This window comes from Malus domestica, chromosome 04, assembly GCF_042453785.1.
Source record: "Malus domestica chromosome 04, GDT2T_hap1".
Taxonomy (NCBI): Eukaryota; Viridiplantae; Streptophyta; class Magnoliopsida; order Rosales; family Rosaceae; genus Malus; species Malus domestica.
The window spans coordinates 1,196,364-1,337,999 of NC_091664.1; the positions used below are offsets into that span (position 1 = coordinate 1,196,364).

Consider the following 141,636-nt stretch of genomic DNA (forward strand, 5'->3'; position numbering starts at 1 on the left):
TGGTTTTCATCTTCTACTTGTTTAGTGTTAGGGTTAATTAGATATAAAATCATTATACTAATCGATTTAGGTCTGTTGACTTCTAATTCAATTAAGCAATTTCTTTTTTATGGCCTATATTTAGGGATGTGCTTCTACAATTTGTTTCAGTACCATCTGATTCTATGCCCGTATGCAGGTTTTGGAAATTAAAATTTCAAAATCATGTAGTAAATGGTTGAATAATTCGCATCACCTAATTGCGATATAGAATGTATACTGAAATTGAATTTATGGTCCAATTCACTATTAGGTTTTAATAGTTCACAGTCCTTTCAGTGTTATCCTTGTATTGGTAGTTTGGATTGTAGAAACTAGAGAAAAATCATTAGGTTTTAATAAAAGCAGGGTTAAAAAGGTGGGGGTGTCTAGATAGATGCGGTTCAATTGAGATTACAAAAGTGATATTTTATCGTATTTTTTATATTATATTTATATCACATTTCTAATAGAGATGTGATTCACAAGTATTGGTAAGTCATGTTTCTATTAGAAATGTGGTATGAAAAATGTGGTAAGTGTAGGTTACTCTTAAGATTAATGGAAGAATAATACTTTGCATCCCCATTAAGGGATGCACATATTCTTACATTTGCAAATAACGTATTTTGAGTATATAAACTTAATGATCTAAATCATTCAATTTCTTAATCATCAATTGAAGATCACTCATACAAAAAATCATTTGAATCGAAAATCGTTTAATTATCCAAACATATCAACTAAATGAAGGGTTCATCATGAATATGTTACTTGGTATCTACACCGTTGATTTGTACTATCCATACATTTTAATGACTAAATGATCTCCGATTCAAATGATTTTCTGTAGCTGTGATCTTTAAATGAAGATTAAGAAATTAAACAATTTCGATTATAAAATTTATATGATAAATATAGATTATTTGCATAATAAAAAATGAGCTCATCCTTCAAAGTATGAATGCAAGTATTATACTTATTGAAATTGTCCATGAGTTTATTGTTGGCTATCCCTCTCACCCAAAAATGAGGGAGAGATACATTATGTTGCAAAAAGTTTGATAATGCCTTTATTATTGGGTTTAGATGAGATAACGGGGTGCAAAGAGTAAACCTAGCTCTAATTGGACTAATAAATGTTTAGATGTTCTGAAAATTTCATTGTACTTATCTAAAATGCTATCATTTCGTTACTTTTCTATATATAGCACTAAAGGGACACTTGTTGGTTCTTTCCAGGAAGCGTTCCGCTCCCATTCAGGTTTTGAAGAAAACCAAGGACGTTTCCAGTGGAAAACCACAATGTTCGTGGCCACACGATCTGATCACTGGACGGCTACGATTGAACTGTCGGAAAAGATGGGAGAAAAGCAGCTTTAAGATGAAACCGCGTTCAACAAAGTAAAAGGACACGAACTGATGGGACTTGAGTCAATGACAGGAAGGGTAGCATGTGCCTTTTACTTAGTGCGCTTGCAGAATTAATTATTGCTGAGATGGGTGAAAGAGTTGAAAAAAGTTTGGTAAACTTTTTTTTTTTATAAAAGTGCTTTTAACAAAAAATAAAAAATAAAAACAGTATTTTTGGTAAACTTTTATATAAATTATTGACAGTGGCGGAGTCAGAATTTTGAATGAGGAGGGGCCTTTCATATATATATATATATATATATATATGTGTATATATATATATATATGTGTATATATATATATATATGAGTGTGTAAAAAGTTGAATTCATAACATGTTGACATTTGCAATTTGTGTAATCCTCACAAAACTGAAAAAATTCTCTTAAATTTAATACTAAGAAGAAAAAAATGTAAAAACCCAGACAACCAAGTAAGAGGTAGATTGTGGAAGGCTTAAGAAAATACAAAGAAGTAGAAAAAGAAGGAAAAGGGGCAGAAGTTTGCAAATAAAGAAGGTGGGTTGCTTTAGAAAATTATAGGGTGTATATTACTGTTAGGTGAGAGAATCGAACTAGAAGTGGGGTTGCTTTTTCCATTTAAAACTGCACATCTCTTTTAAAAACTCCCCTGCCAAACTTGTCGTTTTATTAAACAGCTGAAAAGATTTAAAATCAAAACAGTTTAACGACGTCGTTTGATTCATCTTCTTTCATGAGGTTCACACCTCAGCTAAAGTCAGGATGGGCCTGGGACCTCGTCCCTTGGTGGCTCCGCCCCTGATTGTTGAATATGTTAAATGATTAAAAAATATATGATATTTAGTGTGATATAATAATTTTCAAAGACAACAATGTATGGGCAAATATTGTAATTTTATAAAATATGTGGGGGTAGACTTGCCATTAGAAAAGTTCATTAAATGAGCACTGATTACTATAAATTGAAATTAAAAAAAATACTTTTTTTAGAAGCATGGTAGACTATAATTCTACTTTTCTATGTTTTTCTGCTGTCATTGACAACAGTAACATTTTTTTTCCAAACACATTTAATACTCCAATTTTTTAACAAGCTGTTTTTTTTTTAAAGCATCACAATCCTAAATCAGCTCTAGCATTACCCAAAAATGCTACTTTTACCATTTTTTATAGGGTCCATTTTTATATTATATTTATACCACCTTTCAAATAAAGACGGATCCACATGTATTGATCAGTTATACATATATTAAAGAAGTGATACAAATGTGATATGAAAAATGTGGTAAGTATAACGTTACTCTTTAGATTAATGAAGGGATAATACTTGCATCCCCTTGAAGGATGCACATATTCCTACATTTGTATATCTTGAGTATATAAACTTAACGATCGAAATTATTCAATCTCTTAATAATTATTTGAAGACCACTCATACACAAAAAAAAAAAAAACCAAAAATCATTTAATTATCCAAACATATCAAATAAATAAACAATTGACTATGAATATATTACTTAGTATAATTTGTACTATATATTTTAGGATTAAATGTTAAAATGGTCCATGTGTTTTAGTCATCGGGTCAATTTAGTCCATGTGTTTTCAATTTGGCCAATTTTGTCATTGTGTTTATCTCTGTTAGTCAATTAAGGACATTTTCATCTAATTTTTGTAAACAAATTTATAAATTATTGTAAACTTATTTATAAAATTATTTATTTGATTTAAAACATTTAAAAATGAAATAAATTAAAAATTAAAAAACAAATATTCTCCTAACTCCCCGACCTCCTTCCTAACATTACTTCCTCTCTTTTCCATGTCACAACCTTAATCGTTTTTCAGATTGGAAGTTTTATATCTTATATGTGTTATTTCTCATTGATTTTCATTTTTTATAAATAGAAAGGATAATTAAATCTCATATACTTTTTCTTACGATTTTTTTAAAAAAGATTGAAGGAAATATTCTTAATTGGCTAACATAGACAAACACGATGACTAAATTAGCCAAAATAAAAAACACGAGGTCAAAATTGATCATATAACTATAACACAAGAACTTTTAACATTTAAGCCTATATTTTAATGACTAAATAATCTCCTTATCACTAAACGAAGTGAGATACTCAAGTCAAGTCTCCTCTCAAAAGCAAAAGCACATTCAGTCGACAAAGATAGAAGTCATCATGTAACCCTTAAGCGACACGGTAATAGAACGGTGGAAAAGCGGGAGCTGCTTTTTGAAGAAAAACAAGGTAGTTTCCAGTGAAAAACCAAGAAGCCACTCGTGGCCACACGATCTGAATACTGGATGGCTAAGATTGAAGATTGGCCGAAAACAGCCTTTAGAGAAAAGAAGGCGTTCAACGGAAAAAGGACAAACTATACCCCAACTGTGAGATTGGGAGACAGAGATACAAAACAGGAGATCAAATCTTCTACACCCAAAATGTGTGTAGCTTCTCTATGGCCCAATAAGTGTCTAATACATATTCAATATCTTAACTTTTCTTAATTTTGTTGTCATAAATTTAATATATGTCAAATATTTATTGGGACCAGAGAGAGGCCACACCCATTTTGGGTGCAAAAAATTTGATCTCACACAACAGAGTGTACGGCACATGCTAGTAACGTCATCGTTGATCAATGGGAAAACTGAGGTTCTACGAAGGGTAAGGGAAAAGAGGCACGGAGGAGGAAAGAAACTAGCACAAAATTAGAGAGAGTCTATTGCATTATCTTCACGTACAAACTAAGACAACCAAGTTTGAATTTAGAGGTTTCACATGGGATTTTATTCTCTTCTTTTTCTGAATTGGTGTTTCATCTTCTCCTTGTTTAGTATTAGGGTTAATTAGATATAAAATCATTATACTAATCGATTTAGGTCCGTTGACTTCTAATTCAACTAAGCAATTTTTTTTTATGGCCTATATTCAGGGATGTGTTTCTACAATTTGTTTCAGTACCATCTATACCCGTATGCAGGTTTTGGAAATTAAAATTTCAAAATCATGTAGTAAATGGTTGAATAATTCGCATCACCTAATTGCGATTTAGAATGTATACTGAAATTGAATTTATGGTCCAATTCACTATTAGGTTTTAATAATTCACTGTTCTTTCAGTGTTATACTTGTATTTGTAGTTTGGATTGTAGAAACTGGAGAAAAAGGTGGGGGTGTCTGGATAGATGCGGTTCAATTGAGATTACAAATTTATCACTTTTTTTATATCATATTTGTATCGCATTTCTAATAGAGATGAGATTCACATGTATTGGTAAGTCCTATTTCTATTAGAAATGTGGTATGAAAAATGTGGTAAGTGTAGGTTACTCTTAAGATTAATTGAATGATAATACTTTGCATCCCCATGAAGGGATGCACATATTCTTACATTTGCAAATAACGTATTTTGAGTATATAAACTTAATGATCTAAATCATTCAATTTCTTAATCATTAATTGAAGATCACTCATACAAACAATCATTTGAATCGAAAATCGTTTAATCATCGAAACATATCAAATAAATGAAGGGTTCATCATGAATATGTTACTTGGTATCTACACCGTTGATTTGTACGTTCCATATATTTTAATGACTAAATGATCTCCGATTCAAATGATTTTCTGTAGTTGTGACTTTAAATGAAGATTAAGAAATTGAACAATTTCGATTATAAAATTTATATGATAAATATACATTATTTGCATAATGAAGAATGAGCTCATCCTTCAAAGTATGAATGCAAGTATTATACTTAATGAAATTATCCATGAGTTTATTGTTGGCTATCCCTCTCACCCAAAAATGAGAGAGAGATACGTTATGTTGCAAAGTTTGATAATGCCTTTATTATTGGGTTTAGATGTGCAAAGACTAAACGTAGGTCTAATTGGACTAATAAAAGTTTAGATGTTCTGAAAATTTCATTGTCCTTATCTAAAATGCTATCATTTCGTTACTTTTTTATATATTTTTTTGCTAGTCAGAGCATATTTTCACTAAAACGGAGCTTGGCTGCCGAAAAATCAGCAACAGCTCCTGCTGCTAGCAAATCACGGATGGACACGTATCCAAGTAATTCATTTTTTAATCACAACTTGGACACGTGTCCACCTTCGATTCGCTAGTAGCAAGAGTTGCTGCTAATTTTTTCAAGGGAGACTTTGGATGCGGTCCCTAGTTATGAACAGTCTTTGACTGAAACCTTATTGGTTTTCAATTTTTGATCCAAGTCCTTGAAATTAATTGATAATTTATTTCTATGTACGTTACTATATTTTTTAAATTAAAAACTAAAATTTATAGTTGTTTATAGTAATGAGATTTTAAATAAAAAACCATAATTTGTGGGATTAAAAATATTAAAATATAAATATATTATTGTGTGTGTGTGTAAACATGGGTACATTCATAAAATAACCAAAAAGTTATTGTATCAAAACATGGGTACATTCTTCAAAATGGGTACATTTAGCAAAAATAAAAATGGGTACAAATAAATAAAAAAATATGGGTACAAACAAATAAAACTTTAAAAAATATGGGCACAAAAAGAAATTAATATATGGGTACAAATTAAAACTGAAAGGAAAATTGGTACAAATTAAAAAAGGGTTGCAAATTAAAAATGGGTACAAACTAAAAATAAAAATATATGATAAAAAATTTAGCCATAAATATAAATATACTAATTGTAACATTTTTAATATTAAATGAATATATTTAGAAATAAAAAATATTTTATTATTGAAATAATTAATGATATTATTAATACAAAGGACCTTGATCAAAAATTGAAAAGTAATAAGGTTTTAATCAATAGAATAGTAAAAATAAGGATGAAAACCTAATTACTCCTTTTTTCAATAACAAAGCTTTCTCCTTTTCACTATGCTAGCTTCTTTGTTGGCCCTAGTTGTCGTCTAGTTAATATGCTTACCAGCTCTTACCTATAAAACGGAATCATGCTTAGAATTTGAACTTACGACATTGAGATTTGGAGACCTACATTGTACCCGACTAAACTAAGAGAGCTTTCTTATCACAGGAAATACAAAGAGTGACGGTCCACACACAAATGAAAATAAAAATACAAAAGCGATTTGAATTTGATTGCACTTTTCGTTCCTTCTTCCCATGAACTTCGGATCATCCTTTTACATTGCTCACTTCTCCATATACTTTTCCTCCATCTCTAAATTAAAAACAAATTAAATCAAAAAATAAAAAATAAAATGGTTATCGAATTGACCGATATTTTGATTTAATTACAACAACAAAAATTTGAAATGTGCTCTTAATTATCTGGTTCCACAAGAGAATGCAAATTTTTGTATCTTCTTAATTATAGTAATTTATACTAAAATTCCATTTGAAGACTTGCACCACCTGAGGCTGTATACTAATACCATATGAAGGCAAGATTATTCAATGCTAATCCTTGAAAATGAAATTCAAGAAATTTAATCATTTGGCCTGTTGTCATTCCTTTTACAAAACCAGTTTTAGAGTTTATAAGTTAATAGAATTGATAGATTCATCATTTATCAACCGAATTTGCTTTCAAATTTCAACAGACAATTCATAAATATCATTAGAAATAAATAATGTTGTTAGGTTTTTCCTTTTTTTTCTGGCTGCGTACATAGTACGTATTTTGCAAGGCCACCCTGACATACACATATTAGGTCACTCGTCGCAGGACGAACATGTAGATGAAGATGACAGCAGAAGGAAAAGAGCCATGTAAATACTAATTACTTATAATTAGGTTTACTATATTGTTATATATGTGACCACTAACCATAGAATATAATAGTCTTCATTACGAAACTTGAGCTAACTCTAGCTATGCAAATTAAGTTAATAACAAGTAGTACTAGTCTCTCTATACTTATGCAGCCGGAGCAAAATCATAGTCTCCATCATCGTCATCGCCATCGTTCCCATCCCCTTCTGAGCATGTTAGTGGCGAAAGATTCTCGAATTTGGCAGTGACTCTACCATCTCCATCTTCATGCTTCTTGCACCACGAGACAATGCTAATATTTGAAACGGGACACATTTTTGTTTTTTTTATCAAGAAAGTGAAAAAAGAAAGAGTTAGACTGAGTCCAAATGATGATAACTTAGATTGTGAAGGTAAGTTCATATATATATCGAGGGACGAGAATAAGGTGCATGTTAAACTCGTCTTTGCACAAGGCATTCGCGTGGGGAGTGTGACTGCTGCATGAAGGTTGTGCAAGAACCATTGTCCAAGACAGGTGGTGCTTTGTCATCCAGCCACGAAGGGGTCGCAAATGACAATTCAGCAAACCACGTTGGTGCAAATTATGTTTGCTTCGTGACAACATGCAGAGTTCATTCATGTGTTAGGATGGAGATAATTGGCAATGTGTTGGGTGGGTATATATTCGAGGAAGAGGATCCTCTCCTGAGCTTAGGATAAGAATTCTTCTGACCACGAAATCCGGACCGTTCAAATTTAATTTAACGGCTCCAAACAAGAAGACCTTCTAAAAGTTATAATAATTACAACCGTTGGATTAAATTTGAACGTCCCGAATTTCGAGATCAGGAGGATCCCCATCATGAGCTCAAGAGAGGATCCTCTTCCTATATTCGAAACTCTGAAAGTGATAGATGCTTTATTCACATGAAAGAAAAGGCTAATCTTTGCTTTTCAATACTAGGGTAGAAACAATTAATAGCTAGATTTCCTTGGTAACCTTTTCATTTAAACTTTTTGGTTTTATGTTTTTGAGGTGGAGTTGCTCTTAGAATATGCAAAAGTTATTTCCCACAATACAAACTTGGTTATTAAAATGGAAATTGAAGTCTGTGACTTTGGACGAATCAGTTAGATAAAGCTACGTCATATTTGACATTTTCGAGGTTTTTGTTTTCATATAATGTCCTTGATTCCTCCCTCTTCCCTCCCATGAACTCGCATCATCCTTTTCCATTCCTCACGTTTTCTTATACTTTCTTTCTATCCCTAGAAACAGATGAAAACTAAAAACTAAAAAAGAAATGGTTATCAAATTGACAAAGAAATTCGCAGGGTTCGATCCAGAAGGCGCAAACACATCAGAACACTCTCCACTAATAATCCAAAACGGTAGAGACATCATCTGTAACAAAAGATTGTTGTACAACACAAAACCCCGAGCGTTTAAACCGACATTCGTGACCATATGCTTAATATAAACCATCTTAGTTGCAATGGTCACCAAATAGGCAAACGCTTACGAATACGCAGTCGAACTAAAACCCAAATCGGTGGCCACATAACCAATAGCTCTACCCAAAATGATCAACAACGATACAAAGGTAAGCTTAGACGGGATTGGCAGCTTCCTAAATGCAGTATCCGCTAGCGCAACCAAAAGGGGTGCGCAAGATCTAACCATTACAAATGTATCCACATTCGCATGGCGAAGAAGATTGGTGTTGATAAAGATAGCAAGGTAAAACACAAGTGCACAGTGGGCAAAAACGTCTTGGCCGTCTGCCATGTGAAGGGATCGTGGTGCAAAAATTGATAAATTCCGGTGAGTTAATTTGTTTGGTATGATGTATTTCTGAAGGTAGACAAGGAACAAGAAAAACAGAGAGAGTTTAGAGGAATGTGAAAGGTGCTTTTTTTCAGTGCATTTTGTAAGCATAGATATTTTCATTAAATATCAACACATTGGATTTTTTCTCTTACAAGCTAATCTAGAGCAATATAAGCCCTTGATTCACAAACAAGGATCTAAAGCATACACTTGTCTTATGAGACTAGACATACACTTTCCTATTGGTTTCTTCCTTCTCAGCCACTTGATCAAAACTGAATTCTATTTAATTCCAACACTCCCCTTTAAATGAATTATGGTTTTGATTCCAAGCATTCCTCTGAGATAGACAAATCTTTCCCTTGGTAGAGCTTTGGTAAAGATGTCTGCCATTTGATCCTGTGATTTGCAGTAGATCAGTTCAATGGTATTCTCCTGCAAGGGTTCCCTTATGAAGTGAAACTTCCTTTTGATATGCTTGGTTTTCTGGTGAAAAATAGGATTTTTGGTCATAGCTATTGCTGATGTGTTGTCACACATAAGTGGTGTAGCATCCACTTGCATTTCACCAAAATCCTTTAACACAAACCTCAACCATATAGCTTGAGAGGTAGCCATTGCAGCACTCACATACTCTGCCTCAGCCGTAGACAATGCAACACTTTATTGCTTGACAGAGGCCCAAGAAAATATCCCAGAACCAAATGTAAATGCATATCCTGAGGTACTTCTCATGTCATCTTCACTGCCACCCCAATTGTTGTCACAGAAGCCTACCAGAATTGCTTTTTCTCCTTTTTCATACTTGATTCCATAGTCCAAGGTCCCTGAGATATACCTTAGTACACTCTTAGCAGTTCCCATGTGAATTCTTGTGGGATTATGCATGAACCTTGATAAGAGACTGGCTGCATACATAATGTCAGGTCTCGTAGCAATCAAGTAAAGCAGACTTCCAACCATTCTTCTGTGTAAGCATTCATCAGCAGATTCAGAACCATCCACTTTACAAAGTTTCTCATTTGTGATCAATGGTGTTGCCACAGATTTACATCCTTTCAGATTGAATCTTTCAAGCAATGATTGTGCATACTTCTGTTGATGTATGAAAATCCCAGTAACTTCTTGTATTACTCCAATTCCCAAGAAGTGATGCAACAAGCCAAGATTCGACATCTCATATTGACTCATCATGTCCTTTCTGAATTCTTCAATCATTTCTTCACAATTACTAGTAAAGACCACATCATCAACATATATAGACACAATAAGCATCTCAGAGTTCTCACCAGTTTTTGTATATAATGTAGCTTCACTAGGACTTTTGTTAAACCCACTTCTGCTGAAATAGGAGTCTATCTCACTGTACCAAGCCCTGGGGGCTTGTTTGAGTCCATACAGTGCTTTGTTTAACTTATTAACCCTCTCTTCTTTATTTGGTACTTCAAATCCTTGTGGTTGATCCACATACACTTCTTCCTCCATAATGCCATTTAGAAAGGCTGATTTAACATCTAACTAGTGAAGTTTCCATCCCTTTTGGGCAGCAAGAGCAATCAAGGTTCTAATGGTATCTTACCTTGCCACTGGGGCAAAGGTTTCATTGAAATCTACCCCAGGTTGTTGTGAGTGGCCTTTGGCAACTAATCTTGCTTTGTTTTTCTGTATTGATCCATCCAAATTTAGTTTGGTCTTGTAGATCCATTTCACACCTATCACAGGTTTATCACTCGGTCGATTTACCAATTTCCAAGTAGAGTTTTTCTCAATCATGGCAATTTCTTCACTCATTGCTTTCTGCCAAGATTGATCCTTCTCAGCTTCTTCAAAACTCTCTGGTTCAACAACATAATAGTTACACACTGCATAGATCTCATTTAAACTTCTCATTCTCAATGGAGTTGTTTCAGGGGAGGAATCCTGTAATTCTTGTCCTTCTGCATTTGAAGTAGAGGATTGAGATCCTTGTGTTGGAGTTGAAAAGTCATTTTGACTTCCATCCTGTATAACAGGTTCATTCTCATTTTGCACTTCAGCTTGTGTTTCTTCCATTGCTAGTGGAAATGAGATAGTGTCAATGTTATTGGTTTCCTAATTCCATGCTTCATTCTCCTTGAACACCACATCCCTTGAGATAATCACTTTATGTGACTCAATATTGTAGAGCCTATAGCCCTTTTCACAGCTTCCATAACCTATAAGAACACACTTGACACTATTGATTTCAAGCTTGTGTCTTAATTGAGATGGTATATGTGCATAGCAGATTGATCCGAACACCTTCAAGTGCTTCACACTTGGTTTGCTGCCACTAAATGCCTCAAAAGGTGTTTTCTTCTCAAGTGCTTTAGTTGGACACCTGTTTAGGAGATACACAGATGTATTGACAGCCTCACCCCAAAAAGAAAGTGGCATTTTCTTATCATGTAGCATTGACTTGGTCATTTCAACCACGGTCATGTTCTTCATCTCAGCTACACCATTCTGTTGTGGTGTGTAGGCCACTGTCAATTGCTTCTGTAATCCTGCTCCTTCACAGAATTCTTGGAACTCAAGTGACATGAATTCACCACCTCTGTCGCTTCTTAGTCTTTTGATCTTAAAACCACTCTGAAGTTCAACCATCACTTTGAATTTCTTGAAGATTGAAAAGACTTCACTCTTGTTTCTCATAAGATATACCCAAACCATCCTGGTGCAATCATCAATGAATAACAGAAAGTATATGTTCCCACTGAATGTAGGTGTCTTCATTGGACCACACACATCTGTGTGAATGAGTTCTAGAGGTTGGCTTGCTTTCCATGCATTTCCAGTTTCAAAAGAGTCCCTGTGATGCTTCCCCAATATGCAACCTTCACATGATTCTTTAGTCTATTGTAACTCAGGAAGACCAGTCACCATTTGTAGTTTCTTCAATCTCTTTAAACTATGAAAGTTGAGATGTCCAAACCTCTTGTGCCATAACCAAGAGTTTTCTGCAACACTTGCTTTTAGAGCAATTGAGTCATTGTAATCTAGCATAAGTGGAAAACTTTTGTTTTCTGTCATGCCAACTTGTGTTATCGAGTTTTGGAGGCTTCTGTCATCAAAGATCACCACCATATTGTCTCCAAAAAGTAAGAAGTAACCATGAGAAATCATTTGTCCCACACTAAGGAGATTCTCATCAAGACCTGGTACAAGTATTACATCCTTGATAAATCTTCTTCCACCCTTTGTCTCTAGAACAAGAGTTCCTTTTCCAGTAGCTTTCACTAGTTGTCCATTCCCCATTTTAACTCTGCAATTGAAGCTTCTGTCAATGTTGATTAACAAGGATTCATATATAGTCATATGATTACTGCATCCACTGTCAATGTACCAGATTCCTCTCTTATTTTCAGTTCTTGCAACACTACAAGCATAAAAGACATTTACTTCCTCTTCTTCTGCTCTATGTGCATAGTTGACAGCTTGGTTCCTTCTTGGATTACAATCTTTTGCTAGATGGCCAAATATGTCACACTTGGTGCATTTGGGTTTTCCCTTGAACCAACAAACACCATAGTGTAATTTGTCACAGATTTTACACTTGGTTTTGGTAGAATCACTGCTAGTTTCTGATTTTGATGGTGGAGTATGGTTGTTGTCCCATTTCTTCCCTTTTCCTTTCCAGAATTTCTTTTGATTTGAGTTGTTCCCTTGAGCCCTGTAACTGCTATCTCTCTCAGTCACACTTAGACTAGTAAAAGCCTTTTCAGCGAAGTTTTCAGAGTGCATATTTAACCTCTGCTCATAGCCTTTCAATGTACCAATCACCTCCTGAACCTCAATGGAGTCAAGGTCCTTAGTTTCTTCTATAAGTATGCGATGGAATCATAGGATTTAGGCAAGCTAATAAGTATCTTCTGTACTAATCTTTGGTTTGTCAGTTCTTCACCAAGAGTTTTCATTTGATTCACAATGTCTGTCAATCTTGTTAAATAAGTAGATAGAGCTTCACCATCATTCATCCTAATGTACTCAAAATCTCTTCTTAAACATTGTAGTTTGACAGACCTAACCTTTTTATCACCACCAAATTCTTGTTGAAGAACATCCCATGCAGTCTTGGAAGTTTCAAAGTTTGAGATTCGAGGAAAGATCTCATCAGACACTGCCCCTTGAATGATACCAAGAGCTTTTGCATCTCTGGTTTCATTAACTTTCATTGCTATCTTCCTCACAGACTGTTGATCTTCATCGCTAGAATTATCTTCAGTTTCTACGGTTTCAAAACCCTTGTCCACCAAATTCCAGAGATCATGTGATTTAAATATGGTCTTCATCTTGATGGACGAAAAATCATAGTTGATCCCATTAAAAATAGGAGCCCTCATATCTCCTCCACTGCTCGAAGTAGCCATGTGAGACTTTGTAAGAACAAATGAGATTTTCACGATCTAGGTATGTTTTTCCCCTTTCCTTTTCAGAGATACGAAGCACACACAAAAACGCCTAGTCCTGAAATTGATCAGAAAATAAGCTCTGAGGCCATGATAAATTCCGATGAGTTAATTTGTTTGGTATGATGTATTTCTGAAGGTAGACAAGGAACAAGAAAAACAGAGAGAGTTTAGAGGAATCTGAAAGGTGCTTTTTTCAGTGCATTTTGCAAGAACATATATTTTCATTAAATATCAACACATTGGATTTATAAATCTTTTAAAATCTCTCAAAATCTCAATTGAATTCACTCTCCTAGTTATTTAAAGGGAAATTGAAGCCTAAAAAAATAGGACAACAATGAAAGATAATTTGTAAATTTGTTTAACTTTTCGTCGAATAACTCAAATATGCTTTTCTATAAAAACTATACATATTTGATCTCACAGCCCAACCAAAACTCAATCGCATAGCAACTCAGTACCACAGTTTGGTAATATTCCTCTTTGAAAGTGAAAGGTCTTAGGTTTCAATCTCATGGATGATGAATTCGATACCAAATTATGTTGCTCATTGTGTAGCTTAGCTGAATTCATCATCCTCCTAATATAAAAATATCAATGTACCAATAAAAAAAACAAAACTCAGTCACATAAACATGATTTCCTGAAGGGAAAATTAGAATGCCCTACATCTTTTCTATAGTTGTTAGATTAAACGTTCATCCCTTTTAAAGATTTGATTAAGGTGTTTTGATCAATTGCCATCTCAATAATTTGGGAACTTTAACGAAAAGCTCCCGGTACTGTTAAATTTAACGAAAAACCATATTTTTACATTAAAAAATCAATTCTGGTACTATTCACTTTACCCTTTATTTTGTCCTTATCGTTAAAACTCAAAGTTTTCAAGCCCTTTTCATTAGTTTTCCTTAATAATTTTCTATTTATTTAATTTCCATGTCATTAATTTAAATGCATTTATATAGAGGCATAAGGTAGCTTAGCAACTAATTGCCTATGAGATTCAAATTTTCAAAGGGAGTGTATATTTAGTCCAAAAAATTAAAAAATAAGGCACCTATATCAAAACGCTCATTTCCTGAATGAATGCATATGATTTTTACCTTAAGAAGTTCACGAAATCAGCTTGTCAACCTCTTAGTGGTGAGGATGTGCGTATGAACATAGGTTCGAATGAACTTCCTTGTAAACCAATCAAAATAACCAATATCCTTCTCAACCTCCTGCAACCAAGACAGAGTCACCGTCAACAAGCTCATGATTTTCTGCACTGACCCATCTCTCGGAAACTTTGATTACGCCGAGAAAGTCTTCCATTTCATCAAAGATCTGTGCTTGTTTGTTTACGATGAAATGATCAAGGCGTTTGCCAAAAGGAGTAGTTTCAGAAGCGTCGTTGAGCTCTTCCGGCGGTTGAGGGAGGAGGGATTATGCCCCTATAATTTTACCAAACCATTTGTTTTAAAGCCATTGGATGCTTGGGAGAGGTTCGGGAAGGTGAAAAGGTTCATGTGTTTGTGGTAAAAACTGGAATTGGGTTTGATGGTATGTATGTAACTCGCACATTGACATGAATGTGTAATTGGGCATGGTTGAGAGTTTCAAGCAGGTGTTTGATGAAATACCTGAGAGAAACAAGCTTTGTTGGAACTTGGAACTTTACGATTTCGAGGTATGTTAGATGCAGGAGGTTTGATGAGGCTTTGGATATGTTTCGGAGGATGTCATGTGAGAGCAATGAGAAGCTCGATGAAGCTACTGTTGTAACCACCATTTTAGCTTGAACATCATCGAAAACTTTGAAGCTTGGTAAAGAAATTGATGAATATGTTAGAAATGAACTTAGATTCATTACTAGAACCGGAAATGTGGTTGTTGAATACGTATGTAAAGCTTTGCAGTTTGGCATGAAGCCTGATGATTTCACCTTCATTGTTGTCTTAACTGACTGCGTTCACAGAGGGTTGGTAGATGAGGGTTGGGAGTTCTTCAACTCCATTAGAAAGATATATGAGATTGAGTGACATTAGAACACTATGGTTGCCTGATCGACCTTCTTGGCCCTACCAGACTGTTAGACGAAGCAGATGAGTTGATAGAAAGGGTTCCAAGTGAGATTATAGTCCCGATTTCTATATGTTTGCATCCATGGTCAGTAACTGCACATTTCAATCTAAAATTTTGATTTAGGACCGAAAAAGTCGAAGTATGATGCTAATAATTTGGTTCCACAAGAGAATATGGATATCTGTAAAGCATACACCAATTAACAACTGAACAACTAGTCAATATCGCAAATGAATTGTCAGTAAAATGAGGAACAAATCATCTGTTGGATGCGATCAAATCAAATGTCCGAATAATGGAGCTGGAAAACGAGAAAGACAGCTGACATGGTCTGCGGGAGAGTATAATGCAGGAATAGCGACTACTCAACCGATCTGGCAATGCTCTCTCTTCAAACCTTTTGCCTTTTCCGTTTGGGTTCATCTGTAGGAGTCGTCATTGATTAGTGGGATGATTATCATATGCGCCATGGCTTGGTCCCGGACTTGACTCATCATACAACCAATCTGGAACTGCTTCAGATTCATATTCATAGTAATAAATGCCCGAATCAACATGCTTGTTTTCCTTCAAAGGTTTGTCCCATACTAGATTTACCCCTGTTTTCTTCGCTTTAAGACCCTCTATAAGAATAACAATCTTGTCCCCGCCTTGCAAATTGAGCTTGAGCTGATCGTTCGATAATTGTACCTGCTGAAAATGATCCACTGTTACTCCCCAAGCTCCCCAAGAAGGCATAGAGACCCTCGAAGTAGTATGCTTGGTACAATTTACAACAGTAAAGGCAACACTTAAACTGTAGTATTGCCAACCAATCCAGCAGAGTGTCAACCCTTTAAAATTACGACATTTACATTGAGGAACATCAAAACTGACTTTATTGCCGTCAGCGACAAAGTCAAACCACTTTGGAATACCATAAATCCCACTCAGTATAATTCCACCAGCTCCGCAAGAAGTCCATTCCTATAATATACATACAATGTAATATAGTGTCAAATAATTGTACATGTGCGGTTGTGTTTGTGCGTGTGATTGATAGAGAAAGACAAGAGTAGGAGGAGACAGAGATAGAGATAGACCTGTAGGATGTTGTTCCTAAACTCAGCTGTGAGATTGGTGCACCTATACATATGAAGCTCCGCCATGGAGTTTAATGATTTACCCAAGCCTAAACCTGGAACCTCTGTGACTTCGGGCGAATTAATTAGATACAGTTTTCTCATGTTTGACATTTGCGAAAAGTTTGGCATTGTTTCCAATGCAGGGCATCCACTTGCTTCCAAGACTTCCAAATTTGTTGGTAAATCGGGGATTGCACGAAGATTTCTGCAATCCCTAACTATCAACTCTTGTAAAGAAATTAGACGCCCAAGGTCGTTGGGGAATTGTTTTATGGCTGTTCCAGTTGCATTAAGTTTTCTCAATGATACCATCTCCCCTAAGCCCTCAGGCAGTTCTCTTAATGCACAACAATCCAACAGACAAAGAGTCTCAACAGAGTTCAACTTACAGAATTTCGCTGGAAGATAACTAAGCTTAACGCATAATGCAAAATCTACCCTAGTGAGTTTTTTAAGTTGACCGATGGATGGGTGAATCTTGGACAAACTATAACAGTGTGAAAAATTCAATTCTTCGAGATTTGGGAGTCCTGAAAAGTGTGGTGACTTTTTTAACTTCCAGGACCTATGAAGATCAAGGATTTTCAAATTTTCGAGCGGCTGCACAAACCCAAAAGAAAATATTATTCAAAATCCAAGAAGAATATGGCTTAAAAAATAAAATCGGAGTGGGAATTAATTATAACCCGCTATGGGCTAGGGGTGATTGTACCTTGGAATTCTTCCAGCCTTTTCTGAGGTTGCTGAACCGCAGGTCAAGAGCAACAAGTTTTGGCTGATTAAGAAGGTGCTCTGGCATGTACTTGGAAGGGAATCCATGCCAGCGCAACCATCTCAACTCTTTCGGAAAATGTTTGAAGCTTCCAGTAAGCGTTACATTGTTGAGCCGTAGCAATCTCAGTTTTTTCATATTGACAAATGCTTTTGTACTGAAACTAGCCTTTTTTTTAGAGCTTGGCAAATCTAGAGAAAGTGCTTCAATTTCTTCAGTTCCCTGTTAGGTAAACAAAAGGACATATGATGAATAATAAAAGGGTCATTTGCGTCTGAAAAATGATTTACTTTCAAACAATTGTCATATAATCGGTTGGAAATCGATTTAATTGCTTCTATTTCCACGTGAAGGTTTATTGTACTTATAAATATATTTCTACATAATATTATAAAAGGAAAACTAATAAAAATGGTTTGAAAACTTTGAGTTTTAACGATAATAACAAAATAAAAGGTAAAATGAATAATATCATAATTGACTTTTTAGTGTAAAAATGTGGTTTTTCGTTAAAGTGAACAGTACCGGAAGTTTTCGTTAAAATTTCTTATTATAAAATGTAAGCAGTTGCACTAGGATATGATTTAGCGAGCATTAATATTAAACTTTATTGATAAACTACTTACAGATTTATTTGTCAACACGTCTGTTATGGCTTCAGAATTCCAGAGTCTACTCCATCTTCCAGGCTGAGTAGGAGATTTTTCAGAAATGATTGCCTTGCCCATTTCTTGAATCAAATCATGCATCTTTAGTTTGCCCGATTCAACAGTTATAAGACACCGTTCACGAAGAACACTGATTTCGCTTGTTGCATAGAAGCCACATTCGTCTAATATTTTTGTGACATGATCCTTCTCCAAGCCAAGAAAGCAACAAGATATATCAAGGAATATAGTTTTTTGATTATAATCCAACCCATCAAAGCTTATTTTGAGTTTTTCTATAATTTCTCCTTCAGGTATTCTTTTTAATTTCTCCAAATAGCTTTGCCACTCTCTTGTGGGTCTACCAAAAAGAGAGGAGCCTAAAACCTTGAGTGCTAACGGCAAACCTCCACAGTAAGAAACTACCTTCTTTGACAATTCAAGATATTCTTCTTTAGGGCAATTATTTTCAAATGTATGCCAACTGAAAAGCTCAAGAGCTTCCTCCTTATTCATTTTCTCAGCTGCATATCTCATATTCATTCTCACTGGATTTAGTAAATGCTCATCTCTTGTTGTTATGATAATTATACTTCCTGGACCAAACCACTCACGATCTCCAGCTATTGCACTTAGTTGCTCCACTTTATCTACATTATCAATAACAAGAAGTACTTTTCTAGGTCGAAGGCATCCTTTTACTACACTGATCCCTCTCTGGACATTATTTATCTGGCATATGGTGGTTTGTTTCAAAATGCTAGAAACAAGTTGTTTTTGCAAATCAACCAAACCATATCTACGTTCGGTGTTGCTAACATCGCCAAGGTAACATTTAAACTGGAATCGATGGTGAATTTTGTTATAAATGGAATTGGCAGCAGTTGTTTTGCCCAATCCACCCATCCCCCAAATTCCAACCATTTTAACATCATTTAATCCACCACTAAAAAGATAACTGATAATTGGTTGAACACGAGAGTTGATTCCAACCGGGTACTTGGCCACCTGTAATTCATCTATGCCAGGAAGCATTTCCAGAATATTCTCCTCAACAATTGTCTTAATAACCTTTGCTTCAGGCCTGAAAACTCAATTAGTAAGCATTGACTCAATGAAGGATTACTAGAAGCTATCACCTTCACTCAACAGTCAATATAAAGAATTAACTAAATGCAAAAAAATAATATATATATATATATACACACACACAAACCAGTCATTTTCCATTGAGAGATTCTTCAAATAATTTTAATTGATTTGACAAAATAAAAATAATTTTATTTGAGAAACACCTTGTGGACGTCATTCCATAACTTATTTTTCAGGATTCATTCATGCCATATATGGTCAAAAGAGAGAAAAAAAAAATTCATTTTTTGAACAAAAAATATAATTTACATTAAGAGAAAGAGAGTAAGCTTAATCTCAAAAAAAAAAAAACCAAAATACAAAAAAAAAAAAAAAGGTTTATAATTTGTATATGAATTTGTTGTTCCATTCCGATTGGGCATTCAATTGCTTGAGTGGACCCATCAGCCCATCTGTTGGTTCCTTTTGTTTGGGCTTTTATATTTTAAACTGCCATTTCTAAGATTCAAAAATAATATCCAAAGCTCCTAAATCTAGCCTTCTTTGTACCAAAATTATTATGATATTAATTAAGTTATAAATCAATGATATGTACAAAAAATTTAAAAAATTTAAAAATACCAAAAATTAAACGTATCAAAAATTAAATGTACTAAAATTAAACTAATCAATCAACCATATGTACAAAAATCAATGTACCAAAAATAAAAAACAAACGTACCAATTCATAATATGAATAAAATTAACGTATGAAAACTAATGATAAGCATACTAGTAATGTATAGAAATAATTCTCTCAATAAACTGTATACATGATAATTTGAAAAAAATAATATAAACATCCACCATTTTTGTTATCTTGAAGATAAGATTATATTTTAATTTAGGAGATCAAGATATTTTGTACGAAAAAAATATTAAAAAAAGGGGAACTTTCATGAAAAGGGCTTGGACTAAGTTTATTTTAATAAAAAATCATGCTATAAATTTATTTAATTAAAAAGACTAAAATTTTAATGAAAAACCCTTAAATTTTAATAAAAAGGAACTTAAATTTTAATGAAAAAGACATAATTTTAATATTAAAAAAAAAAATCTGATGCGCGGACCCATGTGTCCTCACACTGTTTATGGAACTTCTACACTGCTTATGGAACTTACGACACTATTTATGAAACTTACTGCACTGTTTATGAAAACTTACGACACTGTTTATGAAACTTACTAGATTATTTATGAAACTTAATGGTACTACATTCTTCTCTCTCGTCTTCTTGAATATTCTTAGCACATTCTCACTTTCCAAACACATCTTATTCTTCTAATTTTCTTCGATACTCATTAAAATACAAAGATTTAAAAGCAATTTTCATTAATTTTCTTAGAAAAATATACACATATATTTATCCTTTTGTCGCCAAACATCAATGTGATGACGTATTTAAATTTCTCCTCTTCACATGTCGATGTCCAATGCATAAAAAATTGAAGCACCGAAACGAAAATCAAACAAAAATTTGTCTGCCATGTAAGATGAAGCATCAGTGTTCCTTCATCTGAAACTCCACTTGTAATTACCTAGATAGTTTGAACTTGAAGCATTTAGCATTGTGGCTATGCTTGCGCGAAAGTGCGATAGGTTGGTCGATTTCATTCAGTGTTTCATAGGTTGTAGTTGATGTGCAACAAGTCGATTTGAATTAAATTTGGGTTCGGATGCAAGTTTGACAAGACCATGTACAGTAAACATGCAACTTGCAGAAGCGAAATTGTTTGATAAGAGTATTGGGTGATTGGGTGGGTGAGGGCGCGCGCACAGCGCGACTTTTTTTTTTAATGTTTATTTATTTTATTTTTTTTGTCCTTATCATTAAATAAAGGTAGTGTATGGTTTTTCATTAAAATGCAAAAATTTGAAGCTCTTTTCATTAGTTTTTCTTAAAAAAAGATCACTGGATAAATATTCTTAATGACAAACCATTGATTATCTCTTAAAACAGAGTGTCTCAACTTCTAAAATACTTTAAAAAAATTAGCAGAAAATTAATTTTTAACTGATGTGGCCCAATGTACCTAAGCGTCTGAATCAAGATCCTTAAAAACACAGATCTTTGATAAAAAAAACTTTAAATGTTAGGGATTTAAATCTAGGAAGTTCTAACAAAAAGAATGCGGTACTGTTTATTTTAACGAAAAATCACATTTTACACTAAAAAGTCAAATTTAGTACTATTTATTTTACCTTTTATTTTGTACTTATCCTTAAAACTCAAAGTTTTCAAGTATTTATCTAATCAAGCCTATGTAAAATATGTTTTAAATAGAAGATGTCCCTACTGTTACTCATATTTTATCTTGCAAATCTTGATGTTTCAGCGAAGCTATTTTTCTTGTGTGCTATTTTCATAACAACCATTCATTAACACGTTTCAAAATGTGGAAAAGCCGAAAATAGATAGCAGCATTACTAAGACGTCCAAGTCCAATGAAAATGGTTACCCGTTATTAAGATGGTGGCCAGACAAATTTGCAGCTTGAGTGAGAGCCTCTCTCCACTGCTTTACCCTTTCTTTCTTAGCTTCACGTTCGTTGTCATCTTTTTCTTCAAGGATGTCATCTTCGTGCTTCTGAAATGCTCGGGCTAAACAACCTTCTTGCTTCCTCACATGTGAAGGATCGACATGATAGAATATTGGCAAGACCTGTTGCTCCAGCCTTTCTCTACATTCCATGATCTTCACCAGCTCGTCAAGACACCATCTTGATTCCGCGTAACTCTTTGAGAGGACAATGACCGAGATTCTGGACTCTTCGATTGCCCGCAACAGTTCGGGTTTTATTTCTCCCCCTCTTTTCAGATTGTCCTCATCAATAAAGGCATCGAGGCCCCTGCCTTGTAAAGCCGCGTGAAGGTGGCTCGTGAAGCCATTGCGTGTATCTTCACCTCTAAAACTCAAGAACACATCGTAGTTCCAGAGTTTTGAAGAGGAGGGTTCACGGGATGTCATGGTGTTGTATTACTGTTTACAGCACTAGAGTGGTTCCAATCAAGCGAAAAAAATCGCAGTGGTTTTTTTAGTGTTGCAACAGAGTATATATAGCACCGAAGGGACACTTTTTGGTTCTTTCCAGGAAGCGTTCCGCTCCCAATCTTTAGCTCTTTCCGGGAAGCATCCGCCCCAAGTTTTGAAGAAAACCAAGGATGTTTCCAGTGGAAAACCACGATGTTCGTGGCCTCATGATCTGATCACTGGACGGCTACGATTAAAGTGTCGGAAAAGATGGGAGAAAAACAGCTTTAAGATGAACTGCGTTCAACTAAGTAAAAGGACACGAACTGATGGGACTTGAGTCGATGATAGGAAGGGTAGCAAGTGCCTTTTACTTAGTGCGCTTGCATAACTACTTAATTGTTGCTGAGATTCTACGGAGGAGCCTATATTTTAATGACTAAATAATCTCCTAATTACTAAACGAAGTGAGATACTGAAGTCAAGTCTCCTCTCAAAAGCAAAGCACATTCAGTCAACAAAGATAGAAGTCATCATGTAACCCTAAGCGACACGGTAATAGAACGGTGGAAAAGCGGGAGCTGCTTTTTGAAGAAAAACAAGGTAGTTTCCAGTGAAAAACCAAGAACCTACTCGTGGCCACACGATCTGAACACTGGATGGCTAAGATTGAAGATTGGGCGAAAACTGCCTTTGGAGAAAAGAAGGCGTTCAACGGAAAAAGGACAAACTATACCCCAACTGATGAGCTTGTAGTTCCACTTTAGGCGGTACTTAGTGCTACAAAACAGAGTGGACGGCACATGCTAGTAACGTCATCGTTGATCAATGGGAAAACTGAGGTTCTACGAAGGGTAAGGGAAAGAGGCACGGTGGGGGAAAGAAACTAGCACAAAATTAGAGAGAGTCTATTACACCATCTTCACTTACAAACTAAGACAACGAAGTAGAGGTTTCACATGGGATTTTATTCTCTTCTTTTTCTGAATTGATGTTTCATCTTCTACTTGTTTAGTATTAGGGTTAATTAGATATAAAATCATTATACTTTAGGTCCGTTGACTTCTAATTCAACTAAGCAATTTTTTTTATGGCCTATATTCAGGGATGTGTTTCTACAATTTGTTTCAGTACCATCTATATCCGTATGCATGTTTTGGAAATTGAAATTTCAAAATCATGTGTAAATGGTTGAATAATTCTCATCACCTAATTGCGATATATAATGTATACTAGAATTGAATTTATGGTCCAATTCACTATTAGGTTTTAATAATTCACCGTTCTTTCAGTGTTATACTTGTATTTGTAGTTTGGTTTGTAGAAACTGGTGAAAAATCATTAGGTTTTAATAAAAAGTTGGGGGTGTCGGATAGATGCAGTTCAATTGAGATTACAAAAGTGATATTTTATCACATTTTTTATATCATATTTGTATCACATTTCTAATAGAGATGAGATTCACATGTTTTGGTAAATCCTATTTCTATTAGAAATGTGGTATGAAAAATGTGGTAAGTGTAGGTTACTCTTAAGATTAATGGAAGGATAATACTTTGTATCCCCACGAAGGGATGTACATATTCTTACATTTGCAAATAACATATTTTGAGTATATAAACTTAATGATCTAAATCATTCAATTTCTTAATCATCAATTGAAGATCATTCATACAAAAAATCATTTGAATCGAAAATCATTTAATCATCCAAACATATCAAATAAATGAAGGGTTCATCATGAATATGTTACCTGGTCTTAAATTTCAGGTAGACAAGCCATGAGTCCACTCCAACAACACCGATATTGTCCCCACTTGGCCACCTACTCAATCCCTCAGGTGTGGGGTTTTAATACAAAAGACCTCGGTGTTAGTTAGAGTGGGGTAATTTTATATAGATGGCTTGTTCTCAAGCCTTCTAGCCAATGTGGGACAAAATAATTCTAACACTCCCCTGCACGTGAGACCCCATTTTATGGGTCACACCTGGAGTTCCACACATCGGCAACCATGTGGAGCCAAGTTGGGGCTCACCCGTTTGCACAGGGCCAATACACGTGGCATATCTTGGCCTACGTGGAGCCAAGTCGGGGCTCACCCATTTGCTCAGGGCCAAAGGGGACCCACCCGTTCACGTGGATGTACAGACTCGTCCCCTGGCTCTTATACCATCTTAAATTTCAGGTAGACGGGCCATGTGCCCACTCCAACAACACCGATACTGTCCCCACTTGGCCATCTGCTCAATCCGTCAGGTGTGAGGTTTTAATACAAAAGGTCTCGATATTAGTTAGAGTGGGGTAATTCTATATAAATGGCTTGTTTTCAAGCCTTCTGGCCGATGTGGGACAAAAGAATTCTAACACTTGGTATCTACACCGTTGATTTGTACGTTCCATACATTTTAATAACGGCCTGAAAGTTGCCAACTCTCCATCAAAATCCATAGATTTATAAATCTATTAAAATTTCTCAAAATCTCAATTGAATTCACTCTCCTAGTTATTTAAAATGAAATTGAAGCCTAAAAAAATAGGACAACAATGAAGGATAATTTGTAAATTTGTTTAACTTTTCCTCCAATAAATCAAATATGCTTTCCTATAAAAACTATACAGATTTGATCTCACAGCCCAACTAAAACTCAATCACATAGCAACTCAGTACCACAGTTTGGTAATATTCCTCTCTTGAAAGTGAGAGGTCTTAAGTTTGAATCTCATGGATGACGAATTCAATACCAAATTAAGTTGCTCATTATGTAGCTTAGCCGAATTCATCCTCCTCCTAATATAAAAATATCAATGTACCAATAAAAAAACAAAACTCGGTCACATAAACATGATTTCCTGAAGGGAAAATTAGAATGCCATACATCTTTTCAATAGTTGTTAGATTAAACATTCATCCCTTTTAAAGATTTTATTAAGGTGCTTTGATCAATTGCCACCTCAATAATTTTCTATTTATTTAATTTCCATGTCATTAATTTAAAGGGAGTTTTAACGAAAAGTCCACAATACTGTTCATTTTAACGAAAAACCACATTTTTACACTAAAAAGTCAAACCTGTTACTATTCACTTTACGCTTTATTTTGTCCTTATCATTAAAACTCAAAGTTTTCAAACCCTTTTCATTAGTTTTCCTTAATTTTTTAAATGCATTTATATAGAGGCATAAGGTAGCTTAGCAACTAATTGCCTATAATATAGGAATTTAATTTCATCAATCCCCTTCTACGCATTAAATGACATTTTTTAATAAAATAAAATAAAAAATTAATTAACTAATTCCTCATTACCTTATTATTAGTATTTAAAAAAAAATTCTCTTTCTATTAAAAATGTCTCAATAAAAAGTCTTCAATACATATTTTTTCACATATAGATATATATAAAAAAATATACTTAAAACTTATGGTACATTTGAGAACAAAAGTATCGACTTTTGGTATGTTTAAATTTCAAATGTACCGAGAAACCAAATGTACCAAATATTCAAATGTACCCATTGTTATGTAACCCTTTTGGTATGTTTAGATTTCAAATGTACAGAGAAACCAAATGTACCAAAATTTCAAATGTACCATAAAACCAAATGTGCCCATTGTCAAGTAACCATTTTGGTATGTTTAGATTCCAAATGTACCAAAAGACGAAATGAAAAAAAAATCACAAATGTACCCCAAAACCAAATGTCTCTATCAGATAACCCTTTTGGTACATTTACATTCTAAATGTAGCGAGAAATACAAAAAATCAAATCCACTATAAAACTAAATGTGTCCATATTATAGGTAACTAGACGTAGTTATATAATCAAACAAATCTTTATCATGTGTTGGGTCTTCGAAATAATAAAATCTGACAATTTTTTATTTTATAAATATTCTACTATATTCACAAAAAGAAGTAAATTTATACCAAACAATAAAAAATTGCATGAAGATGGATAATAAATGCATAAATATAGGGATAAGAGGAAAAGAAAAAAAAAACGAAATGTCTAGGAAAAGTCATGAAAAACTAAAATTCTAAACAAATTTGAACTTATGTAAAAAACTGAAATTAATAACCAAAATTTTAGTAAAATGTTTGATCAAATTTTCAAAAGGAATGTATATTTAGTCTAAAAAATTAAAAAATAAGGCGCCCATTTCCTGAATGAATGCATATGATTTTTACCTTAAAGAAGTTCACGAAATCAGCTTGTCAACCTCCTAGTGGTGAGGATGTGCGTATGAACATAGGTTCGAATGAACTTCCTTGTAAACCAATCAAAATAACCAATCTCCTTCTCAACCTCCTGCAACCAAGACAGAGCCGCCGTCAACAAGCTCATGATTTTCTGCCCCAACCCATCTCTCGGAAACTTTGATTACGCCGAGAAAGTCTTCCGTTTCATCAAAGATCCGTGCTTTTTTGTTTACGATGTAATGATCAAGGCGTTTGCCAAAAGGAGTAGTTTCAGAAGCGCCGTTGAGCTCTTCCGGCGGCTGAGGGAGGAGGGATTGTGCCCCTATAATTTTACCTACCCATTTGTTTTAAAGCCATTGGATGCTTGGGAGAGGTTCGTGAAGGTGAAAAGGTTCATGTGTTTGTGGTAAAAACTGGAATTGGGTTTGACAGTATGTGTGTAACTCGCTCATTGACATGAATGCGTAATTGGGCATGGTTGAGAGTTTCAAGCAGGTGTTTGATGAGACGACGAGATCGAGTGATTCGAAAACGAAAATCATACTTCTTGATGAGACGACGAGAATAATACATTTCTCGACGACTAACTCGCCATCGTTTGGCAGGAAAACGGCTCGAAAATGGCTAACTCTCAATCAAAATCCATATATTTATACATCTATTAAAATCTCTCAAAATCTCAATTGAATTCACCCTCCTAGTTATTTAAAGGGAAATTGAAGCCTAAAAAAAGGACAACAATGAAAGATAATTTGTAAATTTCTTTAACTTTTCCTCGAATAACTCAAATGTGCTTTTTTTATAAAAACTATACAGATTTGATCTCACAGCCCAACTAAAACTCAATCACATAGCAACTCAGTACTACAGTCTGGTGATATTCCTCTCTACTTGGAAGTGAGAGGTCTTAAGTTTGAATCTCGTGGATGACGAATTCGATACCAAATTAAGTTGCTCATTTTATAGCTTAGCCGAACCCCTCATCCTCTTAATATAAAAATATCAATGTACCAATAAAAAAAAAACAAAAACAAAACTCGGTCACATAAACATCTGACTGAATGCATATGAATGTTTTTTTTTTTTGGAGAACATGCATATGATTTTTACCTTAAGAAATTCACAAAATCAGCTTCTCAACCTCCTAAGGGTGAGGCTGTGCGTATGAACATAGGTTCGAGTGAACTTCCTTGTAAACCAATCAAAATAACCAATCTCCTACTCAGCCTCCTGCAACCAAGACAGAGCCGCCGTCAACAAGCTCATGATTTTCTGCACCGACCCATCTCTCAGAAACTTTGATTTATGCCGAGAAAGTCTTCCGTTTCATCAAAGATCCGTGCTTGTTTGTTTACGATGTAATGATCAAGGCGTTTGCCAAAAGGAGCAGTTTCAGAAGCGCCTTTGAGCTCTTCCGGCGGCTGAGGGAGGAGGCATTGTGCCCTTATAATTTTACCTACCCATTTGTTTTAAAGCCATTGGATGCTTGGGAGAGGTTCGGGAAGGTGAAAGGTTCGTGTGTTTGTAGTAAAAACTGGAATTGGGTTTGATGGTATGTGTGTAACTCGCTCATTGACATGAATGCGTTATTGGGCATGGTTGAGAGTTTCAAGCAGGTGTTTGATGAAATACCCGAGAGAAACAGGCTTTGTTGGAACTTGGAACGTTACGATTTCGAGGTATGTTAGGTGCAGGAGGTTTGAGGAGGCTTTGGATATGTTTCGGAGGATGTCATGTGAGAGCAACGAGAAGCCCGATGAAGCTACGGTTGTAACCACCATTTCAGCTTGAACAGCATCGAAAACTTTGGAGCTTGGTAAAGAAATTCATGAATATGTTAGAAGTGAACTTGGATTCACTACTAGAACTGGAAATGTGGTTGTTGAATACGTATGTAAAACTTTGCAGTTTGGCATGAAGCCTGATGATTTCACCTTCATTATTGTCTTAACTGACTGCGTTCACAGAGGGTTGGTAGATGAGGGTTGTGAGTTCTTCAACTCCAATAGAAAGATATATGTGATTGAGCGAGGTTAGAACACTATGGTTGCCTGATCGACCTTCTTGGCCGTACCAGACTGTTAGACGAAGCAGAGGAGTTGATAGAAAGGGTTCCAAGTGAGATTATAGTCCCGATTTCTATATGTTTGCATCCATGGTCAGTAACTGCACATTTCAATCTAAAATTTTGATTTAGGACCGAAAAAGTCGAAGTATGATGCTAATAATTTGGTTCCACAAGAGAATATGGATATATGTAAAGCATACAACAATTAACAACTGAACAACTAGTCAATATCGCAAATGAATTGTCAGTAAAATGAGGAACAAATCATCTGTTGGATGCGATCAAATCAAATGTCCGAATAATGGAGCTGGGAAAACTAGAAAGACAGCTGACATGGTCTGCGGGAGAGTATAATGCAGGAATAGCAACTACTCAACCGATCTGGCAATGCTCTCTCTTCAAACCCTTTGCCTTTTCCGTTTGGGTTCATCTGTAGTAGTCGTCATTTGATTAGTGGGATGATTATCAGATGCGCCATGGCTTGGTCCCGGACTTGACTCACCATACAACCAATCCGGAACTGCTTCATAGTCGTATTCATAGTAATAATCACCAAGATTCTTGTTTTCCTTCAAAGGTTTGTCCCATACTAGATTTACCCCTAATTTCTCCGCTTCAAAACCCTCTAAAAGAATAACAATCTTGTCCCCGACTTGCAAATTGAGCTTGAGCTTATTGTTCGATAATTGTACCTGCCGAAAATAACCCGCTGTTACTCCCCAAGAAAGCCTAGAGACCCTCGAAGTAGTATGCTTGGTACAATTTACAACAGTAAAGGCAACACTTTTATGTTGGAATTGCGACCAAACCCAGCAGAGTGTCAACCCTTTAAAATTACGACCTTGACATTGAGGAACATCAAAACTGACTTTATTGCCGTCAGTGACAAAGTCAAACCACTCCGGAATACCATAAATCTTATTCAGTAAAATACCACCAACTCCGCAAGAAGTCCATCCCTATAATATACATACAATGTAATATGGTGTCAAATACTTGTACATGTGCGGTTGTGTTTGTGCGTGTGATTGATAGAGAAAGACAAGAGTAGGAGGAGACAGAGATAGAGAGAGACCTGTAGGATGTTGTTCCTAAACTCAGCTGTGAGATTGGCGCACCCGTACATATCAAGCTCCGCCATGGAGTTTAATGATTTACCCAAGCCTAAACCTGGAACCTCAGTGACTTTGGGCGAATGACTTAGAAACAGTCGTTCCATGTTTGACATTTGCGAAAAGTCTGGCATTGTTTCCAATGCAGGGCATAAAATTGCATCTAAGACTTTCAAATTTGTTGGTAAATCGGGGATTGCACGAAGATTTCTGCAATACCCAAGTCTCAACATTACGAGATTTGAAAGACCACTGAGGCTAGGTAGGCTACGAAAACTATTGCCTCCAACTATCAACTCTTGTAAAGAAATTAGACGCCCAAGGTCGTTGGGGAATTGTTTTATGGCTGTAAATTTTGCATCAATTTTACTCAATGATACCATCTCCCCTAAGCCCTCAGGCAGTTCTCTTAATGCACAAAACGACAGACAAAGAGTCTCAACAGATTTCAACATATAGAATTCCGCTGGAAGATACCTAAGCTTATGGCACCATTGAAAATCTACCCTAGTGAGTTTTTTAAGTTGACTGATGGATGGGTGAATCTTGGACAAACTAGAACAGCCTGAAAAATTCAATTCTCCGAGATTTGGGAGCATTGAAAAGTCTGGTGACTTTTTTAACTTCCAGGAACAAGCAAGATCAAGGATTTTCAAATTTTCGAGCGGCTGCACAAACCCACAAGAAAATCTTATTCAAAATCCAAGAAGAATATGGCTTAAAAAAATAAAATCAGAGTGAGAATTAATTCTAACCCGCTAGGGGTGATTGTACCTTGGAATTCTTCCAGCCTTTTCTGAGTTTGCTGAACCGCAGGTCAAGAGCAACAAGTTTTGGCTGATTAAGAAGGTGCTCCGGCATGTACTCGAAAGGGAATCCATGCCAGCCCAACCATCTCAACTCTTTCGGAAAATGTTTGAAGCTTCCAGTAAACTCTACATTGTTGAGCCGTAGCAATCTCAGTTTTTTCATATTGACAAATGCTTTTGTACTGAAACTAGCCTTTGTTTTAGAGCTTGGCAACTGTAGAGAAAGTGCTTCAATTTCTTCAGTTCCCTGTTAGGTATACAAAAGGACATATGATGAAGGTTGAAGTGCCAAAGTCTTTGAATTATCATCTCAGTGAAAATTAGGTTTCCGAATTTTTTTTTTTGGTAAAATAAGTCCCTAAATTCATTAAAAATTTCTAATTCCATCCGTACTATTATATTCAAAACTAATTTATCTATTTTTTCTTCAACTTAAGTCACTTGAAACACTTTAGAATGTACTATCGTCATTTTCTCGCCGGTAAGCCTTTTACATTTCATATAGGTTGCGAATCTAACATCTAATTTACCCTCCACAGTTAACTTACATTATTTCTTATGTAAAACTACCAATTTACCCATCAAAGTTAACTTTATACACTATTTCTTTATGAAAAACTACTAATCTATCCTCCAATGTGTATCGCATATAAGTAACGTGACTTAAATTGACGGAAATTTGAATATAGTAGCTTCAAATATAATATTAGAGATGTAATTGGCAGATTTTTATAATTTAAGGACTTATTTTTCTGAAAAAATAGTTTAGGGACCTAATTTCCACTGAGGTGATAATTCATGGACTAAATTGACAGTTCACCCTATGATGAATAATAAAAGGGTAATTTGCGTCAGAAAAATGATTTACTTGCAAACAATTGTCATATAATCGGTTGGAAATCGATTTAATTGCTTCTATTTCCACGTCAAGGTTTATTGTACTTATAAATATATTTCTACATAATATTATAAAAAGAAAACGAATAAAAAGGATTTGAAAACTTTGAGTTTTAATGATAATGACAAAATAAATAGTAAAATAAATAGTAGCAGTATTGACTTTTTAGTGTAAAAATGTGATTTTTTGTTAAAATAAACAGTACCGGTAGTTTTTCGTTAAAATTTCTTATTATAAAATGTAAGCAGTTGCACTAGGATATGATTTAGTGAGCATTAATATTAAACTTTATTGAGAAACTACTTACAGATTTATTTGTCAACACGTCTGTTATGGCTTCAAAATTCCACGGTCTACTCCATCTTCCAGGTTGAGTAGGAGATTTTTCAGAAATGATTGTCTTGCCCATTTCTCGAATCAAATCATGCATCTTTAGTTTGCCCCATTCAATAGTTATAAGGCACCGTTCATTGAGAACACTGATTTCGTTTGTTGCATAGAAGCCACATTCATCCAATATTTTTGTGACATGATCCTTCTCCAAACCAAGAAAGCAACAAGATATATCAAGGAATATAGTTTTTTGATTATAATCTAACCCATGAAAGCCTATTTTGAGCTTTTCTATAATTTCTCCTTCAGGTATTCTTTTTAATTTCTCCAAATAGCTTTGCCACTCTGTTATGGGTCTACCAAAAAGAGTGGAGCCTAAAACTTTGAGTGCTAACGGCAAACCTCCACAGTAAGAAACTACCTTCTTTGATAATTCAAAATATTCTTCTTTAGGGCAATTATTTTCAAATGTATACCAACTGAAAAGCTCAAGAGCCTCCTCTTCATTCATTTCCTTGGCTGGATATCTCATATTCACTCTCACTTGATTTAGCAAATGTTGATCTCTTGTTGTTATGATAATTATACTTCCTGGACCAAACCACTCACGATCTCCAGCTATTGCACTTAGGGCTGGTTTGGTATTGCTGTGCTTTGAAAAAAAACTGCTGTGAGAATAAGCGGCTGTGCTGTGAGAATAAGCGGCTGTGAAATAAAGCCAGTAGAGTGTTTGGTAAACTTTTTTGTGAAAGTGCTTTTGAAAAAAAAAGCAGGATGATAGTGTGTCTTTTCATTAAAGGAGCACTGTAGCTCCGTATGCTTTGAAAAAACTGGCTTTTTTTCAAAGCAACAAATAGCAGCTTCAACTTTTCCTTTGATTTTCAGCTTATTCTCACAGCAGCTTCCAAAATAAGCCATTTTTTTCAGTTTACCAAACACCCTCAGCTTTTTTTCACAGTGACTTTTTTTAAAATCACCTCAATCCCAAACGGGGCCTTAGTTGCTCCACTTTATCTACATTATCAATAACAATAAGTACTTTTCTACGTCGAAGAAGTCGTTTTATTACACTGATCCCTTCACCGACACTATTTATCAGGAATATGGCGGTTTGTTTCAACATGTTAGAAACAAGTTGTTTTTGCAAATAAACCAAACCATATCTATGTTCAGTGTCACTAACATCTCCAAGGTGACATTTAAACTGGAAGCAATGATGAATTTTGTTATAAATGGCGTTGGCAGCAGTTGTTTTGCCCAATCCACCCATCCCCCAAATTCCAACCATTTTAACATCATTTAATCCACCACTAAAAATATCATTGATAATTGGTTGAACACGAGAGTCGATTCCAACCGGGTACTTGGCCACCTGTAATTCATCCGTGCCAGGAAGCAATTCCAGAATATTCTTCTCAACAATTGTCTTAATAACCTTTGCTTCAGGCCTGAAAACTCAATTAGTAAGCATTAACTCAATGAAGGATTACTATAAGTTATCACCTTCACTCAACAGTCAATATAAAGAATTAACTAAATGCAAAAATATATATATATATATATATATATATACACACAAACCAGTCCTTTTCCATTGAGAGATTCTACAAATAATTTTAATTGATTTGACAAAATAAAAATAATTTCATTTGAGAAACACCTTGTGGTCCTCATTCCATAACTTATTTTTCAGGATTCATTCAATCCATATATGGTCAAAAGAGAGAAAAAAAAAATTCATTTTTTGAACAAAAAATATAATTTACATTAAGAGAAAGAGACTAAGCTTAATCTAAAAAAAAAACCAAAATACAAAAAAAAAAAAAAGGTTTATAATTTGTATATGGATTTGTTGTTCCATTCCGATTGGGCCTTCAATTGCTTGAGTGGACCCATCAGCCCATCTGTTGGTTCCTTTTGTTTGGGCTTTTATATTTTAAACTGGCCTTTCTAAGATTCAAAAGTAATATCCAAAGCTCCTAAATCTAGCCTTCTTAGTTCTTTGTACCAAAATTATTATGATATTAATTAAGTTATAAATCAATGATATGTACAAAAAAAAAACAAAAATTAAACGTACCAAAAATTAAACGTAACAAAAATTAAACGTACTAAAATTAAACTAACCAATCAATCATATGTACAAAAATCAATGTACCAAAAATAAAAAACAAACGAACCAATTCATAATATGAATTAAATTAACGTATGAAAACTAATGATAAGCATACTAGTAATGTATAGAAATAATTCTCTCAATAAAATGTACACATGATAATTTGAAAAAAAATATATAAACATCCACCATTTTTGTTATCTTGAAGATAAGATTATATTTTAATTTAGGAGATCAAGATATTTAGTACGAAAAAGATATTAAAAATAGATAACTGGATAAATATTCTTAATGACAAACCATTGATTATCTCTTAAAACAGAGTGCCTCAACTTCTAAAAATACTTAAAAAAAAAATTAGCAGAAAATTAATTTTTAACTGTGGCCCAATGTACCTAAGCGTCTGAATCGAGAACCTTAAAGACACATATGTTTGATAAAAAAAAAGCTTTAAATGTTAGGGGTTTAAATCTAGGGAGTCCTAACTAAAAGAATGCGATACTATTTATTTTAACGAAAAATTACATTTTTACGTTAAAAAATCAAACCTAATACTATTCATTTTACCTTTTATTTTGTCCTTATCGTCAAAACTAAAAATTTTCAAGTATTTTCATTAGTTTTTCTTTAAATCTAATCAAGCCTATGTAAAATATGTTTTAAATCGAAGATGTCCTACTATTACTCATATTTTTCCTGTGTGCTATTTGCATAACAACCATTCGTTAACATGTTTCAAAATGTGGAAAAGCCGAAAATAGATAGCAGCATTACTATTAAACTAGTCGAGTATTGAAAGAATCCCAAGTCCAATGAAAATGGTTACCCGTTATTAAGATGGTGGCCAGACAAATTTGCAGCTTGAGTAAGAGCCTCCCTCCACTGCTTTACCCTTTCTTTCTTAGCTTCACGTTCTTTGTCATCTTTTTCTTCAAGGATGCCATCTTCGTGCTTCTGAAATGCTCGGGCTAAACAACCTTCCTGCTTCCTCACATGTGAAGGATCGACATGATAGAATATTGGCAAGACCTGTTGCCCTAGCCTTTCTCTACATTCCATGATCTTCACCAGCTCGTCAAGACACCATCTTGATTCCGCGTGACTCTTTGAGAAGACAATGACCGAGATTCTGGACCCTTCGATTGCCCGCAACAGTTCGGGTTTTATTTCTCCCCCTCTTTTCAGATTGTCCTCGTCAATAAAGGCATCGAAGCCCCTGCCTTGTAATGCCGCGTGAAGGTGGCTCGTGAAGCCATTGCGTGTATCTTCACCTCTAAAACTCAAGAACACGTCGTAACTCCAGAGTTTTGAGGAGGAGGGTTCACGGGATGTCATGGTGTTGTATTACTGTTTACGGCACTAGAGTGATTCCAATCAAGCGAAAAAAATGGCAGTGGTTTTTTTGTGTTGCAACAGAGTATATATAGAACTAAAGGGACACTTTTTGGTTCTTTCCAGGAAGCGTTCCGCTCCCAATCTTTGGCTCTTTCCGGGAAGCATCCGCCCCAAGTTTTGAAGAAAACCAAGGACGTTTCCAGTGGAAAACCACGATGTTCGTGGCCACACGATCTGATCACTGGACGGCTACGATTGAAGTGTCAGAAAAGATGGGAGAAAAGCAGCTTTAAGATGAAACCGCGTTCAACAAAGCAAAAGGACATGAACTGATGGGACTTGAGTCGATGATAGGAAGGGTAGCAAGTGCCTTTTAGTTAGTGCGCTTGCAGAACTAATTATTACTGAGATTCTACGAAGGGTAAGGGAAAGAGGCACGGAGGAGCTTAAAGTTCTAAATTAGAGGGTCTAGTACATTATCTTCACGTACAAACTAAGACAACCAAGTTTGAATTTAGAGGTTTTTTCACATGGGATTTTATTCTCTTCTTTTTCTGAATTGGTTTTCATCTTCTACTTGTTTAGTGTTAGGGTTAATTAGATATAAAATCATTATACTAATCGATTTAGGTCTGTTGACTTCTAATTCAATTAAGCAATTTCTTTTTTATGGCCTATATTTAGGGATGTGCTTCTACAATTTGTTTCAGTACCATCTGATTCTATGCCCGTATGCAGGTTTTGGAAATTAAAATTTCAAAATCATGTAGTAAATGGTTGAATAATTCGCATCACCTAATTGCGATATAGAATGTATACTGAAATTGAATTTATGGTCCAATTCACTATTAGGTTTTAATAGTTCACAGTCCTTTCAGTGTTATCCTTGTATTGGTAGTTTGGATTGTAGAAACTAGAGAAAAATCATTAGGTTTTAATAAAAGCAGGGTTAAAAAGGTGGGGGTGTCTAGATAGATGCGGTTCAATTGAGATTACAAAAGTGATATTTTATCGTATTTTTTATATTATATTTATATCACATTTCTAATAGAGATGTGATTCACAAGTATTGGTAAGTCATGTTTCTATTAGAAATGTGGTATGAAAAATGTGGTAAGTGTAGGTTACTCTTAAGATTAATGGAAGAATAATACTTTGCATCCCCATTAAGGGATGCACATATTCTTACATTTGCAAATAACGTATTTTGAGTATATAAACTTAATGATCTAAATCATTCAATTTCTTAATCATCAATTGAAGATCACTCATACAAAAAATCATTTGAATCGAAAATCGTTTAATTATCCAAACATATCAACTAAATGAAGGGTTCATCATGAATATGTTACTTGGTATCTACACCGTTGATTTGTACTATCCATACATTTTAATGACTAAATGATCTCCGATTCAAATGATTTTCTGTAGCTGTGATCTTTAAATGAAGATTAAGAAATTAAACAATTTCGATTATAAAATTTATATGATAAATATAGATTATTTGCATAATAAAAAATGAGCTCATCCTTCAAAGTATGAATGCAAGTATTATACTTATTGAAATTGTCCATGAGTTTATTGTTGGCTATCCCTCTCACCCAAAAATGAGGGAGAGATACATTATGTTGCAAAAAGTTTGATAATGCCTTTATTATTGGGTTTAGATGAGATAACGGGGTGCAAAGAGTAAACCTAGCTCTAATTGGACTAATAAATGTTTAGATGTTCTGAAAATTTCATTGTACTTATCTAAAATGCTATCATTTCGTTACTTTTCTATATATAGCACTAAAGGGACACTTGTTGGTTCTTTCCAGGAAGCGTTCCGCTCCCATTCAGGTTTTGAAGAAAACCAAGGACGTTTCCAGTGGAAAACCACAATGTTCGTGGCCACACGATCTGATCACTGGACGGCTACGATTGAACTGTCGGAAAAGATGGGAGAAAAGCAGCTTTAAGATGAAACCGCGTTCAACAAAGTAAAAGGACACGAACTGATGGGACTTGAGTCAATGACAGGAAGGGTAGCATGTGCCTTTTACTTAGTGCGCTTGCAGAATTAATTATTGCTGAGATGGGTGAAAGAGTTGCAAAAAGTTTGGTAAACTTTTTTTTTTTATAAAAGTGCTTTTAACAAAAAATAAAAAATAAAAACAGTATTTTTGGTAAACTTTTATATAAATTATTGACAGTGGCGGAGTCAGAATTTTGAATGAGGAGGGGCCTTTCATATATATATATATATATATATGTGTGTATATATATATATATGTGTATATATATATATATATGAGTGTGTAAAAAGTTGAATTCATAACATGTTGACATTTGCAATTTGTGTAATCCTCACAAAACTGAAAAAATTCTCTTAAATTTAATACTAAGAAGAAAAAAATGTAAAAACCCAGACAACCAAGTAAGAGGTAGATTGTGGAAGGCTTAAGAAAATACAAAGAAGTAGAAAAAGAAGGAAAAGGGGCAGAAGTTTGCAAATAAAGAAGGTGGGTTGCTTTAGAAAATTATAGGGTGTATATTACTGTTAGGTGAGAGAATCGAACTAGAAGTGGGGTTGCTTTTTCCATTTAAAACTGCACATCTCTTTTAAAAACTCCCCTGCCAAACTTGTCGTTTTATTAAACAGCTGAAAAGATTTAAAATCAAAACAGTTTAACGACGTCGTTTGATTCATCTTCTTTCATGAGGTTCACACCTCAGCTAAAGTCAGGATGGGCCTGGGACCTCGTCCCTTGGTGGCTCCGCCCCTGATTGTTGAATATGTTAAATGATTAAAAAATATATGATATTTAGTGTGATATAATAATTTTCAAAGACAACAATGTATGGGCAAATATTGTAATTTTATAAAATATGTGGGGGTAGACTTGCCATTAGAAAAGTTCATTAAATGAGCACTGATTACTATAAATTGAAATTAAAAAAAATACTTTTTTTAGAAGCATGGTAGACTATAATTCTACTTTTCTATGTTTTTCTGCTGTCATTGACAACAGTAACATTTTTTTTCCAAACACATTTAATACTCCAATTTTTTTAACAAGCTGTTTTTTTTAAAGCATCACAATCCTAAATCAGATCTAGCATTACCCAAAAATACTACTTTTATCATTTTTTATAGGGTCCATTTTTATATTATATTTATATCACCTTTCAAATAAAGACGGATCCATATGTATTGATAAGTTATACATATATTAAAGAAGTGATACAAATGTGATATGAAAAATGTGGTAAGTATAACGTTACTCTTGAGATTAATGAAAGGATAATACTTGTATCCCCTTGAAGGATGCACATATTCCTACATTTGTATATCTTGAGCATATAAACTCAACGATCGAAATTATTCAATCTCTTAATAATTATTTGAAGACCACTCATACAAAAAAAAAAACCAAAAATCATTTAATTATCCAAACATATCAAATAAATAAACAATTGACTATGAATATATTACTTATTATAATTTGTACTATATATTTTAGGATTAAATGTTAAAATGGTTCATGTGTTTTAGTCATCGGGTCAATTTAGTCCATGTGTTTTCAATTTGGCCAATTTGGTCCTTGTGTTTATCTCTGTTAGTCAATTAAGGACATTTTCATCTAATTTTTGTAAACAAATTTATAAATTATTGTAAACTTATTTATAAAATTATTTATTTGATTTAAAATATTTAAAAATGAAATAAATTAAAATTTAAAAAACAAATATTCTCCTAATTCCCCGACCTCCTTCCTAACATTACTTCCTATCTTTTCTATGTCACAACCTTAATCGTATTTCAGATTGGAAGTTTTATCTCTTAAATGTGTTATTTCTCATTGATTTTCATTTTTTATAAAGAGAAAGGATAATTATATCTCATATATTTTTTCTTATGATTTTTTTTAAAAGAGATTGAATGAAATATTCTTAATTGGCTAACATAGACAAACACGATGACTAAATTAACCAAATAAAAAGCACGAGAACAAAATTGACCATATAACTATAACACAAGGACCTTTTGACATTTAAGCTAACATTTTAATGACTAAATAATCTTCTAATTATTAAATGAAGTGAGATACTTGAGTCAAGTCTCCTCTCAAAAGTAAAGCACATACAGTCAACAAAGATAAAAGTCATCCTGTAACCCTAGCAACACGGTATTAGAACGGTGGAAAAGCGGAAGCTGCTTTATGAAGAAAAAACAAGGTAGTTTCCAATGAAAAACCAAGAAGCCACTCGTGGCCACACGATCTGAATACTGGATGGCTAAGATTGAAGATTGGGCGAAAACTGCCTTTGGAGAAAAGAAGGCGTTCAACTGAAAAAGGACAAACAATACCCCAACTGACGGCACATGCTAGTAACATCATCGTTGATCAATGGGAAAACTGAGGTTCTACGAAGGGTAAGGGAAAGAGGCACGGAGGAGGAAAGAAACTAGCAGAAAATTAGAGAGAGTCTATTACATTATCTTCACGTACAAACTAAGACAACCAAGTTTGAATTCAGAGGTTTCACATGGGATTTTATTCTCTTCTTTTTCTGAATTGGTGTTTCATCTTCTACTTGTTTAGTATTAGGGTTAATTAGATATAAAATCATTATACTAATCGATTTAGGTCCGTTGACTTCTAATTCAACTAAGCATTTTGTTTTTATGGCCTATATTCAGGGATGTGTTTCTACAATTTGTTTCAGTACCATCTATACCCGTATGCAGGTTTTGGAAATTAAAATTTCAAAATCATGTAGTAAATGGTTGAATAATTCGCATCACCTAATTGCGATATAGAATGTATACTAAGATTGAATTTATGGTCCAATTCACTATTAGGTTTTAATAATTCACTGTTCTTTCAGTGTTATACTTGTATTTGTAGTTTGGTTTGTAGAAACTGGAGAAAAATCATTACGTTTTAATAAAAGTGGGGTTAAAAAGGTGGGGGTGTCTGGATAGATGTAATTCAATTGAGATTACAAAAGTGATATTTTATCACATTTTTTATATCATATTTGTATCACATTTCTAATAGAGATGAGATTCACATGTATTGGTAAGTGTAGGTTACTCTTAAGATTAATGGAAGGATAATACTTTGCATCCCCATGAAGGGATGTACATATTCTTACATTTGCAAATAACATATTTTGAGTATATAAACTTAATGATCTAAATCATTCAATTTCTTAATCGTCAATTGAAGATCACTCATACAAAAAATCATTTGAATCGAAAATCGTTTAATTATCCAAACATATCAAATAAATGAAGGGTTCATCATGAATATGTTACTTGGTATCTACACCGTTGATTTGTACGTTCCATACATTTTAATGACTAAATGATCTCCGATTCAAATAATTTTTTGTAGCTGTAATCTTTAAATGAAGAGTAAGAAATTGAACGATTTCGATTATAAAATATTTATGATAAATATATATTATTTGCATGATGAAGAATGAGCTCATCCTTCAAAGTATGAATGCAAGTATTATACTTAATGAAATTGTCCATGAGTTTATTGTTGGCTATCCCTCTCACCCAAAAATGAGAGAGAGATACGTTATGTTGCAAAGTTTGATATCATTGGATGAGATAACGGGGTGCAAAGAGTAAACCTAGGTCTAATTGGACTAATAAATGTTTAGATGTTCTGAAAATTTCATTGTCCTTATCTAAAATGCTATCATTTCGTTACTTTTCTATTTGTTTTTTGCTAGTCAGACATATTTTCACTAGAACGGAGCTTGGCTACTGAAAAATCAGTAGCAGCTCCTGCTGCTAGCGAATCACGGGTGAACACGTGTCCAATTAATTAATTTTTTAATCACAATTTAGACACGTGTCCACCCATAATTCGCTACCAGCTCAGCAGCCAAGCTTTCTCATTTTCACTATGCTAGCTACTTTGCCGGCCCTAGCTGCTGTCCAGTTAATATGCTTACCAGCTCTTACCTATAAAACTGAATCACGCTTAGAATTTGAACCTCCACATTGAGATTTGGAGACCTAACTAAGAGAGCTTTCTTATCTCAAAAAATACAAAGAGTGATGGTCCACACACAAATGAAAATTAAAAAAAAACAAAAGCGATTTGAATTTGATTGCACTTTTCGTTCTCTCTTTCGTTCCTTCTTCCCATGAACTTCGCATCATCCTTTTACATTGCTCACTTCTCCGTATACTTTTCCTCCATCTCTAAATTAAAACCAAATTAAATCTAAAAATCAAAAATAAAATGGTTATTGAATTGACCGATATTTTGATTTAATTACAACAACAAAAATCTGAACTGTGCTCTTAATTATCTGGTTCCACAAGAGAATACAAAATTTTGTATCTTCTTAATTATAGTAATTTATACTAATATTCCATTTGAAGACTTGTACCACCTGAGGCTGCACACTAATACCATATGAAGGCAAGATTATTCAATGCTAATCCTTGAAAATGAAATTCAAGAAATTTAATCATTTGGCCTGTTGTCATTCCTTTTACAAAACCAGTTTTAGAGTTTATAAGTTAATAGAATTGATAGACTCATCATTTATCAACCGAATTTACCTTCAAATTTCAACAGACGATTCATAAATATCATTAGAAATAAATAAAGTTATTAGGTTTTTCCTTTTTCTGGCTGCGTACATAGTACGTATTTTGCAAGACCACCCTAACATACACACATTAGGTCACTCGTCGCAGGACGAACATGTAAATGAAGATAACATCAGAAGGAAAAGAGCCTTGTAAATACAAATGATTTATAATTAGGTTTACTATATTGTTATATATGTGACCACTGAACATAGAATATAATAGTCTTCATTACAAAACTTGAGCTAACTCTAGCTATGCTAATTAAGTTAATAACAAGTAGTACTAGTCTCTCTATACTTATGCAGCCGGAGCAAAATCATAGTCGCCATCATCGTCATCACCATCGTCCCCATCCCCTTCCGAGCATGTTACCTGTGAAAGATCCTCGAATTTGGCAGTGACTCTACCATCTCCATCTTCATGCTTCCTGCACCACGCAACAATGTTAATATTTGAAACGGGACACATTTTTGTTTATTTTTTTATCAAGAAAGTGAAAAAAGAAAGAGTTAGACTGAGTCCAAATGATGATAACTTAGATTGTGAAGGTAAGTTCATATATATATATATATATATATATATATATATATATATCGAGGGACGAGAATAAGGTGCATGTTAAACTCGTTTATGCACAAGGCATTCACGTGGGGAGTGTGACTGCTGCATGAAGGTTGTGCAAGAACCATTGTCCAAGACAGGTGGTGCTTTGCCATCCAGCCACGAAGGGATCGCAAATGACAATTCAGCAAACCACGTTGGTGCAAATTGTGTTTGCTTCGTGACAACATGCAGAGTTCATTCATGTGTTAGGATGGAGATAATTGGCAATGTGTTGGGTGGGTATGTATTGGAAACTCTGAAAGTGATAGATGCTTTATTCACAAGGCTAATCTTTGCTTTTCAATATTAGGGTAGAAACAATTAATAGCTAGATTTCAGTAACCTTCTCATTTAAACTTTTTGGTTTTATGTTTTTAGTTCGTTTGTCATCCTGTAATGTTATATGCATGATCTAAATTCTATATTTTCAAGATCATCTTTTAAATATTATATTATTCAGCTAAACAATAAGATTTCAACAACGCTAATCAATGATTAAATTATCACTCATTTAATTGATTTTTTGTAAAATTAATCTTAAAGGATGAAGAGTAGTACTATATCATCGTAACCATTTAATTTCGCCTGCCCCATTAAGATTAATTTTGTAAGATGATTTTAGCTCAAGATCGTACATGTTAAATATTTGATAGTTTTATTCTTATTAGTTTCTTTAGGAGGGAATATTTTATTCTTCGGAGCACTCACATCATGTCATCATCAGATCAGCATCATTTCATTTTTCATACACACTAGCTACTCGCCTACGTATGTATAATATAAGAAACATATAGACTTTTCTTCCTAAAAAATAATTCCAAAGAGAAAAGAAGAGACTCATGTTTTGACTGCCCCAACCAGCGCCATAAATGCGCGTGGTCTTTGTCAATTTCTCAGCGTCTAAAGACTTAATATATAGTTAATACTTATGAGAAATTATTAGTACTTTTAGGTATATTTGAAAGTACTTTTAAAATATTTAAAATGATTTATAAATTGTTAAAGACATTTCTGATCATATTTGACAGTAAAATTAAAATTTAAAGGTTAAATTACACAAGACTACCTTAATTATTGGGCAAATCACAGTTTTATACCCCATCTTTAAAACATTTCAACGTCATACTTTATCATCGAATTTGTTTCAATGTCATACTTTCCGTCAGTTTGTCTGTCAATTCCTTTGTTAAATGCATCATCGCGATCTCATCCACTTGATCTGCAGATGCTCCATATGCAAGCATTCGTAAGGCAGCCGTAATTTTTTGCTCAGGAAGAAGACCTAGAACATGAAAAGCATCATCTTTTTGCACAAAGTATGGATCATGTTTGCAAATAGCACTCATGATTTTGTCGAACAAGCTTCGTTGCATTCTAAAATGACATTTAAAAACATGATCACGGAATACGCTATTGGGAATAAAATAATATTTCCAAGAGATCTTTACCTCGTATTTCCCTTTTTCTCTCGAAGTTTGCAGCATGTCTGGGTTTGGCTTTTGACCCACAGCTTCCATGACACGGCGGGAATGCGAGGCCATCAGCCTTCTATGGTCATCATCTTCATCCTCCTCCATTGCAACAGCCTTATCTCCACCTCCACATTCCTCGAGATTGACCAATTCTTCCTGTTGTGCCAACAATCTTTTCTGTTGCTCCTCAAACTGTTTATACACTCTCCTTGAATAAGACATTATAAGAACTCAAGATTTGAAACTGATGAAGAAGGATTGAGTTTGGTGTGAGGATGGATGTAGGGATGTAGGGTTTATATGGACAAAAAAAGAAAGGATGAGATTCTGGACTATGTAACGTGGCACTACGTGATTGGTTGAAAATCTTATCGAAATCTTGGCTAAATTATTGTAAACAGATAATGACATGTGGCGCGTCGGGATTGGTTGAAAATCTAATTGGAAATTTATCCACAAAATAGTACGTTCGGATAATGACACGTAGCGTGACAAGATTGGTTGAAAATATTATTGAAATATTAACTAAATTATTGTAAACAGATAGTGACACGTGGCGCGTAGGGATTGGTTGAAAATCTTAGCGAAAATCTATTCACAAAATAGTACGTTCGGATAATGACACGTGGTGTGACGAGATTGGTTAAAAATCTTATTTGAAATTAAAACTATTTTTTTATTTATTATTTTATAAAAATTTAACAATATTTTAAATGGGTTGGGTGCCATCACATTTTGTAGGGATAGAGATCATTTGTGCCAGCGTATTTTTTAGGGATGAAGATGCATTTGGTCTATTACTGTTCATTGAAATCTATTATTGTTCATTGAATAGATTAAATGGCCTGGGTGCCGGCACATTTTTTTAAGGGTGAACTTGCTCTTATTAGGCACAACCTAAACAACACTACAACGGGAAACACAACGCAAACGAGCGTGAGCTGCTATACCGAATTCTTCGTTGACTATCGAGGACGGAGTTGTAAAGCTATGATTTCTAAGGGATTGGATCACTCAATATTTATTTTTCGCAGTTTATTTGAAATGGTAAACAATGTTAGGTGATGTTATTATGCTCAACTTCTAAGTAGTATTAAGAAAAGACAAATATACGTGTTGAGTGAAATAATAATACAATAAGATCATAATCCGTATAAAATAATATTAACAAACAATATATACATCTTATATTTTGAGTGAAACAAACAATAAATACAAGTCTTATAATTTGAGCGAAACGGAGAATAATAATATGAATGTGATGTTACCATGACCCAAGTGGACCTAAAAGTACTCTATCATGTGGGTCCACTTAAGAGAATGACATATGTGTGCACCCTATAACATTCTAAAATAATAACGTATTGTAATGTGTTTTAACTTCTCACAATTGTAATAAGTACATAGGACGTGTTTTGTGAGCTCACATGAACTGACTTGATTTGGGCTTTTGAGAATTGGAGTGGGCTAAACAAAAGGCTGGGCTGGGAGAAGATTAAGCTTTGGGTCTTTTGTTGGTGACAGCTTGAGCTTTTGGGTCGAGCAGCCCCCTTGACTTGAGTTTGGTATTCATGACTTCGGGCTGGTTTGATATTACTATGCTTTGAAGAAAGAAAACTGATTCTACTATGTTGTGAGAATAAGCTTATTTTTGCTGCTTTACGTTTTTAGCTTATTTTCACCTAAAACTGTGAAAATAAGCTGTTTTTAAGTGTACCAAATACCTTTTTGAGCTCAACTTTTTTTATACCCACTTTTTATAAAAGGTACCAAACCAGTACTGATGTTTAGAAAAATGACTTTGAAGCTTACAATGGGGATGATGAGTTAGGCTATATTAATTTCGATGAAGCTGCTTACGACGCATGGGACGAGTCTGATTGGGAAATGGTTGGTTCTTTCGTAAACGTCCGGTGGACTGGCTGGGATTCCTACTTCCCTACTTAGTTACTCACTAGTGAGTACACTCTACTCAATCTCCCATGGGAGAATTTTGAATGCGGGTCTTATTTACCCATTTGGATGTGATAAGTTGTAAATTGCACGACTTTTATGCCCGAATGGATGATGTTTGGCTTCTCAAACAGGAGGAACGCCTCTTGAAATAAGGATGTGGCTCTATCCAGAACGCACCCATGTTCGAACATTGAAAAAAATTAGAAGTCAAGAGTAAAAACACGACCAAGTTTAGAGTTTAGGGTATCAACCTCCCTCAGTTGCTTTCTGAAAAAGTACTTTTTTTAAAAAGCTATATAAAATCCCAACTCAGATCGCTTTCTGAAAAGCACTTTGTAAAAAGCTCTACAAGAACAATACAAGGCCTCCACACCAAGCCACTTAAGGATGCTAAGCATGCATTATCTCAGTGAGTAAACAAACTAAAAGTGAATCAGCAAATCCAAATATACGAAAAGAAGATAATGAGATACTGGAACACCAAAATATATAAGCTCAAAAATTATCCATTCAACAGACGCAACAAAACTTGATAAGTAAATAGTCTCAACTCAAAAACATCCTCCTTCAGAAGGCGGAATCGACACAACATAAACTTGATGGGTCACCACCGCCTGTCCAGAACCCAATTCTGGGCGCCGACACTCGAGAATGAAGACATCAGACCGGAATTAAAACAACTACAAACTAAACCGACTAAACCACTTAAAACCAAACAACTAAGATAAGAGTTTGTATCATAAAAGCATAAGTTTGCGTCAGTGAAAATTTGAGTACTGGCCATTGTTCACTTCTTCTTGGCAGCAGACTTGGTGACCTTGGCACCGCTGGGATCCTTCTTCTCAACGCTCTTGATAACACCAACAGCAACAGTCTGGCGCATGTCACGAACAGCAAAGCGACCCAATGGTGGGTACTCAGAGAAGGTCTCCACAACCATGGGCTTGGTGGGAAGCATCTTCACCATACCTGCATCTCCGTTCTTCAAGAACTTTGGCTCCTTCTCAATCTCCTTTCCAGACCTCCTGTCAATCTTGGTAAGGATCTCACCGAACTTCACAGCAATGTGTGAAGTGTGGCAATCCAGAACTGGGGCATATCCGTTACCGATCTGACCAGGGTGGTTCATGATGATAACCTGGGATGTGAAGTTGGCAGCCTCCTTGGCAGGGTCATCCTTGGAGTTGGATGCAACGAAACCACGCTTGAGATCCTTCACGGCTACATTCTTAACATTGAACCCGACATTGTCACCGGGGAGTGCCTCCTGAAGAGCCTCATGGTGCATCTCAACAGACTTAACTTCAGTGGTCAGACCAGTTGGCCCAAAAGTCACAACCATACCAGGCTTGACGATACCAGTCTCAACACGTCCCACTGGCACAGTTCCAATACCACCGATCTTGTACACATCCTGAAGTGGAAGACGGAGGGGCTTGTCTGAGGGCCTCTTGGGCTCGTTGATCAGGTCAAGAGCCTCAAGAAGGGTTGGTCCCTTGTACCAGTCAAGGTTGGTGGACCTCTCAATCATGTTGTCACCCTCAAACCCAGAGATGGGAACAAAGGCGATTTTGTCGGGGTTGTACCCAACCTTCTTCAGGTAGGATGAAACTTCCTTCACGATTTCCTCGTACCTTGCCTTGGAGTACTTAGGAGTGGTGGCATCCATCTACAAGAAGCAATGCAAACACGGGAATAAGTACACAATCAAAGTCAGCAAACCAGTACAACAAAAGCAGTCTTACAAGTGAATAACAACCAGTCAGGAGGCGCAAACAAATAACATAAAACAGTTATTTGGCATCATCTAGAGTATAAACACTACAAATTTATAGATCATTATATGTTCTTTTAAGTTAATGACAGAGATGAATTAAGTTAGGCAAGAAATGACACATGACTTGCCTACACCTGTACATTGTTACAATGAAAAAAACAAGCCCAGACTCAATTTAAAATGGAACCAATACGCAATAAAAAAAATCAACTAAGCAGAGACTAAAAACAGTAGCAATATTCAATAGAAATAATTGTAAGACACATCAATACAACGCACTGAAGGTTGAGATAAACCACTGATAAAGCATGTAGGAGAGAGAGGGAATCGAACCCTCAATAGTTAACTAAGAACTACGCCACCAGGCAGTCCCTCCAATTCATAACTCCAAACATCTCCTCATAAAGTGGACACTACCCATAGTTTGGGGCATCATTGATGCCCACAAATGCCAATCAATAGAACCACAAGGGGTATTTGAACTATGGGAGGATCCCTTTATCAGACAGAACCAACTGCACACAGAAGTTAGAAATAACACACAATAACATAATCATAATATTCAAAGACCAGGAAATTAGAATGGAATTTATACCTTGTTACAGCAGCAAATCATCTGCTTCACACCGAGGGTGAAAGCAAGAAGAGCGTGCTCACGGGTCTGTCCGTCCTTGGAAATACCAGCTTCGAAACCACCAGTGGTGGAGTCAATGATGAGGACAGCACAGTCAGCCTGTGAAGTTCCAGTAATCATGTTCTTAATGAAATCACGATGCCCTGGAGCATCAATGACCGTGCAGTAGTACTTTGTGGTCTCAAACTTCCACAAGGCGATATCAATGGTGATACCACGCTCACGCTCAGCCTTAAGCTTGTCAAGCACCCAGGCATACTTGAACGACCTTTTGTTCATCTCAGCAGCTTCCTTCTCGAACCTCTCAATCACACGCTTGTCAATACCGCCAAGCTTGTAGATAAGATGACCAGTGGTGGTCGACTTGCCGGAGTCGACATGGCCAATGACCACGATGTTGATGTGAAACTTCTCTTTACCCATGCTAAGTAACTAGAATTTACCTGCACCCAGAACATGCAACACGAATTAAATCAACAGTTCGATATCAGTATATGAAAACAAGAATTAATCAAATTTATTCAAATAAAGTAAGTTTGTTCTTTAAAAAAACAAACATTAAATTTTAATTAGTAATAAATAATTCTCATAGTTTAATTAATAAAAAATTTAAACTAGAATAAATTCTCACAGTTTAATTAACAACAAATTAAACCATATGGTAAAGTAGTTTATTCATATAACATCTATGATTTATTGTAAAGGTAAATCTTTAACATAAGCATCAACTAAATCAATAAAATAAAAAATCAATCGGATGTATATCAAATAAAAACAGCCATCTGGGTTAAGAAAACATATTATCGCCTACTAATCCAGAAAAAAAATTTAAAAAAAAAAACCCAATAAACGCTTTAAATTTGGTTTTAAAATCTAATCAATCGATCTACAACATAATAAAGTAAAGAAACACCATCATCGAGTTCTTGAATTATAATCAAGTGCAAACGAAAGAAACAGGCATCGACAGAGCCATAAACAAATCCAGATTAACGAGAACAACATGAAGAGGCAGCGATGAACAACGTTTGCAGTCCCAAATCTACAGAAAACGGAGAGCGAATAGACAATGAGGAGAGAAAATACCTCTCAGATCTGGAAGCTCGAACTCTTTGTTCAAGCGAGAGCGGCAGAGGCAGTGAGAAATGAAAGCGTAGGGTTGTGAGGCGCAACGTGACTTATTTATAGGCTGAGGGGGGGTTTGGGAAAATATTTAGGGTTTGCGTTGGAGGCCGCTTTGTCGGTTTACTTGTTTGCCCCTGGGTGGTGTCCGAAATGACGAGTTTGACCTCCTGGTTTGCTCTTCAAGTAAGATGTCACGTAAATATACGGCTTTTCATTCTTTTATCGCACAATGTTTGGCCGGTTTTATTTACCGTTATAAATTGTACTATTATAGTACAATGCCCATAAATTTCGGGAAATGAATCATTTCTGGATCCCTTCCATCAAGTCTACTAATTCTACTCATTCGAGTTATTAAACTTTAATCCAACGGTTAAAGTTATTATAAATTTTAAAGGACCCCTCATTTGTAGCATTTGGATCAAATTTTAATGGTCCGCATGAGTGGACTTAGTGGTCATAAATCATTTTAAATATTTCTATTTAAAATTAAACACAAACAGTATTTGACAAAAACTGACCGCACGATGCACAACGAACGGACATGATTCACGGATCTCCAAGATCCTTTCCAAAAGAATACTTATACAATTCAAATACTTGGAACAAAATTTTCTTTAGAATAAATTCATTTAGTTGAGAGTGTTGTTGGACAATTTGGGCAACAGAAAATACATTGGAATTGCAACGCAAACGAGTGCGAGCTGCTATATTGGATTCTTCATTGAGCATCGAGGGCTGAGTTGTAAAGTCATGATCTTCAAGGGATTGGATCACTTAAAACATTTATTTTATGCAGATTATTTGGAATCGTAAACAACTTGTTATGTCATGTTACCATGCTCAACTTCTAAGTAATATTAATAATTCTGACAATTCCTTTTTTTCTTTCTCAAAAGTAATATTATACAAAATAAATACGTAAAAGAGAAATATTACATTTGACCTCAAAAAAGAAAAAGAGAAATACTATACGATTATAATCCTTATAAATAATATAAAGAAATGATAAATATAAGTTTTATAATTTCAGTGAAATAAAGGGAAAATATGTGTCTTATAATTTGAGTGAAATAAACAATAGTGATACCATGTGATGTTACTATAACACAGGTGGACCTAAAATTACTCTATCATGCGGGTCCACCTAAGAGAATGACATATGTGTGCTCTATAGCATTCTAAAAAAATAACACAATGTAATGAGTTTTAACTTCACAAGTGTACGTACCTAAGACATGTTTTGTGAGCTCACATGAATTGACTTGATTTCGGGTTAGTTTGGTATTATTGTGCTTTGAAAAAAAACTGTTTCTACTGTGTTTGTAAGAATAAGCAACAGTGAAATAAAGCAGTAAAGTGTTTGGTAATGATAATTGTAAAAGTGTTTTTTAATAAAAGAAAAAAAGCAGTGTTATAGTGTTTGGTAAATATTTATGTAAAACAGCTGTGATTGCGTAAAATGACCAAAAAAATAAAAAAACTTATGGCCTTTTCTTCCTTTCTTTTTGCCAAACAGTTCATGATTGTTTCCTTTTTCCTTTCTTCTTTGTTTCCCTTTCTTTCTAGCTTTTTCATTCTTCTTTCTTTATATTTCGTTATGCCAAAATGTTTATGGCTTTTCTTCCATTTTTCATCAATGATCCCTCTTGAAATTTCAAAATCCTCACCCACCTTCGCCCCTTTGCATTTCTCTTTCAATTATGGCGATTTGGAACCTTCGTCCTCACTCCTATTTCTATTTCCTGCATTCTGATTTCCAGGGCATTACATGTTTTGGAAGGTGCGGTGGTGGATGAGTGGGTGGGATATGGGTTATCATCTAGCAGGGAGTGGGTTGGGATCATGGTTTGCAAGGTGGCGATGGGTGTATTTGGTGGGGATTGAGAGAGAGATAGGGTGGCGAATTTGGGGAGTAAGAAAAGATGGAGGGGATGGGTGGTGAATCTAGGTAGTACGGCGCTAGAGAGTGACTAGAGAAAGAGGGGGGGGTGGAGTCCAGAACTGGTATGAAGGAGAAAGATAGGGTAAGGTTGCCACTTTGAAAAATTCATTTAATGGCACTATTCAACCATGTATTGTGATAAAAAACAGGGTTTTGCTACTTTGCCTTTTTAGTTTTTTTTTTCATCCAAAACTACGAAAAAAACTGATTTTGAAAGTTTACCAAACACAAAAAAATTGGGTGTTTTTTTTCATACCTGCTTTTTTAAAGAGAGTTTTAACAAAACACTCATGGTACTGTTCACTTTTAACGAAAAACCACATTTATACAGTTCCCTGATACTATTCACTATACCTTTAAAAATGAATTTTCATTAAAAGGAAAGTTTTTTTGGACTTTTCGTTAGTTTTCATTTTTTTAAAAGGTAAGCAGTACCAAACTGGTACTTCGGCCTTTGAGAATTGGATTGGGCTAAATAAAGGCTGGGCTGAGATAAAAATTGGGCTTTGGGGCTTTGTTGGCGGCAGATTGAGCTTTTGGGTCGAGCAGCCCACTTCGCTTTTCCTAGTTTTAAAAGAAAAAAAAGAGAGAAAATGGAGGAGAAAACTTGAGGAGCCAGCCAACTGCACAAGAGACTCCTGATTTCCACTGACCACCGAGACAATCATCAATGGCGGGCGTATCGCTCAAGTGCGGCGATTGCGGGAGTCTGCTGAGGTCGGTGGAGGAAGCCCAAGAGCACGCCGAGCTCACCTCCCACTCCAACTTCTCTGAGTCAACCGAAGCTGTTCTCAACCTCGTCTGCTCCTCTTGCGGCAAACCATGCCGATCCAAAACCGTATATATACTTCCTAACTCTTTCTTTCTCAATCGAATTTTGAACTTTTTTTTCTTCCCTTGATTTCACATTTTTTCTGGATTTGCTTGTGAATTTTGGAAATTTTTATCGGATTTTATTCTCTATCTGAATTTCCTTTGTTTTTTCTTTCTAATTTCGCCTTGTTAGTGATTTGTTTATCTGGGTCAGTATAATTTTAGCTTAATTTTCACATGCATTAGTTGGATTTCAGTATCTTTATTGTTGGATTAAGATATTTAATGGATTTATCATTGAATTTTGAAACTGTTTATTTTATTGCTGGTGGAATAAAATTCAGTTTCATTTGGATTCGAGAGTTTTTTTAAAGATCTTTTGGTTATTTGGGGTTAGAGAATGAGCAATGTAGTAGGATACGGAGTTCAATGAATGATTATGGCATAGGTTTATGTTCGGATGATTGAAGATTAGACTAATGTTTTCTTGGCAATAAAGCAAATTGTTTTGGTGCTTTGATTGTGCAGGAAAGTGATTTGCACACCAAAAGAACTGGGCACACCGAGTTTGTTGATAAGACTGCGGATGCAGCTAAACCGATAAGTTTGGAGGTTCCAAAGGTGAGTCCTTCAGGGTCCGATGAGGCTGTTGGTGCAAGTAGCCATGCGGCAGAAGGTACTTCTTCCAGTTCAGTGTGAAGTCAAAGGATGGAATTTGTAGTTTTGTATTTTGAAAGGCATTTAATTTTTAGGAATAGGTTGTTATTTGTACAGTTTTGGGTAGATGCTACATTACTGTATGAGTTTGTTGAACTTGTGTAACGATAACTAGAGGTTTGTTGTTTGGATGCTGTGGGACTGTTAATTTCCTTGTGCCTTTTTGTGCATGGCTTCTTGCTGTTGGCAAACCGGTTATGTTTGAATGGCTTTGGTTCCTTTTGGATTGATTTTGTACCTTCAGTAGTAGATGGAGTTTTCTTACAATAGCATGCCTTTCACATTGGTTTTATATTTTCTTAAGATAGACTGTGTATCTAAGTTATAGTCAAATTAAGAGTCTAAATATACGACAACATGTAGTTCTAATTGTTGTTTTGTTGTTGGTCTTTCTTCCTATAGAAAATATTAGTGGTCTTTCTTCAAAATTATTCATCAGGAAGACTGTCAGCAGCCAGGGCTTAAAACTAATGGTTGTAGATCAACATGGAAAATGAATTTAGTTTGTCTACTCAATTCCTGAATCAGGCTTTATAACCTGTCTATATATGAATGGAAACATACTGCGATTGTTATTTTTTTTTCTTGATGGTTAGTTATTTTTGCTAGTCTGGTTTATTAATTCGATTAATACCTGATTTATTCAATATTTTTCATCTAGAAATGGTCGTTCCAGAGGTTGACAAAAAGCTGCTTGAGGAACTTGAAGGAATGGGCTTTTCAACAGCGCGGGCAACCCGTGCACTTCACTATTCTGGTGAGCGGATGAAAAAAATTAAAATCTCTTTGAAACTGAAATTGAAGCTTCTGTCTCTGGGCTTGCTATTAGTGGCTTTATTTTTCTTTTCCCACTCTTTTGTTCCTCTGACAAGATGACAGGTTCTTATAATAATTTGGAGGCTTGTCATATCTATTATTTGGAATATTGCCACTTATAGGGGTTAAGTGTTAAAAAATTTGATGTTAACTTCTTTTGTTGCTAGATCTGAGGAGATGTCTTCATGAGTAGTAAAGTTTATTTTTTTTTAATTCAAATATTAGAGTTTGATAGTGTCACAAGTTAGCTGGAGACTCCTTTTGATGTTCCTCTGATGTTTAGGATCCAGCTTCATTTGTTTATAATTTCTGGGCTGTTCTCTCTCCAGCTGCCATTACACAACTGACGGTGGATTATATGAAATAAAACATATTCTATTTACATAGAGTAAATGGAATGAAGACGCCTATATGAACCCATAAACATAGGCTGCAAAGAGGAAAGCACCAGAATTATAATTTATGAAAGTTGCTCCTGTGCATCGTTTTAGTTTTCTTCTCTTATTCTTTTCTTTCTCTTTCTTGATTTTAAATGATTGGGTGGAAAACCCTATTGTGAATGTTTAGTTGATTGGATTTGGATCCCTTAGTTTATGCAATTCTTTGCATTCTGCTGTCTCTGGTTAGTTTGGTTACTTTGGTAAAACTGCCTAGCAATAGTTGTTTGATCGTCTATAGGGTTGTGGGCTTGTGAATTTTCCTTTGGAAACAGTTACACATGATATAAGTTTGTGATCTTACAATTTCAATTCTCTCAACCTATAATTTTGGGGTTTTTTAGGTAACGCGAGCTTGGAGGCTGCTGTCAATTGGGTAGTTGAACATGAGACTGATCCGAACATAGATGAAATGCCTTTGGTATGATCATTTATTTTGCTTGATAAGATATGAACTATTTGCATCTCTCTCTCTCTCTCTCTCTCTCTCTCTCTCTCTCTCTCTCTCTCTTACTCTCTCTCTCTCTCTCACCCTCTCTCTCTCCATACAAAAGATTGGATAGAGTAGTTAGGTACTTGATGACATTAGTCATGTTTGACATTATATCATAGTGGTAGCATTTATACATATAAACTTCTATAAATATATTTTTTGGAAGCTCACAAATTTCGGGTTGAAATTTTCTCATACATTATTTTGCTTCAAGCAAAGTCCAGGAATTGTTTCTTTGGTTTGTTGTTGTGGTGCTCTTTGAACAACGTTAGAAGGCTATGAATATGAACTTCTTGAGTCTTTGAGGAGTCCTGTAATAAATGGTGTTGTAAATTCTATTACTAATGCAAATTTTAATTTAATTCTAAAACAAATATATTTTTTTTGAATTTTGAACGTCTCTCCTGCATCAGGAGGTGAAAGAAAGGTTATGAGGAGAGATTGGCAGTAGGGATAATTTATGTTCATTAAGACTTATGATTGTTTGGGCTCAGGTACCAATCAACAGCAAAGTTGAGGCTCCAAAACCTTCTCTCACGCCAGAACAATTGAAAGCCAAGCAACAAGAGCTTAGGTAGTGTTTCTTTATGCATGCATTGTTAGTGTCACTGATGGCTTCATTTTGATTAGATAAAAAAAGGAATAGATTAGATTAGATCATCTTGATACCAAAGTTTTTGCTCATTCTAGTTTGCTGTTTGTCAGAATATTTATCTCATTCTTTTTTTTGGATGCTGTAGTTCCAGTTTTGCATGTTGAAGCTGATAATTCTAGGATGTGCAAGGTTTTGTTTAGATTGAAGTTCCCATTTACTGCTTTCATCTTATAACTGAGAGCTAACTAATCGCTTGAAAATTCAGTCCCCCTAGTTGGAAATTGTACTCTGCTATTTGAACCCTTTACATTAACAACTGGTTGTTCACCATTCCATTGATTTGGGGGTAATGCTCGTGCTAGGGATTTTGATCTCAAATTTCCTTGTACTTGAACTTATCTTGTTGGTATATTTCCAAAATCTGTAATGCTATGTTTGCAACATTTGAAATATAAATCCTATAGTTTTGCTTAATTTTTTTTTTCTTTGACAATGCTGTTTTGGGAAAATACTCATGTTTGAAAATTGCTTTAGACTTGCTCAGTGCTTCTCACTACTTAACTTTTGTCTTATAATTCTTTCCAACCAACCTCAAGGGAGAAAGCTCGCAAGAAGAAAGAAGAAGAAGAGAAGAGAATGGAAAGAGAGAAAGAAAAGGTACTTTTAATGTCTGCCCTCTTGTCCATAATTGCATTGCAGGAGTAACCTTTTCCATCTGTATGTATGTGTGTGTGTCACCATTAAGTATTGTTCCTTTTTTACCACAAAAGACAAATTTGTTGGACATGCTTTTCCTTCTTCACCATTAAGTATTGTTTCTTCATGTTCCCCTATGAAGAATTTTAATTTTAATTTTGACAATTTATAATATTAATATTCCCCCTTATTTTGTTAATATGATGTCAATAAAAGAATTGGCTTTTTCGATGAGGTCCTTTTTTTGCTTGTGCAATTCAAGGAGAACATATGTTTAAATTTTAGTTTTCTAGATATTTATGCTCATTGCTTAAGTATTTCTGGTGGATTCATTTACTTTAAAAATTTATGAGGAACCTTCAGAAGCTAGGACTATGTGTACAATATATAATACAGCCTCTCAATTTTCAATTCTACTAGTGTTTTGATCCAATGTAAATGATAGATTCCTTTTTCTCTGTATGTGGTTCTTCAGGAGAGGATTCGAGTGGGCAAGGAACTCCTAGAAGCGAAGAGAACAGAAGAAGACAATGAAAGAAAAAGGTTTATCTTCATTTACTGAATCTTTTGTGTTACATCTTGTGCTTGTTTTCCAATCTACCATTTAATGACATCAAATGCTCCCTTTCATTACCTGAATTCGTCTTCCATTGGCATGGAAATGTTTCTTTGTGATAGGATTATTGCTTTGCGAAAAGCAGAGAAAGACGAAGAGAAAAGAGCTAGGGAAAAGATTCGTCAAAAGTTGGAGGAAGATAAGGTAAAGATATGTTTAACCACTGTTTAATATTGTACAAAAGTTTTCAGTACTAGGTTTTTGGGTGAGTATTGTATTGTCCGACGTGTCCTTGTGCAGTGTTGTTTTTAACAGGCTTTAAGTGCAATTTGGTAAATTTGCATTCTTTAATCATGTGTCTAAAATATTCCTCTAGGAGACCCGTGAGCCATACCAGAAGTATGTCTTTTGTTTTGTTTTCCCAAGTCAAGTCTGAATTATATTTGCAGAAGAAACCTTAAATTAAGCTAAACAGACGAAGAAATAATAGGTAGAGAAAAGCATTGTTTGAACACTTAATCCAAGGAACAGACTGAGATTCCGAGAATAGTAGGAGTTAGTCTGAAGGCATATATAAGTAGATCCGTACCAGGCATGTTTGACATTGAAATCCTAACCTATCTTGTAGGGCTTACGGAGTCTGGCTTACAGTGGAGACTCTGAATATCTTCATTCAGATTTTAGAAACTTTTGCAAGACTTTTCGTCTTTGGTCTCATTTTATTGGTTTATTTGTCTCTTGCAGAGGCACAAAGACCTCTTCTGATAAAAAGGAGAGAGAACTAGTGAAAGGATTGTATTTAATGGTGCACATGCGATTGAATTAGACATTTTTAGTTAGCATACAAGTTACCCTACTTTTGTGCACTGGAAAGTATGTGAAAGTGGGGCCGATTGCATATAAGTCGAGTTATAACGTGCACCCAACGAATTCCCATAGTTGTTCATATAAACAGCTAATCTGAATATTGTGTTTCCTTTCATATTTTGAACTTAATATATAGCAGGAGGGTTAACTAACATGCATCATGAATGCGTTCGGATTCGTATAAAGAAGATACCCACCTCTAGCCCACCCCTCCTTTTAAAGTTTATTGAAAACACTCACAAACTATGATGGGTTTACAATTAAGCCTTGTGATCATGGCTTTACAACAAAGCCTTGCTATATCTCATGTGACAAGTAATGAAAGAATCAAGTTAGGAATTGCTTCCCCTTGTCAATCTATCTTGGTTTTTCTTTTCTTTTTTTTATAAAATAAGAAATCAGTTTTCGTCTTTCTTCATCACTCTTCACAGGCAGAGAGGAGGAGGAAACTTGGGTTGCCAGTAGAGGATCCTTCAACTGCAAAACCTGCTGCACCTGTTGTGGAAGAGAAAAAGGCATGAGCTTGTTTGTATATACTATTTGCCTAGTGAATGCCATTCAGAAATTGTTTGAAATCTGTAGTAATGTGATTTCTGCTGTATTTTTGTATCTAACGTGCAGAGCTCATTGCCTATAAGGCCTGCCACAAAAACAGAGCAAATGAGAGAATGTTTGCGATCTCTCAAGCAGAATCACAAGGTAAAAACAGTTGCCTGTAAGGTCAAATAATTCATTAGGAAAGAAACAATATTATAATTTCTTCATATTGAGCAACTTTCTAGAGAACCACATACAGTTCTGGAACAAGACAAGGTTTGATAGAGGACCAACTTGGATAGGACTATTCACTATATTGAAGGCATTTTGAAGGAAGAAAAGGATGAAAACTTCCATATTTTGTTCAAGTTGAAGGTTATTCATGAAGAAACGATATCTCTAATAATCCCCACAAAAATGGTAGGATTAAAAGGGACAACTTTTCTTAATAAGTGACCTTCAACTTGGACAAAAATAGGGAAATTGTCATCTATTTCTCCCTTCAAAATGCCTCCAATATAGTGAATAGTCCTATCCAAGCTAATCCTCTCTAACAAACAAGGCCCAAAAGTTAAGTGTCAATTGCTCATTTAGGACTCGTTTGGTGTCTAGGATTGAATTGGAATGGATAACTTCAAAATATATTGAAGGTAGAGGAGAATGATTTTTTATTTTTATGGATTAGACATGAAAAAAAACATCTCCGTTCTAATCTGACCATTTTGGGGAGGATTGGAATGGATAAGTTTTCTTTTTAAGTAATCCATCTCCTACCTCCAATTGGTCACAATTTTTTTAATATCCTCCATCAACATACCTAAATAGTGGCTTATTCTTTCATTTCCAATCCTCCATATACGAAATGAGGCCTTGGGGTATTTTTTAATGTCACTCACACATTGACCCTTGAGTTTAACCGAAGTTGCTTTTTGAAATGATAAAAAAGAAGCAAACAAAAATGCAGAATAATATTGCTTGAAAAGAACTGCTCTCATTATTTATCTTTTCAAAGTTATGTTGTATGGATTGTGGACAATGGCCTTACCTATTTCTGCTTTCTGTGTGTAGGAGGACGATGCAAAAGTGAAGAGAGCATTCCAGACTCTTTTAACTTTTGTAGGGAATGTTGCCAAAAATCCTAATGAGGAGAAATTTAGAAAGATTCGACTCACTAACCCATCTTTCCAGGTAGAACAACTTATCTTGCACAGAAACAGCTCGCTTTTGAGTCCAATCTTTCCTTATAGATTTTTGTTCTCTTTCACCTTCCCTGTTAAAGTTTGCGTATACCGTGGTCACCACACTATTAACTATTAACTTATATTTAGACCTGTCAATGGATCAGGTTTTGATCCGGATCTAATCGATTGGAATCCGATGGAATTCATAGGATATGGATTGACATTCTCAATATGATACTCTGATTATGATCCGAATCCGGTATCCAGTTAGCTTAACAAATCAGATGTGGAGTTGAGTTGATCTGATGCGATAATAATATGAACTAAATTCAATAATCTGATTATGATCTGAATCCGGTATCCCGTTAGGCTGATCCGATCAAAATCAGATCCGTTTACTGGTCTAGTTTACTCTTTCAATGTCCATATTTCTTGTTTTGGTCAATAACTCATGTCTTCTTTTGTTGTCAATTCACTCATTGCCTACACAGGAAAGGGTTGGCTCGCTAAAAGGCGGCGTCGAGTTTCTTGAGTTGTGCGAGTTTGAGAGGATGGAAGGGGGCGAGTTCTTGTTTCTTCCCAGGGACAAGGTTGACATGGCAGTGCTGAACTCAGCTGGGTCTGAGCTCGACTCTGCAATCAAGAATCCATTTTTCGGTGTTCTTTAAGTTAAAAAGATTGATGTTTGGATTTGTTTATTACAGTACCAATTTGTCCATGATTAAAATATGGTTTACTGCTAAAAATTTGCTTATCATAATAAACCTAAGACGGTTACCAACTAACTTTTGGTCCAGCGTATATTTCTCTTCTTGAAATTGGAAGGTGTCCCAAACTCGAATTCCAAGCTTCCATTGATTAAAGTTTACCTCACCGGTTTTTATTATTATTTTATTTTGGATTAAATGAAAACTATTCAATCTGTAGGAGTGATTTTAAATCAGTTCTAGTTGGTTAAAACCTTTATATATAACTATCAAATGTTTTGAAAATTAGACATCTGGAGTCCGGGTTATAGTATTAAGTGATAAAGTGAATAAATTTTGAAGTGTGTTTTTGTCCCATGTGTATGGAGCCTTGAATATCTAAATTTGCCTTTTTTCGATAAACTATCGTTTTACCACTAGAACTATTGTCACAGTTGAAATTAATCCCATGAACTATTTTTAAGTAAGTTAACGGTCATAGTTTATAAAATATGATTTAAATAGAGATAGAAGTTGAAACACTCAGTAAATTAAATGGTTGTAGGCTTGAGAAACAAAACTCTACGTGTATGTTGTTGTACATGTTTTTTTACATAATTGACAGGGAATTAATTTTCACATTGTTCTAGTTAGATCGAGATTATGTCTTCTTTTTAAGTTTACTAAAGCTTAAGAGATAGACTAGTATCATAAACTTGCAGTATACTCGGATTAGTAGGATACACCCACCTTTGATAAGTGCATAAAAATCTACAATTGCTGCTCATATTAAAAAAAAAACAGAAGTTATTATCTCCTAAATTAACCTAGTCACAACTCATCTTCACACATTTGAGTAGTTAAACTTATACCTAATGACAATCTGAATTTTTTTTTAACTATTAATCTAGCCAACATTCACCTCTCACAGACCCTGCGTAAAGCGGGAATCTTGTGCACTGGGTACGACGACCATTAATATTCCTATGACAAATGAGAGGAGGGTATGATCTCTCTTTAAAAATGGTATTTTTTTCCCATTAAAACGGCTACAAAATTATATAAGTCAACAAAAGAAATTAAAATGGTATCGATACATTATTATTCAAAATTTAGAAACAACAATTACCTACTAAAATTAATATTTTCTCTTGGATTCTCATTCAGAATCGATTAAACAAAAGACAACGATTAACCCAATCCTTTTCTATTTCTAATGTTTGCCCTAATGTGTAATTTACATCCAAAACATACTTCTCACGTTTTTGTCCATTGTCAATATGCCAATAAACCAACTATGAAATGCTTTGAGCAAATTTAGAATTTCCAACCCTCAACTATGATAATAAATATATTAATTGGGCGATATTGTGGAGGGTTGTTCAAAGATAAGGGTTAGGGTTAGGATTAAGGTTAGGGTTAGGGGTTAGGTTTTAAAATTCTTATCTATACCACGCATGTCTCTCATTTTTCTCTATATGTTGATTCTGCAATCTTTCCTGTTCCTTTCCTTTTCTTCATGTTTTTCTTTTTTCGTTTGTTACTGTATGGCAAGTTAATTTTGGTAATCCTTCTGTTTGTTGTATGTATGGCAAGTTAATTTTAGTAATCTTTGTATATGTTGACCAGTACGATTTACTTGATGACGATATATATGATGTACAAAATGTAAAAAAAGCATAGAACATTTACATTTATTCTTGTCTCCAAACCTATAAACACTACAAGAAAAATGGGCTAAGAACACAATTGATATGTGCCCTTTGCATTTTCATTGAACACAAATATATATTGGTGCTCTTAGATGTCAATGAACACAAAACTATCACAAATGTGCTTTCTGAACAAAAAGGCACATTAGTTAGTGTCTAAACAAAAATGTATTTGTGCCTATTAAAATTTGAACACAAAAGTTTGTGTCACTATTTATGGATATCCGTAATACTAAATTTTTTTTATTAATTTACAAAAACACTAAAAACATTTTTGTGCCCTCTAATTTAATATATTTAAATCATTTGATTTTATAAGCACAATGTTCGTGTCTTCCTTCACCAGTCTAGACACCAATCATACTTTAGTTTTAGTTTTTATTGATCAAGGTGCCCCACACACACACGTTTCATCACCATCACCTGGCAGATCCACTACTTGGATCAAGTGGATGTTTTCTAAATTTATTTTCCTATTCGATACTTTATGATGTCAAATTACAGGGCTTTACCAATTGGATCAGTTCTTGAAAAAATTACGGAGTCGAAATTTATTCAAATAAAAGTCAACAAACCAATAAAAATTTGTTTGTTAGTTTTTTTTGTCTTTACATTTAGCACACACAAAAAGTTAGATTATAAAATTGTGGTAAATAATGGTATGGAGCTGTTTAATGCTGTGCAATGTTCTAGTCTCAAAATAGGCTAACAATAACGGAGTTATGACTGAAGAACTACATTGGTTTGCGACACCAAATTTCAGAGACTACATTAATGGATTTTCAATTTCAGGGACCATCTTGATTGGGTGGGTCAATTTTAGGGATTATTTGTGATAAAAACCCTTTTAATAATTATAAAATCCTTTGTATGACACCGATGTTAGACATTGTGTCCAGTAAATATTAATAAATAATAAATCACTCTATAGCAAAATAATATGTTGGCACAATTATGGATTTGTGCTTGTATTCTAGTATAATATGTTTTCACTCCTTTACTATTTGTAAAGGACACAATTATATATTTTTTTATTACTTTCTCATGAAACCAGCCCCACCCACACCCATAATTTTTTTTAAAACCGCCTATTTTTTACCAGCCAGTCCAGCCTCTCTCCCTTCTCATTTGTTTGAAATTATCTTCTTTATGTAGAATTGGAGTGTGTGCCACTGAGGCCCACACCTCTGTTCCCTTCCTCTGTTCCCTCTTCTATCGGTCTCATTATGCTCTCAGTCGAACTCCCTCACTTCTCTCTCATTTTTTCCCCTCATCCTTATCTCCCTCTAGTCTCTTTTCCCCGAGCCACACAACTATTAACCACCACCTTCTCCGACGACTTTAAACACCAAACCACCACCATCTCGTCTCCAAACACAAGACTAGTGCCCAAACCCTTGACTCGAACCTCAAATTGGAGAACCACACGTCTCGAACCCGAGAGAATTCCGGCGAGTTCATCGCCTTCCCGACCGAGGTAAGGTCTGTAACTACCTTTGGTTAATTCCTTCAATGTTCTAAGTCGATTTCTGGCTTTGCATGAGAAAATTTCCACCACATTTGCGAGATTGAACGAAGAACTAACGATCTCCACTATTTTGGTGAGTTGCAGCTTTTTCGAGCTTTTCCCGCCCAAATCTCGTTGAAGACGATGATATTGATACCATAAACGAACTCTTCACAGTCCTAGGGACCAGATTCGAGCTTTGTTGGTTGAATCTGTCATGGATTCGTAGAGACCCAAACTGGCCGTGACTTTCAAGCCATTTTCCAGCCACCTCCAGCCATCCTTTGGCCTCGATTTAGGTAAAATCGAACTCCTCTTAGTCCCAGCTTCATTTTGATATATTGTGTGTTACGAATGGTTGATATTTGACGTTGATCTGCTTCTGTTTCAAATCCGACTAATAGGTATTGATTCATAACCTTTGAATTTGGGTTTCATTTCGTAACCTTGGCAGAAAAAGGTCCAGATTCCATATAGACCGTTTGATTAATTTATTTGTGAAATAGCAAAGATGGGTTCTATTCTTATGTATTAAGATTATCTTGTTTTACATTACTATAATCATTGAATTATTGAGTTTACTAATGTTGTTGTGTACGAGGATAGGGAAAAACTATTTGAAGGAATACTTAAACAAAAATGGAAGATCTTCTCCTGATGATCATCTTCATTAATTCGTTTATGGAGCAGCAGAGATTCGATGAGGTGCAAGGCTTGCTGGGGAAGATGCATCTGTCCAAAAATGTCTGCTTTCAAGTTCTTTTTGCATAGAGATGAAATATGTAACATTACAATATATGTTTGTGAGATTGAGAATGAATTGTAGGCCTTCTACATTTTATGAAAATTAAGAAAAAAAAACCTCAATTTCAGTTTCAATTTTTCAAATTATGATTTTTTTTAATATTAGCGGGAGCCTTGTGCACTGGGTACGACCTTTATTTAATTCATGCAGGCACAATTACATTTTAAGTGCCAACATGGCTGGGAAAGGTAGTCTGACAACTTTGTCAGAATGTAGGCACAAAACACCCTTTATTTGTGCTGACATCATGAGCACAGAACTCAGTATTGTGCTCTTTGAGTAATGGTGACGCCCATAGAGGGCACGGACAATATAATAGTAGCTGCACTGTTGCCATTGGTCTATGGGCACATATGTTGGTGCCCTTTGGCCTCAAATGGCACAAATAATTTATTGTGTGCCCTTTGAAGTATAAGCTTGGGAAACAAGGCTCTACGTACATGGTGACATACATTTATTTATTTTACGCTAGTATTGTTAGAAATAAAACTCAAAACTTTAGGTGCACCGAAGTGTTAAAACTACATTTCTTGAAACCAAGCATTTAAAGTTTGTGTTTTTAAATTAAAAAATTTAGCAATCATCCTTTATCATTTTCTGTGGATTTTCAAGTGGTGTTGGCTTTTGCTACATGTCAACAAATTTAGGAAATTTATCTCATAGCCGCTACTCATCTCCACATGCTTATAATTTATTCCCTTGGTTCCAGAAAAATGTCATTAGTTTTCTAGAAATTTTAATTAAAAAGTAGATGCAAATTATTCAACAATATTTAAAGCGTGAATAAACAACCCTTGTATAAACCACAATGTATATTGTCCATATTTTGAGTTGTCGAAGTAAATTCACTAATATTAATCATCGGTAACAAAAAACAATTAATTTGCAACATGAGAAAGTTTAAACTTTTATGTATTTATAACAATGATATATTACATCAAGTAGAGATGGAAGAATAAATTTGTTTCAACTTGTCATCCCCGAAATTCGAATCTAAGACCTCTCACTTACAAATGAAAATAAATATCATTCGACCGTATAACTAGATGTCATTTTATTCCAAAATTACAAAGGGGCAGCTGCCATGGCAGAATCGCCTAACCCGCATCGCCATAACCGTAGGTGATGTCCTTCATCTCGTCTTTATTGTTGACCGAAACTGAAATCGGAGTCCTCACCATCCCTACTACGTACCGTCTTCAAAGTCGCTACCCATATCAGTAGAACATCTTTGGCACCAGGTGTGTTAATTAGCAGCTAGGAGCCATGGATTTTGATAGCTATTAGGAGAAGAAGGACCAGCAACCTGCAGGTTGGGATTATACAAAAATGGCGGAGTTTGGCTATGGGTGAAGCCCGACGCAGGGTCTGGGCTCGATTTGCTGGCAGATGCAGAGGGTAGTTGGGTGAGGTTTGTTCGAGGAGGATAAGGGTTTTGTGCTGTCATTTGAGTAGCCATGACTTCGCACAGGAAACACTGGCAGTAGCTAAACTGGAGGGGTTCGGCCTTGGACTACAGTGTTACACAGGAAACACTGGCAGTAGCTACATGGCGTGGCCTTGCCCTCAAGTTGGAGTCCAGCCATTCTCCTCTACATTTTAGTAAATTAAAAAATATATCAATACAAAGTTGCAGAAAATTCAAACTAATTTACGAATAAAAAAAAAAACCCCTAAATTAATTCAAGGGAGATTTAACGAAAAGTTCACGGTACTGTTCACTTTAACGAAAAACCACATTTTTACACTAAAAAGTCAAACCTGCTACTATTCACTTTACCTTTTATTTTGTCCTCATCATTAAAACTCAAAATTTTCAAACCCTTTTCATTAGTTCTCCTTTAATTCAATGTATATAAACAACCCCTAAATTAAAAAATCCAACCACTTTTCCAGTCTACGAAATTATCAAAATCAAATCAAAACCATAAGAAACAGAACCAAACCTTGAACATTTCTTGAAAAGCATGCTACGTCCATGAGCATTGCGTAGATTTCCTCCTCTCTGAGATTGCTTGCAATCTCCTTGATCCTTGAGTGAAAATGATTCGTTAATTAAGCAACATAATTAGATAAATAAATTAAAAAAACACAATCACCGCACCTAACTTGTGAATTTAGTGAAAACATTCATAATATAAAAAACGCTCTTCAGTTTTTATTTCTAAAAAGAATACTTTTATTAAATAAGGGAAAAATTACTAAAAATCAAAAGAAAACTACCCCATGTCAAGAGAGTTACTAACCATTTTTATTTTAATTTTTTAAAAATCGTAGACTGTAAATTAAAAGTTTGTATTCAAATAAAACTAAAATATCCAAAAAATAAGATTAAACTAAAAATGTGCTAATTGGCAAGAGGCTAAAATTATATATGACCAGATCAAATCTAACTAGGTTTGGCCATGAACAAAACCTAGCTAGCTTATTATACAGAAGAAGAAAAAACATCAATTATCAGATCCAGTGACCACACAGTTTAGAAAAAAACACAAATGACATTAATCAAGACCTAAAAGGCTAAAAGCACTGGATGAAGAAAGGAAAATACTTCTGGTGAAATCCCTATCCAATCCTTGAAAACTTGCGCGCCGTACAAGTTATATATCTTTTAAAAAAATAAATTTTAATGAAAAGATGCAAATGAACTTTCCTAAAAATATTTGAAGATTTAAAGTTGGCGAATACAGAATTCATCAAACCTTCGTAGTAAATCTTTGTTTTCTCAAATAAATTTGTAGAATTTTGTGGAGTTTATAGTCAATAAAAACCATTAGATATAGCAGGATGATCAATCAACTTAGATTAATTTATAGACTCAAACCTGCCAGATCCAAACAAAATGTCAAACTAGAGAGACATGAAATTCCCAATTAAGATGTCAAACCGAAAAGGGTATATATTGAGGGTTAAAAATATACCTAAATTCTGGTAAATCATGGATGCGATTACTGGTTGAGAATCGTAATCAAGATCACCAGCATCCTCATCATCTTCGTCATCTAGGGTTTTTGGAGCTACCCCACACATCCTAATTACCATCCTATGTTAGAAGATAAAATCCCCAACCAGAACCCAAAACACAATGTAAGAGTTTTTCAATGTGTACAAATGACTAATTACTGGATCAATTTATAGGGAGGATAGAGGGTTCTAGAATAAAAAAAATGGGTACTGTTTGGCAAGTCTGCAGGAGATATTCCCACCCGGTATTCACCAACCTTATCCCTTTTTCTTTTTTACAGGCTCACCAACCTTCTTTCTCCACGCAAAAAAAAAAATTAATTAATGATATAATCGCAATTTAAATTTTCAATAAACTTACGAATTGGAACATGCCATAAAAAAAAATGCTGATAGAAAAAGAAAAAGAAAAAAGAAAAAAAATCAAATAGTAACTCAAAAGAAACAAAAAAAAAAAAAAGAACATAACTGCCAAACAACTCAAGTTAAGAGCATTTTCACATACCACGTTCACGAGAATATATACATCATTTTATGAATGCGCAAAAGAATATTGGAAGGGTGTGACTACGTGCATGGTAATACGTATGTACTCAGTTAAATGTTTTTAGGTTTACTTACGCGCCGCACAAGTTATCTATTATTGCATAGAGTATATTACAATATGACAAATTTCCTAAAAAATTGAAGTTTGGAGATGTCATAATTAAAAGTGATTTTAACCAAGGGGATTTAGTGGATATGGAGTTTTGAAATGTTATTTATTTATTAATATATATGGTAAAACATATGGGAGGAATATATATGTATATGGTAACAAATTAAGTGTGTTCTAAAAACATATGCAAGTAAATTTGCATATGTTTCCATTTATTCTTGTTTTCATTTTTTGTTTTTTTGTTTATGGCAAGTTCGTTGTGTTAATATTTGCTATTTGGTGGACCGATACGATGTACTTGATGTCAATGACAATGTACAATGGAAATAGGGATGAATATGGAAAATAAACAAACATCAAAATTAATAGGACATTTCCATTTTTTCTTGTTTTTAAACTTGTAAAGTAATTTAAAGTAAAGATAGAAGTTGAAACTATATAATTGAGCATCAAGCGGATCATATGTATGTCCTAATTTTGGCTAAATTCATGGATAGTCCACTCTTATACCATGTTACAATATACATCCATCTCCAAATTGATTGTCAATGGATACAGAGTCCCAATGTCATGTAAACTCTCATGCAAAGATGTTTAGGGGTGTAGTCAAATTAAGATTTGGAAGGATTTTAAATGATTTTAGAATCAGGATGTAGTCAATTAAAATTTTAAAATACTTTGAAATCATATTGTAGTCAAAGTATGATTTAATAGGATTTAAAGAATACATCCAAATCCAAGTGTAGTAATTAAGGGGGTGTAGTCAAACTCGGATTTGAGAGGATTTTAAAAGACTTTAAAATCGTAGTGTAGTCAATTAAAAGATTTTAAAGGATTTTATAATCCATTCAAATCTCGGCGTAGTCAATTAAATGATTTTAAAGGATTTTAGAATCCATTCAAATTTAGGTGTAGTTAATTAAAAGATTTTAAAGGATTTTAAAATCCATCCAAATCTATAAGTGTATTAAAAAAATTAAGATTTTGGAGGATTTCAATAATTTGTGGATTTTGTGGGATTTGAGAGCAAAAAGTATATATAACCAAGACTAAAAAGAAACCTCACCCCTAAGGATTTCAAATCCTTCCACCACAATCCGCCACAATCCATATGAATTTTGTAGGAGTCTTTAATCCTCTTAAATCCTATCAAATCTATCACTTTTAAAATCCTTTAAAATCTTGTAGTCAAACTCAGATTTGAGAGGATTTTAAAAGACTTCAAAATCTTAGTGTAGTCAATTAAAAGATTTTAAAGAATTTTAGAATCCATTCAAATCTAGGCGTAGTCAATTAAAAGATTTTAAAGGATTTTAAAATCCATCCAAAAAGTGTATTAAAAAATTAAGATTTTGGAGGATTTCAATAAGTTGTGGATTTTGTGGGATTTGAGAGCAAAAAGTATATATAATCAAGACTAAAAAGAATCCAACCTCACCGCCTAGGATTTCAAATACTTTCACCACAATCCACCACAATCCATTCAAATTCTTTAAAATCCATATGAATTTTGTAGGAGTCTTTAATCCTCTTAAATCCTATAAAATCTAAAATTCTTTCAAATCCTTTCAAATCTTAGTTTGACTACACCGCCCTAAGATTTTAAATGATTACATACAAATCTGTAGGCATTCAAAATGTTAAGATTTTGAAGGATTTCATTAAGTAAGAGATTTTGTAGGATTTGAAGTGAATTTTGTGCTTAACAAAGGCTAAAGAGAATCCTATCTTATTGAAATTCAATTTAACAAAACTGTTTGTATATTTTCATCATATATTGGTATTACAAGAGAGGGCTCTTATAGAGAGACCGAGTCAGGTAAGAATCCATTGAACAATTACAAAACAGCTACAAGGAAGAGACCAAAAGATAAAAAGGTTAGCCCTAGTTGCAAGTTACAAAAAATCTAGAGCTGAAATACTAGAAGACATAAACCCTATAATTAAGGGATAGTTGGTAACAAAAAATGACGGTTTAGTAGCAGCTGCAACTCTACCCGAGAATGAGGGCTAGAGTTGCAGTTGCAACTTGAACTTTGATGAGTTGTGATGTGCCTTGAGCAACCTTCCAACATAGACCCAAGTAGACTCTAGCATGCTCATACCCGGTCAGTTTCAATATATCTCCACCCTAAGCTTTCTTTACAAGCTTCTCTCTCAAGTTGACTTCCCTTTCACCACCTTCAGTGGCATACCACTGATGGTAACGTCAAACTTCAGCTCCAACTTCAAGCCAATAAAAAGAAAAAGAAAAAAAAAAGAAAAAACAAGGTCTTTTTTCCTTAAAACCCTAATCCCTGCTTTTTTTTCTCAATTTCCCTCCTTTTTGTTTCTGCAGCTCTAGGGGTTTCTGACCTCGTTGTTGACTGCAATTCGGCTGTGGCCGATGGCGTTAAATCCCAATTCTTGTTTCTGAGTCACCGTTGATTGCAATTTGTTACGTAACTGGGATTTACATCCTCACTTTTGTGGCAGGGAAGACCAGTGAGATCCGAATATTGATATCAAAGTACTCGTTCTCATCTGCAGTTTTCCTTTATGCAATATGAAGGCGTTGCTATAGTTTAATTAGTCTTGCTGCAAACAGGAAATTTTTTTAAGTTTGAGTCACCAAATGGATTTTGAATTGACGATATGTAGAAAAATTTATATTTCTCTGCAGTTCTGCAAATGGATTTTGAATTGACGATAGGTAGAAATATTTGAAGGTTTAGGGTCCATGACCTCAAGGAGGAACTCCCACATCACATTTGTACATGTAAGGAATGTAATAAAGGTAAAATCCGAGCATAGAAAAAGGAATAAATTGTACATAGCTGTAACATATTTCGGTACTATCTCTTAAGTCCTAACAACGTAGCATGTTTTCTAGATGACAACGAACTTGAGAACACACAGCGATACAATAGAGAAATGACTCTTACAAATGCAACATCTATTCTTTCCATAAACATATACCAAAACAAGATCTACATTGGTCTTTGGCGGCGTGGAAGTCCTCTTCAGCTTCCTCTTTCTCACTCACAAGAACGCACACGCAGTCCTACTCAAAATTTCTAGGTTGTTTGATTAAGAACAAAGGGGCAATCCTGTGGTCCTATTTATGCAAGTGCACTAACTTCAACTGCCGTGCGATTTCATATAAATATTTTACTTGATGGTACTTGTTCATTAAGTAAAATATTGATCTATTAACGACCTGGGATTGAGGACCACCAACAAAGTTCTTGCAGCCACTGGCATGCTGGCGAGAAACCAATGACCTGGTATTCAGAAGCAGAAACCAAGGCAATCAGTCTGCCATTCACCTAGTTCATGGTCAGGAGCGAAACATGTCAGTGATACTATCATTTCCATAATTATATATATATATATATATATGTATGTATGTATCACTACAAATTGAAGAATGAGATTGTGAAATGCTTAAAGGGCCAGTTAAAGATAGATATACCTCTGGTAAATCAAAGATTCGATAGAAAACCATCCTGTTCTTCAACAACATCGTCTGCACCTTTATAATTAGTTTTCTGAAGCTACCCTGCACATCTCTGAAGATGTAGTTTTTGTTTGTGTACTTATCACCTCAGTTTTGGGTCTATTTATAAGACTGAATTAATGTAGGGTTAGGTTTAGGTTTAGGTTTCTGATAACCTCATCTAGTCCAGGTCATCTTCACTAGTGCGGCATATGTGTTTCTCTAGTTTCCTTTGTGAGTTAAGGGTAGGTTCATGTAATTTTTATCTAGTCCAGGTCATCCCCCTCTATCAGCTGGACAAGTACTTGCTTGTGTGTATATTTCTTACCATTTTGGTTTATATTCTTTTCCATTTTTTCTTATAAATCTTTTGGCAAGTAATCTTACTAGTTGATCTGACCAATTGGGGAAAAGTTCTTCTCTGTTTTGTTAACGTACATATTTTGTAGCAGATGGTGTTTTACCATAGTGACAGAAAACAATAATGTCTTGTCTTATCTTATCTTCTGTCCCAAAAGATCTAAAATGGGCAGAGGATTGGTAGGATTTTGTTTTGTTATTGTACGATTTTTGTAAGTGTAATATGGAAAATTTTCTTCATGTGTTTTCGTATTACGATTTTACCAAAAGGGTAATGGATTTGACCTTCAGTTTCCTGGCAGACGATTAATCAAGAGCTGACAATAAGTGAGCAAAGAGATCGACAAAGTTTACTATTTGCTTGGGTCAGTATGATGCCGACTGCCACGATAAAATGTTAAGGATTAGTTAAGTGGAATTGGTTGTTGAATCTATGAAGATGGTTTCCTCACTGTACTCGAGTATAACCAAGTTAGTATATTTATAATGACTACAAAATAATTAAACATGGGTATTACATTAACGTTATTCATTTCCGACTGCCCAGTCTTTCGTCATCCTGCTTGTACTTGTCTTCCTTTTACTTACCAGTGCCTTTCTCTAGTTTTCTTTACTGTACTGCGGCGACTTCCCTTCCATTTCGGGTTCATTAGTTTGTTTCCCCACCCATGCCTGTGCCCTACTTATGAGAAATTTTTTGGATGCTTTTATCTTTTTACATTTGGTTCTGTATATATTGATAAATTGACATATTAACTTAAAGCTGTATATCTTGGCATGTCATTGCTTGTAGATGGCAAATATCAATAAAAAAAGGGAGGACCTTATCGTGGACTTGCTGCTGAATGTTATTGCGATCAGCACTCAGTGCAGGAATCTTGTTCGCTTAGAAGTTTCTTATGCTGATATGGATACAGCTACGGCAATGGCGATTGTGAACATGCTGCCTAATATTTAGTTCTTAATCTTCAAGTCACCTATTGATCTGAAAGATCTTGTCTTGTTGATTGAGGGCTGCAAAATTCACACTTCGAACAATTGTGATGTGGGTAATGATTTGAATAATAAGTACTGGTTTGATACTGAGACGAAGTTAACGCACAATTATGTATCTAGATCGAGTTTGCTGTGAAATTGTTACTAATTTGTCAGCTCCAGAAGAAGAATTCAGCCCTATGCATTGATCCAGTATCCAGAATTTGAATTCATGCATGTCCTTTCAACGTGTCCTAAACTGCTTATTGATTATTTCAATTGACTATATCATTGCACTACTAAAATTTGGCTCGACAGAGACTGATTTCTTTGGGGACGGGTCCTCGGAGGATCATGTCCGATAAGTAGCTAACTACCGATGATTTTTACTTATTAAGTTATGCACAACTAATGTCCATGACTATTGCCAAACATTCTTAGAGTGACACCATACATTATAAGTTGGTCCCCTTCTGTTCTGGAAAAGATTCTTTGAGTGTCACCATACATATCCATATATAAGTTGGCCCCCTTCTGTTCTGGAAAGTGCAATGATATATGAACACACGGACCTCAAAAAGTTTGAAAAAATACTACAATCCGTACCTTGTAACCCACGATCAATATAATACTGTAATATTGCCCCACAAATAACAATTTGTTGGAGTTTTTGGGATCGATAAACCCTACTGATTTTGTAACAGTATGGAAATTGGGACAATATATTTTCCTATTAATATGTAGACGGTACAAAAATGCTTTTGGAAAATGAATAGAGGAAATGAAAATAAATAACCAAAATGAATAATATTGCCAATGGTTGTGCTATCTACACACATTTCTTTACCTTTCAAAAACTGTAAATTTCTGTCATTTTTCATAAGAGTATTTTCAATTGAGAGATAGAAATTTGAGATATAAAAACTCAATTTACATATCTGTAGACATCGAAATTGCGGTGAAATAAATGTTCACCAACGCATTGAAATTTTGACGTGTCAGGGCATACATGGCATATGCCACGTGTCATACAAATTGTACACATGGTGTGTGACTCAACAAAATAAGAAGAAATACCCTTGGAGGATTACACAAGTTTTTCTTCTCATTTTGGGCAATGACAAGGCAAGCACATTTCAATCCATTGAAGATCAAAACAAGGTTTTCTTCTCATTTTGGGCAATGACAAAGCATGCACATATCAAGTTTAAAATGATATTAAGTGGAAAATTAGGCCATAAAATTACCACTTCAAGTTTAAAATTGTATTAAGTGGGAAATTAGGCAATGGTGCTTGGAAAAGAAAAAAATATTTTGTGGTGGTGATTCATTCTCAAAGCCTATAAATAGGCTTCTACATCAAGGTATCAAAAAACCAATTCACAAATACATTTCTCTACTCCCAAAATGGAAGATAATACTCCCCACACATCCAAAATCCTTGAAGCTTTGAAACTCTAAAGCTTTCAAGCATCCAACCTCCCAAATTCAAGCAAATCCCGAAGGATCAAGAAAGCCTTCTTCGTTCTTCGTCAAATCCTCCTTCAAGATCAAGCCCTAACAGCCCTTGAAGAAATTTCTCTTTCAAGATCAAGCCCCAACGGCCCTTGAAGAACTTCCACCAATTCAAGATCAAGCCTCGACGGCCCTTGAAAAAAAGTGTTCAACAAATCCACACAACTGTTCATCCTAAGATCAAGCCCCGACGGCCCTTTTGGATCAACAACATCACCAAATCCACATAACTGTTTGTTGATGCACAAAATCAGCGAAGACTTTGGTACAACAGAAAGTGTCAGGTTTTGTGACCTTCGCTTGGTTGCTTCGGTCATTAGTGAGGATAAGTACGTAAATGAATAGAGACAGAGAAGCAAACACAGGATGTACGTGGTTCACCCAGATTGGCTACGTCCACGGAGTAGAGAAGTTCTTATTAGTAGTGAAGGGCTTACACAAGTACAAAGGATCAAGCTCTCAATTTAGTGAGTTCTTGTGAATGATTTAACACAAATGGCATTAGCCAATATTGTGGGGGAATGACCCCTATTTATAGAAAAACTTGTAGCTTTGTCACATTGACATATGTCATGTTATGATTGGTTCTTGATGTCGACACGTGCTGCGCTCTGATTGGCTTCTAATCTTGACACGTGTCGAGTAGTGATTGGCCTCCTGGTCGGAGGGGAACTCTTCTGGGTCCTTGACAGTATAGCGTTGGCCGGTGCTCGGTAGTTTCGGGATTGGTCAAGTATGGTACAAACAGTGCTCCCCTAAGTTCCCGAGTGAGGGAAACTCCTCGGTTGGGGACTTGCAAGATCCAATCCCTTGAGTAATCACGAAACTTCTAAGTACCGAAGTGTGGTCTGATCTTCATCTGCCCTTCTCTGGAAGTACCTTTCCTCCATCCGGGAATGGTGTATTTAGCTGATGTTGACGCACAAGGTAATGTATCAATTTCACTTGAAGCTTAGTTGTAGTTTCGGGCTTAGTCAAGTGTGATACAAACCCTATAGTAGGAGTCCCCCAAGTCGCCGAGCTAGGAGATCTGCCGAAAGAGGTGACAGACAAGGTAAGCAGTCAAACTTCCAAGTAAGCAACCCAGGATCAGAGGTTTGACTTCGGCTTCCGGTTGATTGTTCTCCTTCTCCTTGTCTCTCATTCAACTGCCAGGATAAGGAGAAGCAAATGGATAAGAGATGATATGAGATACTTTTGCTTTTGAAGAAGTAACTTTCCACAGGCTTATTCTTGAACTGTGCTGGAGGGTTTTCTGGTGCCCTTCAGAGTATAAGGCCGACTCAAAAATTTGAGGGTCAAAACAAGTCCATCAAATCTAGAGTACGTTCGATCTTGATGATATGGGATACTTTTGCTGTTGACGGAATAATGAATGTGGTATGGAAAGGTGTCGTGTTGTAGTGATCTGTTTCAGCTCACCGTTGAACCTTCTGCTTCAATCTTTTGCATGGCAGAAGTGGTGTGCAACCTTTGCATTTAAATGGTCCTTCAGAACATTCCTTCATAGTGACTCATCCACGCTTGGCAGCTTCAGTGTAAAGAGCCAATATCTGATCAACTGTCATGAGGTATTTGCCGGTGGAATTCGTGACCTTGACAGCAGTTGAGGATGAGTACTCGAGAGCAATGCTAAGTAAGCAACCAGGCAAAGGCTCCAGGCAGTCAGTTCCAAATTGGAGGTTTGATTTCAGGTTCCGACTGACTGCTCTCTTTCTCCTTGTCCTGCAGGTGTGGACAAGGACAAAGACAAAGATAGGGAGAAAGCATGATATGGGATACTCTTGCTTTCGACCCTGATGATATGAGATACTCTTGTTCTTGGTGTGGCTTATTTGCTGAGGTATTATCGGGGGGAAATAAAGCTGAGTATTTCGAGAGGTTATGTTGAGGGTGCCTTTTCGAATGCGAGAAAGGGTTGAGCATTTTTGCAGGTTTGCCTGTCCGTTGAGGAGGGAGGTCAATGTATATAGGGATTTCCCAATAACAAGTAGTAATGCTATTCCTTTACCCTTCTTGGTCACAGCAATGTAGTGGGAGTTGCCAGCTTCACGTGTTTTAATTTTGTCAGAGCACTTTGAAAAAGTGGTATGTGGTATCTGGAAAGCTGATATTACGTGTGAAGATTACAGACAAGCTTTATCTAAGGAAATCTGGCTCTCGAAGTTCTGAGAGTTGTGCCTCTTCGGTTTTCGAACAAGCAATCCCGTCGAGGATCTGACTCTCGAGATTTGGAAAGCGGTGCTACTCCGGTTTTTGAGAAAGTAATTATGTTGGGAGTCTTTTCTCGAATGTGAGTAAAGGTTGGACGTTCTTGCCAACCTGTCTTGCCGCAAAACACGGAGGTCGACACACATAGGGACTTTCCAGTTGTCAAGCAGTGGTGCTGTTCCTTTACCCTTATGGGTAATAGTAGGGTAGCTGGAACTTCGAAATTCTCGTGCCTAAACTTTGTCAGAGATCTTTGACAAAGTTATATGTGGTACCCGAGGAGTTGATGGTGCATATGGAGAGCGGTGATTGAACAGTAAGATTCACGTGCTTTTTACTTCACCAGAAATCTTCGACAGATTGCCCGTAATTTTCGCAAAGCTGATTGTGCATGTGACAGGTGCTGACGAGGCTGAAAAAGCAGGTGCTTCTTCGATTTCTGAGATCGACCCTCGTGGTCTCTGAGCAGCCCAGCTTTTGAGAAAGCAAACGCCTCTTCGATTTCTGAGATCGGCCCTCGTGGTCTCTGAGCAGCCCAGCTTTTGAGAAAGCAAACGCCTCTTCGATTTCTGAGATCGGCCCTCGTGGTCTCTGAGCAGCCCAGCTTTTGAGAAAGCAAACGCCTCTTTGATTTCTGAAGCTCCGTCGAGTGCAGATTTTTATAGAGGCTGGCATTAAGTTCCACAGCACACCTGAATCTCTACCAGTAGAAGCTCATTTCTTGCACTTCTAAGATCTTGATTTGTCCGACCTCTTCCTTCTTCAACACATTTGAAAATGTCTGGACCCTCCGACCGTCGTTTTGACCTGAACCTTGGAGAAGAGACAGCCACGCCTTCTCCAGACAACATATGGCGCCCATCCTTCATATCCCCTACTGGTCCTCTTACCGTTGGGGATTCTGTGATGAAGAATGATATGACCGCTGCAGTGGTGGCCAGGAACCTTCTCACTCCCAAAGATAACAGACTACTTTCCAAACGGTCTGATGAGTTGGCTGTTAAGGACTCTCTGGCTCTTAGTGTTCAGTGTGCAGGTTCTGTGTCTAATATGGCCCAACGCCTATTTGCTAGAACCCGCCAAGTTGAATCATTGGCTGCTGAAGTGATGAGTCTCAAACAGGAGATTAGAGGGCTCAAGCATGAGAATAAGCAGTTGCACCGGCTCGCCCATGACTATGCTACAAACATGAAGAGGAAGCTTGACCAGATGAAGGAATCTGATGGTAAGGTTTTACTTGATCATCAGCGGTTTGTGGGTTTGTTCCAAAGGCATTTATTGTCTTCGTCCTCTGGGGCTGTACCTGGTAATGAAGCTTCAAATGATGAACCTCCAATGCCTCCTCCTTCTGGGGTTTTGTCAAGTACTGAGGCTCCGGATAACCACCCTCCGGTGCTTTCTCTTTCTCGGGCTCTACCGACTGCTGAGACTTCCCCTAAGCAACCTTTGTGAAGGCTCCATTTTGTTTGTTTATTTTGACTCATGTATATGTACATATTTGTGGCTTATCGAAAATATTAATAAATAAGCTTTGCTTCATTTCAATATATTGTGTTAAATACACCAAAGCCTTCTTCATAAAGTTCTTTGAATTTTTGCTTTTGTTGAAACCTGTATTGTTGAAGCTTTGTGAGTGAAGCATGTAGTTTGAGGTAGTGTTCCCTTAATTTCCCGAGTGAGGAAAACTTCTCGGTTGGAGACTTGAAAAATCCAAGTCACTGAGTGGTTGTGAGACTGCCGAGTATTAAGGTGCAGTAGCATATGGTGGGAGTCCCCCAAGTCTTCAGGCGAAGAGAGTTGCCGAATGAGGTGTCTCGCTTGTTACTAATTTGTCAAAGTAACGAATCCTTGTTTCGATGTCACACATTCGCATATGCCTTATCTAAAAATATTTCCAACTTTTGTGTGTTTGATGCTGCATGCTATTGACTAGACAAGATTAAGTGCAATTAGTAGCTTTTCTCTCTTTTTCATCTTTTCTTTGGTGGAATTGCTTTTCGTTTCCACTAATCAGCCTGAGTGGATGCAAGATAACACCATTCTCTATAGCTCAGATCGCAAAGTCGTCTTCATGAAAGTTGTTCCTTATCTTGTGAACTACAACATCTCCAAATTTGAGATCCATCGGAGTAGTACAACTCCAGAAATTCAGGTATGATGAGTAACTGTTCATCAATTTTCTGTTAACCCGTCAGACTTGTTGTGAGCTTCTAAACTCCATTTTTTCTTGTTCATCTCAACATACTTTCTTCATCAAAGTTGTTCCTCACCTTGTCAGCTACAACATATCCAAATTTGAGATCCATCGGAGCAGTACAAATCCAGAAATTCAGGTATGATGAGTGACTGTTCATCATTTTTCTGTCAACCTGTCAGACTTGTTGTGAGCTTCGAAACTCCATTTTCTCTTACTCAGATCAACATACTTTCTTCATCGAAGTTGTTCCTTAACTTGTGAACTACAACATATCCAAAATTGAGATCCCTCGGAGCTGTATAACTCAAGAAATGCAGGTATGATGAATGACTGGTTATGATTTTTCTGTCAACCCGTCAGATTTGTTGTGAGCTTTGAAACTCTATTTTCTCTTGCTCAGATCAGCATGCTTTCTTCATTGAAGTTGTTCCTCAGCTTGTGAACTACAACATATCCAAATTTGAGATCCCTCGGAGCTGTATAACTCAAGAAATTCAGGTATGATGAATGACTGGTTATTATTTTTCTGTCAACCCGTCAGATTTGTTGTGAGCTTCGAAACTCCATTTTCTATTGTTCAGATCAGCATGCTTTCTTCATTGAAGTTGTTCCTCATCGTCTCTTTCATAACATATCAAAAATTCAGAATGAACTAATGGTTAAATATTTCCAGATCTTCGAAACATCACAGCAGCTTCGAAATCTGCAAGAATCCGACTGTCATGTTTGGAGCTTCAACACTTTAATTTCCGTCGCTCAAACAGAAATGGTTCCTTCTTGAAAGTTGTTCATATGCTCAAAAACTATAGGGTGTCCAAAATTCAGCTCCATTGGAGAAGAGCAGAGGTTGCAGAAATTTGATAGATGAAAGGAGGCGGAAGAGGGAGAGAGAGAAAAAGTCTCTTGGGTTGGATTTCTATTTTGGGGCAGATTCCAAGTTTTGTAGCACCTTCATTATTGATGAATTGCTTGTACTTTTGTCCATTATGAAACTTGGGACTTTGGCTTGTTGTTGGATCTATTATAATATGTTTGGAAACATATACATAATTGCTTGTTTGGTTATGACAGGGATGTTGTGGGTGTAGAACAAAACAAATGTTTGTGTTGACCTGTGTTTTTGTACAAGTTCAAGGGCATCTTGGGTTTTGTGAACAAAATTTGTTTATTTGGAGTAAGGTTTTGTGTTGAAGCTTTGTAGGTGAAGCTTTGGTGTTGAAGCTTTCTAGGTGAAGCTTTGATGGTGAAGCTTTCTGGGTGAAGCTATGTAGGTAAAGCTTTCTAGGTGAAGCTTTTTTAGGTGAAGCTTTGTAGGTGAAGCTTTTTTAAGTGAAGCTTTTCGGGTGAAGTTTTTTGGGTGAAGCTTTGTGGGTGAAGCTTTTTAGGTGAAGCTTTGTGGGTGAAGCTTTGATGGTGAAGCTTTGTGGGTGAAGCTTTTTAGGTGAAGCTTTGTGGGTGAAGCTTTTTTAGGTGAAGCTGTTTGGGTGAAGCTTTTTGGAGGTGAAGTTTTTTTTTTTTTTTTTTTTTTGGCGCTTGACACGGTCTTCATTTGCTTGTTTTGTAGTGACTGTGGAAGACGGATTGCTTTCTGATTGAGAAGGGTTCCGGCATCGCTTTGCACCATCTTCATGTGGGTAATATAGGAACTTCCTTATGTTTTGATCATGCATGTAGTGATAGAATTTGTTTCTTCTTATTGTAAATGTCAGAGCCTGGAAGTTCTAGTGATGAGGGCTCTTCTAGCTTTAGCTCTAAGTCTGAGTCTGCAATGTCGGAGTCTTCAGGGTCTTTGTTAGAGTCCTGTACTAGAGAAACATTGGATGATCTTCCCAACCGTCAAACTTTAGCTATTGCTAGTTCTTCCTCCATGGCGTTGGGTGAGGGGGTTTCTCCTGATATGTCTTTGCCTCGGCGGAGGCATGGTTATAAGCCTGCGCCATCACCTCAGAGTAAGTCTTCCAAGTATTGGCATTGATCATGTATTTAAAGAAACAATCACGTAGGCCTGCCGTGAAGGCTTTAAGGGCAGTCTTGTCGTCTGCCTCGGCACACCGGGAGTATTCATGGCTGAAGCGGCCAGCATACATACGTAATGACTCGTCTGGCCTCTGGCGGATAGTGTACAGGTCATCTGCAGAGTGCAAGCGATCGGTTTGGAAAATGTGTTGGGAAACAAATAGTTTCCTCAATTCCTCAAATGAGTCTACCGTCTCAGGTGTAAGACGACAATACCAATTTAGAGCTCCGCCAGAGAGGGTGGAGGGGAAGAGAAGACATCGCTCTTCGTCGGTGTGCATCCGGTATGCCATGGTGGACTCAAAGAGGTTAAGGTGCTCAATCGGGTCCTCTTTTCCAGTATAAAGTTGCAAGCCAAGCTTCTGCTTTGTCTTTGCTTGAAGGGGGGTGTTGAGGATCCTCCTTGTAAGAGGGCCAGGCCTGGGTTGGTTCCAGTCAGGTATTTCAGCCTGACGTTCAGCCTTCAACTTGTTTACTTCCTCAAGAAGTTGTAGGACAAGGGGGTCCTGAGCGGAGTTATGTGCCACTGGAGCTTTCTTTCGTAAATCTCCATCTCCTCTTGGAATTAGGAAGGTTTGATCAAGGGCATGTGATTTTTCCCTGGACTCGCTGTACTGGCTTCCAGGGTATGTCTGTCAGAACACATCTGAGTCCCCTGTACCCTCATGTCTCTCTAGGACTTGTTGCACTTTCCCCAAGTTGGTGGCCGGCTCGGGCCGTGGCAGGGGACCGAGTCTCTCAGAAATCCTTGGGTCATTGATCTTTGAGCTTATATGGATGGAATTCTCTCGACGTTGCTTCAGGAAATCCCGACAATCGCGAAAGACGACTTTCGATCCTTCTGCCCCTTCAGCAAAGAGGTGTCTCCCTCCGCTTCTCATGGTTCGGGTCGAAGCAACTGGGTTAAGAGAAGCCTCATGTTGATTATCAAATCGAGGGGTAATTTGTTCCCTATCAGGGATATCTATGTCGAATGCATGTGACCCTCCATGTTGGAGGGCACCCAGTTGATGGTTGACTTCCACGGGGGCAACAAGCTCGCGTGTCTGAGCTTGCCTAGCTTCGTGGAGTGTCTCGAAGAGCTTCTCATATTGCTCCTGGAGGACCTCATTCCTCATTGCTATCTTGTTGTTCTGAGCTTCCAACTCATCGACTTTAGCTTGAAGAAGAACTCGTTTTCCTTCCTTCTTTCGTTGTTTCGCACTATGTGCAAGGGGGGTGTCATTCTGTGTGCTGTGGCTTCCTTCGTTTCCCATGCTGGAGAGGGATGCCTGATCAAAAGAAAGTGTACGAATGATAGAAACCAGCTTGACACAGCTGAAGAGAGTAGGAATAAGTGTCGTTTCCCACAGACGGCGCCAAATGTTGATGCACAAAATCAGCGAAGACTTTGGTACAACAGAAAGTGTCAGGTTTTATGACCTTCGCTTGGTTGCTTCGGTCACTAGTGAGGATAAGTACGTAAATGAATAGAGACAGAGAAGCAAACACAGGATGTACGTGGTTCACCCAGATTGGCTACGTCCACGGAGTAGAGGAGTTCTTATTAGTAGTGAAGGGCTTACACAAGTACAAAGGATCAAGCTCTCAATTTAGTGAGTTCTTGTGAATGATTTAACACAAATGGCATTAGCCAATATTGTGGGGGAATGACCCCTATTTATAGAAAAACTTGTAGCTTTGTCACATTGACATGTGTCATGTTATGATTGGTTCTTGATGTCGACACGTGCTGCGCTCTGATTGGCTTCTAATCTTGACACGTGTCGAGTAGTGATTGGCCTTCTGGTCGGAGGGGAACTCTTCTGGGTCCTTGACAGTATAGCGTTGGCCGGTGCTCGGTAGTTTCGGGATTGGTCAAGTATGGTACAAACACTGTTCATCCTAAGATCAAGCCCCAACGGCCCTTTGGATCAACAACATCAACAAATCCACACAATTGTTCATCCTAAGATCAAGCCCCAATGGCCATTTGGATCAATAACATCAACAAATCCACATAACTGTTCATCCTAAGATCAAGCCCCAACGGCCCTTTGGATCAACAACATTAACAAATCCACACAATTGTTCATACTAAGATCAAGCCCCAACGGCCTTTTGGATCAATAACATCAACAAATCCACACAACTGTTCATCCTAAGATCAAGCCCCGACAGCCCTTTTGGATCAACAGCATCAACAAATCCACATAACTGTTCATCCTAAGATCAAGCCCCGACGACCCTTTGGATCAACAACATCAACAAATCCACACAACTGTTCATCCTAAGATCAAGCCCCAATAGCCCTTTTTGGATCAACAATCATCCACCAATTCAAGATCAAGCCCCGACGGCCCTTGGATCAACAATCCACCAATTCAAGATCAAGCCCCAAAGGCCCTTGAAGAACTTCCACAAATTCAAGATCAAGCCTCGACGGCCCTTGAAGAAAGCACCATCGTTCATCATCCATTCATCCAAGATCAAGCCCCGACGGCTCTTGGATCAACAACATCAACAAATCCACACATCCAGCCGTTCTTCAAGATCAAGCCCAAAAGCCCTTGAAGATCCATTCATCACCGTTATTCAAGATCAAACCTTAACGGCCCTTGAAGAAACACTCATCCTCAAGATCAAGCCCCAACGGCTCCTTGAAGATCCGCTCAAATCCACCTTCAAAGATCAAGCCCACGACCCTTTGAAGAAACTTCCAACAGTTCATCCAAGATCAAGCCTCGACGGCCCTTGGATCAACGAAACATCCACAAATCAACACCTTACGGAGATCGAATCAAAGGATCAAATTTGAGAGAGATTGTAACCCAAAATCATCAAACACCAAATATTATTTTGTGCACGTTGTTCTTGTCGTTTTCGTTTCAGGAATTTTCCGTGTTCACAAATTGGCACGCCCAGTGGGACAATCTCTACCTCTCATCTCTTTCTCCGTTCAAGGAATCCAAATACACCTCAAAGTCAATGGCATCAAGCAAGGGACAAGCCGTTTTCGCAACCACTGAGGGAAGGGTCCTAAGCACTTCTGCCATAAATGGACAATCCATTGGCGCCATAACCGCTCCTCAACATGTCACTTCAAAGTTTGTGTCGTTAAAGGAGCAAGGGGAGCATCAAAGGCGCGAGTCCGTCATCAACCTGACCTTGTTGGGGGCACCGAAGCATGATGCTGAGGCACACAAGATGACATCCCAAAGCAGCCAACGACGTTCTTCATCAGCATCCTGAATGTCTAAAGGAAAGTCACGTCTATTGGTCGCACAAGTCATGACCATCGGCGTTACCTCCATCGAAGAACAACTGGCTCAAATGAATGAAGCAATCGCAAGGCTAACCCGAACTGTGGAAGAAAAAGACTTGCAAATCGCTGCACTCGTCAGTCGACTAGAGCCACAGGACGGCGAGAACCTAACCTAGAAGATGAGCCTACGGTGGAGAGAATCGATGTGAAGCCGGAGCCAGACCAAGAAGCGGCACTCATGAGATCTCTTTCTATCCAGCAGTTGCAAGAGATGATTGCCAGCACCGTCAAGGCACAGTACGAAGGGAGCTCAAATACCTCCGGGTTGTACTCAAAGCCTTATTCAAAGAAGATTGATGCCCTAAAGATGCCGAGGGGATATCAACCACCAAAGTTCATGCAGTTTGATGGAAAAGGAAACCCAAAGCAGCACGTTGCACATTTCGTCGAAACTTGCAACAACGCGGGGACGGAGGGAGACTACCTCGCCAAGCAGTTTGTGCGCTCGCTGAAAGGAAACGCCTTTGAGTGGTACACGGACCTAGAGCCTGAGTCCATCAACAGCTGGGAGCAATTGGAGCGGGAATTCCTCAACCGCTTCTACAGCACCCGCCGCACTGTGAGCATGCTAGAGCTAACGAGCACAAAGCAGTGGAAGGACGAGCCAATCATTGACTACATCAACAGATGGCGCACTCTAAGCCTCGACTGTAAAGACACGCTCTCGGAAACCTCTTCAATCGAGATGTGCATCCAAGGCATGCAATGGGGTTTGCAATACATCCTTCAAGGCATTAAACCACGGACCTTTGAGGAATTGGCCACCCGCGCCCATGACATGGAGTTGAGCATCGCCCATCATGGGAAGAAGGAACTGATCGCCGACTACAAGAACGACAAAATTCTTGAGACAAAGGTGAAGAAGGCTACGTGGAAATCCACCAAGGAAGCAATGACAGTCAACACATCTCCCGTCAAAATCCCTACACGAGGCAAGGCGATTCAAGCTGAAGCTTTTCGTGATCAAGAAATGCGTAGATGCACTTTGAAGGAGCTTGAGGAGAAAACTTATCCATTCCCCGACTTTGATGTGGTTGCCATGTTAGAAGACTTGCTAGAAAAGAATGTGATCGACTTGCCTGAGTGCAGACGGCCAGAAGAGATGAATCGCACCGACAGTCCAAGGTACTGTAAATTCCACCGCTTTATCAGTCATCCGACAGAAAAGTGCTTCGTGCTGAAAGATCTCATCATGAAGCTGGCTCAGAAAGGAATCATCGAGCTAGATCTTGACGATGTGGTGAAGTCAAACTATACCACCATCACTTCTGGCTCTTCGGACTCAAAGTTTTTACCTCAACCTCCGGGGGCATCCTCCAAGACAAGCAAAGTTGAATGATGGACTCAAGTCACTCCTAAGAAATTGCACAAAAAGCATACGTCTCCTTCACAAGTTCGCCAATCGGAAAGAGGGCAAATCAGCTATTGTCAAACTTCAAAGCAACGTGAACGTGTTGAAAATGATGAAATTGCGACACAAAGATCGTCCATCCCCATCACAATGCGCGATTTCTTGCCCGAAGACTTCTTCAATCACTCGGTCAAGGCTCCTTGCTATGAAGATTGTGAGGAACGCTTCTCCAAAATTGCTTGACAAAATTCACAAATTCTCCTCGCCCACACGAGTCTAAACTGCATAGCACAAAGCTCCTGGTCTGCACGAGCATAAAAGGCAACACCAATGCTCCTTGTTCGCACGAGCCTAAACTGCACGAACCAATGCTCCTTATTCGCACGAGCCTAAACTACATGAACCAATGCTCCTTGTTCGCACGAGCCTAAACTGCACGAACCAAATCTCCTTGTCCGCATGAGCCTAAACTGTAGGACACGAGGCTCCTCGCCTACACGAGCCTAAATTGCATGGCACAACACTCCTGGTCCGCATGAGCATAAAAGGCAACATCAACGCTCCTGATCCGCATGAGCATAAAAGGCGATACCAACGCTCCTGGTCCACACGAGCCTAAAATGTGACAACCAAAGCTCTTGGTCCCCATAAGCATAAAAGGCAACACCAACGCTCCTGATCTGCATGAGCATAAAAGGCGATACCAACGCTCCTGGTTTGCACGAGCATAAAAGGCGACACCAAAGCTCATTGCCTGCATGAGCTGAAACTGCAAGCAGCACCAAAAACACTCATTGCTTGCACGAGTTGAAACTGCAAACGTCATCGAGATGCTCCTGGCCCGCAAGAGCATAAACCGCCAAAAGCAATCCATCACCCATTTGAACTACGTTATGACTTGATCCCTCATCAACAGAGGATACGTAGGCAACTTGAAGCGTCAAAACTTCAAGTACAGTCACACCGTCTAAAAAAAAATATAACACTTTGAAGAAAGAAGAGGTCGGACAAATCAAGATCATAGAAGTGCAAGAAAGGAGTTTCTACAAAGCGAAAATTCAAGTGTGCTTTGAAACGAACTGCGTGCCTCTATAAAAATCAGCACTCGACGGGATTTCAGAGATCGAAGAGGCAAGCTCAGAATTCAAAGAGGCCAATTCAAAAATCGAAGAGGCAAGCTCAGAAATCAGATAGGCATCTTGCTTTTCCAGACGTGTCAGCACCCGTCACACGTAAACTCAGTTTTGCGGAAATCACAGGCAATTTGTCGAAACGCCGATCCTAGATATCGAAGAGGCGCTAGCCTTTTTTAGCCTCGTTAACACCTGTCACATGCACACTCAGCTTGGCGGAAATTACGGACAATTTGTCGAAGATTTCTGATAAAGAAGAAAGCACGTGAAGCCATACTGATCAATCACGCATTGGTTGCCGACACAAGTGAAAGAATAGTACCTCTACAGGTATTAAAAGACTTCATATAACTATCCACCTTCACCCTCCATAGCAAGGCAGACATACAGAACCTTTCTTCATCTCTGAGAACCTTTCTTCATCTCCGAGAATGCCTTCCCAACGAAGCCTCTCGAGTCACTCAGTGTTTCTTATTCCTTGGGGTACATCTGCAAACAAATGACACCAAAGCAAAAGTATCTCATATCACCAGGGTAGAAAGCAAGAATATCTCATATCATGCTTTCTCCCCGTCTTTTCCTTTGTCATTGTTCTTACCTGCAAAGACAAGGATAAATAAAACAATATGTCTGAACCTCCACTCAAACTCGGGTAAGGAATCGACTACCTGGAACCTTTGCCTGATTGCTTACATGGTATTACTCTCGAGTACTCGTCTTCCACTGCTGCTGTACTTCCAAAGAAGTTGCCAGATCTGCCTGGAGAACAGATAAGGCAAGTGAAAATGATACCTTGCAACATGTGGAGACAACGTGCAGAAGGAACAAGCAGAGAAGAATGTGGTCTGCACAGTCAACTCAGCAGAAGGAGTCCGAGTTGAGGAACTCAAGAAGCTGCCACATCTGCCTGAAGAAACAAACAAAGAAAAATACAGCATGCACAGTCAACTCAGCAGAAAGAGTCTGAACTGAGGAACTTGAGAAGATGCCACATTCTGCCAGAAGAATAGATAAGGCAAGAGAAAATGATACATTGAAGCATGTGGAGACAAGCAGAACAAAGCACGTGCCGATTCATCCGCTACTTCTTCAAAATCAAAAGTATCTCATATCATCAGGGTTGCAATCATTCTGGACGGTGAATTCGTTTTGACCCTCAAATTCTTGGGTCGGCTTACTAGGCGTTGTGAGCTGCACGTGTCGATTCACCACCCTTGAATCAAATCCTTAAAGATCAAGTCACCAACTGGAAGAAGAGCCCATCAATCTTGAAGATTATACCGTTGACTAAACTGCTCAGGTGTGAATTAGAAAGATTGAACAAAGCAACAAGTCGTCACCTTCACCTCGTGCCTGCTTGCCATGTGTTCGAGTCAACCTTCAAGAATCAAGCCTCAACGGCCCTTGAATAAGCTTCCAGCCAAATTCAAGATCAAGCCTCGACGGCCCTTGAGGAAATCACAAGTCTGATTCAAGATCAAGTGTCTACCACCCTTGAATCAAAACCTAGTTCAAGAATAAGCTGTGGAAAATCAACAATTTGAGGAATCCAGAAAATCTTCCAATCCAGTTCAAGATTAAAGCTGTGGAAAGTCAACAAAGCGCAAAAAACAAATACGTGCCGATTCATCCACTACCAAAGCCAAAGATCATCTACCACATGAAGCTCCTTGTGGTCCAATTTCAACCTTCAAGATCAAGCCTCGACGGCCCTTAAAGAAATTTCAAACAAAAGTTCAAGAACAAGCCTCAACGGCCCTTGAAGAAATCTCAAGCCCAATTCAAGATCAAGCCTCAACGGCTCTTGAAGAAATCTCCAGCCCAATTCAAGATCAAGCCTCGATGGCCCTTGAATCGACATCTGCAGTAAGGGACTTCAAAACGCATCTCCTACACGTGACAAACACATGTATACGACGCACCTTGAAGTGGGGGCATTTGTAGACATCGAAATTGCAGTGAAATAAATGTTCACCAACGCATTGAAATTTTGACGTGTCAGGGCATACATGGCATATGCCACATGTCATACAAATTGTACACATGGTGTGTGACTCAACAAAATAAGAAGAAATACCCTTGGAGGATTACATAAGTTTTTCTTCTCATTTTGGGCAATGACAAGGCAAGCACATTTCAATCCATTGAAGATCAAAACAAGGTTTTCTTCTCATTTTGGGCAATGACAAAGCATGCACATATCAAGTTTAAAATGATATTAAGTGGAAAATTAGGCCATAAAATTACCACTTCAAGTTTAAAATTGTATTAAGCGGGAAATTAGGCAATGGTGCTTGGAAAAGAAAAAAATATTTTGTGGTGGTGATTCATTATCAAAGCCTATAAATAGGCTTCTACATCAAGGTATCAAAAAACCAATTCACAAATACATTTCTCTACTCCCAAAATGGAAGAGAATACTCCCCACACATCCAAAATCCTTGAAGCTTTGAAACTCTAAAGCTTTCAAGCATCCAACCTCCCAAATTCAAGCAAATCCCGAAGGATCAAGAAAGCCTTCTTCGTTCTTCGTCAAATCCTCCTTCAAGATCAAGCCCTAACAGCCCTTGAAGAAATTTCTCCTTCAAGATCAAGCCCCAACGGCCCTTGAAGAAATTCCACTAATTCAAGATCAAGCCTCGACGGCCCTTGAAGAAAGTGTTCAACAAATCCACACAACTGTTCATCCTAAGATCAAGCCCCGACGGCCCTTTTGGATCAACAACATCACCAAATCCACATAACTGTTCATCCTAAGATCAAGCCCTTGAAGAAATTTCTCCTTCAAGATCAAGCCCCAACAGCCCTTGAAGAACTTCCACTAATTCAAGATCAAGCATCGACGGCCATTGAAGAAAATGTTCAACAAATCCACACAATTGTTCATCCTAAGATCAAGCCCCGACGACCCTTTTGGATCAACAACATCACCAAATCCACATAACTATTCATCCTAAGATCAAGCCCCAACAGTCCTTTGGATCAACAACATCAACAAATCCACACAATTGTTCATCATAAGATCAAGAACTGTTCATCCTAAGATCAAGCTCCAACGGCCCTTTGGATCAACAACATCAACAAATCCACACAATTGTTCATCCTAAGATCAAGCCCCAACGGCCCTTTGGATCAATAACATCAACAAATCTACACAACTGTTCATCCTAAGATCAAGCCCCGACGACCCTTTTGGATCAACAACATCACCAAATCCACATAAATGTTCATCCTAAGATCAAGCCCCAACGGCCCTTTGGATCAACAACATCAACAAATCCACACAACTGTTCATCCTAAGATCAAGCCCCAACGACCCTTTTTGGATCAACAATCATCCACCAATTCAAGATCAAGCCCCAACGGCCCTTGAAGAAAGTGTTCTTCATTCTTCGTTCATCGTTCTTCCAAGATCAAGCCCCGACGGCCCTTGGATCAACAATCCACCAATTCAAGATCAAGCCCCAGAGGCCCTTGAAGAACTTCCACCAATTCAAGATCAAGCCCCGACGGCCCTTGAAGAAAGCACCATCGTTCATCATCCGTTCATCCAAGATCAAGCCCCGACGGCCCTTGGATCAACAACATCAACAAATCTACACATCCAACCGTTCTTCAAGATCAAGCCCAAAAGCCCTTGAAGATCTGTTCATCACCGTTATTCAAGATCAAACCTTAACGGCCCTTAAAGAAACACTCATCCTCAAGATCAAGCCCCAACGGTTCCTTGAAGATCCGCTCAAATCCACCTTCAAAGATCAAGCCCACGGCCATTTGAAGAAACTTCCAACAGTTCATCCAAGATCAAGCCTCGACGGCCCTTGGATCAACGAAACATCCACAAATCAACACCTTACGGAGATCGAATCAGAGGATCAAATTTGAGAAAGATTGTAACCCAAAATCATCAAACACCAAATATTATTTTGTGCACGTTGTTCTTGTCGCTTTCGTTTCAGGAATTTTCTGTGTTCACAATATCATCAGAAGATGTAAATATAAGTTCTACTCTAATAGGCAATATGTAAATTTGAGATCTCATTTATTTTATCTCTTTGACTCGCATAACTCACCTTCTAAAGTTGTAAAAAAAAAATGTAAATACATATTTCTCTCTTCATCCTCTGTGAAGATATATAATTTACATTCTACCATTTGAAAGTTGTTTGACCAAGAAAAAATATAAAATGCCTGTTTTAAGACATTCTACATCTCCCATTAAAGATATCTGTGATTATCTTTTATGCAACAACCCTCATGAGATTGGAATTCAAGACACAAACAACAAAGTATATAAGGGTTGGTCATCGGCTAAGATAAATGCAGTCAGTTGCATTGATAATCACACCAGTTATATAGAAGATTTGAACTGAATACCAACTTGTTTCACGCAAATACAAGGTTATACCAAGCTTGTATAACTAGTGTTTACAAGCTCCTCATAGGCCCGAAAAGAGAATAGGCACAACCACTCAATATTTTCATGGACATCTACAAGAGAAGGAGAACCTGTTTGATAAGGTACACCGTTACGGTGGTGTTCTGTGTTACTAATAAAATGACATGTAAAGAAAAACTAGACATATAAAAAAAAATCCTAATACAAATATTGTATTATGACATATAATCCTATCATTTTTAAGATATCCGTACAATACAAGTTCATCGCCTAAAAAATGTCTGAAAATCCTTCTAGCCACAATTAAGTAGACCTCAAAGCACCAAGAAATCACAGATTTACAAGATATAGTTGCCTTCTTCTACTTGGCATCCAAAACTGATCAAATTACACCTCACACACCTTATATGTTAGCTCATTTTGTTTTTTGAGATCACAAGCTTCACAAAAAAGAAGTGGACAAAAATGCCCCCCAAACAAAAAAGTTCAAAAACAATCCAAAATAATGCATCAAATAATGTAGGGGTATTTTCATCAATTCATTTTGTACAATTTTTTTTTAAATTTATAATTAGTACCTCACAATAGGCTAGCAATAATGTGATTATGTTTATTAAATATTATTTTCTCTATTTTTAAACATGTTCAAAACATCTTAAGAGGCGCGTAGTGCCGGTTATAAAAAAGGTCTTTCGCATGCGCATAATAATGTGATTCAATTAGTTGTCAAATGATTGTTTTTTTTTATTTCAAACAAACGATATTATCTACATTAAGGGGGAAGGGGTGGGCTTAGCCTCGTAATGGGTTAATAATATTTTGATTCAATCAGTTGTTTATTAAATATTATTTTCTCTATTTTTACACAAGTTCAAAACATCTTAAAAGGCGCGTAGTGCCATTTATAAAAAAGGTATTTCACTCACGCATAATAATGTGATTCAATTAGTTGTCAAATGATTTTTTTTTCTTTTCTAACAAACGATATTATCTACACTAAAGAGGAGGAGGTAGGCTTAACCTCACAATGAGCTAGTAATAATATGATTCAAGCAGTTGTTTATTAAATATTATTTTCTCTATTTTTAAATACATTCAAAACATCTTAAGAGGCACGTAGTGCTGTTTATAAAAAAAGTCTTTCGCACACGCATAATAATATGATTCAATTAGTTGTCAAATGATTTTTTTTTTTTTTTAACAAACGATATTATCTACACTAGGAGGATGGGGTGGGCTTAGCCTCACATTGGATTAGCAATAATGTGATTCAATTAATTGTTTATTAAATATTATTTTCTTTTTTTTAAACATGTTCAGAACATTTTAAGCGTACTGCCGATGATAAAAAAAAGTCTTTCACACGCGCACAATAATGTGATTCAATCAATTGTATTATTTTCTCTATTTTTAAACACTTAAGAGGCACGTAATGCCAATTATAAAAAAGGCATTTCGCACACACATAATAATGTGATTCAATTAGTTGTCAAATGATCATTTTTTGTTTTTGTTTGAATAAACGATGTTTTCTACACTAAGGGTGAGGGGGTGGGCTTAATCTCACAATGTGTTAGTAATAATGTAATTCAATCAGTTGTTTATTAAATATTATTTTTTCTATTCTTAATGTAAATTCGATAGAATGTAGATGAAAATTGAAATACCGATTTTAATATGTGAATTCAGCTGCTTTGATTGGTTTATGAGAGGTTTCTTCTAGCATGTTTGAATATTATTCATTCACTTCAAATACTTGACTTTTTTTTGTCATAAAAATAAATTATTGAAGCAATTAACGCATATAAATACATTTAAAATGTGTAAGTCGAGCGTAGCACGTATTGGTTCAAAAATTAAGAAATATGTTGCACTCATCCTATACATGCGTTGTCACATGCTTCTATTATTTGATATAGGTTGCGATTAAGGGTAATTCTCAACTCTGACACTCTTGTGTTAGATATGATATTAATGAAGTTGATTACAGCAATCTGTTTCACTCGTTTAAGTTCGAAATTTACTTTTTATAATTTAAATAAATGAATTCAATGAGCTAGAAACATAGCCTAATTCAATATGTGTTATAATACAACTGGTTAAATTTTTTATCTTAATTACATGACTATTTGTATTCAGAATCTTGTTACCGGCAACTGAAAAATATCTCGGTGGCGTGTTTCGATTCGTCTGTCAAGAAGGTCGTATAACCCAACTCACCTCAATCACTCACCCTCTGTTATCTGGCAGCCTTGTCTTCCTTCTTCGGAGAAGAGACTCGTGGCGACAAAACAAGCAGAAGAAAGAAGCACCGTCGTCAGCTCACAGAACACACAAGAAAGAAACCCTAGATATTCAATCCAATCGATCCAATTCCCCCTAATTGCATGTTTCACTCACCTCAAATGGTGAAGAAGCGAGTCCCCGAATGGCTCAACAGCTCGCTCTGGTCCTCCTCCACGCCTTCTTCTTCCATCGACGACGATCGCGCCCAGCGCTACACCTCCAATCCCACCGCCGCCGGCCCCACCACCGAAATTTCAAGTTCTTCTGCCTCAGACTCTGAGCCGGCTTCCACGGTTCACCCGCCAATCCCTGTTGCTCCTCCCAAATCCACCAGGGAAGACAAGCCTCCTCCCGAGCCCCAATTCACAGATTCATTTCCGGATCACGAAAACAAGAGCAATAACACCGCTCCGTCCCCCGAAGATATCTCCAGACAATCTCAGCTCTTGGCCGAGGTTAGCCTCTCTCTCTCTCTCTCTCTCTCTCCCTCACTCTCTCTGTGCATGTATAGCTGATAAATGATTGGGTTTTCTTAATTTTGTGTTTGCAGCTGTCGAGGAAGGTGATTGATTTGCGCGAATTGCAGAGAATTTCATCGCAGGGCATACCAGATGGTGCTGGGATACGGTCCACTGTCTGGAAGGTGATAATGATTTTTTTATTTATTTATTATTTTTTATTCCATTTAGTGTTAGGAGGTGTTTGTTTCTAGAGAAAATGCTGGCAATTTCTGGTGAAGATTTAGCTTTATTGTGGATAGAATGATGCTTGAGGACTTGAGAGTTACCCGTCTAGCCGATAGAGCATGACATAGTGAAACAAGTGTGCAATTCTGATTTCCCATGATGCAGCCAAGGAACTGGATTAGTTTAATGGTTCATAATTGTTGCTTGCAGCTTTTACTTGGATATCTACCACCAGATCGGGGGCTTTGGTCGACTGAGTTAGCTAAAAAGAGGTCACAGTACAAGCATTTTAAAGATGAGCTTTTGATGAATCCTGTAAGTCATGTTTATTGTTTTCTCTCTGCATTTTTATGTTCATGTTTGGGTTTTGAAGATCAAACTGAAAAACTAGATTAATGACATAGGGTTAAGAAGAATAGAGTTTGCTTTGATTTGGAGCATCAGCTGTTCAAATCCATTGAGATGCTGACGAATATTTAAAAAAAAAATGATACTAATACTATTGAAGCATCAACTGGTAATGCTAATAGTGCAAAGAGTTGTTCCTGGACAATTTTGTCTAGGAAAGCATATGTCATTAATTTATTTCTGAATTTGAGAGGAGGGTAACCCACAGGTTTTACTGCAAACATTCCAATTTGGCAATTCAGTTATCATTATTTCTCCTTGTAGTGTTGTATATTACATATTTCTTGGTTCATAGCTTAGGCTTAGCCAGCTTTTTGGGATTTTAATGATTAGGTATGATAGAACAAAAAATAAAAGGTCAAAGTATGCTATGTGATTCATACATTTTTCCTTTTTAAAATTCTGTGAAAATCTGGCTTTCTGAATGTTTCCTTTGGCTAGTCAGTCAGAAATCACGAGGAAGATGGATAATGGTGCTACTTGTGACAAGGATGAATTAAAATGTCAAAGCAAGGGGTTGCTATCAAGATCAGAAATACCTCATGGGGAGCATCCATTGAGTCTTGGGAAGTCCAGCGTCTGGAATCAGTTCTTTCAGGTAAGAAGCTAGTGAACTTACTTGCTCAATTGATTAATGAGCCAACTTTCTTCCATTCCATCATCTGCACAATGAAAAATAATTTTTTTATAAGGCAACTCTAAAATAGTTTCAGAAACCAACAAACGTGTTTTACAGACTTAGAAAGTCATGGTACAAACAAACCGATAGTATTTGGGGAGAACTGATGAAGAAACCCGGTGTTTTCAAGTAAATTGTGATGTGATTCAGTTAAAAGTGAAGAATGTAGCTTATTCCGACCATATTTATGATGTAGTTAATAATTCAACCTTCTGTGTAAATCTTGGTTCATTGTCATGTTTTACCGTTATAGAATGGTGGTAACAGTTTGTGGTGCATGACCTCCTTTTGAGATATGCAACTCCAATTTTGGATCATGTAGGACACAGAGATCATAGAACAAATCGACCGAGATGTAAAGCGTACTCATCCAGACATGCATTTTTTCTCAGGGGACTCTCAAGATGCTAAATCTAATCAGGTTTGTGCTTGATGTACAGTTCAGACTACAGTACAGACGGTTATAAGATTCATCAAATGCAAGTTACAACCCATTTGGCTAACTTAGTTCTATATAACAATTTCAGGATGCTTTGAAGGACATCCTGGTTATATTTGCCAAGCTAAATCCGGGTATAAGATATGTTCAAGGGATGAACGAAATCTTGGCACCACTGTTCTATGTCTTAAAAAATGATCCCAATGAGGAAGATGCGGTAAGAGTGCCATATATTTTTTTCTATGTTAGTGTACTTTTGTATGTTAGAATTCAGCCCATAGCAGTTCTTATAAGTGTTCATATGAATGTGAGTTTAAAATTTAGGTAATCACTGTTGAGAGCTGATGTTGAACTTCTGATTGTCCTTCATTTACTTTGAAGTGCATGTTCTTCTGTTCAATATCTCTAAATGGTTATACTTTTCCGGACTTGTACGCTTAATTATGACAAAAGAGGTTTTAATCATAACATGCACAAAAAGGAGGGGCAATTTAGAGCAATTTGTCATGAAAACTATTCAGCATTGCCTATGATTTCTCATTAACAAAAGAAAATGATGAGCGACTGATAAGTGTGGCTATGAACAATAAATTGTGCTAATGCGTGGACAAGGGATGGATACAATGATGTACATCAGTTTATTGTCATTATGCTTTCATGCAATAACACTTTTTCACTGTCATTCTATTTATCATTCTTGGTCACTTTTTCTCATTGTTTCCAAATGTCAAGTTTTGTAGGCCTTTGCTGAAGCAGACACCTTTTTTTGTTTTGTTGAATTATTGAGTGGCTTCCGCGACCATTTCTGTCAGCAACTCGATAATAGTGTTGTTGGAATTCGTTCCACGATAACAAGATTGTCACAGCTTTTAAAGGAACATGATGAAGAGCTATGGCGTCATCTCGAGATCACAACCAAAGTAAGATATTTTATGCATCTATATGTTATTTTCCAATCTGAGTTCTCTATCTTTAAATATATTTCTCTTTAAATAACAATGGGTGGCTAATGGTTGAGTGTGGCACACATGGGGTACCTTCTAGTTTACTGATTTTTGTGCATCGAACCTGCAAACAGCTGGAACACATTTGAAAAATGTCTGCATGCTTTGATATTGGTTCACAATCTGTACTTTCACTAAAAAATATTTGAGTTCTTCCTGTCTTTTGGACCACAATTTTTTACTATTAGCTGTATTCTTTTTTGGGAGCTCTCTGATGCCTCCAAATAAATGTTACCTTGAAATGATGTTACTAGATTCCTTTTAGTTCCTGGTTCAAGGTTATCCGGTGCCTGCCTTAGAGATGTGATCAGACTCAATGATTTTTCGTAGATGGCTGAGAGAATTATTATTTTTGTCTCCTGTTGACAGCCTTATTATTCATCACGTCAAGGTCTTCATGGTTACTCAAGAATGTCATATTTAGTTCACTAAAATACTTGCTTAGTACTGACTGGGTTTTAATTTAAAATGACAGGTCAATCCCCAATTTTATGCATTTAGATGGATCACCCTCCTTCTAACGCAGGAATTCAATTTCGCAGACAGCCTTCACATTTGGGATACACTTTTAAGTGACCCCGAAGGTCCTCAGGTAGTATTTTTATTACTTTCTCTTCCCTTTCTTCTTTTGTTTTCAGGGTGTTATTCACCACCCTTAGATAGTCAATAATATGCAAATCAGTTGAGCTAGCAAACTTGACTAGGGTTGAGGTCCCAAGATGCAAACTATAAGTGGTGCTCCACCCTTAGGAGTTTGCTTTCGGTTTTGTTTTTTTTTCCCTTTTGTTTGTTTGTATGCTAACAACGAAGCTAACTGACAAATTGTAGGAAACCCTTCTTCGAGTATGCTGTGCAATGTTGATTCTCATTCGGAGGCGCTTACTAGCAGGTGATTTTACCTCAAATCTCAAACTACTGCAGAGCTATCCTCCGACCAACATTAGCCATCTGCTCTACGTTGCCAACAAGTTGCGGGTACAATCCTCAGGCTAATTTATCTTTACACTTGCTCCTTTTTCTTGTTCTCTTCCATCATTTTGTGTTTCAAATGTCCATGTTTTGTAAATGACGGGATGTATATGCTCTTAGTATCAAATGGTTGCCTTCAATTAATTTGGTTGAATAGTCTGGATAGACTTGTTTCGTTTTTTCCACCAATTCTAGAAGGGTAAAATTGTCTACCTGTGACACTAGTCATACGAGTCGATTTGGTGGATTGTCGAATGGTTTGCGATTATTTTATCTGTTTGTTCTTGTATCAATATTTGGACAGAAAAAGCATGCTAGTAATGATCAAGGGGTAAAAACACATAGGCCATGCGCCCCATAGGTTAGAGGGGATCTTTTATGTATGAAGACTTTGACTGACCTATAATTTTGATTGCATTGAAACTCTGTCTAGTTCTTATTGCTCGAGACCCTTTCGAGAACGACTCAATCCCTCCTTGCGAACAATTGAAGCCTACTATGACACCCCGAGTAATATGACAGCAAGTGAATACAACACTTACGATGAGATAGCTCGACAAGCACTCGAGATGGGATCGAGCAGTTCTCGAGGGATGCTCGAGTTGTTCTCAATGGGGGCCTTGAGCATGGAAATGAGGCTAAAGGTCTGAATGTAATTAGAACTACAGGGTCAATTAAGTCATTTTAACACGTAAAGAGGGCAAAATTCTAAGCATATTGAAAAGAGGGGTAAAAGCCTTCTTGGGTTTGAAAAATTAAACTTTAACGAAAAGCTTCCGGTACTGTTTATTTTAACAAAAAAAATCACATTTTTACACTAAAAAGTCAAATCTGATATTATTTATTTTACTCTTTATTTTGTCTTTATCGTTAAAATTCAACGTTTTCAAGTTTTTTTTATTAGTTTTCCTTTCGAAAAATGAGTTTTTTTCTTCTAAAATTTCCTCCCCCCCAAAAAACACACAAAAAAACCCACCAACCCAATTGACTCCAAACCAAATGAAAGTTCAGCCATCCAAGTCACTAAGAAATATTGAAAAACGACAGTAAGCAGCAACACGATCGGAAGCGCTCCTTGCCTCCCAACTGTTATCATCATCTACTTTACATGATTAACCCTAACACAGCGAACTTGTATACCAAAGTTGCAAATCACAGTTTGACAAGTGCATAATAAAAAGCAAGTACGCACAAATATTTGACATGTAAAGGTGAATCGACTCTGTACATGGATATAGCCTAGTAAAGGTGAATCGACCCTTCACGAGCGCCCATAAAACACCGAACCCATAAGGATGGCAGGGTGAGGCTCTCAGTAACAACTAAGGTTCTAGAGATGCCTCCACGTAGAGCCTTTGTTCCGTCCAAGCATTCGTTGATGCTCACGACTCCTCCCACCGTGGGAGCCATCTCCAGAATGAGCAAGGAGCATAACAAGTAATTTTATGGTAATCGTTTATTTTGTTAAGGCAAGACTCGAAAAATTGTCAGACTGTCACTATGGCCGTACAAGGCAGAATCATACAAAGGAAGTCGATTCAATATCATACAGTAGATCACAAGTATATATATGTTCAGATCACAGCATAACAAATTTGTAACTATCACCGTGTCTCGTGTGTCATACAGCCGTAGTATCAGTGCCAACTTGCCGTCTTCTTTGTCGAAATACTAAATCACAATGGTCGGAGACTCATAGAACATGAACCTGCCACCGATCACCAACATGGAACCGGTCTCAAATCAGACCGCCGAAAAACCATCAACTTATATAATCAACAGGAGCACGAAATATTCAAAAATATCCAAATGACGAGCAAAATGTGGAAATGTTTGTGCAAGAGGACAAGAAAGGCAATTTCTTTGAAGAAAATATTTAAACAGAATGAAATTATGGGGATGTAATGATCACCTGAAAGGCAGAGTATGATTAGAGAGACCCCATATACCTTGTCAATTAGGCAGAAAGGTATTCAACGATATGGTGGTGGCACAAGCATCCGCTAAAGGTCCTGCAACTACTTTCTCATCTTTCGGCTACAGATATTGTTGAATTTGATTCCCGGCCATCCGCTGCTTCACTCAACTGGCCCTCCAGAATTTCCAAAACATTATCCGGTGGACATTTATCTTCTGGATTCTTGGGAGATGTTTGGCAGAAACATTCCGGCCAAGAATTTGTATAGAAAGACTCAGGGGGGATCCGCTTGTGGGGCCCGCCAAGGTTAGTCTTGAGCATGGCTTTCCTTACGGCTTCTTCAAAACCAGCTGTCCGTCCCTTCTCTCGATCAATGAAGACTGGAGCAAGAGCTTTCCTGTCGGGTCTAAGTGTGGTCCGGAAGCCATAATAGAGGCGGTGTCCAAGGAGATTGTTGGCAAAGTTGCTAGGGCCGTCATATGTAGGCATAAAAATATCAGAGAGGAGACAAACCATGTAGTCCACTGCAGACCCTAACAATCCCTGGGTGTTTTCTGATAGCTCGTCTGTGGGATCCACAGAACTGTGGGTCTCAAGGTGAGTGAACAAAGCCCGAAACGGTTTCATGAATCTCTCCCCGCCAAATAGTTCACCAGCAGCTAGGTATATCCTGGTGGAATTGTTAAACCTCATTGCACGCAAAATAAGGCCAACCTGCATACAAATGGGGTGACAATTTTGTTAGTATTTTATATAGAAAATGTCATCTGCATCCTGTTATCTCAAAATGATAAGACAAACATAAGAAACCGATGCAAGATAACAGCCATCCAGGTTAATGTTATGATCTTAATATTGATGGGCTCCATATACTGCAGAATGTATAGCATTAACAAGAAAGATAATATTACCTCTTCAGGAGTTAATGGGCACTTTCCAATGGCTCTTCTTTCCTCGTAGACGAGCTTCTTTGGCGCAAAATTTTCTTTTCGATACTTCTTCAATATCTCTTGCTCTTTGGGGTTGAAAATATCAAAGCAGCTGGAGAATAATCATACCAGATGTTAAGGCCCCAGATAACATTCTTTTTCAAAATCTAAACTCACGAGCTGGATGGATGAAGTGTAAGAGTGCATCCGGCGTGTTGTGTGACCGTCGTAGGCCACTGAAGCTCAAGGGAAAATTTTATAGGACGGCAATAAGGCCAGCGATGTTGTATGGCACAGAATGTTGGGCGGTGAAGCATCAACACGTACACAAAATGGGTGTAGCGGAGATGAGGATGCTTCGTTGGATGTGTGGGCACACGAGAAATGATAAGATTAAGAATGAGGATATCCGGGGTAAAGTAGGAGTAGCCGAAATTGAAGGCAAGATGAGAGAAAATCGGTTACGGTGGTTTGGACATGTGCAACGAAGGCCTACTGACGCTCCGATTAGAAGATGCGACTATGGGACAGAGGTTCAGGGCCGAAGGGGTAGAGGAAGACCTAGGAAAACTTTGGAAGAGACTCTAAGAAAAGACTTAGAGTACTTGGATCTAACGAAGGACATGACACAGGACCGAGCACAATGGCGTTCTAAGATTCATATAGCCGATCCCACTCAGTGACTTGGATTTTCCAAGTCTCCAATCGAGAAGTTTTCCTCACTCGGGAAATTAAGGGAACACTACCCCAACCTACATGCTCCACTCAGAAAGCTTCAACATACAAGCTTCAACAAAAGAAAATTCAAAGAACTTAGCGAAGAAGGTTTTGGTGTATTTAACACAATACGTTGAAATGAAGGAAAACTTATTTATTGATATCCCCGATAAGCTACAAATGTGTACATATACATGAGTCAAAATAAACAAACAAGAGGGAGCCTTCACAAGGGTTGCTTAGGAGAAGTCTCAGCAGTCGGTAGAGCCCCAGAAAGAGAAGGCACCGGAGGGGGATCATTCGGAACCTCAGTACTGGACAGAGCCCTAGAAGGAGGAGGCATCAGAGGTTGATTATTTGGAGCTTCATTACGCGGTACAGCCCCAGAAGACGAAGGCAATAAATGCCTTTGGAACAAACCCACAAATCTCTGATGATCAAGTAAAACCTGACCATCAGTTTCCTTCATCTGGTCAAGCTTCCTCTTCATGTTTGTAGCATAGTCATGTGCGAGCCGGTGCAACTGTTTATTCTCATGCTTGAGCCCTCTAATCTCCTGTTTGAGACTCATCACCTCAGCCGCCAATGATTCAACTTGGCGGGTTCGAGCAAATAGGCGTTGGGCCATATTAGACACAGAACCTGCACACTGAACACTGAGAGCCAGCGAATCCTTAACAGCTAACTCATCAGACCGTTTGGAAAGTAGTCTGTTATCTTTGGGAGTGAGAAGGTTCCTGGCCACCACCGCAGCAGTCATATCATTCTTCATCACGGAATCCCCAACGGTAAGAGGACCAGTAGGGGAGACGAAGGATGGGCGCCATATGTTGTCTGGAGAAGGCGGGGTTGCCTCTTCAACAAGGTTCAAGTCAAAACGACGGTCGGAGGGGCCAGACATTTTCAAAGGTGTTGAAGAGAGAAGAGGTTGGACAAATCAAGATCTTAGAAGTGCAAGAATGGAGCTTCTACTGGTGGAGATTCAAGTGTGCTTTGGAACTTAATGCCAGCCCCTATAAAAATCTGCACTCGACGGATCTTCAGAAATCGAAGAGGCGCCTGCTCAGAAATCGAAGAGGCGTTTGCTTTCTCAAAAGCTGGGCTGCTTAGAGACCACGAGGGTTGATCTCAGAAATCGAAGAGGCGTTTGCTTTCTCAAAAGTTAGGCTGCTCAAAGACCACGAAGGCCGATCTCAGAAATCGAAGAGGCGCTCGCTTTCTCAAAAGCTGGGCTCCTCAGAGACCACGAAGGCCGATCTCAGAAATCGAAGAGGCACCTACTTTTCCAGCCTTGTCAGCACCTGTCACACGCACACTCAGCTTTGCGGAAATTATGGGCATTCTGTCGAAGACTTCTGAGGAAGTAGAAAACACATGAATCTTACTGTTCAATCACCCACTTCCCACACGCAACACTAGCTCATGGGTACCACAGATAACTTTGCCAAAGTTCTCTGCCAAAATTGAGCACGTAAAGCTTGCAGCTCCCACTACATCGCTCTGACCAAGAAAGGTAAAAGAATAGCAAAGAAACAGCACTAACAAAGTTTAGACCCATAAATTTTGAAGGTCTAGCTACCATATTATTACCCACAAGGGTAAAAGAACAGTACCACTGCTGGATAATTGGAAAGTCCCTGTGTGTCAACCTCTGTGCTTCGTGGCAAGGTAGACTAGCAAACATGCCCAACCTTTACTCACACTCGAGAAAACACTACCAATAAGATTGCTTGCTCCAAAATCGAAGAGGCACCGTCCTCCGAATCTCGAGAGCCAGACTCCCAACATGACTACTTTCTCAAAAATCGAAGAGAGGGTAAAGGAACAGTACCATTGCTGGATAATTGGAAAATCCCTGTGTGTCAACCTCTGTGCTTCGTGGCAAGGTAGACTAGCAAACATGCCCAATCTTTACTCACATTCGAGAAAACACTCCCAACAAGATTGCTTGCTCCAAAATCGAAGAGGCACCGCCCTCCGAATCTCGAGAGCCAGACTCCCAACATGATTACTTTCTCAAAAATCGAAGTGACACTGCTCTCCGAATCTCGAGAGCCAGACCCCCATCATGATTGCTTTCTTAAAAATCGAAGATGCATCGTTCTCCGAATCAATCGAAGAGACGCTCGCTTTCTCAAAAGCTGGGCTGCTCAGAGACCACGAGGGCCGATCTCAGAAATCGAAGAGGCACCTACTTTTCTAGCCTTGTCAGCACCTGTCACACGCACACTCAGCTTTGCGGAAATTATGGGCATTCTGTCGAAGACTTCTCGAGAGCACAGACCACTTTTTCAAAGTGCTCTGACAGAGTTAAAACATGTGAAGCTGGCAGCTCCCACTACCGTGCTATGACTAAGCAGGGTAAAGGAATAGCATTACTACTTGTTGTTAGGGAGACTCCTATATATGTCGACCTCCATCCCCAACGGACAGGCAGACCTGCAAAAATGTTCAACCCTTCCTCATATTTGAGAGGGCACTCCCAACGAAGCCTTTCGAAATATTCAGCTTTCTTTCCCCCCGATAATACCTTTGCAAACAAGCTATACTAGAGCAAGAATATCTCATATCATCAGGGTTAAAAGCAAGAGTATCCCATATCATGCTTTTTCCCTGTCTTTTCCTTTGGCCTTGTTGTTACCTGCAAGACAAGGAGAAAGAGAGCAATCAGTCAGCACTTGGAATCAAGCTTCCAGCCAGGAACTGACTGCCTGGAACCCCTTACGTGATTACTTACCTGGCATTGCTCTCGAGTACTCATCTTCAACATCTTATGTTTCCAGGGAAGATACCGCATCTGCTTGAGGAACAGATAGGGCAATTGCGAAGGATACAAGGAAGCATGTGGAGACAAGCGTAACAGCACACGTGCCGATACATCCATTACTCTGTCAAAAGCAAAAGTTTCCCATATCAGCAGGGTCGAACGTACTCTAGATTTGATGGACTTGTTTTGACCCTCAAATTCTTCAGTCGGCTCTGGAGGAAACCAGAAAACCCTCCAGCTCAGTTCAAGAATAAGCCTGTGGAAAGTTACTTCTTCAAAAGCAAAAGTATCCCATATCATCTCTTCTCATCTTTCTTCTCTTTATCCTTCATGCTGCTGCAAGATGGGGAGAAGGTGAACAATCAGCCGGAGCTCTGATTGCTTACCTTGTCTGTCACCTCTTTCAGCAGATCCCCTAGCTCGGCGACTTGGGAGACTCCTACTACATGGTTTGTATCGCGCTTGACCAAGCCTGAAACTACAAGTAAGCTTCAAGTGAAATTGATACATTACCTTGTGCATCTCCACCAGTTAAAGATACCACCCCTGGATGGAGGAAGAGTACTTCCAGAGAAGATGCCACATCTACCTATGAGACAGATAAGGCAAGTCAAGACGATACCACACTCCGATACTTAGAAGTTTCGTGATTACGAGATCATTCTCTCACAATATTTCTTAATGTCATTTGTACTAAATCATTCACTTGTACTCACTAAAGGAGAGCTTGAACCTATGTACTTGTGTAAACCCTTCACAATTAATGAGAACTCTTCTATTCCGTGGACGTAGCCAATCTGGGTGAACCACGTACATCTTGTGTTTGCTCTCCTATCTCTATTCATTTATATACTTATCCACACTAATGACCGGAGCAATCTAGCGAAGATCACAAAAAGCGACCGTTTTTGCTGCCTAGGATCTATCTTGCAAGAGAACGGAGAATTAGATGGAGATCTCAACCATAGAATACGACCTGGACGGATGAAGTGTAAGAGTGCATCCGGCGTGTTATGTGACCGTCGTAGGCCACTGAAGCTCAAGGGAAAATTTTATAGGACGACAATAAGGCCAACGATGTTGTATGGCACAGAATGTTGGACGGTGAAGCATCAACACGTACACAAAATGGGTGTAGCGGAGATGAGGATGCTTCGTGGGATGTGTGGGCACACGAGAAAGGATAAGATTGGGCATGAGGATATCCGAGGTAAAGTAGGAGTAGCCGAAATTGAAGGAAAGATGAGAGAAAATCGGTTCCGGTGATTTGGACATGGGCAAAGAAGGCCGACTGACGCTCCGGTTCGAAGATGTGACTACGGGACAGAGGTTCAGGGCCGAAGGGGTAGAGGAAGACCTAGGAAAACTTTAGAAGAGACTCTAAGAAAAGACTTAGAGTACTTGGATCGAACGGAGGACATGACACAAAACTGAGCGCAATGGCGTTCTAGGATTCATATAGCCGACCCCACTTAGTGGGAAAAGGCTTTGTTGTTGTTGTTGTACCATCAAATCTTTGAAAAGTTTAACTCAACGTGTGCGTACAGTACACAAACATATTTCTACATGTAATTATGCATGTGGTTTGCTTTGGGTTTTTTTTTCCGCTCCTATTACATTCTTGTCTTATACCATATGCAACGAAGTCAACAATTAATGTAAGATCCGACCCTCCAACCCCATGTAGATGCAAACTTGAGCATAACAAGATAATCAGATAAGAATGTACCCAGCAAATGCCAGCATATCCATCTCAAAACGAAGATGTATGGACATGAAGTGACCTCGTGAGCGAAGCTTATCTACTATTGATTGACTTATCTTCATTATATTTGTCTTGAACCTCAGAGCATGATAGTTAACCCTGCACCTTAACCGTTGATACTCAGGGTTGTCAATTTCTTCTGCCAAGCGATGTGAAAAGGGAGTAAGATAAATAGCACCATGCTCCTTCATTTTCGCAAGTGCATCTGTAGTATACCAACTGATAGGAGCATCTCGAGGGGGACGAAGCTGAGACAAGGTTTAGAGGAAGAGGGAGTTAACATTTCAAACCTATTGAAGAATTCAAATAGATTTCTGATTTTGAATTTGATGATAAAAAATACAGATGATTTACCTGTACAGCTTTTATCTTCTTGGTCTTCCCATTTTTGCGAATTTCTGGTATTTTTTGTACTATTTTTACATCATACCTCAATGACTGGATAAAATGCTCAACATCATAGATACCGCCGAAACCACTGCACATGTTACATAACAATTTATAGACTTAACAGAAACCAGCATACAATTGACAATGAAAGTGCATAAGACACATTACTCACAGTTCGTCAGAACGAATTCCTTTGCTTTTCCAAGAAAATATAAGATTTATGTCGTTACCATAAAGTAGGAAGGGAGATATTCATATGAAACTATGCAAAAAGATGCTAATGGTTTTGCAAGAAAATCCATTCATGCAGATATCTTGAAGCTTTCTCTTTCCATTCAACAAAGCAATAGACCAGTCATTGAAATGTCTTTTTATTCACAGAATTGACTAATTATATGTGACACGTCTCCTATGTATCTGCGTTTTTGTCACAATTTTATCTACCTCATCTCTCTTGGTTAATACTTAATAGCCTCAGTCAGAAAATAAAGTTTATAAGTCTATAAAATGCAAATTTTGAATACACCAAGAAACCAAATCTGCCTATGTGAATTAAGGATCAAAGAACCATTGAAATAGATACCTGTCATCATGCCAAAAAGAGTTTGCATCCAGTTCTGGCAGCACAAGTGTAGCATTCATGATTCTTGCTGCGAGAACAGCATTGCATATCTAAAACATCCAAGGGAGTAATAGAAGGCAAATATTTCCCTCGTCAGATACATGAGTGAAAATATGTAATTACAGACCATAGAAAACAGAAAAAGATACGAACCGCTGTACGTTGTTGATTGAGACCGCCATTACAGCGCACGCGTAGGTAGCCATTAGTCTCACTTGGTGGAGCTGCCACAGTAGAAGCATCAGAACAATTTTAAAACAAACTTATTGAAACCATTCATTGGGGGGAAAAAAAAAGGAAAGACATACGGGGCCAATCAGATCGTGGAGCTGATGATGGTCTCCAACCACCAGAATCAGCACTTCTCCAAAGTTTATCCAAGTTAATCTGCACAAACATGGCAAGATAACTATGAGTCGAATTTTCAGCATATAATAACAATCAGTTCCAAAGGTCACAGTAATTCTTATCTTCCTCGAACAAACAGAACCTCTTAACTTCTCAAGAGTGTTTTGAAGACGAAAGGAGACGTGTGATTTAAGGTGACAAACTAAAAATGATATCCCACCTTTGTTAACCCTATCGCACACATACATGAACAATGTATAAGCTTGCAAACATTAAAACTTCAACATAGGGGCCACCACAAAATACGCAATAAAAACTCTTAGTAACATTGAGATGTCGAATTAATATAATCAAATGCATCTCAGAAAGGTACTTTGTGAGGCCTAATTTTTTCATAGTTTTAGATAACGTAAAATTGGATATGACCTGAGTACTTACGCTTGATTGCTTCATTTTTTACATAATTTAATTACATAAACCAATCATCTTGATCAACAAGTTAGAAGATACTGGATCATCATCCTAATTATCTTTGTCATTGATTAGAAAGAACGGAAAAAATATTATAGATCATTAATTTCCAACAATCTCATCCATAACAAAGATAATCTCGGCACATAGGTGGCAAAACAAAGCGGCAGAATTTAGCTTCCGGCGGTCATTTGAATGCACCTAAAAATCTAAATTAACAATCAAATCACTGCCTCAACACGATAACATACCAACAAACCACTCCCAAATACACTGATTTATTCACATAGAGCTCCTAATTCTCATAATTTCCAGGCATCAGTGACATTTGCATACAAATAATCATAATTTAAGTAAACCATCGTCCTTTTCAAGTTAAAGCTCGAGCCGTCATTCGAAAAAAAAAGCACTTCTTCATCGTTATAACTAACTCCGGAAATCAAACCGAAAACAAAATGCCTAAACTAACATACCAAACTCTACTCACAGTAATATAATAAAACCATCGAATTCGGAAAAACAACTAAAAAAAATTTCTCATCAACCAAACAGACTAGACTTCTTCCAAAGCTAAAATTCAACGGAGTAAATCCGAAAGCTCAGCTTCCAACTAACCTCGGAGCCAAATCCAGATCCACCACCACCGCCGCCGCCGCTGGTCGTGGTCATAACCAGAAACGAAACGGTGCAGATCAGGAGAACCACGACGCCGATCAATAACCTCCCAAGCGTGCCCTTCATCACCCCTCCTCCTCCTCCGGCAGCTTGCTTCGAGTGCTGCCGCCCCGGTCTGCATCAAATCAACGGAAAAAATGGGATTACTTTGTGTTTGGTTAGCGGGAAACTAGAGAATCGGAGTGAGGGAATGGAAGGAATTAGTTGGGATTTACCTTCGCATTGTAATTTGTGATGAGAAAATTCAGCTTCTTTCTTCCTTTCTTACACTTCAACTGCTGCCACTTTGTGATCTCAAGTCGCAAGGAAAATATATTCAGTGTTGAAATTATATAAATAAAAATGAAATAAATTGTTCCATAAAAATTAAAAAAGAAAGAAAGAAATAAACTGTGTTTGTCCGGTCGGCCACACCCACACCCACTAGGGCCACTCTACCACCACCCGGGCTCCATACTCATTTATTCTTCGTAATTACTGTGTTTTTTTTTTAAATTACTTTTTCTGTGCATGAGAATAAACGGTTATAAAATAAAATTGTTTAGTATTTGATAAACTTTTTTTTATCTAAAAGTTCTTTTAACAAAAAAATAGTGTATGAACGTTTGATAAACTTTTATATATGTAGTATCCCATATCGGTGGGGTGGAGGTTAGTCCCTGGCCTTATATGTATATGCTCCTCTTCTTAGCAGTGAGGTTCTCTTGCTCACGAATAAATTCGTGAGGGTGTGGTCCAAAGCTAACAATATCGTGCTACGACGAAATTGAGATGTGACAATTTGGTATCAGAGCCACTCCCCTACTGGAAGTGTGCCGACAAGGACGTCGGGTCCCTAAGGGGATGGATTGTAAGATCCCACATCGCCTGGGGGGAGGATGTGATGTGCCTTATATGTATATGTCCACCTCCCTATAGTGAGACGCGTTTTGGGTGGAAACTCAATAACAAATCCGTAAGGATGTGGCCCAAAACGGATAATATTTTACCATGCTGACTGAGATGTGACAATATAAATTGCTTTAAATATGTTCAATGACTAAAAAGAATATGATATTTAATGTGATATAATAATTTCAAAGAAAATAATGTAAGCACAATGATATAATTTTGTAAAATATGTGAGGTTGTACTTGTCATTTGAAAATTTCATTAAATAGGCACTGATTACTATGTTTTTTTTTAAAATAAAAAAACACTTGTTTTAGAAGTATGCTAGAACATACTTCTGGTTTTTTATGTTTTTCTACCATTATTGACATCAGTTTAAAAAAAATTGTTTTATCAAACACATTTAATATTCCAGATTTTTTATTAAGTTGTTTTTTTTTTTAAAAGCACTGTAATCCCAAGCCAGCCGTAATAAACACAGGTTTGAATGCAACTGCATACACTCCACATCAATCTTGGAGGACTACGAGTGGAAGAACTCCAATCATAAAAAGGGCTTGATTATTTATCACTCATTCAACTTTAGTACTGTAAATATCTCTCATCTCATCAATATGAGATTTACTCTCAACACTAGTTATATTAGTGTTCATAATTGATTTCTTATGTGTAATATTAATTGATATATCCCCATTCAATTCGAATTAGCAAAAGCAATATCTCAATGCATAATATGGGAATGTCGAAGAGTTGAAATAAGTGTAGATCTGGAGATTCCCGAATAGGTTAACCTTTCAAACTGCAACTTAATCCATATGCCTTCGGGAACACGGGCACAAGTGATGCATAGTTGTCGTCAACTCGTGCCGTAAGGTGTGAGTTAAGTCTAGTAATGAGCGCAACCTTTGTGTTTAGTTGTCACCGTTGAGTTTGGAACCCTGAGCAAACTGCCGGTGGTGTTCTTTTAGGCACTTCAAGTACTTTTTCATAATTCACTTACATTTTTACTAGACCAGTTACGTAAATATTTTCACCAAAAACGTTTTTAGTCATTTTAAAAACATTTTCAAACAACTTCGTACATTTTCATATAAAAGCAAAGTGCTTCCCTTGTAAAGTCTAGAGCTTTTGTGCTTCCTACAAGTCTAGAGCTTTTGTGCGTCCCTAGTAAAGTCTAGAGCTTCTCACAGTAAACAAAAATGGCGTCTCAGTTGCAGAAGATCGAAGGAGACGAATCCGTACTGCTCCGCGTTACACATTCCAATCTGAAGACCTTCTCCGCCGACATCCGCTTCTCCCTCCAGAGCTCCGTCGAGTCCGTCAAGGACAAGCTCTGGCGCAAATGCGGCACCTCCGTCGATTCCATGTCCCTCCACCTCTACGACGACGCCAACACCCTAGTCTCCACTCTCACCGACAACTCCAAACCCCTCGGCTTCTATTCCCCTCACGACGGGTCAGCTCTCCCTCTCCCCCTCTCTCTCGCATGTTATTTGTTAATTGTGATTTTTTATTTGGTTGCATTCTGGATTAGTAAGATTGTTGCCTACATCGTGTTTGATAAAATGCCGCAATGAATGTATGTTAGAGAAGTATAAGAATATGAACAGACAAGTTGATGTAAAATTGTAATACAAAGATCAATTTGGTGTATATTAAACCGAAACTGAATCGAGGGTATACAAAAAGGAGAAAGAATTGAAAACTGACTGTATGAATTGATAGGGGCTTGCAGAGCGTGTTACAATGCCCTTATAGACAGAATTTCGCCTCTACTTTGTCGATGTCCACCGGAATTACTCTTATCGAATTCAAGTTCCTAGCACATGTATTTTTCTCCGAAAATATAATGAGAGCGCGCCTTATCTTTTGATTAATTAATCATCCCGTTTCTAAGCCACATGGACGATGGATCCGTCCATGGTGATTCCTTTACTCTAAATTACTAAGTCATATCGACATAGGCGTATGAAAGAGATGTTGATGAGTTGCTCTCATCAATGTGGGACAATAGCACTTTTAATTTTCATTCGAACTCCAACAATGTAGAATATGATTTGGTGATTCTTTTGGTTGGCGATCTCTCTAGGTTGGCCAGCTACTCAATCTGACAAAGTGATACCAATGTTTGTTAGAAACTACTGGTTCACAGTTGCAGTGTTTTGTTAGTGAGACCAATGTTTGTTAATTGTGATTTTTTGTTTGTTTTATGTGTTTTCGAAATCGAAAGATTCCGGCTACATGTTGTAGACTTGGATCCTTCGTCGGTGACCTCCGGGGGGTGGCTGGAGGACACATCGTTGGTGGAGAAGTACACCATTTCACAAGAAGCTTATGAGAAGAGGGATGGTGAGAGTTTCCCAATATATTTGTAATTTTATGTGAATAATGTCTGTAAAATGTGTGTTTTTATTTAGTTCAATGCATATTCTTATTGTTTTGTCTGAGGGTTCGTGTTTCCGGGGTTTTGTGATCAGGTACTTTCAGAAAATTTAAGGACAAATTGGTATCGCAGAACCCATCAGCAGTTGAGAACAAAGTAAGCGTTTCCTATATATGTTATTTGTTCCTTCTGTAATCAAATTACACCCCGTTGCTTCTACTGGTGTTTGCTAATCATGAATCAAATTGAGTTGCTTAGTTGTTAGTCAGCATTGCATGTGGAAGTGAATGGATGTGTTGATAAGTTTGTTGACAGAAGTTTCTCTTTGTAGATACCAGAGAACTACATGGAAGATCTCTGTGTGAATATTAAGGTCCGTACTTTTCCCTTTTTAGTTATTGGTGATACAAGCATTTTCAGTCCCTTAAAATTAATCTATAACATTTTATAAGTATGAACTGGCGTCGGTTAGTAATGAACTTAGATATGCTGAATAGAAGATGGAAAAGAAGAAGCTTAAGAAACCAATAGATTCTGATTGCAGATCAAGTAAATTAGTCACTATTTATAATATTCGTATCGCTACTTGATCTTGTGGAATCACACTGTACTTTAATGAGCTGCATCTACACTTGATTCATAGACCACTCAGTAAAATCTCTTTCTTTCTTTAAATACTTGAGTTATATGTATATTTTTCTGGTGGCCATATAATCTATGAAATTTAAGATAGCGCGAGTTAAAGTTTGTAGAATTTAAGTGGACCTATTCAGAGTATTGTGCCATTAAATGGTGAGTGTGTAAGAATAATCTGACCCTTAGACAACCGAAGAATATGAAGTCATAGTTGACTTCAATAGTAAGCTTCTTCTCTTTTGCAGAAACAATATGCTCGACTTACAATAGGTCTAAGTCCAATAATGAGCACCATATATTGTGAGAGCAGTGGCCACTATTTATATTGAAACAATCCTTGTGATTCCCCTATTAAAATCAGGGTAGGAAACTGACACACAATTCCCATCCAACTATGAGTGCTGAGTATCAAAATTTAATTAAAGTTTCAATCCCAAACTGATCAGGACAACTTTAAACTCTTCAACAAGATCTTTCTATACCAATTTGTAACACTATAGCCAGTTTCTAGCAATCACAATCATACTCATATTCTAACAGATTGTCCTTCAAACCTTGTCGGTTTGAATCATTAGCATCTAGGCGAATCATTTTTTAGATGCAGTTGGCATTTTCTTCAGCATTCTATATGGAACTTGAACTGTAGTTTAATATGAATAAATGAACTTTTTAATACCATTTTCTTTCTTGCTTTCTTGTATTTTGTCTAGGAGTTGAGATAATTCTTGCTTTCCATGATCTTCTTCAAATTACATGTGTTAAGTTTCAATTTATCTTGTCTTATTTCTTGCGGAGCAATAATCATGATTGCGTTAGATGTCTTCATTTATATGTTGAAGGTAGGAGATAGATGTGAAGTTGAACCAGGGGCTAAAAGAGGTGTTGTTAAATTTGTCGGTCGGGCGGAACCTCTAGGTCCTGGTTTCTGGATTGGAGTTCAATACGATGAACCCTTGGGAAAGCATGATGGCATGTAAGTGAGCTCCTAAATCATGAGACGTCTTTTTGATTCTTGTATGCCAATAATAAATATTGTCAATTTTCCTTTTTGTGTTCGCAACATATTTCTCAGTTATAAAATTTAAACTGCTTTTGGGAATTAATCTTGCATTCCTGTCTTCTGCATATTATTTGGTTGACGTTATTCCCCTTCTTCATGTGATAGGGTGAAGGGAACGCGTTATTTCAGTTGCCCCCCACTTCATGGTGGAATGGTTCGGCCAGAAAAAGTAAAGGTTTGTATGCCTTACTCTGGACATGCTTTAAAATGTTTTCCTCCTGATTTCCTTGTGAAGATGTGAAGTATATTAATCTTTGCTTCCATTTGGTTATTTGGCAAGAAGTAGGAATGTGTTTGTTTTAAACTTTAATACGACCTGTTAGCTCATGTTGCCACCCATCTGTGTGCTTGGAATAAATCCCCTTGTCATGACAAAAGAAATAAATAAGCCAAGATGACAAACACAAGGGAATACCAAGATACATATTTCAGCAAAAACCTGCCTACACCGCCGACTAGCTTTCACCTTTCCTAAATAAACTTGTACAAAATAATGCTCAAGAACTACTCTCAAACCCGAGCCCTTGCATCCAATATGGATACCCCTTGTACACCCCCTCTAAAGTCATAGAAGTATACTGTACCTTTCTCCAGTTCTCCCTCCACCAACTCACCTTTTCTTCTCAAAATAAAACACTTTGAGTTGAATGAGGAATGAGGCGGAAGCCTCCATAACGGTCACATGTGTGATAAAAAGTTACTGAAAGCCACTTTGTAAATATTCAACCAAAAAGTTTTGGCCACGATGTTTCCACATTTTGTATGCCTGCATACATACTCTCTGTATCTGATTCTTCACAAGTTGTTAACACCGTTCTGGTGCAAAAACCGTTCCAATCTGAAATGTTAAATGCAATTATTTTAAATGACCTAGAGAAAGACCCTGCTTATGAATTGAAAGGATTTCTTTACAACATGGCCTTTTTGTGTATTCACTGTACGACTTCTTTATGGATTTGACTAATGTGACGAGTACACTTTCAGGTTGGCGACTACCCTGAACGCGATCTATTTGAGGAGGATGAAATTTAAGCAGGTCTTAACGAGAGTACTTCTGTACTTCCATGTTTCGGCGTGACCCTTTTGAAGCAATCATGTTTAAGTTTCCTTAATTACATTTGTTTTTGGTTGTAATATTATCGGGAGGGAGTTATGCGTGTGAAAAATCCTTTGATGTGTTCAAGGCAAGGGAAAAGTTGTTAAGGTTCCTCAAGGGTCGGAGCGGAACATTCGTTTTGAGTCTGCCACCCGTAGTAGGTTACCGGAATGCTTGCTAGTTGCTTTGCAGCTTGTTGGGAGGAAATCTGGGGATAAAAGAGGGTAAAGAAACGATGGTGTTGTCGAGGTTCTTCGGATTGGGTTATCTTACAAGTGTGTGACGAGTTTGCGAACTGGAGTTGGAATTCATAATTTGTGATGGGATTCTAGGCTGCTATGAATGTGAAGTGGCAAGTACACATTATCATTTAATGTGTTTGGGATTATTGAGTTTGTGAATATCCATAAAAAATATCTAAAACAAAATAAAAAATGCATATTGTGCGTGTTTAATGCGGAGAGGTTAGTAACAATTAATTAGGTATATATAATATGGCCATACTGTATAACCCTAAACCTTAATTCTGCCGCAATTCGCCCCGGTGGCATCCTAATAGTATGATCCTTTCCGTTGGTGCACAAGTAGAGGAATGCAGCGGAAAAAACATAGGTGCGAAAATCATTATGCCAAAATCATCTGGTTCTTACAGGGTCCTTGCCCAAACACGAGGTTGAAGTTATGAATTCATATTATTGAGTGAGGATCCTCGCCGGATCCTTTTTGTGAGGATTCTGGGGATTTTCAAATCATATTCGTTCATCATACATCGTGCGACTAGAAATTATTATAAATTTTTGTATAAAATTGAATATAAACAGTATCTGACAAAAACTGGCAGCACGATATACGATGAATGGATGTGATTGGAGGATTCCCGGGAAGCTCACAAAGAGGATCAAGCGAGGGTCCTCTCTCCATATTATTAACCCTTCTGTCAGTCTATCCGTTAAGTTAGCATACAAAGTGTAATTGTAGAACATGAAGTGACAAGTACTATTCCATAGTTAAGTAGGTAAATAGGATTTCCGTGGAAAGGTTAATAACAATCCGACCTTAGCTCAGTTGGTAGAGCGGAGGACTGTAGTTGTGTAAAACAGACATCCTTAGGTCGCTGGTTCGAATCCGGCAGGTCGGACATTTCTTTTTTACCCTTTTTCAATTTCCTTATCAACGCTCCGAACCCCCGATCGCTGATTGCTCCCTCTTTCTCTCTCTCTCTCTCTCTCTCTCTCTCTCTCTCGCCATACATCTTTTTTACCCTTTCTCTCTCTCGCCTGAACCAGTCCCTCTGCTCTGCTCTGCTTCTAACATGGTAAACCCATCGGATCTGTGAGGTCAATTTTTATTTTCTCACTCTCTGTTTGGTTGCTGAGAAAAGTGTGTAACGGAGTCGCTTTCTCGGCGGCCAAACAGACCCTTAAGGAAAAATTTGAGATCATTAAACCAAATTTGCATGATCTCTTGGGCATATAGTTCGCTTAATTTCCATTGAAATTGTTATTTTTGCAGTTCCTTATAATTCTGACAAGCTTTTTCTTTTTCTTTTTTTCCAGTCGAACTCATTGCGATTGTACTTGGCGTGTATAAGGAACACTCTCGATGCCGCAATGTGTCTACAGGTAGGTCTTCCCATTTTCGGGTCCAGTTTTATGCGAAAGCCGAGCCCTTTTAGCGCTGTTAATTTCGATAGAGATCTGATTTCTTCTCTACCTGCCTGTTTTTCATGTTGAATATCTGTTATGTTTATGTGTAAAATTAAAAGAATTGGGCAGATAGCACTTGTGTTAGTATTCAGATGGGAATTGGTGAATTTCCACATGCTTATAATGCCTGATTGATTCTGTATCGTGTGCGTACGACGTGCTGCTTGCAGAATTTTCCTTGTCAAGAAGTTGAAAGGCATAACAAGCCGGAAGTTGAGCTGAAGTATGTTCACTTGCTGCCGCATTAAATTCTTTAAATTCTTAATTTTAATGTTTTGTAAGTAGTAAGAGAAAACAGGCTGCTTACTTAAATCTATTAAGGTGGCCAGTAGAGAAATGGATGTCTGTAATTATATGCTATTAAACTAAGTTTTGTCACAGTAAGGCTTAATTCATTACTGTTTGCTGTTTTTTTGTGTTTTAAGAAATATCTAGATTAGTCGTTTTGTATGACAAGTTAGCGCAAAGTTTACTGGTAAATGATGTAAGGAAATCCGAGTGAGACTATTTGGATATCCAAGTGAGTCTATTTGGATATAGTGCCATTATCAGTTGAGAAATCCCATCCCTACATTGTCAATGGAAATTAAAACATGAGCACTCCTATCGCGGAAGGCTTTCCTCATTGTGCTACCCTTTTTTTTTTTACAGGCATGATAAACACATGCATATTGTGTATTGAGTTTACCCATAATTCAGAATTTATGTTCTTTTTGGCGGAAGTTTTATTAAAACTAATCCAAATATATAGTACAAGATGTCCTCCCTAGGAAGACTATCGCGTTTCCTATGCCTCATCATGTCCTTTAGTGATTCTTTTGTCCTTCAAATTTTCACTTTTCATGTTTTTGCATGTATTTGGACACATTTAGTAAGGTCGTATGAGAACAATTGTGTTGCTCACTATAAAATGGTGGTTAAATTCAAAGGATGAAGGAAACTTAGAACTATTGACTAATGTGTTTAGCTGAGAAAGTGTTAATCTTCTCTTCATGTTTTGCAGGACCAGCTCAGAACTTCTGCTAAATCCTGTAAGAACCATCTTATTGGCATGATAAAGATCAGTTGCCACCACCCTCTTTTTCTCTTGTCCTTATCTTAATGCTTAACAAAGTTGGTTGTCATTGAACACTTGAACTCTGATGAGCCAGATACTCCTAAAAAGAATATGACGGATATCTTAAGCTCATGTTACCAAGATTTCGTTATGTTTTGTTTTCCGTAAAAATATGACGCTGAGCTTTTTGTATTATTGCTGTCACAGGTTTTGATATGTCGAAATGAGGCTGAAAAATGCTTAATAGAGACATCTATAAATTCCCTTCGGATAAGCCTCAAGGTGAATATACTTTATTACATAGTTGGTATGCTCAATGGCAGATGTTCGCTTGGACAATGTTGTTGTATTTTGTTTACCGTTTTATCATTGACTCAGTATCTTATAAAGAAAAGCCAGAAGCTACATACTTTGAATTGGGGCTCCGAGTTTGTAATCTGTGCACCTTCTAATTTTTAGGATAGATTACAATTCTTGCCTGAAAGATTTGTAGTTGTATATAGAATTGATATCTATATCGTTTTTTATTTTCCCCTTATCTCTGTTTTTTTTCGGGTGCTCTCTCTTGTATAGGTAAAGCAGGCAGATGAGCTTGAAAATATACTCACTAAAAAATTTCTTAGATTTTTGTCGATGAGAGCAGAAGCATTTCAGGTGTTGAGGAGAAAGCCAGTGCAGGTACATTAATTCTTTTGTGTATAGGACAATATATTATGTAGATGAAGTCGCAATAATTACTCAGCCTTTTTTTTTTATTTTACTATGCAGGGTTATGATATTAGTTTTCTTGTAACAAATTATCATTGCGAGGAGATGCAGAAGCACAAGCTCATCGATTTCATTGTACAGTTCATGGAGGCAAGCATTTTCCCAAACCCTATAAAATTCCATGCTTAATAGTGTTTATATTCGTACGAGTTTTGAGTCACAAAAAAACTGGTCAATTTGTACATTTGAGAATACCAATTGCCTCTAGTTGGGATGGCGTAGGCTGTTTTTGGAGCATGCAAATTTAATCTCTGGAGCAAGTTTCTTATCGTTACACGGCTCGAAACTCGTATGATATTATCGACGTGTACACGATTAATAGTGTTTATATTCGTACGAGTTTTGAGCCGTATAATGTTGTGTTCGAATTGTTAACTCTCAATTGCTTCTTTGGGCTGCAGGATATTGATAAGGAGATAAGTGAATTAAAGATGTCAGTGAACACCCGGGGGAGGCTGGTTGCCACAGAGTTTCTGAAACAATTTATGTAATATTTCTGTCACCAAGTTGTATATGAATTCTGCTTTCACATACGCTGTTGAACCATCAGACAATTTTTTCTGTTACCGTCTCATAACGGTTTGCCAATGGTATGAAAGAAGCTTTGGAAGTGAGTTGCTTTACATAGCCCATATGACCAGTATTATCTATGTTATAAATAGGTTCGTGTTTTAATCACAAATGGTCTCTGTAATTACGCCAAATGCATTTATTCACTCAAGTCAAAGACCGAGATGTTCATCGATGTCGTCTTCTTTTCTGTTTAGATTTCGTGAAAGCGTGTTAGTGTTTTCAATCACGGACTTCGGTTTTGATTCCGTCACAGTTTGTTTGTGTGCTCACGTGCCACGCGTGGGGCGAATTGACTGTTGAGTATTAAGATTCTCGACTTTCTTTGTTTTTGAATATTTTATTAAAATATATGTTTCATGTATGTATAATTGTTAGTCTTCTAAGTTCTAACATAACAAAAAAGTTAAAAAGGCAGCCGTGTAATCTCACAAAACAAAATTTTAATATTTTTTATTTAAGTTTCACCTACCGGTGATTTTAACGTCTCAAATTTTCTCTAATTTTATAAAATTAGAGGAAAAAAATAAAAATAAACCTCTCCCCACTCCCATGTACTCTCTCTCTCCTCCTCACCTTTTAATAAAAACAAAATTAAAAGGAAATTATTATTAGTCATTCAAAAATTTCATTCGACACTCCAAACTTTCTATAATTAGAAAGAAAAATACACTTATGAGGAATGTAGAATGAAATTTTTGAAATACTAATAACAATTCCCAAATAAAAAATGTTCAGTTGCATTGTCTACCTTTTGCCTTCCGTTATTACAAATCTTTCAATTGTTATAATATAATGAGTTTTTTAGAATAGTAATAACAATTCTATTAAGTAAAACAATAAAAAGGGCCAATTGCCATGTAATCGTGTGACAAGAAGCTAGTATTTTATAAAATCTCAGGTATAATGTACAAATATGTCTTGACTGAGCTGATACCTATGAAAAGCAACTACATAAGTTAGTTCTTTCTTCAAGTACATATATACACACATCTCCCAGAATCTATCATTATACATACAACAGCGACTCGATTCTTCACTGAACCATAACAAGTCCTGCTAGAGTTAGTATATCGTGGCACGCCTGATCGTAGTTGCTGCAACGCAAATTCCAGCAAACCAACCGGACTAGCACATCGGTAGGATATGACACAGATACGATAAAATCTGGTCAAATGAGAGCAGCAACTCAATATGTAGTTGTATAAAAGCATAGCTGCTGCAATTGTACCAAAGCAGAGCAGAGATCACTATGTACCTTTCTGTTCTTGTATCTACACATGCTATTAAAACCTGTACCTGCTGAACTGAACTTTGGATGCAGCCCAAAGCCGATCAGTCACATGGGGGCTGGCCTATGAAGCACCGTTCACGACAGCAGGAATAATTCCTTGTGATGCTTAGGCATCGAAAGATTCAAATGCAGCTTGCCCGACTGACACAATTTCGCAGGGTTCTTGTATACCGAGACCCTTGCAGCATTATTACCCAACAAAATGACATGCAAAATGCTGAAAGCTTCACCTTTTTCAACTGCGAATTGCCACTCCCTCATTGATATGCGAAACCAGTCTTTTGTCCGGAACTGGGTTGCTTTAACTTCAATGAACTCGGTACTATCTTCCTTCTCCCCTATAACTATGTCATAGGGAAGCCCGGTTTCGTTACATTCATTGACCCACTTCACAACAGACTTTCCAGCTTTTGCTATCAAGTATTTAAAAGCAACAAGCTCACCTAGTCTCCCGGTCAGCATCGCATCTCTTCCATCTCTTCCACTGGATGTACCAGCATGTCTAGGTTGGTCTCTTTGGCTAAAACTAGACGAACGCATCTCAGGAGGGTCAGAAACAAAACCTAAGTTAAAAGGATCAAATTCAATACGCATTCTATTGTCAGTCTCATTGCAAGCTGCGCCATAATGTTCTTGCAGATCATTGGAGTCTGGCATAACTAAAGCCGCAGATGTCGTTGCTGAATCATCTTCAATGGTCCAATTAATGTCAACTGAACCTGGAGTCAAATCATCCAACTGTCCGATAATGCCACGAGAATCATCACACATTTCTTTTTCCAAGGCACTGCTAAACTGTGCAACCGGTGCAGTTTTCCAATCAACAGGTGGCCACTTTATTGCTTTCCTTTTGGATTTTGAACAGCTTTCCTCATTTATTTCTGTCGAAGTTACACTACTTTGGAGTGACTTGTAATTGTCTGTCAATGAACGCATTGATGGCAGGGACCAAACAGATTCTCCGCCAGAAAGTTTCGGCACCTTTTGGCTGTTCAAGATAAAAAACTCTGTCTGCTCCTCAGTTGAACCTGATTCAGCCATGGTTGTGATCATATGAAGGAAATTTGCCAAGTGTAATTCTGGAATTCCGTCAAAAAACAAACGTGATAGCTCCACAAAAAATGCGTGTGAATCTGGCTCTTGGGTCGTATACAATGTGCTACCCTGTATTTATAAGATGAAAAGAATTATGGCTTTGAAAGAGAGTTTCCATGTCCCCATTATGCAAGTATCACAAGTGCTTGGTACAAAATCTTCCGAATTCAAAAAGCATAACCATCAACATTGTATTAGAAAAAGATTTACATATTATGTTACCAACATGTTATGATTTCAAGGGCTAATTTGTTAACATTGTAAATATCAGTATTTTGAAAGGCAGTCGAGAATCTCCTGACCCGTGCCTCCATTTAGAAGTTTCCTAGGAATGCAAACGCCTGACTGTGGCCAAGTTTTGTTAATTGTTTTGCCTTTCACCTAACAGTCTAATTTTTTGTCCTAAAAAAGGGCGTGTATAGCCACTTTGTCAGGTTTTAAGAATGAAACTGAATTCTGTACCCCCTTTTCTCTCCTTCCCAAATAGAATACCAGAACAAATTCTGTACCCTCTTCTCGGTCTGATCCAATTCCCAACTCTCTCTTGACGCTGTCTTCAATAGCTTCTCCTCCAACTCAAGGTCTCTTTTCCATTCTCCACAACATGGCGGCGATAACCTAGAAATTTTACCTCAATGCTAAATGATTGCTAATGTTTCTTAAGCTCCCAGACTTAGTATTAGCTATTCATTCCATCGTTTGTTTTAAGTTTTAGTTAGTAAACTTTTTAAATTAATTAGCTTAGGTCTAAAGGATTACACCTCAGCACTTACGCTTACTGCTGGCCTTTCAAACCATTGGTAAATATAGTGATCCCAGCCAACTTCTGAGTCAGTTTGTATTTTGGTATAAGCATATATGCATTAGGAACACACACACACACACACACACTTGATGAAAGACAAAAGAGAATACCTGCAGCAGACAGCTACATCTTAGCCTCTTCTTGGATTTAATTCCGAAACTCTTTATAACGTTCTGATAAAACAGCTTTTCAACAACTACTACTTGTAGACGATTTACTATATCAAATCCAAAGTGCTTGAGTTGTGTATATTTATCAGGGTGTACACTTTGTAAGTAGCGTTGTGCATATGGAAGAGCCCAATCCAGCAATGCAGCTTTAAAGCTACAATCTCCCAGACCAGAAAATATTGTGTGACGAGTTACAGCCTGCATGCAAATGCACAAAGTGGAAAGATGACAATTACATTTCTATCAAGTGTACACTGTTTCATCTATTTATTTTCCGCATTAATTTTGCAATATATGAAATCCTAAATCTTGTAACAACATATCTTTTTACAATGCAGATAAGCGGAGGGTTTCTTCAAACAACAAGGAGCTGGGTCAACTATTCAATCAAATGAAATGGAGCATGTCTTCTCATATAACAATATAACATAGTAACAATGCATGGGCAGATGTAAAAAGTACAACGTTTAAAATTCTTTTACTTTGAACTTCAAAGCATTTTGCTAATGATTCAGAGACGCACATAAAACCAAAGATATCTCACCTCTGAAAGTGCAGGAATCCCTAAAGCTTTCAAGAGAATGGAAACTTTCTTAAATAGCATCTCTACATCATCGTGACTTAATTCACCGAAGTATAAAAAATGAACGCCATCCAAATGCATAAACTGCTGTCTTAACATCAAATCATCACACCAGCAGACAAATCCAAAGGAAGGATGTAGAGAAACCCACTTATCTTGCACAGTAGGAAGCACCGTGCATTCAATCTTCGTAAGAGACCCTTTCAGATAAAGAATATCTTCAGCACTTGATCCTGACTTCAACCCATCAGTCCATTTGAGGAGAACTCGAAAAACCTGCAACAAGGAACTCTTACATCACCGTGCAGCTTGCACTAGTTATAATATTTCTACAAACTCGATTACTTACAGCATTAGCTGCTTGTGAAGGCAAAGCAACATTTGTTAAATCTAACAAAATCTGAAGGTAGCTCCGAAAAGGTGGGGTCTCATGTACTCCAAAGTGACCAACAAAGAAGTCATGAAGGCCTGGGTAGATATTACGAAGCATCTTATTTAAGGGGATGTGATTGACAGCTGTTGAGCTGCACTCAGGACGGACCGCCTTGATAAAGTTAGAGGAATCATCCCAATATACTTCTTCAGGGGACAAAAATACACCAGACACCACATCCTCGTGACTGAAGCCAGATTGATATGGAACAAATATGGAAGGTCCAGAATGGAACTCGTCCATAATTATCTGCTTTGAAGGAGCCATTTCATTCCAAACTAATGAGTAAAATTTGAACATTTGTGCTAGGCTGAGACAGAAGACAAGTAAGTGTGGTTCAATATGGGCACAAGCAAGGAAATTAACAAATAAAAGAGGAAAGGAATGCGAACATACATGAATCTCACATGTCAAGCATAAAAAAAAAACAAAAAAATTGAGAAACTTTTTATGTGGAATTTTCTAAGCACACTTTGGAAACTGTACAGAATAGCACAAAGTCTCACATGTCTACTACAATCAATAGAGGTCAAGACTAAGCTCGGAGCAGAGTGCACTAGTTCTGATTTTATTTAATAAGAAAAAGATATCTTATCCCTTCTGAAAAAGCTTTAGAAAACTACATCGAGAGAATACGATGACTTGGTAGAGATAAACATAAGGTAAAAATGTAACACCCCCAATTGAGATTTGGAAAAAATACCCCTTTTGGGAGGCCCAAAAAGTCTTTTGCCCCCTTTTTAAATTTTATAGACTTTTTCAGGTGCGAAAAGTCTTAAGTGCCCTTGTACCTAGGTTTAATTGTTTTCAGTCTCCCTTAAATTGCTTTGAAACCTAAGTGTTCTGAACAAGACAAAGTCTGTAAACTGTCCTACTTCCTCTTGAATTTCTCACTGATCAACTACCCGAGAACGATTGTGCTTTTATCTCTCACGTAAAACCAAAGAAAAGGCAAACTTACGGCGTTGCGCCTCTTTCCAGGTTCACCAACGAGTAGTCACCTCGACGAGAACCCACTACCTTCCTCCTTCTCCCTCGAGGGGACGTTGAGAAATGTTTGCGAGATCTCTTGAGGTGATGTTGAGAATAACTTGAGGGTTTTTCGAGGAGATGTTGAGAAAACCTCGAGGGTCTCTAGAGGAGAATGTCGAGAAAAGCTTGAGCTGTCTCAAGAAAAAAAATACAGGGCCGCCGTCTTGCTTAGTGGGGGCGTCGATTCAAGTGTTGCTTTCTACCTCCTCCACGCCGCCAGTCACTCCTTCACTACCTTGTACATCAAAATTTGATTCTAATTTTCTTCTTAATCTCAAACCAATAGATCTGAAACTTATCCCTATCTATGTTGTCCAATTGTTCAATATGTATATATATCCTTTGTTGCTTTGGTATGGATCTTTTTCTTGCGTTAATTTCACTTTCATTCATAAGGATTCGACGTAATTGTGGAGTGCCGGCTGTCGACTACCTGACGCCCTCCCCCTCCTCCTTTACCCGGGCTTGGGACCGGCAATGTTAATTTCACTTTCATTGACGGATGAAAATCAAAAGCGCAGCAAACTCCAAATTTTTTATAAGCATAGATTATAGTGTGATGGTAAAACTCCAGGACAAAGTCAGACTACCAAAAAGGCACAACAATAATATGAACTTTGTGATGGAAACTCGAAACTTTTATGCAGGTCAGTCGTAGAAACAAAGATAGATAAGAACAATGAGAAGCAGAGGCGTTTTGTTTGTCTCGTTCCAGGTAGAAAGGGAAATAGGTGTGACGCCTAGGTATAAGTGTTGTGTCACGGGCTCCATAAGTGTCCACTACTAAGGCTGCCATGCACCAATATTGTCCCACTTAACCACCTAAGCCCAATATCCTGGGTGGTATCAAGCCCAATGGACCTTTGGTGTGAGGTTTTATCTCAAAAGACCTCAGGGCAATTAGAAGTGGAACACCTATATTTAAACCTCAGATTAATGTTGTACTTCTCCGATGTGGGATTCCCTTCACATCCATCTTTAGCTTGTATCGGGCCAACTTTTTACACCAATAATAAGGGCACTAAAGTTTTTGTGCATGCAAAAAAGGGCAGAAATCTATAGATTTTAAAAACAGGAGCAAAAGACTTTTTAAGCCTCCCTAAAGGGGCATTTTTCCAATTTTCTCAATACCTTTGTGACCGGAAGGTCACTGGTTTGAGTTGTGGAAATAGCCTCTTTGCAAAGAAAAAGTAAGGCTGTGTACAATAGACATTCCCCCCAACCCTCGCAAGGCGGGGAGCCTTTTGGGCTCGGGGTCGCACTTTCTTTGTATTCCCATGTTTTTCACTTTTCATCCATAATGAGGCTCATGGAAAAGGGGTAGAGGAAAACCTAAGAAGACATTTAAAGAGGCTATAAGAAAAGATATGGAATACTTGGATCTAACATAAGACTTGGCGCAAAACCGAGCACAATGGTGTTCTAGGATTTATATAGTTGACCCCACTTAGTGGGAAAAGGCTTGGTTATTGGTGTTGTATCCATAATGAGGAATAATGGTTTAAACTACCATTTAACTCCATTGGATAAAATTGCTTTTTATGACGAAATAAAACATAGCTAAAGTGATACTTGAGAACTCATAAATAAATCCCTTTGAAAATGAGTAGGGACTTTGCCAAGACACAAAAACTAAGAATCACACAATCATTTTCTTTATTAGCCCCACCAGCATGGTCTTCAGAGGAATTCTAATCCGACATTAACCCAGACCCAGTAACCTGTGGCTGACATCGGTGATCTTTGCTAAAGTTTAAGTTTAACAAAACATAGTGTATGCTTACGTATTTTATTTTGATCCAGTTTCACTGATGATAATGGTTAACCCCGAAAAGGTAGATTACGATATAAAATACCAACGACTGCACTTCCAGATAAACGAGGGAGAAAAAAAGTAATCAAAGCATACCTGGCCCTGAATGGTTTCTCACACCTCCAGAGTTTCAAAATCTCAAGAACATCGCCAAGAGAGATTCTTGTCTTAAACCCAATATCACTTGCAAACTTTCCACTTCTCACCTGTTTCAAAGAGAAAAAGGTAGCACAATCAACAATACAGGAATTTTTAAACGACTTTAGAGATTTCAACATAGCTGAAACTGTGATTGATAACAGAAAGATGAATAATGGACAACAAAAACTCTGTATAGTTTAAAGCTTGTTACTGGTTATTTGGTTTGAAGCTTGTTGTATGATACATCTTGCATTATAATAGAAAATACTGCAGTAGATGTCACACAACTTACAAACAAACAAAAAATATTTTTGTATTAATGAGTTAATTACATATATGTTTTCTCTCTCTCTCTCTCTCAAAGAAAAGAAACTTTCAAAATTTTTTGTTTTTTGTATCTTCTCACACTTACGAGGAAAAGTACATGACCTAATGTTGAGAATATAATTCCCACATCAGGAAATTCCATTTTCTAAGCGTTGCAATGCAACTTATGAAACCCTGGGTTCTCCACAAATTACCAATTAGTCAACATCACAACTGTAACATAGTCTCTTGAGATCATATTTCTATGACTACAAACATCCCAATGTATGCTGCTTTCATGTCTAGAGCTCACTAGCAATGGGGAAAAACCCACACGTGTGGGGAAGTGTTAGAATATCAAAACAGATGTTCGCTCACGTCCTGACATCATACACTTCTCAGAACAGTTGTAAAGTTAACAATCAAAATTATTGCTGACCTTGCATCGTAGCAAACAATTTATCTACGTCTGAGACTCATCTTTACCAGAGGTGTTTTGTGTCACCCAACATAATTAATGTATATGTTTTTCCCAATCTGACCACAAGGGAGGAATGCCCAATCAAATAAGAGAATATAACTAATAAGGGCTTAAGAAACTTTTGGATTACCCATAAACATTTGTCAATTTTTTTTAACAATTAAGGACATAGTTTAAACTTTCTCTAACAATTAAGAACATGGTCGACGTAGATAAGTTTGCAACTCACGTACCAACAATTGGGATTTTTTTTACAGGTTTTGTCCTCGGTTGTAAAAACAAATTTACTACAAGTTATTAGGAAAGTTAAAAATTTGGCAGGGGCCTAAATGTCAAACTCCATTCAAATATTCCAAGTCTTGCATGTCAGTGTATGAAATCATCGGCTTTTCCAACAATTGATCCACGGTTGGATGCTCCAAATTTAACATCTTAGAACTGGAACATCTTTTTTCCTAAATTTCTCAAGCTAGTAATCGATTACATGGGTCAACTTAACATGAAAAACCATAGGAGAAAAATAATACGGTGAAATCCCTTTAAAGTCATAAAGTTGGGACCAAACTAATTTTATATCTTTAGAGAGGTTATTACTTAGTAGAGGTATAGTTAAAAAAATATTATTTAGTGTCTTATTTATCCTTCATGAATGTTGTATTCCCTAAATAAGATTCTTGATGATGATAGTATGGAAATACCAAAAGTTTCATGCCAAGAAGCTATAAACATGCTCGAAAAGTTAAGAGACATTTTTGCTTCAACAAGAAAGTGTCCATGTTGACGAAGTATTACATACGTGCAAGCTCAAAAACGTGGCATCAAATCTAAAAACTAAAGCATTGTCTCAAACAACTTTAGAGAAATATTTAGTTCGTCTTAAACTTTTATTTGTGATATTGCAAATTTTTGTGCTCATTGACAATTATTACCATGTGGATGTGTGTTTCCTTAACATGGGAGTCGGTTAGAGACGTTTTGTATAGATTTCATATAGGGGAGAAAAGGATGCAATGAGGACTTATATTTAGACATTTTCATAATGACAACAACAACAACAACAACAACAAAGCCTTTTCCCACTAAGTGGGGTCGGCTATATGAATCCTAGAACGCCATTGCGCTCGGTTTTGTGTCATGTCCTCCGTTAGATCCAAGTACTCAAGTCTTTTCTTAGGGTCTCTTCCAAAGTTTTCCTAGGTCTTCCTCTACCCCTTCGGCCCTGAACCTCTGTCCCGTAGTCACATTTTCGAACCGGAGCGTCAGTAGGCCTTCTTTGCACATGTCCAAACCACCGGAACCGATTTTCTCTCATATTTCCTTCAATTTTGGCTACTCCTACTTTACCTCGGATATCCTCATTCCCAATCTTATCCTTTCTCGTGTGCCCATACATCCCACGAAGCATCCTCATCTCCGCTACACCCACTTTGTGTACGTGTTGATGCTTCACCGCCCAACATTCTGTGCCATACAACATCGCTGGCCTTATTGCCGTCCTATAAAATAAAATTTTCCCTTGAGCTTCAGTGGCCTACGACGGTCACACAACACGCCGGATGCACTCTTACACTTCATCCATCCAGCTTGTATTCTATGGTTGAGATCTCCATCTAATTCTCCGTTCTCTTGCAAGATAGATCCTAGGTAGCGAAAACGGTCACTTTTTGTGATCTTCGCTAGATTGCTCCGGTCATTAGTGAGGATAAGTATATAAATGGATAGAGATAGGAAAGCAAACACAAGATGTACGTGGTTCACCCAGATTGGCTACGTCCACGGAATAGAGGAGTTCTCATTAATTGTGAAGGGTTTACACAAGTACATAGGTTCAAGCTCTCCTTTAGTGAGTACAAGTGAATGATTTAGTACAAATGACATTAGGAAATATTGTGGGAGAATGATCTCGTAACCACGAAACTTCTAAGTACCGGAGTGTGGTATCGTCTTGACTTTCCTTATCTGTCTCATAGGTAGATGTGGCATCTTCTCTGGAAGTACTCTTCCTCCATCCAGGGGTGGTATCTGTAACTGGTGGAGATGCACAAGGTAATGTATCAATGTCACTTAAGCTTACTTGTAGTTTCAGGCTTGGTCAAGCGCGATACAAACCATGTAGTAGGAGTCCCCCAAGTCGCCGAGCTAGGGGATCTGCTGAAAGAGGTGACAGACAAGGTAAGCAATCAGAGCTCCGGCTGATTGTTCACATTCTCCCTATCTTGCAGGCAGCATGAAGGATAAAGAGAAGAAAAATGAGAAGAGATGATATGGGATACTTTTGCTTTTGAAGAAGTAACTTTCCACAGGCTTATTCTTGAACTGGGCTGGAGGGTTTTCTGGTTTCCTCCAGAGTATGAAGAATTTGAGGGTCAAAACAAGTCCATCAAATCTAGAGTACGTTCGACCCTGCTGATATGGGATACTTTTGCTTTTGACAGAGTAGTGGATGTATCGGCACGTGTGCTGTTATGCTTGTCTCCACATGCTTCCTTGTATCCTTCTCACTTGCCCTATCTGTTCCTCAGGCAGATGCGGTATCTTCCCTGGAAGCATAAGATGTTGAAGATGAGTACTCGAGAGCAATGCCAGGTAAGTAATCAGGTAAGGGGTTCCAGGCAGTCAGTTCCTGGCTGGAAGCTGGATTCCAAGTGCTGACTGATTGCTCTCTTTCTCCTTGTCTTGCAGGTAAGAACAAGGCCAAAGGAAAAGACGGGGAAAAAGCATGATATGGGATACTCTTGCTTTTAACCCTGATGATATGAGATATTCTTGCTCTAGTATAGCTTGTTTACAGAGGTATTATCGGGGTGAAAGAAAGCTGAATATTTCGAAAGGCTTCGTTGGGAGTGCCCTCTCAGATAAGAGGAAGGGTTGAGCATTTTTGCAGGTCTACCTGTCTGTTGGGGATGGAGGTCGACATATATAGGAGTCTCCCTAACATCAAGTAATAATGCTATTCCTTTACCCTGCTTGGTCATAGCACGGTAGTGGGAGCTGCCAGCATCACAAGTTTTAACTCTGTCAGAGCACTTTGAAAAAGTGGTCTGTGGTATCTGGAAAGCTGATGTTGCGTGTGAAGATTACAGACAAGCTTTATCCAAGGAGATCCAGCTCTTGAAGTTGGGAAAGTGGTGCCTCTTCGGTTTTTGAACAAGCAATCCTGTCGAGGATCCGGCTCTCGAGATTCGGAGAACGATGCCTCTTCGATTTTTGAGAAAGCAATCCTGCTGGGGGTCTGGCTCTCGAGATTCGGAGAGCGATGTCTTCGATTTTTGAGAAAGTAATCATGTTGGGAGTTTGGCTCTCGAGATTCGGAGGGCGATGCCTCTTCGATTTTGGAGCAAGCAATCTTGTTGGGAGTGTTTTCTCGAATGTGAGTAAAGGTTGGGCATGTTTGCTAGTCTACCTTGCCACGAAGCACAGAGGTTGACACACAGGGACTTTCCAATTATCCAGCAGTGGTACTGTTCCTTTACCCTCTTCGATTTTTTAGAAAGTAATCATGTTGGGAGTTTGGCTCTCGAGATTCGGAGGGCGGTGCCTCTTCGATTTTGGAGCAAGCAATCTTGTTGGGAGTGTTTTCTCGAATGTGAGTAAAGGTTGGGCATGTTTGCTAGTCTACCTTGCCACGAAGCACAGAGGTTGACACACCGGGACTTTCCAATTATCCAGCAGTGGTACTGTTCCTTTACCCTTGTGGGTAATAATATGGTAGCTAGACCTTCAAAATTCATGTGTCTAAACTTTGTTAGTGTTGTTTCTTTGCTATTCTTTTACCCTTCTTGGTCAGAGCGATGTAGTGGGAGCTGGAAGCTTCACGTGTCTCAACTTTGTCAGAGAACTTTGGCAAAGTTATATGTGGTACCCATGAGCTACTGTTGCTTGTGGGAAGTGGGTGATTGAACAGTACGATTCATGTGCTTTCTACTTCGCCAGAAATCTTCAACAGAATGCCCATAATTTCCGCAAAGCTGAGTGCGTGTGACAGGTGCTGACAAGGCTGGAAAAGTCGGTGCCTCTTCGATTTCTGAGATCAGCCCTCGTGGTCTCTGAGCAGCCCAGCTTTTGAGAAAGCAAGCCTCTTCGATTTCTGAGATCGACCTTCGTGGTCTTTGAGCAGCCCAGCTTTTGAGAAAGCAAACGCCTCTTCGATGTCTGAGATCGACCCTCGTGGTCTCTGAGCAGCCCAGCTTTTGAGAAAGCAAACGCCTCTTCGATTTCTGAGCAGGCGCCTCTTCGATTTCTGAAGCTTCGTCGAGTGCAGATTTTTATAGGGGCTGACATTAAGTTCCAAAGCACACTTGAATATCCACCAGTAGAAGCTCCATTCTTGCACTTCTAAGATCTTGATTTGTCTGACCTCTTCTCTCTTCAACACCTTTGAAAATGTCTGGCACCTCCGACCGTCGTTTTGACTTGAACCTTGTTGAAGAGGCAGCCCCGCCTTCTCCAGACAACATATGGCGCCCATCCTTCGTCTCCCCTACTGGTCCTCTTACCGTTGGGGATTCCGTGATGAAGAATGATATGACCGCTGCGGTAGTGGCCAGGAACCTTCTCACTCCCAAAGATAACAGACTACTTTCCAAACGGTCTGATGAGTTGGCTGTTAAGGATTCTCTGGCTCTTAGTGTTCAGTGTGCAGGTTCTGTGTCTAATATGGCCCAACGCCTATTTGCTCGAACCCGCCAAGTTGAATCATTGGCGGCTGAAGTGATGAGTCTCAAACAGGAGATTAGAGGGCTCAAGCATGAGAATAAACAGTTGCACCGGCTCGCACATGACTATGCTACAAACATGAAGAGGAAGCTTGACCAGATGAAGGAATCTGATGGTCAGGTTTTACTTGATCATCAGAGATTTGTGGGTTTGTTCCAAAGGCATTTATTGCCTTCGTCTTCTGGGGCTGTACCGCGTAATGAAGCTCCAAATGATCAACCTCTGATGCCTCCTCCTTCTAGGGTTCTGTCCAGTACTGAGGCTCCGAATGATCCCCCTCCGGTGCCTTCTCTTTCTGAGACTTCTCCTAAGCAACCTTTGTGAAGGCTCCCTCTTGTTTGTTTATTTTGACTCAAGTATATGTACATATTTGTAACTTATCGGGGATATCAATAAATAAGCTTTCCTTCATTTCAACGTATTGTGTTAAATACACCAAAGCCTTCTTCGCTAAGTTCTTTGAATTTTCTTTTGTTGAAGCTTGTATGTTGAAGCTTTGTGAGTGGAGCATGTAGGTTGAGGTAGTGTTCCCTTAATTTCCCGAGTGAGGAAAACTTCTCGGTTGGAGACTTGGAAAATCCAAGTCACTGAGTGGGATCGGCTATATGAATCTTAGAACGCCATTGTGTTCTGTCCTGTGTCATGTCCTCCGTTAGATCCAAGTACTCTAAGTTTTTTCTTAGGGTCTCTTCCAAAGTTTTCCTAGGTCTTCCTCTACCCCTTCGGCCCTAAAGGTGGTGGGAGCTGGAATCATCAGGGGATTAATCGTACAAATATTTTTAGGGTTTAGATAGTAGATTGGGAGACCAAATCCTCCGATTATATATCATCAGCTATAGGATGACGTTACTATCATAATTTTCAGTGTGGCTGTTGTTACTTTAAGATCTCTATTAATTACTGTTTTTGTTTCTGGCTTCTGGACTTCTGGTTCACTGATAGTAAATTTTTGTTTTAATAAATTGTTTCTTTTCCAGGAAAAATAAAGGAAAGGCAAGTTTGAGTGTACCATGTTTAACTAACCTTTGGAACAGAATATGGAGCAGATGCACCCAGAATCGAGCACACTGCATGACAGCCGTGATACAAAGTTTTTGGATAGTGAAGTTCATCATCCATTGTTGATACTACCCATTGCACATCACAGATACTGCTTATAAATGAAGATCTGAAGGGCCATCTATCAGCTACAGATTTAGAAATGCAGTAACCTATTGTTTTATCACTGTAGCAATCATCCCATAATGTATCGAGAACCTCTAAGAGATACTCACAACCTTTTTTGTCGTCATCTCTGGATAATTGGGTCAATAACTGGACTAATTCAGGTGACTCCCAATCAGTGGCATTCAATCCAAGGGAAATGATGTCCTTATTGAACATCAACTCATTCAATAAAGCATCGGATAAACTACTGATTCCTTTCTCAACTTGAACTACTTTCACAAAATCTGTAACACCAATTTTCTGGAAAAAATCCCTCCATTTCATCAGTCCACTTGGGAGTGATCTGGTGGCAGGATGCTTCAGATAGGAGATGTCAACCTCATGCCAAACCAGATCCACTCCATCAATCAATTTATTTATGTCAAATGGGTTTCCAAATGCTTTACTGAAATGAATTGATGCTTCAGCTGGTCGTTTAAAGCCGCCATTTGTTAATATATATGCTTTGTTTCCTAGTTCTGAGATTATGTATTCCCTTTCAGAACGACAATCATAGCAGTCCGACTGTAGGTGAACCATTACAAAGCAAATATAATCAGTCATCAAATTCTTATCACTGTCCGTAAACCTGTCATCAGATATATCCGGCAAGATGTGCTCCTTGATAATTTCATGTGCGGATAACTGTTGGACACCAATCCTACGAAGCATACTTGTAACTTTGTCAGATGTCGTCACATCCATGGATGGCACATCAGCACATGATGCAATGAGAAAGCCAGGATTTACAATCCGAAGTTTAGCATACAAATCAGGAAAAGACTCGAGTCCATGCTGACCCTCAAACTCAGTCTTTAAGGCATCAAAATGTAACCAAATTGGGCCTTCATCCACTGCACCGTATGTACCATCTGAAAGAGGAATGAAAGGAATTTTTCGAAGGGTATGTATGAATTCCATTTCTATTCCCGATTCAAATGAAGCTTCGACAGAAGAACTGAATGACATTGCATAAAGTGCACTTAGCCAGGTGGCCAGCCAACTCAGTCCCATTGATTTGAGGCCATTTTGTTTATGACATAAAGAGTCCATAAGTTGAAGCAGAACTTTGGGTCCATACTCACTAATACCTAGAACTCTTGCGAGCGGATCCGGCAGAAGTATATTTTTATCCAAGAACCCAAGGCCAAGATGCTCACGCAGTAAGGCATCAGGGAGAAGCAAACGAGCCTGTTTATTCCAACCTCTTAGGACTCTGCAAGGAGGAACCCATTCATTATTTCCCCCTTCCATGAGTAAGCAATTCGATGCTCGTAATTTTGCAGTAATCAATCGCGGAAGAGGAGAAAAGAAACCATGCACTTCACCCACAAGCGGAACAAAGGACATATAGACTGTCACAGCTCTCCCGGGATTCTCTTTAAAACATGGAAGAGAACAAAATGATTTCTCTGCATTGACAAACAAATCAGGAAATTCAGACAACAGCCACTGGTTCCAGGGACTATCTCCATCTACTTCCTCTCTAGATGAAGGAAGAACAAAATCACCCTGAAGAATAAATTTCAGTCCATATGTTCTGAGAGGTAGATATGAAAAAACAGGCTGTTGGATTAGATCGGAACTGTAATCACCATTATCTGATTCCTTCAAAGTAAATGCAATTGAGATTTCTGTTGTCTGTACATCAGTACGAATGAAATCTGCTTGCAATTTCTGAGAAACTACAAACCATGTCATGTTCTCTTTTCCACATGAAATCTTAACGATACCATCTCCCACAATATATTTTCTCATGACTGTAAGGGTATTATCGAGCAAGTTTCTAAACTTTATACACTGGAGGCGGTGGAGAAAGAGCAGTAGAGATGGATGAAGATCTGAAAACATATTAATTATGTTTATCATGACAGTTCCATCTGATACTTTTGATCTGAAAGGAAGAACAATGCAAGTGTTCCAGCTGTTACAATCCCGTTTATCATTGTCAATAGATGTCAGGCTGCTAAACAAGTCAATATTGCGAGGAGGTACAACTGTGGGCAAAATTAAACCAATCTGACCCTCACTTATATCAAACTTTATATGAAAACCATTGGAATGTATTTCTGGAGCATCTGTAACCTGCACAAAGACAACAGCATAATAATGAAACCTCAATACAAGGTATTCAGATTGTAAATTCCTTATCCAGTCATAGTAAATATTTCTTCTTTTCTAATAAAAGTTCTGTTTCTTTTCAAAGAAAACAAAATAAAATTAAAGATATGCTGAAAAGCATAGTAGGTATGCTGAAGGCTGTAACCGTGTTGAAGTGCTTTTTTGGCCTCTTTTTTGGGTGGTATAAAAATAATAGAAGAAACTATGTAATATGGAGCAGGAGTTGACTTCCCGAGCAAACTGGATTCAAATCCTTGTTTCTTGGATGCAGTACTCATGTTATATGGCCAAAACAAAGTTCGATGAGGAATTATTTTGCGGTAAGTATTTTAGGAAGGAAGAAAAGTATCACTTGGTGAAATGGTATTGGGAACTTGCCAAGGACAAATGAAGCTCACTCACATTAGGATTTTGGAGGTTCGAACAAGAGAGTGAGGGTCTTCTGGGTTGCTGTTATTAGAAGTAAGTATAAGTTGCATGAGGATGGGCGGGACAAATTGTCCTACATTTTAATGCTTAGCAATGCTTTACAATCATAGTTGAGTAGTCGAGCTAGACCAGTGGACAACTTGCTTCCTGTCTTGAATTGTTCTTTTCTAGTGAAGGCTATTCTGACCTATTAACAATTATAAAGGCTGTTGATGCCTAGAGCAACGATCCATGATCTGGCTCTAAACTTTATTCAACTTAATTACTTGCAAACTTTCAGTGAAAAAAATACAAGCCCGAGCATCTCAACAACTACAAAATCAACGTGATTGCGACAGAGCGGGTACATGAGAACAAAACAAACAGAAACAATTGATTGAAAGCATCCAAAGTTTTTATGTATAATGTTTTAGAGAGAGAGAGAGAGAGACTAATGTAATGTTCACAACCTACCCGAAAAACTGATTTGAAACCAATGCCCTTCTGCCCTATGTATCCAGCATTAGATCCTTTCTTGGTTGAATTTCCAACATCACATAGTGCCCTAATGTTCTGGGCAGAAAAGCCCCGTTCATTATTCAAAACAAGAATACCTGAATCTTGAAGAATGAATGTTAGAGTTGGTTCTACATTTGATGGGTAGGTATTATCATCAGCGTTTTGAACCTGCAGCGATAAAGAATAATTAGGTGCAACTCAAACACAATAAGCATATCAGAGGATTGTTTTCAACTCCAGACTCTTACTATAGCATCAAACATATAAAGATGGTAGAAGATTCAAATTGTAATTTTATAGTATCCACAAAATATTACTGATGAAATATGCTACATACAAAAAGATCAAAGAATAAACAGATATACTATAGAAACTCAGTAACAGTGGTCTTGCAGATATTGATGTCTGTCCATTAAAGGTAACACCACATTAGTAAAAAGGAAAATCAGGTATGTCAAGCACGCTCATTTCTAATATTCTACAGCAAGAAATCCATACGTTGAAGATCTATGCCACCTGCAGGGACAGACCACCGCCAGTAGGGATGGGAAATCTACCATTTAACTGAAAAAAATTCTTAATGATTATAAAATTTAGGCAGGTCCAGTTTATTGGTAAAAAATTCCTCAACCACAGTTTGAACAAACCTTACCGGTCAGAATTTTTAGAATTTAAACATACCTATTAACGCTGGTATGAACCTATTAGTTGTTGCATGGGGAGAACTATTAAGTACACTAAGCACACTGAAAGAAACCAAAAAAGGCAGCCTTACCAGCTCAAGAAGAAAATGGGAATCCTGAGAATACAATTCCTGCGAAAGGCAATGCAGAGCTCGGCCTAACCGAGTGTGCTGCTTCTTTAGGATGATACTTTCAACATTTGACAGGCTTGAATCTAGACCAAATTCATCTCTCCTAATTGACTCGATTACCAGCACTCGATCTTCCAGTTCATTAAGTTCAGCATAATGCTCTGGGTAGCCACTGACAATTGTAGCTTCGGAAGCTTCTGCACAACTAATCTTTAGACAGGCTTCAGTACATTCATCTTTTTGCTTGTCTTCCATAACAGATGCACTCATAGTCCCTTCATAAGCGGCAAGCTTATCTGACACATCTTTCATATACTTTGAGTCTGACCCCGTTTTATGCCTAACAGCGAAGCATGACGACCCAGAAATGAATGAATCAGCAGCATCATAGGAACAAAATTTATGGAAATCATCAATCCATTCTATTATACCAAGAGATAAGCCAACTTCATGAAGCATGAGCCGCTGCTCTGTTTGCTTGCACTCACCCAAAATGGCTGAAGCAGCATGTTTGAAAACAGATTGCATCCCTGAAAGCAATACATCGGCAGCAAAACTACGAAACTCTGCAGGTAGATAGCCAAGACAATCAATGACAAATCTTGATAAAACTGATTCACCGATATTCATCCGAGTTAGGTCCCTGTGTAACTCATTACATAATTTACTTGTCGAACCTTCACAAACCATTTGCTTTCCAGAAAAATCTTTTTCTTGATTAAGAAAATTCTTACTGACTTTTACTTCCAGAAGATGATTCTTCAAAATGACTTCAAATGCATGCTGCAGATGAAATTTCAAAAGGGACACTGGGACATGTTTTTCTCCCCCAGATAGTGAGAACAGAGATAACATTTTCACTGCTGTTTGGAAAGACGATCCTTGAAGAGCAGCTTCCAAGAATGAACCTACAGTAGATGAATGGTCTAACCGAATCACTTTTCCATCCTTTGTCACCAAACACAGCAGTTCATCAGTGTTGACCTCATTCAATAACCATAGTACAAGTGGACCAAGAGAGGGAGCAAACAAGAGGTCCCAATGTGACCATAAGTTTAAATCCAACATCATTGGAGCTCTGAGTAGGACTTGAATTGCATCCTTGGAGGTTACAGATTCATGGGTTTTCGTTTTCTTAGAGTGCTTTGATGAGTCTATCGGGTAACTAGTTCCATATAATGTCATTGAAAATAGAATACGTTTGGAAATTGCAGTGCTTTTATGCTTCTCCACTATACTCAGAAAATCTTCTACAGAACTATTTTCAATGGTTTGGAAACTAATCAATGGAAACTGCTTCCTAAGCAGTAATGGAATATTTAGTTTGCTAATTTCTTCATCTTCCCATAAACTATTTATAGCTTGCGAAACTAACACAATCAAATAATGCTGGAGCATGCAAACCTCCAAAGGACACTTTTCACTTCCGTCACCAGTCAAGAACTTGCACAGCTCACGTGGAAGTAGACAGGCATATTTTTCTAAAAACATTAGAAATTCCCCAAAACCAAGGGACCTAAATTCCTTTACACGAAATTCTTCAACCAACCAAATTTCACAATTGCAAAGCTTTCTCAAGAAGATAAATATCTTCTCCTGAAGTGGCTCACCGCTGATGCACATTCCATGATCAAATTCAAAATATGTAGCAACTTTCCTGATTATGTCTTCAACTGACACACCTGTGGAGTATAATCACAAAATACAATAAGGCACACCAGTTCTGTAAAAGAATGCACATGTGGAAGGCCGAAAGGGTGCAAAACTGAAATAAGGGAAAGGTATGGTGAAAAGACAATTTTTTACTTGAAACCAGAGACAAAATTTTATTGCACAAAACTATGCCAGTACAAGGGCTGATCCAATATCCACAAAAACAAAAACAGAAACAGGATAATAAACAAGATCAGCCTGAAACTTAGAATCTAAAAGAAAACTCCACAAAATTAACAAACAGTAGCTTTCCAATTAAGAAGCCAAATCAAAATCTAAGGTAACTGATGCCCTTAAAATAATATGAAATAGTATAATTTTTATACTACTACATATATTAGACCATTACACACGGCAAATTTGGCTATGAAGTCAGGACTTGGCTAGTCAGTGTAGTCACACAGACTATTTTCACTCAGTGTAATGGTTTTTTACTTTATATTTTATGTACTCGGGTTCGAGACTTGGAAGCAGCCTCTCCATAAATGGGGGTAAGGCTAGCCGACATTCACCTCTCCCAGACCCTGCGTAAAGCGGGAGCCTTGTGCACTGGGTACGACCTTTTTTTATGTACGCTGACTCATTATCAACTTTGCTTGGTAGTTGACCGATTGTATAGGAAATGTGGAGAAAACAGTGTATAATTATTTTCTTTTAATCAAACTATCACAGATAATGTCACTCCTCAACCTTCAAACCTAAAGGAGGATGAGGTTTCACCATAAATCTTATTGGCAATATGGAGAGTAGCCCAATCCTTATAAGCACATGCAAGGTCCCTTAATTTCCCTAGCCCCTTCTCGTGTGGCGTCATTTAGACACACATGGACAACACATATTGAGTAACGTGGGTGGTCGTGGACCGTTGAGCTCAACACATGGGTAATCTGCCTTGATACCATAAAGGATGTTAAGGGTTCCATTATAAAACCAGTTGGCAATATGCAGACTATCCCAATCCTTATAAGCACATGCAAGGTCCCATAATCAAAGGCTAAGAAGGGCAAACATCATACTTAGATAACTAATTCATTTCCAAAATGAGATCAACGAGTCTCATGTCTAGAGGAATGAGATTGACTGTCTCTAGTCAACTAGACTAGTACACTGGCGACAATTCGCCGCTATCTCACAAATGAGCACTCAAATGCAGATTACGCAACGGTAGCTCCAGAGTTTATGGTCTTAATCACAATAGTCTTGAAAATATGGCAAAAATAAGTGTGTGATGCACCAGTATCTATTACCCTAGCTTCCGGATTAAACAAAATAACCTTACCATCTACCACAGCATTGACTTTCTCTTCCATCGCTTCTCCAGCAACGGCTACTTGACCACCTGCAGGTCCACATGCTACAAATTCGCATCCACTGTTCTGTGGCATTGGTGCTCTGTTCATACTCTGTTGTGGCTGGGGATGAACTGGAAATTTCCCAACATATCTGTTTGACTGAGCTGGGTGCTGAACCAATTCCAAGGGATCCTTTGGGGCCAAAGATGATCCAGTCTGTTGGAAGCAGTTCTTGTGAACGTGTCCAACTTGACCACACAGATAGCAGACTTTTTTTTCAAGAGGAGATCCTCTGGATGAGCCTTTGCCCGTGTTCTTTTTCTCACTCTTTTGGATTATCTTCTGCATACACCGGACTGGCTTACCAAGAACTCTCTGACGACGTCCATGAATTCTCAGACGACGTTGATGATCCTGCACTAGGCAGCGTGAGGCTGCCACAACATTGTCATAATCCATGGTGAGCACTCTCTTACGACGTCCATGAATCCTCTGACGACGTTGATGATCCTGCTCCAGGCAGTGTGAGGCTGCCACAACATTGTCATAATCCATGGTGAGCACTCTCTGACGACATCCATGAATTCTCTGACGACGTTGATGATCCTGCTCTAGGCACTGTGAGGCTGCCACAACATTGTCATAATCAATGGCTTATGAGTACCGTGTATTGTTGTAATAAGCATTTAAATTCTTTCCAAAGAATGTCTAATCAGAATGCAGAGTTGTCTTTAGTCAATTGGCCTAGAAATAAATGATTTGTTCCTGCTTCAATATTAATGCTTCCTATCCCTTTTTTTTTTTTTGTTATTCACCGAAGGATACATAGCAGAATACCTTTTTCTGCTGCACAGCAGTTATTTTGACTTACTCATGCAGCCATGCTAGTAGTCCTAATATAAAATCAATGAAGATTGAAAACATTTGAAACAGAAAAAGATTGCGTTATTAAAAAATAAATGGATGATGTAACAATGAACACATCATACCATGTATAAGAACAAAATCAAATTGCCCTTTCATAACAGCCATCATTTTTACTCACTTTGCTACTCCCTCATTCAATACTTCATTCTCTAAATGTCCTTAACCTATACTGTTTCTAATTTATTTTATTCAAATCTGATAAAAGAAAAAAATAAGCACGGAACCAAAATTTCAAGAAAGATACAAAACAATATAATAACCATTATTAGTAAAATATCAGACTACATAAAGCACATTACTCACTCTGAGTATGTTGGGTAACATGTTCAGTAATGACTGGCGGTGCATCCTTAATAATTGGTTCAACATCTGTGTTCAAATATTCAGAATATTTATCAGTAGAAGTTCTACTTAATTCGTGTTGGCCAATGGATTGGGATGTATCATACATGCTATCCCACATTCCACATTTGATAGATGAGACCTGAAAAATAAGTGCACACGCAACATCAATAAGAAATAACTGGAGGAACTCAAACAAACAGCAGTAATTAATACCAAAGAAGCAAACTTACACAAACAAGTACTACAAAGCTGAAACGATTGATAGAGATAACATAGAAAATTGGAAACTGTTAAGAATGATAAATAAAAGCATAAATGTCCTCTAGAACCACAAAAATGCATTTTTAAAAAACTTTCTTTTACTACATTTATTCTTTCTCTTGTAAACATAAGATGAACTTCAACGGCAGTTCTGTAACGTAATGAACTTTTCAAGGTAGCCTTCTAAATATGTTTTTGTAATGAACTTTTCAAGGTAGCCTTCTAAATATGTTTTTTTGAGAAGAAACTAAAACATTTTATTAAAAAAGAAAAGTGGAAATACACAGAAGTGGATAAGAAATCCACCAAGAATAAGCCTTCTAAATATGTAGAAAAACTAAAAGGCAAGATACAAAGTTAAGGAAAAGCCAATGACTGATGCAGTGCCTGAGCTAACAACTGTTGCCAGCACTAGCACCACACCTATTTGTAAATTAAAATGCGAGAGATGGGTAATGTTCTATTTCCAAATACTCAGGTATTATATTAATTCCTTAAGCCCTCAATAAAGAATCACTTATCACTGAATATTAAATTAAAATGCCAAGTATCAATTTAATATTGAGTTTAATTTACAGAGCACCAGTAGTACTTATGAGACTTATGCATAAACAAAGAAACAGGTATATCAGCTAGACTTCTAACATCAACCACTGAATATTGCCAAAAAAAAATACATAAATTTACATGCACAATATGTTGGAGACTGAATCAACCGAATGACTTACAGCAACATTCAATAATCCAATCAATGGGTCTGAAGCAAACATTCTGCTGATTTTTTTCGTCCTCTTATCATAACACTGAAGCATGCTCCAAAGTACCTACAAGCAACAGAAGCCAGTTGCTGAGAACGCATATCTGTAGAACTTAAATCAGAAGCATTACTCAAAAACAAAACTAGATCGAAATCCCAATATTTCTTGGATAAAGATGCTCAAAGAGAGGTTAGACATCTAATCATGCCCCAAATAAAAAGTATCCTCATTTTGCATCACAGATTCTTTTTTTTCTTTTTTCGAAAAGAGAATTTAATTGTTAAAGGGCAATAAAATTACATAGTACAGACAAAGTGGTCAAGAAAAAAACTCCTGATAGGCTAAAAAGAAAAGAGAAACAAAATCAGCTGAAACAAAAAGGCTTACCAAAAAGCAGAACTAACAAATACCAGTTTGCCAATTTAAAACAGATAATTGAAGCCCATAGTGCAAACTAAAAACAAACTCTTTCCCATAACTTTTCAACCCCTACACCAACACAATCTTCAAAAACCATTTTCTCTCTATCAAAACCACCCAGAACACAGCCAAAGCTATACAACCCCATATTAATTTGGCCTTCTTAACCTTCCACACCGGTTGTGGCTCTTATGGAGTAAGGAAAAGCAATCCCGAGGGATGATCCCACTTTTTTCATCTTCCTGAGAAACCACAATATCACAGGTAATAAGGAAGATACCATCAACTGATTCCATGTTCTTCTTATACAATGTACCCCAATGGGGGGACAGGCAAAACTTTGGTCTCCTTCTCTGACCACGCCACAAGTATTTACCATACCGTGAGTCACTAACCACTCTTTTCGCTCAATTTGAATTATTCCCAACAAATCCAAATGCGGCAAAAAATTCACAATGCCAAGGACTAGTGCCATAATGCCCAACAGCCAGAAAATAACAGTTTCTTGTCCAAACAAACCACACTACAAACATATAGAAACCTACTCCAAATTGGTGGAAGGAAAGAGCAATGCAAAGAAATAAAATCAGCTTCTATGCACATGCTACCAGCTCCTTTGCAACAAGACTCA

At 37.3% G+C, this 141,636-nt stretch overlaps 10 protein-coding genes, 4 long non-coding RNA genes and 1 other non-coding gene across 23 annotated transcripts in view; 8 read left to right on the top strand and 7 right to left on the bottom strand.

Moving 5' to 3' along the window:
- The first annotated feature begins 14,681 nt into the window (after positions 1 to 14,681).
- On the top strand, positions 14,682 to 15,448 carry LOC139195390 (pentatricopeptide repeat-containing protein At1g06143-like). Its single transcript, XM_070820916.1, has 3 exons — positions 14,682 to 14,921; positions 15,034 to 15,096; positions 15,326 to 15,448. The coding sequence occupies exons 1-3, from the start codon at positions 14,682 to 14,684 to the stop codon at positions 15,446 to 15,448; spliced, it is 426 nt and encodes a 141-aa protein (XP_070677017.1).
- Positions 15,449 to 15,584: 136 nt separating this feature from the next.
- Positions 15,585 to 22,535, bottom strand: LOC103420104 (disease resistance protein RUN1). Of its 2 annotated transcripts, none has more exons than XM_008358163.4 (5): positions 21,626 to 22,535; positions 18,014 to 19,118; positions 17,328 to 17,609; positions 16,574 to 17,215; positions 15,585 to 16,457 (listed from the first exon to the last, which is right to left on the bottom strand). In XM_008358163.4, exons 1-5 carry the CDS (start codon positions 22,132 to 22,134, stop codon positions 15,927 to 15,929), a joined length of 3,069 nt encoding a protein of 1,022 aa, XP_008356385.3. In that variant the 5' UTR covers positions 22,135 to 22,535; the 3' UTR covers positions 15,585 to 15,926. The 2 variants fall into 2 exon arrangements, with proteins under 2 accessions (XP_008356385.3, XP_070675921.1); XM_070819820.1 differs by having other exon boundaries at positions 18,014 to 20,058; positions 21,080 to 22,194.
- Positions 22,536 to 28,504: 5,969 nt separating this feature from the next.
- LOC103429293 (disease resistance protein RUN1) lies at positions 28,505 to 35,518 on the bottom strand. Of its 2 annotated transcripts, XM_070819819.1 has the most exons (7): positions 34,500 to 35,431; positions 32,553 to 33,005; positions 31,532 to 32,183; positions 30,292 to 30,573; positions 29,481 to 30,185; positions 29,247 to 29,364; positions 28,505 to 29,097 (listed from the first exon to the last, which is right to left on the bottom strand). In XM_070819819.1, the coding sequence occupies exons 1-7, from the start codon at positions 35,006 to 35,008 to the stop codon at positions 29,078 to 29,080; spliced, it is 2,739 nt and encodes a 912-aa protein (XP_070675920.1). In that variant the 5' UTR covers positions 35,009 to 35,431; the 3' UTR covers positions 28,505 to 29,077. The 2 variants fall into 2 exon arrangements, with proteins under 2 accessions (XP_070675920.1, XP_028956604.1); XM_029100771.2 differs by having other exon boundaries at positions 28,505 to 29,364; positions 34,500 to 35,518.
- A 6,263-nt stretch (positions 35,519 to 41,781) lies between these two features.
- On the bottom strand, positions 41,782 to 43,967 carry LOC103429294 (uncharacterized). The gene is made up of 2 exons (XR_011579864.1): positions 43,673 to 43,967; positions 41,782 to 43,506 (listed from the first exon to the last, which is right to left on the bottom strand). It is a non-coding gene; the product is annotated as an uncharacterized lncRNA (long non-coding RNA).
- Positions 43,968 to 46,122: 2,155 nt separating this feature from the next.
- Positions 46,123 to 49,299, bottom strand: LOC103429295 (elongation factor 1-alpha). The gene is made up of 3 exons (XM_008367439.4): positions 49,150 to 49,299; positions 48,025 to 48,506; positions 46,123 to 47,321 (listed from the first exon to the last, which is right to left on the bottom strand). Exons 2-3 carry the CDS (start codon positions 48,484 to 48,486, stop codon positions 46,440 to 46,442), a joined length of 1,344 nt encoding a protein of 447 aa, XP_008365661.3. The 5' UTR covers positions 48,487 to 48,506; positions 49,150 to 49,299; the 3' UTR covers positions 46,123 to 46,439.
- Positions 49,300 to 51,641: 2,342 nt separating this feature from the next.
- Positions 51,642 to 59,626, top strand: LOC103429296 (uncharacterized). The gene is made up of 12 exons (XM_008367440.4): positions 51,642 to 51,971; positions 52,475 to 52,622; positions 53,325 to 53,420; positions 54,261 to 54,337; positions 54,904 to 54,983; positions 55,601 to 55,661; positions 56,176 to 56,243; positions 56,379 to 56,460; positions 57,555 to 57,638; positions 57,745 to 57,822; positions 58,729 to 58,848; positions 59,333 to 59,626. Exons 1-12 carry the CDS (start codon positions 51,804 to 51,806, stop codon positions 59,507 to 59,509), a joined length of 1,239 nt encoding a protein of 412 aa, XP_008365662.1. The 5' UTR covers positions 51,642 to 51,803; the 3' UTR covers positions 59,510 to 59,626.
- A 2,779-nt stretch (positions 59,627 to 62,405) lies between these two features.
- Positions 62,406 to 63,634, top strand: LOC103418983 (uncharacterized). The gene is made up of 3 exons (XR_003772483.2): positions 62,406 to 62,716; positions 62,852 to 63,045; positions 63,353 to 63,634. It is a non-coding gene; the product is annotated as an uncharacterized lncRNA (long non-coding RNA).
- An 813-nt stretch (positions 63,635 to 64,447) lies between these two features.
- On the bottom strand, positions 64,448 to 66,658 carry LOC114824309 (uncharacterized). Its single transcript, XR_003772484.2, has 3 exons — positions 66,473 to 66,658; positions 65,498 to 65,583; positions 64,448 to 65,143 (listed from the first exon to the last, which is right to left on the bottom strand). It is a non-coding gene; the product is annotated as an uncharacterized lncRNA (long non-coding RNA).
- An 11,043-nt stretch (positions 66,659 to 77,701) lies between these two features.
- On the top strand, positions 77,702 to 78,974 carry LOC139195223 (uncharacterized). 2 transcript variants are annotated; one of them, XR_011579866.1, is made up of 5 exons: positions 77,702 to 77,864; positions 77,991 to 78,045; positions 78,129 to 78,226; positions 78,310 to 78,407; positions 78,583 to 78,974. It is a non-coding gene; the product is annotated as an uncharacterized lncRNA (long non-coding RNA). The 2 variants fall into 2 exon arrangements; XR_011579865.1 differs by having other exon boundaries at positions 77,725 to 77,864; positions 77,972 to 78,045; positions 78,583 to 78,729.
- A 13,253-nt stretch (positions 78,975 to 92,227) lies between these two features.
- On the top strand, positions 92,228 to 96,742 carry LOC103443456 (uncharacterized). The gene is made up of 9 exons (XM_008382313.4): positions 92,228 to 92,853; positions 92,949 to 93,041; positions 93,295 to 93,399; positions 93,938 to 94,090; positions 94,494 to 94,592; positions 94,699 to 94,827; positions 95,351 to 95,530; positions 96,090 to 96,206; positions 96,443 to 96,742. The coding sequence occupies exons 1-9, from the start codon at positions 92,500 to 92,502 to the stop codon at positions 96,605 to 96,607; spliced, it is 1,395 nt and encodes a 464-aa protein (XP_008380535.2). The 5' UTR covers positions 92,228 to 92,499; the 3' UTR covers positions 96,608 to 96,742.
- A 1,360-nt stretch (positions 96,743 to 98,102) lies between these two features.
- LOC103436533 (O-fucosyltransferase 1) lies at positions 98,103 to 107,625 on the bottom strand. 2 transcript variants are annotated; one of them, XM_029100775.2, is made up of 10 exons: positions 107,401 to 107,625; positions 107,126 to 107,300; positions 106,000 to 106,078; positions 105,845 to 105,915; positions 105,653 to 105,741; positions 105,034 to 105,157; positions 104,644 to 104,927; positions 99,413 to 99,542; positions 98,533 to 99,215; positions 98,103 to 98,291 (listed from the first exon to the last, which is right to left on the bottom strand). In XM_029100775.2, the coding sequence occupies exons 1-9, from the start codon at positions 107,406 to 107,408 to the stop codon at positions 98,610 to 98,612; spliced, it is 1,566 nt and encodes a 521-aa protein (XP_028956608.1). In that variant the 5' UTR covers positions 107,409 to 107,625; the 3' UTR covers positions 98,103 to 98,291; positions 98,533 to 98,609. The 2 variants fall into 2 exon arrangements, with proteins under 2 accessions (XP_028956608.1, XP_028956609.1); XM_029100776.2 differs by having other exon boundaries at positions 98,496 to 99,215.
- A 1,533-nt stretch (positions 107,626 to 109,158) lies between these two features.
- On the top strand, positions 109,159 to 113,639 carry LOC103436534 (tubulin-folding cofactor B). Its single transcript, XM_008374964.4, has 7 exons — positions 109,159 to 109,532; positions 110,307 to 110,425; positions 110,554 to 110,615; positions 110,791 to 110,832; positions 111,935 to 112,068; positions 112,261 to 112,330; positions 113,140 to 113,639. The coding sequence occupies exons 1-7, from the start codon at positions 109,276 to 109,278 to the stop codon at positions 113,185 to 113,187; spliced, it is 732 nt and encodes a 243-aa protein (XP_008373186.1). The 5' UTR covers positions 109,159 to 109,275; the 3' UTR covers positions 113,188 to 113,639.
- Positions 113,640 to 114,301: 662 nt separating this feature from the next.
- TRNAY-GUA (transfer RNA tyrosine (anticodon GUA)) lies at positions 114,302 to 114,389 on the top strand. The gene is given in 2 exon segments: positions 114,302 to 114,338; positions 114,354 to 114,389. It is a non-coding gene; the product is annotated as a tRNA-Tyr (tRNA).
- Positions 114,319 to 117,392, top strand: LOC103436535 (actin-related protein 2/3 complex subunit 4). The gene is made up of 8 exons (XM_008374965.4): positions 114,319 to 114,566; positions 114,808 to 114,873; positions 115,128 to 115,180; positions 115,961 to 115,988; positions 116,222 to 116,296; positions 116,588 to 116,692; positions 116,783 to 116,872; positions 117,184 to 117,392. The coding sequence occupies exons 1-8, from the start codon at positions 114,564 to 114,566 to the stop codon at positions 117,271 to 117,273; spliced, it is 510 nt and encodes a 169-aa protein (XP_008373187.2). The 5' UTR covers positions 114,319 to 114,563; the 3' UTR covers positions 117,274 to 117,392.
- A 792-nt stretch (positions 117,393 to 118,184) lies between these two features.
- The window catches only part of LOC103436577 (protein NO VEIN-like), a 27,563-nt gene continuing 4,111 nt past the window's right edge, over positions 118,185 to 141,636 (bottom strand). For 2 of the 5 annotated variants that reach the window (XM_070819822.1, XM_029100779.2), the window contains 12 exons: positions 140,556 to 140,651; positions 139,671 to 139,705; positions 139,525 to 139,590; positions 138,282 to 138,920; positions 135,251 to 136,971; positions 134,431 to 134,643; positions 131,245 to 133,512; positions 124,674 to 124,783; positions 121,649 to 122,042; positions 121,261 to 121,575; positions 120,657 to 120,914; positions 118,185 to 119,810 (listed from right to left, as the gene is read on the bottom strand). In XM_070819822.1, the coding sequence (XP_070675923.1) occupies positions 118,722 to 119,810; positions 120,657 to 120,914; positions 121,261 to 121,575; positions 121,649 to 122,042; positions 124,674 to 124,783; positions 131,245 to 133,512; positions 134,431 to 134,643; positions 135,251 to 136,971; positions 138,282 to 138,920; positions 139,525 to 139,590; positions 139,671 to 139,705; positions 140,556 to 140,563 (7,116 nt within the window). In that variant the 5' untranslated portion in view covers positions 140,564 to 140,651 and the 3' untranslated portion in view covers positions 118,185 to 118,721. Of the gene's footprint in view, positions 119,811 to 120,656; positions 120,915 to 121,260; positions 121,576 to 121,648; positions 122,043 to 124,673; positions 124,784 to 131,244; positions 133,513 to 134,430; positions 134,644 to 135,250; positions 136,972 to 138,281; positions 138,921 to 139,524; positions 139,706 to 140,555; positions 140,652 to 141,636 lie in introns of all 5 variants that reach the window. The other 3 variants (XM_029100777.2, XM_070819821.1, XR_003772485.2) reach the window with 2 other exon arrangements.

What these genes read in the sequence shown, in the direction of transcription:
- LOC139195390 (XM_070820916.1), top strand. Translation starts at nt 14,682, where the DNA reads ATGATTTTCTGCACTGACCCATCTCTCGGAAACTTTGATTACGCCGAG. An exon ending in CTTGGGAGAGGTTCGGGAAG is followed by an intron (nt 14,922 to 15,033) that starts GTGAAAAGGTTC and finishes AGTTTCAAGCAG; the next exon opens with GTGTTTGATGAAATACCTGA. An exon ending in TGGAACTTTACGATTTCGAG is followed by an intron (nt 15,097 to 15,325) that starts GTATGTTAGATG and finishes AAAGCTTTGCAG; the next exon opens with TTTGGCATGAAGCCTGATGA.
- LOC103420104 (XM_008358163.4), bottom strand. Translation starts at nt 22,134, where the DNA reads ATGACATCCCGTGAACCCTCCTCTTCAAAACTCTGGAACTACGATGTG. An exon ending in GGCCACCATCTTAATAACGG is followed by an intron (nt 19,119 to 21,625) that starts GTAACCATTTTC and finishes TTGAGTTTTCAG; the next exon opens with GCCTGAAGCAAAGGTTATTA. An exon ending in TTAGGAACAACATCCTACAG is followed by an intron (nt 16,458 to 16,573) that starts GTCTATCTCTAT and finishes TGTATATTATAG; the next exon opens with GAATGGACTTCTTGCGGAGC.
- LOC103429293 (XM_029100771.2), bottom strand. Translation starts at nt 35,008, where the DNA reads ATGACATCCCGTGAACCCTCCTCCTCAAAACTCTGGAGTTACGACGTG. An exon ending in GATAAAGTGGAGCAACTAAG is followed by an intron (nt 32,184 to 32,552) that starts GCCCCGTTTGGG and finishes ACCAGCCCTAAG; the next exon opens with TGCAATAGCTGGAGATCGTG. An exon ending in ACGTGTTGACAAATAAATCT is followed by an intron (nt 30,574 to 31,531) that starts GTAAGTAGTTTC and finishes TATACCTAACAG; the next exon opens with GGAACTGAAGAAATTGAAGC.
- LOC103429295 (XM_008367439.4), bottom strand. Translation starts at nt 48,486, where the DNA reads ATGGGTAAAGAGAAGTTTCACATCAACATCGTGGTCATTGGCCATGTC. An exon ending in TGATTTGCTGCTGTAACAAG is followed by an intron (nt 47,322 to 48,024) that starts GTATAAATTCCA and finishes TGCTTCTTGTAG; the next exon opens with ATGGATGCCACCACTCCTAA.
- LOC103429296 (XM_008367440.4), top strand. Translation starts at nt 51,804, where the DNA reads ATGGCGGGCGTATCGCTCAAGTGCGGCGATTGCGGGAGTCTGCTGAGG. An exon ending in GCCAAGCAACAAGAGCTTAG is followed by an intron (nt 54,984 to 55,600) that starts GTAGTGTTTCTT and finishes ACCAACCTCAAG; the next exon opens with GGAGAAAGCTCGCAAGAAGA. An exon ending in TGGAAAGAGAGAAAGAAAAG is followed by an intron (nt 55,662 to 56,175) that starts GTACTTTTAATG and finishes GTGGTTCTTCAG; the next exon opens with GAGAGGATTCGAGTGGGCAA.
- LOC103443456 (XM_008382313.4), top strand. Translation starts at nt 92,500, where the DNA reads ATGTTTCACTCACCTCAAATGGTGAAGAAGCGAGTCCCCGAATGGCTC. An exon ending in TCTGGAATCAGTTCTTTCAG is followed by an intron (nt 94,091 to 94,493) that starts GTAAGAAGCTAG and finishes TGGATCATGTAG; the next exon opens with GACACAGAGATCATAGAACA. An exon ending in AAGATGCTAAATCTAATCAG is followed by an intron (nt 94,593 to 94,698) that starts GTTTGTGCTTGA and finishes TAACAATTTCAG; the next exon opens with GATGCTTTGAAGGACATCCT.
- LOC103436533 (XM_029100775.2), bottom strand. An exon ending in TCAATCAACAACGTACAGCG is followed by an intron (nt 105,742 to 105,844) that starts GTTCGTATCTTT and finishes TGGATGTTTTAG; the next exon opens with ATATGCAATGCTGTTCTCGC. An exon ending in GCCCATTAACTCCTGAAGAG is followed by an intron (nt 99,216 to 99,412) that starts GTAATATTATCT and finishes ATTTGTATGCAG; the next exon opens with GTTGGCCTTATTTTGCGTGC.
- LOC103436534 (XM_008374964.4), top strand. Translation starts at nt 109,276, where the DNA reads ATGGCGTCTCAGTTGCAGAAGATCGAAGGAGACGAATCCGTACTGCTC. An exon ending in TTCTATTCCCCTCACGACGG is followed by an intron (nt 109,533 to 110,306) that starts GTCAGCTCTCCC and finishes CGAAATCGAAAG; the next exon opens with ATTCCGGCTACATGTTGTAG. An exon ending in ATCTCTGTGTGAATATTAAG is followed by an intron (nt 110,833 to 111,934) that starts GTCCGTACTTTT and finishes TATATGTTGAAG; the next exon opens with GTAGGAGATAGATGTGAAGT.
- LOC103436535 (XM_008374965.4), top strand. An exon ending in CCCTTCGGATAAGCCTCAAG is followed by an intron (nt 116,297 to 116,587) that starts GTGAATATACTT and finishes TCTCTTGTATAG; the next exon opens with GTAAAGCAGGCAGATGAGCT. An exon ending in TGAGGAGAAAGCCAGTGCAG is followed by an intron (nt 116,693 to 116,782) that starts GTACATTAATTC and finishes TTTACTATGCAG; the next exon opens with GGTTATGATATTAGTTTTCT.